Here is a 144,179-nt window from a genome sequence, read left to right as displayed (position 1 = left end):
CAACTTCCTCCCCGTAATTTGCTAACTGTGAGAGTCTGACAAAGCTGCCCTAGAAAACAAGAAGGATGTGAAAAACGATTCTCTGTGTGCCATCACCATGTCACGCTGGACCTGACAGTGGGTAAAAAAAAAAAAATATTTCTAACAAGTATTGTTATTCACCTTGCGTTACCTGGCTCCTCTGTACAGAGAGCCATAGTGGTGTTTACCTGGCAGTAGGCTAAGGTGGAGCTGTCCAAAGTGACAGTTCTGAATCAGCTGCAGAAAGTACTGTGGCAGAGTGAGAATCTGCATACAATGGCGTCAAAGCTGTGTTTACTGTACAGGATGCTTGGACTGAGTTAATTAACAAAGCCAAACAAAACAAACTACATCCTCACCCCCATTTTATCTAGGAAAGATTCGGATAGCCCCAATCTAGGTTAGCCTTGTTAGGAGCTATAATACTTGTATAAAAGATGAGAGAAAGATATTTCTCCGATATTTTATTTTTTCCTAAGGCTAGTCCAAGAAGGCACAATGGTGTTGGAAGTATGATTGTCCTGCTCTCATAGCACCACATCTGCTTTTTTTTGTCTGGACAGGAGATTTTTACACCTGTCCCATTTCTGCAAAGCCCTTGAAAATAAGAACCATTGTCCCATTTTTGAGAAGTGGTAGGCAGCTAAGGCAGAGTAGAAAAACAAAGGATCGGGAGTAAAGAGCCTAGGTTTTGAATTACAACTCATATTTGACAATTGTGGACTTTGTCAAGTCAGTTATATAAACTATTTCCTAGTTCCTTCAACTGTAAAATGGGCACAGTAACACTTTTCACCAAAGAATTGAGGACTCTGAATGAGATAACCTATGTGGAAGTACTTGTCGAGGCCTGGCACACAGTAATGCTTAGGAATTGTGAGCCATATAGTATATTGCCAAAGCAAAGTGAAAGGAAGCCTTTTGTAGAGTGTGGTAGTTTTTCTAGTTCTTTCCTGTTTATTTTCTCCTTTAAGCATCACATCATTTCCTTTCATGGACAGAGGAGAATCTAAATCTGAGGTTTTTCTGTTGGTGTCTCATCTTCCTGGAAGGGGAGGTGGTCTCCTCAACAGTAACCGTAAAGGAATGAAGGAGTAGATAGATACAGGGTGACGATTTTTGTGTTTGCTGAAGGATGGAGGGATTATAAGCAGAGCCTCCAGAGAGTAAGCCCTGCTCCATGGGGTTCAACTTTTCACTGCTAGAAGGAGAACAGTGTTAGGAGAATGTTCTGTGTTAGTTCTTCCCTTTCTTTGGGGCCTGCCTTCTTTGGAGACCCTGATGTCTACTGCCTTTGTTTTCCTGTAGAGTAGAAAATAGTTCAAATCAATCTTCAAGCTGACTTAGAGCAGCACCTACCAGAAGCCCAAGGGAAAGTCTATTAAAGTAACAAAGACACAGGGACGGGTACATTATGGCCTAACCAGTAGGGAAGGAAAATTTACCACCCCAAAAAGTGTCTCTCTGGCATGAGAATTATTTTAGTTTCAAGAAAAAAAAGACTCAGGAAGTTTTAAGGGAAGACTCATTGATCTTCCCTTAAACTACCTAAAAGAATTTAAGATAGAAGTCCTGTTCTGGAAGAACTATCACCACAGATAACCACAGTATAACATGAACTAGGTGTGGTTCATATTATAGGGGGGAACCTACCGTGTTTCCCCGAAAATAAGATCCAGCCAGACAATCAGCTCTAATGTGTCTTTTGGAGCAAAAATCAATATAAGACCAGGTATTATATTATGTTATGTTACATTGTGTTATATTGTATTATATTATGTTATGTTATGTTATGTTATATTATATTATATTATATTATATTATATTATATTATATTATATTATATTATATAGCCGGTCTTATAATACAATAAAACTGGGTCTTAGATTAATTTTTGCTCCAAAAGACACATTAGAGCTGATTGTCTGGCCAGGTCTTATTTTCAGAGAAACACGGTAGCAGGCCCCCTTGGATCAAAGTCTTCTCTGTGACCCATTCTTTCTAGGTGGCCCAGCAAATATTTTTTTATTAAACAGTAACTCTTTTCAACTTCTTATGAATTGCCTTATTTCCCTTTGAAGTCCCAGACTCCTACCTCCTCCGTCTTAGTCCAGAAACTTATAGACCTAATTTTGCCTACTGTCTCTGGAATTTTCATGCTTATGTGAATTCCCTGTGTGTAAGTATTAAAACCTGATTTTCTCCTGTTGTCCTGCCTTATGTCATTTTAATTATTCGACTAGCCATGAGAACCAAGGAGTGCAGTGCTGGCAAGGGAAGTCAGAGCCAAGCGGTTAATATTTAAGCTCCCTCCTGCCAGCTTACAAGCTCCCTCCTGTAAAATCCTTGCCTGTCCCATCTTGCCAGCTCACAAGCCCGCTCCTGTTAACTCTTTACTTGTCTGTTCACCTAAGTTTTTTTTCTTTTCCTCTGTCTGGGAAACCTGCTTTGTTTGCCTGGTCTTTGTTCCTCCAGGCCAGAAGTGCTGGGAAGAGAATGACCTCCTCAACCCCCAGAAGCTCTCTACATGGACAGATGGGAATTGGGATATCAATATTTCAACTCCCTTGCCCTTATAGCAGGATAACCTTGAGATGTCTACTTGACTACCCTGGGATTCTCCAGAGGGATTAGTTCCAGTTACCCACAGTAGTAGCTGGCTTGACAATGCACCCTTTGTTGGAAGACTTCCCTTCCTCATTTCATTTTTTCTATCAATGTTCCCTTCGTGACCCAAATAAACAACTTGTACTAGTCTCAGGATTTACTTCTGGGGAAACCAACAAAGACAGCAGGACAGGTACATTACAGCCTAACTACCATTTGTAATACTTTAGATGAACAGATTTGTTTCAAGTTTCAAACAACCAGTTAAACTTTTATTTTTCCAATTAAACTGTTGAATAATTTAAATATTGATTTTGTCCGATGGGTGCTACAGTAACCGTAAAGGAATGAAGGAGTAGATACAGGGTGACGATTTTTGTGTTTGCCAAAGGATGGAGGGATTTTAAGCAGAGCCAAAGTAAGGAGGGATTAATTCACTTTGTTTGGAATGGTGAATTATAAAAGTTTGTGAAACAAAAACATCAACAACAATTTCAATCTTAAAAATGTGTATAAATATCTCATCTATTCATGTTCATCACATTTTCCACCCCACCACTTTTAGGAGAAAATACAAAACATTTTTGCTCTCCCATTTCTGCTGTCTCCTTTTCACTGATGATAATAAGCTGGAAAAGATTAGATCGTGGGCAAGTTTTCTGTTTTTTTTCCTTATTGCTAATTATGAAACTAAACTAGCGTAGCCACTCAGGTCAGTGTTTATTAATAAGCTCTGGATAACAGCTTAAAATAATTTGTTTTATTTTCCTTATAAAAATAAGTAAACAAAAATTTGGCTTACTTATTTTTATAAGGAAAATAAAACAAAAAAGTCAAATCACTCCTTACTTATTTAAGGAGTGATTTGACTGTTAGAAAACTACTTTAGCATATTGAATTTGTCACTTTACTCTCGTATAAAAGCCTATTTGACATGAAAAACAGTCAGATTACTAACACTTATTAAGAGATTAAGAACTTCCATTTTCAGTGCCTTAGGGTTACTTTCAGAGTCAGCTCTTATTTTATTGTTTTTTTTTCTTTTTCATTTTGAAATAATTCCAACTTAGAAAGTCATTTAAAAAACAGTAAAAGAATTCCCATGTACTCTCCATTAAAGGTAAGTAAGTTGTCCAAGTGACACAGGTTGTCTGGCTTTAGTCCAAGATCATAATCATTGACCTTGCTATGTTGCCTCTATTTAAAATTGCAGGTAATTTTAAGGAAAGTCAACATGTATGAACATAGACACAAAAATATATGCATTATAGAGCACTGATAAATATCACCAAGATTCTTTGCTTTATCAAATAAATCCCCACCATATGTATTTAAACTCTCCAACTGAACTACAGTTTATAAAACTTCTATTCACCAATAAATCATTTGTGCAAAGCATAAGTACTTGAGTAACGGCCTTTCCTGAAATCTGACAATTCCTTTCATGCCTTCTTTCATGACATGTTTCTTTAGCTGGAACCTGTTTATATATATTTACTCCAAAGGCTGTTTTAAAGAATAGGAACATTCAAAAAAGTCTAGTTCAAGGTTTTTTTCTCCAAAGTGTTTTCATGAGCAGTAAATTGAAAGTACATTATTTATAGTTTTGGCATTCTCTAACACCAAGCAGACCTTAAAATTAATGCTGTTCGTTTAACATTAAATGATTCTCTACTGGTATCAGAGAATGGAAGGACTTCCAACTTCTGTGTTCCTCTGCCTACAGATATAAAAGGCACATATATATCCAAGAAAGTTTAAAATAAAAAAAGAGAAAATAGGCATTACAAGTTTGGATTCATTAGTGAAATAGTTTATTGACGTTTTATAGGTTAAACAATTATGCGGCCTTAGAAGAATTAAGGTATGTAAGAAATGATTATTAAAAACAATCTTCAAAGTTTAAATATAACCTTTCAATAATAAAATTAGGAAATGCATTTTAGAGTTTTAAATTTCAAGTGATATTATTTCACACATGTTACCTTCTCATCATAATATTCTCATAGAAAAAACCTCACAAAATAATAAACACACTGGCAGTATTTCTTCAGATCTAAAACACAATCAGTTGTAACACATAGCACTATTTTATACGTCCCTAAGAAAGACAAACCTTTCTGCCAATGAAACTATGACACATCACCAATTATAAGCTGCATGTAACTTTTAGAGATATTAAAAGGTGAAAATGTGCTTTTTATTCTAATGAAATGTTATTCTAGAGAGTTCCCAGTAAGTATGCAGGAACCTATACGGTAGAGCTCCTTTACATCTGTGATGTATGATGGCCTAAGTCATCACAACTGTACCTTCTATTACTTCTCCTCTTCTACCTACCAAGCATGATTACATAGAAATCTAGGCATTTATTCCAAAAGGATGTTTGATTTAAGCTTTTGTTAACTCTAACACTGATAAGGAGTGGTCATGTTTAAGCATTTTAAATCTTAATTTAAAAATATAAGCTGCAGAATATTAAAATGGCACCGTGGGTAGATAAAGCTGAACAAAACCATTTTACTGTGGCAAAAGGGAAAGCTAAGTAAAAGAGAAGTTGGGAACACAAATAGTGGTATTCTGTAGTTGCATCATCCCTAAGCTATAAGAGGGGATCCCCAATATAACTGAGATTTTGTGTTGTCTCCTTTTATGGTTCAAAAAAAGCATAGTCCTCTTGTGATGTCATTATATGAGTACACACTGTATATACTCTAAAAGAGAATTTGAATTTAGTTCATTCCAAAATCATCTTTCATATCAACCACCTAGACTTAATAGAAGCAATATGGAAAAGATATACCCTGTGTGCTTCCTTTCAGAGCCACAAGGCTGTGAGCAAGGCAACGAGGACTAGTAACTGTGCAAGATGAAGCATGTGTGAAGACTTTCCAGGTAAAGAAATAATGAATTCATCTGCTACATCTCTGATTCTTTCTCTTAATTGGTTATCAGCAATAAGCTTTCTTAGTAGAAAAGAAGTTTAAGAAGATAATATACCTTCTGAGGACACAGCTTGATTGACACTCTCCACTGTTGAGCACAACGGGGCCCCTACTCTGAGAACCACAAAGATTGCTCTGCTATGTACATTTTCCACTACTGCTCAGTGGCAGAGATGTCTCAGATATAAAACCATTTTCTAGTACAGAATGTGCAGGAGACATTAGCTCATTCTGCATCCAAGCTGATTGCTGGTGAGCTTCCGAGTCAGGATTTTACAGACCTTCTTCCTAGAATGTCTGTATTAATGGTTAGTTCGAGACTATCAACTGTAGAATGATACCACCTATTTTTCATATTCTCTACTGGTATCAGGTTCCCCATCATAATTTTGTGGTTTTAAATCCTGTTATTATTGGTTTAACTAAATCTTCTCTCCTTCAACTTGGGACTGGAAATTGCCACGACAAAGTCATTTATGTCAAGGGAACCATAATAGAGGCCATAATGATGTCTGCATTATACACATACCGCTCACAAACTTTTGAACTTTCAAGCCAACTATGTAACCACATCTTGAACTTCACCTTCTCCTTACATGGGGTCATTCTTCACTTTGAAAGGGCCCAAGTTGCTTCACCACATGCATCATTATTTGCATAAGAAAACTAATCAACCCCTGTTAACCTAACCAGCATCCTTCATTTGAATAGAGGGCCTAAGTGGAAACAGTACTTGTAGCTTTTTGCCTTTATAAAACATGCCTTTCTTTGTTCTCTTTACAGCACAATTTGAGTTGCTACCTGAATCTGTGTCTCCAGGATTGCAGTCCCTCTTTTGCTCAAATACATGTTTTTTATTCTTTATAACAGCCTAAAGCTTTTCTTAGGTTAACACTCTTTTGGACATAGTACTTGTCACAATTGAATTTTTTTCTTATCCTACATTCTCATCTTCATGAGGGACTTAAATGTGACTTACCCACTTTATCTGATTCAGTTTATAGCTCTGTACCTGAAATATTAAAGTTATTCATTAAAATTTTTAAAAAATAAATGAACAATAAAGAATATAAATATAATAGTTCTGAAAAGGCAGCCTGCTTCATAGATTCCCCAAGGAACCCATGAATTGTGGGGGACTGTCCTTTAGATTCCGATTCTCAAAAACTTTAGAGATAATAGTTCTTTTTCTCCTCCTCCTCCTCCTTCTTCTTTTTTTTTTTATGAAGGTTCTGATTTTTATATTCCCAGAAGCTTCTGCAGGGCAAGTTTCATATCTTTGTTCCTTAGACTATAGATCACAGGATTAATGAATGGGGTTCCCACAGAATAAAACAGAGTCACAAGCTTCTGCATTCCAGCTTCATGCTCAGATGTTGGGCTCAGATACATGACCATCACGGAACCATAGAAGAGTGAAACCACAGCCAGATGGGACCCACAGGTGGAGAAAGCCTTTTTACGGCCTGCTGCTAAAGGGACCCTCAGCACAGCTCTTAGGACCAGAGCATAGGACACCATGATGCAGAGGAAAGGAATAAATAAGAGCATAGACATTATGATTGTCCAATACAAATCCATTATTGGGACTCTAGAACAGGTGAGGGCTAGCAGGGGACCTAGGTCACACAGGAAGTGGTCAATAGTCCTAGATCCACAGAAGGACATCTGGGAAATGATGATGATAGGGACTGGGAACCAGAGGAAACCAAGTACCCAGCAGCTGATGACAAGATTGGTGCAGAGATGTCCAGTCATAAGAGTGGGGTAATGTAGAGGCCGGCAGATGGCAAGGTATCGGTCAAATGACATAACAGCCAAAAAAAAGCATTCTGTAGAACCCAAGGAGAAGAAGAAGTAGAACTGGAGAAAGCACCCAGAGAAGGAGATGACCTTGGTATCAGAGAGCAAGTTGGCCAACATGTTGGGGACAGTGGAGGTGACATAGCAGATCTCCAGGAAGGAGAAGTTGGAGAGCAGGATGTACATGGGGGTATGGAGTCTCTGATCCCAGCGCACAGCACAGATGATGGAACCATTGCCCATGAGGGTCAGGAGGTAGACAACAGAGAAGAGCACAAAGAGGAGGACCTGCCTCTCCCTGGGGTAAGGGAAGCCCAGGAGGATAAAGCCAGTGATGGTGCTGGAGTTGTTGGCGATTTTCATGGGTCTGGGAGCTGTGAAAAGGCCCATAATTACTGAATATCCCTGGAGTAGCACAGGGACTTGATTTGCTTTGTCCAAACAATAAACTGATATTTGTTGATTTGTTCATTATTAAATTAATATTTATTGAATGTTTACTATTTGCTAGGTATTTTTTTTTAGCTACTGGGGATATAGCAGTAAACAAAATAGATCCCTCCCTCACGTGCTTACCCCAGGCAGGAGAATGCAATGTAAACTGACATTACATTGTATAATTCTCTTTTTCTTTTCTTTTAAACTAAATGTACTGGATTAGCTCTCTTCTTGGCAAACATCTTTTGAGAATAGGCTTGGGTTATTGCTATGTCAAACAGCAGTGTCATAGAGGTGAGTAGGATACATGTGATCCTTGTATTTAGAAGAGTTTCTATAATATATGAGGTGTGATAAAATAATACAATGAATGCTTAAATTAAAAAAATTTGTTACTGTAAGAGACACATTATCATTAATCCCCCTCAAAATACACCCCCTCGCTTCGAACACTCTTATCCCATCATCCTCGCCACTTTCCTTAGCAGTGGTGAAGTCCTCTTTTGTGTCTTTACTTCATTTTCCATCATGACAACGCTCCATGTCACACATCATTTCTGGTATGGCAATTTCTGTCAAATAAAAACATTACGGTGTGTCCTTATCCACCTGATTTACCGGATCTGTCACCATGCAACTTCTGGCTCTTCCCCAAACTCAAAAATGACCATGAAAGGTAAATGTGTTGAATCAATTTAGGACACGGAGGCAGCCACAACAGCACAACTAAAGATATTCACGACAGAGGACTTTCAGAACTGCTTCAGAAAGTGGCAAGAACAATGGGATAAGTGTGTTAGAAGTGGGGGAAGTATTTTGTGGGGAATTAATGGTAATGTGTTTTTTATTGTCATAAATTTTTAAGAATTTAAACATTCACCATATTTTGTGATCACACCTTGTATATCTACATATGGATGAATGGGTAAGTGCATTTCCTAAGTTCTCCATGAGCAATCACCTAATGCAACTGCTTTTAGGCAGTTGTCTTGTTAGATCCTGTGATTCTGGAGCAGGAAAAATGTGGGACTTTCGATATTACTTAAAAATTATTTGACAGTTGATTCAAATTATTTGAATCAACCTAACCTGTTGATTCATTCTCTCTAATACCATTATGTGTCAATTTTATGAGTAAAACTATTAAGTTTGCTAGAAAAAAACTACCTGAAAAAATAGCACATAAGGCCACCTGGATAGATATCATGAAAGATAATGTTAACATCATAATCTGACCATATTAAAATAGTAACATCTCTAAATTTTAGTTTCTTAAGTATAAAATTGGAGTTGTATTACATAATTTTTAATTCTTATCTCTGAGATGTTTGTTGTTGTGCTAGGAATACCCAGACTACACAGGACAGCTAGACTTACAAATCTAGAAGTGATATATAATCCTGGAACAAAAACCTTTGCTGGATATTGTATTAATTATATATGAAAGTACAGGATTCAAGGCAGTTTCTTTTTAGGATAGTTTTTCCAAGTATAAGCCTGACAAGACTGTCCTGGCAAATAGGAAATGTATAAAAATACTTTATGCCAAACCTAATAGAATTAAGTATGGGTAAAGGTAGAGATATTTCCATTAAGCAGTTTTGTTCCTCATCATTTGTCAGTTAGCTCCCAAGCACGGAAAGCAGCTGCTGTGTTTACCGGTCACTCTACGTTGGCCAGGTCCCCCTGAACTGGCCGCAGAGGGTGCTGGAGCCATTGCACTGGGAATAGGAGCACAGCGGGCTTAAGGCTGTGTCCATGTACTCAGATTGCTTGGACAGATGATTAACAAAACAAAGCAAAGAAGCTTTACCTTTTAACTTGTAAAATTAGTATCCAGAAGTCTGGACGCTGTATGTGCATTCTGACTTCCACTTATGGATACTATTTTAACTCTCTGGATATTTTTCATGGCTACTCTCTTTTTCTGTAAGCTGGTCGCAGAAACCATAGTGGAGTGAAAGTCTTGGTATCCACACTAAACTCTCAGCAGCCAGTCCAGACAATTCCTCTATGAGCAGAAGCTTTTGCCATCTGACTTGGAAAGGCTGCTCCAGGGAGGAGCATAGCTTCCAGAGCTCTCCACCCTCTGGGTTTGAATCTTGCTTCCACCACTTTCTAGCTGTGTATGGTAGACAAGTTACTAATCTCTCTCTGATTTGGTTTCCTTTCCTGTAAGGTGAAGAGAATAAGAATACTGTCTACTGAGGGTGTTTTGAGGGTTAAATAAATAATATTTATGAAATGCCTGATATCCAGGTAGTGCTAGATAGCCGTCTATCCCACTGTATAATCTTTCTTGAAAACCCTTGAAAGGAAATATACTTATCCATTCCTGGTAAGTGGTAGGAAATTGTGATATACTAGAAGTAGTACTGGATTTCAATAGAGCCCAGGATTTGAATTCCAGCACTTATATTGCTTGTTGTGGGAAATTCTACAAGGCATTTATTTCTTGTCTTGTAGTTTTCTCAAATATCAAATGGAGATGGTAATTCCTTCCCCAGAGGGCTGTTATAAAGATTGTTGAATGAGATAATGAATTGATAAGGTAGAAGCACCTTGTCAATATCTGACATATTAAATGTTTTGGGTAAAACTGTTGCAGTGTTAGTAGGAGACTTCCCCCACCCCAGAAATAGAGATTCTACAGCTATACTTCAGTATTTTTTTTTCTCCTCTAAGCAGTACATTACCTTCTTTCCTGAAGCAAGAAAGTGGATCCCAACTGAAGTTCCTCAGTCAGTTTCTTGCAAGTTTTCCTGAGAGTAGAAGTAGTTTTGTTTATAGTAACCAGCTGGGAGAGAAGGTTATAAAACTAGGTTGGGAGGAAGATCAGTGAATCTGTGTGCTGTAGGATCAAGGATTTATAAGTAGAACTTGTGTTTTGCTCCTTGAGGATTCATTTGCTATGTCTATGAGGAGAACAGTGCCAGAAGAAAAATCTCTGCTAGTTATTCCCTTGCTCATTCTCTATCTTCTCTGGTGACCCTTGTGCCTTCATTTCTGCCTTTCCTCTCCCCAGTGGTAAAGGGTGTAATGTCTTTTACTGGGTCTAAGTCTCTTAGAGATGGCCAGAGATGCAATCAATGAGTCATTAATCACTCACCAATCCCGCTCAAAGTATCTATCATACCCCCAAAGGAAATTCTGTCAAACAAAACCCAAGAGTAGATGTTTGTATTGGAGGAGTTTATTCTTTGGTCTTCTGATAAGTCAATGTTAATTGTGGGTTCTGGAGACAGATTCCCATCTCCCTACTAGAAAGAGGAGACCTGTTGGGGGAGTAATGGGCCTCGGCCAAGGCGGCTATGGAATTGCTCTCTTCCCAAGACCATGGTGGCCTCCTCAGTGATCTTTCCCTCTCTTCTTTCAGTTAGATCTTCTAAGTTACAGCAGTTCTACTGAAGAACGTTGCCTCTCAAGGCACACTTACCAGGCCTAAAGATGCTCTTGGCCAAGGGGCCACGTAGCAGACTCATTCTGCGGCAACATGCAGAGAAGCTGCAGGTGGCGGTTGGACTTCAAGTTTTATTATCCCAATAAAGGAGCAGATTGTTTAGCACCACTCATTGACTGACTGTCCCTTCACATACCTTGAAGGAGTTTTCATCTTTAACATCTCACATCCAGCTTAAGCACCTTTGATGTTTCCCCTACCTACATGGTAAAACTCACAGTTTGCAGCCTGATCAGTAGTGCCGCTACAACACAGCCCTGCCCTATCTCAATTTCCTGTGCTTGCCCCCTCCCTCGCCCCCATGCTCCCGCCACATTTACTGATGCACACACAAACTTCAGCCACATGTTTTCTCCCCCCACATGTTTTTTGAGTGAGTCATTTTACCCACTGAAAGGCATGGAAGAACATCCTGAAAGAAGGAGACCCCACTTCCGTGGCATGAAGCACCCAAAGAGCTGAATCCATATATTCAGGTGTAGCAGGTTTACAAGTTAATTGCATGTAAGAATACCCATGTGTTGCTATGCTTATTTTTCTTCCTATTTATTTGCCTTTCCCACCCCTGCTGGTACCTGTGATTAGCTCTTAAAATACATTGATATTATGAGCAAGTACAGTATGGGTTGAATAGGATATTGTGTGCTGACTTAGGCACCTGATCGCCATTTATAATGTTTAGATGGAAAAAAAAAAACCTTGCAAACTTCAGTCAGTCTTGGCTTGAGTTTATATTTCCAATAATGATTACTTTATTATTGGAATAGGGATTGCTGGATTATATCGTAATTCTATTCTTAATTTTTTCAGTAGTCTCCATAGTTTTCCATAGCAGCTGTACCAATTTACATTCCTACAGCAGTGTATGAGGGTCCTTTTTCTTCACAACCTTCCCGACACCTGTTATTACTTTTCTTGTTGATAATAGCCATTCTAATAGGTATGCGGTTATATCTCATTGTGGTTTTGATTTGCATTTTTCTAATAGCTAGTGAAGTTGTGCATTTTTTCATGTATCTATTGGCCGTTTGTCTGTCTTGTTGGGAGAAGTGTCTGCTCAGGTCCTCTGCCCATTTTTTAGTTTTTTTCTGTTGTTGTCGTTGTTGAGTTGTATGAGTTCTTTATATATTTTGGATATTAGCCCTTTATTGGAGGTGTTCGCAAATGCCTTCTCCCATTCGGTTGGTTGCCTCTTTGTTTTGTTGATGGTTTCTTTTGCTGTGCAGAAGCTTTTTAGTTTGATATAGTCCCTTAATTTATTTTAGCTTTTAGTTCCCTTGCCTTTGAGGTCAAATTCATAAATTCCTCTCTGAACCCAAGGTTTACAAGTATAGTTCCTCTGCTTTCTTCTATGCTATTTATTGTTTCAGGTCTTTGATCCACTTTGAGTTAATTTTGGTACATGGTGACAGCAGTCTAGTTTCACTCTTTTGCACATGGCTTTCCAATTTTCCCAGTACCATTGAAGAGGCTTTCTTTTCTCCACCATATGTTTTTGGCTCCTTTGTCAAAAATTATCTGCCTATATATGTGGATTTATTTCTGGGTTCTCAATTCTCTTCTATTGGTCTGTATGTCTATTTTTCTGCCATTACCATTTGAGTATTGTCATTTTGTAGTATAAATTGAAGTCAGGGAGTGTGATACCTCAGGCCTTGTTCTTTTTTCTCAGGGTTGCTTTGGCTATTCAGGATCTTTTGTGATTCCATATGAATCTGGTGATTTTTTGGTTCTATTTCTTAAAAAAATGCCATTGGGATTTTGATGGGGATTGCATTAAATCTGTATATTGCTTTGGGTAATAAGGCCATTTTAACTATGTTGATTCTTCCAACCCATGAACATAGAATATTTTTCCATTTCTTTGTGTCTTCTTTAATTTCTTGTAATAATGTCTTACAGTTTTCAGTGTATAGGTCCTTCACATGAAGATTGGTTTTCATATTTCAATATCCAAATGACATATTTCTTTATCGCTCTCTATAACTCTTTACATCTATCTATCTATCTGTCTATCTATCTATCTATCTATCTATCTATCTATCTATCTATCTATCTATCTGTCTATCTATCATCTATTTGTTTATTGAATTGTGAATTACATCCTGAAGCCATATTTATTTTGATTAAAGGTGCTCATTAAGTGTGATGAATTATAAATCATGATGGGTATTGAATGCCCTATTAAGATCTATTCTAGAAACACTTATTTTTTATGTATTGTATTACTCATATACATATAAATGGATGGTAATCTATGAACGGTTATATGGAATTTTCATAACTTGCTATGCTTTATGCTTTCTTGCCCTTTACTGCTCCTGGCTTTTATCTGTACTGTTCTTTCACTTGCTCCCATAGAAACTTATAATACCCTTCTTTATAGCACATTTTGTTCCATTTACCACTTGTTTATGAGCCCCACAAGAGTAGAAATGTGTCTTTTTGACCTCTGTTATGAATCACCTTCTAGCTCAGTACCTAGTATATTGAATGTTTTCAATTGTTTCAACGAAAAAGTAACCATGGAGGAAGATGATACAATTATATAAAAAAATACCACTTTCAGTTCTTTATACTTTTACTCTCATAAGTCCTCAGAGGAGGAAGACATTTCTTATTTTGTTCCAACAGAACCGAATAATTTTAGTGAGATGATATCAAGAAGTTATCGGTTTTTATCTTTTGCATTTTCCATCAACTATCAGTCCTTTTTCTAAATTCCCAAAGAATCAAAGAATTATGAAGAAACACTTCCCTGGTTCTAATTTTATAATGAAATAGTTTTTAAATTTATTTTTGATGGTAACATTGAATGTTGTTTAAATGTATGTTAAATAGCAATATATGCATATAGAATGAAATTTTAAAAATACAAAGGCATATACAGTAAAAATGTCTTTCTTTTTCTGTCTCTGGACACTCAATTCTTTTTCTCAAAAGCATTACTAGTTTCTTTTTTCTGCAAGAAACATATACCATATTTATGAACATAAATATATACATATCTATGTAATTTTTCTTCACATAAAAGATCGCCCAAGATACAGAGATCTCTTTCATCTTGCTTTTCATTTAACGATATACTTTGAGTATACTTTTATATCAATAGACATGCACAGTTTTTAATTTTAACAATTATATAGTATATTCCAATCTATGGATATACAATAATTTATCTAATCAGTCCTTAATTAATAGGAATTTAGATTGTCCCAATCTTTTGCTATTAAAAACAGTAGTTAATATTCTTGTACATGTGCCATCGTTCTTAAATGTGAGTGTACTGCTCAGACAAATATTCAGGAATGGGATTGCTGAGTCAAAAGGAATGCCCTTTAAACTTTCATAGTTTTTGGCAAAACGTCCTCCATAAATGCTGTACAAATTCATGCTCAGTCAAAGGATAAGATTGCTGTTTTCCACAACATCTTTTTGATCTTGGTCAATTTTGGGGGAAGAGGTATAATTATAGCTTTTTTTGTATTTCTCTAATTCCGAAAAAAAATAGAATGTTTTTTCAGATATTTAAAAGCTTTTTCTATTTACTTTTTTCCATATATTTAGTATTTTCTGTTTTAATGTGCTGATGCTATTTTTCTTATTGATCTGAAGATATATATGTATATCTATCTATATCTATATCTATATCTATATCTATATATATATATACAAATATATCTCAAAGATATTAATCTTTTGTCTATAATTGATGCTACAATGACAGATCTTCTGGAGAACCACACTATAAGTTCAACCAGAAGAGTAAAGGTAATTTATTGTTATTGAAAGAATAATAGAAAACATGGTTATAACCTTGTGTAATTTGTAAGGACAAATACAAATAAAAATTAAAAAGCTTAATTATCCCTGTTGAAATTCCTTTTTAGGGCATTTACTTTAGAAAACGTGTAATTAAGTTCTTTCTCTGTCTTTGAAATGCATATAAAATTTTCTAAAAGCTAAAAAAGCCTGTTGCCAGCTTTATGACTCAGGAATATCTTTGTCAAGGATCTGGGAAGTCTGTTTGAAATGTAATCATCGAGGTAGATAGCACCAATCTCCTAGTTTCTGTGGGAGGGTAGGAGCCTAACTTTGGTGGCCTAACTTCCAAGTTGCAAAAATACCTCCTGTAATGTAGATGTATTTATTTTTCCTCTGTATGAGCCAATTAGAAAACACAGATGGCCATCCTAATTACCGGGTGAGTCTAGGATGAACTACGAGGTCTGACAATTAAGTTCGAGAACTCATCCTAGAAAAAGTGCTACACACCTCATTGCTGAATATCACTATGGTCACCTTCCAAGTACTCCCCTTGGGAAGCTAGGTACTGACACCAGTGCCTAGTCCACCCATCAAAGCAATTTTAGAACTCTTTCTGCATAGGCCATCAGAGCTGTTGTCGTATTACCTTTGATGTCCTGAATGCCGTCAAAATGTCTTCCTTTCAATATTTTCTATATCTTTGGGTAAAGAAAGAAGTCATTGGGGGCCTGATCAGGTGAGTAGGGATGGTATTCCAATACAATTATTTGTTTACTGGCTAAAAACTCCCCCACAGACAGTGCTGTGTGAGCTGGTGCATTATCATAATGCAAGAGCCCTGAATTGTTGGTGAAAAGTTCAGGTAGTTTTTGTCCAACTTTTTCAGCAGTTCCAAACAGCCTTTTCAGCCTTTTCAGCACTTCCAAACAGTAAACTTGGTTAACTGCTTGTCCAGTTGGTACAAATTCATAATGAATAATCCCTCTGATATCAAAAAAGGGTAGCAACATTGTTGCAACAAGTTTGCAAACATAATTGTCAGACCTCATATGTGTGATAAATGATGCTCTCAAGTCTTTTTGAGGACTATTTATTGTTTCTCTTGAGAACATATATGTAGTGGATTGTATTTGCTTGGCTATATAAAAGGATTAGATTTTCTGTCTTTGCTATCTCTTAGCAGATTGCCTGTGATACACACATTCCATTGCTTTAGTGCATATTTAATAATAAAACTGTTTTATTCTTTTCTACCTTTGTGGAGAAGTTTTCTGGGCTCGCAGGAGATTTCATTTTAATTATATTTTCCCAGCAAACTCAAGTCAGTTTTTCAATCTCTGGCTCTATCATTTGTAAAATTATGGAGATGGAGTACATCTTTGAGATCCCTTATAGCCCTATAAATTCTAGGAAATAGAAAAAAAAACACTATGGTGTATAAAGTTCAAAAACAGTATGAATAATTTTCTGAGTGATGTCATTTAGTCTTCTTTTTAACCAAGAAATTAAAAACAGATTGTGTCTTTTAAACTAAGACTCTTATGTTCCCAATAATTTCTTTATAGCATGTTTCATATCTTTATTCCTAAGACTATATATTATAGGGTTAATGAGTGGAGTAATTACAGAATAAAACAAAGTCACAATCTTCTGCATTCCAGCTTTATGCTCTGATGTTGGACTCACATACATGACCATCACTGAGCCATAGAAAAGAGAAACCACAGCCAGATGGGACCCACAGGTGGAGAAAGCCTTTCTTCGGCCAGCTGCTGAAGGGACCCTCAGCACAGCTCGTAGGACCAGAGCATAGGACACCATGATGAAAAGAAAGGGAATAAATAACACCAGAGAACTTAAGGTGGAGCTAGTTAGCTCTATTACAAGGGCTCTGGAACAGGTGAGGGCTAACAGAGGACCGGGGTCACACAGGAAGTGGTCAATGATCCTGGAGCCACAGAAGGACATTTGGGAAATATCAATGATAGGAATCAAGAACCAGAGGAAACCAAGTACCCAGCAGCTGACTATGAGATTGGTGCAGAGATGTCCAGTCATAAGAGTGGGGTAATGTAGAGGCCGGCAGATGGCAAGGTGTCGGTCAAATGCCATGATAGCCAAGAAAAAGCATTCTGTGGAACCCAAGGAGAAGAAGAAGTAGAACTGGAGAAAGCATCCAGAGAAGGAGATGACCTTGGTATCAGAGAGGAAGTTGGCCAACATGTTGGGGACAGTGGAGGTGACATAGCAGATCTCCAGGAAGGAGAAGTTGGCGAGCAGGATGTACATGGGGATGTGGAGTCTCTGATCCCAGCGTACAGCACAGATGATGGAACAATTGCCCATGAGGGTCAGGAGGTAGACAACAGAGAAGAGCACAAAGAGGAGGACCTGCCCCTCCCTGGGGCCAGGGAAGCCCAGGAGGATGAAGCCAGTGATGGTGCTGGAGTTGCTGGCGATTTTCATGGGTCTGGGAGCTGTGAAAAGACCACCAGATTATTGAATGACTGTGTGTAGATAGATGTGGACCCAGGTATGTATTGAAGCCACCATGCGGAATACAATAAAAACTTACATATCAATTATTGATATTTTTGTCTGATATTAAAATACTGCCCTGGCTTAGTTGTTGGACTGAAAAAAACACTAGAAATCAGTGAATATCACTGGGTGAACAGAGATGTTTCTTCATTGGAAAATGTATGTAAAAGTGCTTAATATATAAATATACAGCTTATTAAATCATTATAAATAAAACTCCACAGTAGTTGCCACCAAGTCAGGAAACAGTGTCACTTCGCACCCTGGAATCTCCCCTCAGGCATCCCCGTCACTGTCCTCGGCCTCTCTGTTCCTGCAATTGTAATGTTGTTGGTTTTTTTTGGTGACTACCTCCTGTTTTTCTTTATTTTAATAACTAAGTATGCATTCTTTAACAAAATTATTTAGTTTTGCTTGTTTTTGTACTTTACGTAAGTAAAAATCATGTTGTATGTGGTACTTTCGGATGGCTTCTTTTGTTCAACAGCAAGTTTGTGAAATTCAGGTTGTTGTATGTATCTGTAATTTATCCATTTTTATTGCTCTAGACTTTTACATTTTATGAATAGACCACCACTTATTGAACCATTCTACTACAGGGGAATATTTTGGTTATTTCCAGTTTGGGGCTATCAGGCTACTACAAACATATAGTTCACTTTTCCTGGCTCACACGTGCATGCATATTTGTAGGCTGGATTGTTAGGTGTGTGTAGCTTCACTTTTAGTAGATTAAGCTAAACAATGTTCCATCATTAGTGCTCTATTTTTCACTCCGACTGACGGTATATGACAGCTCTGATTGCCAACCTCCTTTTCTAATGTTAAGTTTTGTATTTACCACAGAGCCTGTGGAATGACGTATAGATTGCATTTTTAAAAATTTTTTATTTAGTTTAAGTGGGTTTTGCCAGGACCCATCAGCTCCAAGTCAAGTAGTTGTATTTCAATCTAGTTGTGGAGGGCGCAGCTCACAGTCACCCATGTGGGGCCACTTTGTTGTTAAGAGCACTGCGCTCTAACCAACTGCACTAACCAGCCACCCCAACATTGCATTTTAAAAGCTCTCTCTCTCTCTCTCTCTCTCTCTCTCTCTCTCTCTCTCTCTCTCTCTCTCTCTCTCTCTCTCTCTCTCTCCTGGTATGTAGTCCTCTTTTTGGCAGTACTTTTTTTTTTTTTTTTCAGAGTAGGTGATTATATCAGAACTGTTCTGTTCTCAAGAAAGAGTATTCTGGAAGTGATAAAGAAAACTGTTCCCAAACTTGGTTTAGGAGAACATTTTAATGAATGATGCAAGTTAGAGCCACTTCTGGGAAGTTCATTATTCATCTTTTATGACCCTTGAGTCTTGTGATCAGCTTTATGATTTAAACAAGGCATTTCTTTACTGTACCTCCTACTTTCCTATGTGCCTCTCCCAAGAGAGAATTCTTTGAAGTAACTCAGGAGCATTTTCCTGAGTGACAAGTTTCAAACAGAACTTTGTCCTAGGCTCACCATCAGTTCGTATGAGAGGTTACTTTACTAGAAGTGATTGGGAATTAGCATAATGCTTTGCACTTAGTTTTTAATGAATGAATAAACACACTTTTTCAGTCCTCAGAAAAAGATTACACCGACACAGCTACTTGTGGGCAAAGCTGACTTCGATTGTGGGGCCGGGGAACAGGGGAGCCTTGGAACTATTGGAATCACTTTTCTCTTTTGAGATGGTTAACTAATTCATTGATTCTATTTGTCAGTCTAGTAATGCAGTCTATCAATTTCAGGAGTAAAACATTCAAATTAATTGTAGGAAATAGCTGCTCCCTTCTGTTTAATATAGTTCCCCAGTTATCCAGGGTAGATACAGCTGAAGGATAGGATCGGCATTAATCTGACCTTGTTGAAATAGGTTCTGGGTTGGGAATATGATGCTGCAAAATCCATATAAACTGTCGAACCTGATATTCTTGATCTAATGTTAAGGTACATGTGGCAGGAACTTGTAAAGAAGAGAAAACTTAAAATTTTTACTCTCTCTACCAGTCCCTTCTTGGGAGAACCTCAAGGCTGAATGACTTTGGATGGTTATACATTTGTATAATGGCTTTATGTTTTTCTGAGTTAAAAAAAACACACCAAAAAATGCAACCTTTGTTAAATAATCCTGTACCCAGGCACTGGTCTTGGTTATTAGAGCCTCTGTAAATAGGGCATGCATAAGGAGCATTGAAAACTATCTGTTTTCTATTATCTGAAATATAGCACCAATCAATCAATCATAAATTATTTTGAGAGTCGCCCTTTCCTCTCTGATTTTAATCATGTGTGACTAGGGACTGAAATTAGGTTTCAGTTACCAAATATTCATCTTTTTGGAGAGTGAATTTAAACCAGTCACAAAATACCTAACATATATTTGCAATTCTTTACCCCAGTCTCATTCAGGATGAAAACATTCAGAATGGGATCTTTTCTGAAGCAACCATTTTCCCAAATGCCCTGTTTTCTGAATGGGGCTGTTACTGACAAATGTTGGGGCCGTGAGAATATATATATATTAACTGCTAATGAATCATAGGAGTGACTCAAAAGAAAATTTGCTATAACCTGTGAAGGTCACATATGAACTTTAAATTCCATAAAGTTAAGAAACCCTTTTAAAGCCTACAGGTTTAATACGAACACAGAGAAAAATGTCTCAGTTTTCAATAGGTCAAAGTAATTTGTTGCTAATTGTAGTTGGGACATCTTTAATTAAAGTGTTTTGCAGGATGTTTCTAAAAGTTTATTTTTGTGTGATAATCACTTTGTCCATCATCTCAAAATATTTTCAGTACTTTGAATGGCTTAATGTTCAGAAACTTACTTTCCCTGATCTAGTCTATTTTAACGTTACATCTCTTCTTTCTTTTACCCCTCATATCCAACTCATCAGCAACATGCTTCTGTTTCTAAAATACGACTCATAGCATGCACTTCTCTTGTCTTCACTGCCATCTCCCAAGTGCAGATTATCATCCTTTCCTCCTTGGACTTGGGCAGCAGCATCCTATGAGAGCGCCTTGCTTCTACTGTTGCCCCTCTACCCACAATTTTCCACACAGCAGTAGACTACGCCTTAAAAACGGAAAAACCGATTGTATTAGACTTTTGAGTAAAACCATTCCCTCTCAGAACAATTCTGTGTCAGGAAGTCTTACAAAGCTGTTCTTGAAAACAGGACGGGCGATCATCATTTTATGTTTAATCTGATATATTTAACCAGACTGTATTGTTACTCACCTTTTCTTACTTAGCTCCACTGTACAGAACAAACTATAATGTTTACTTGCCACAAGTCTGAGCTGGAGCTGTAAACAAAAAACAACACAAAAAGGCTAGTGGTTGAGTCTTCCTGCACTGACTGCAGAGGGTGCTGTTGTTTACATCTGTACAAATGATGTCTGTGTTTATGTACCTAGGTCACTTGGACTGAGTTAATTAACAACACTCATGCTTTTATGGTTTACTTGTTAAATTAGCCAGTTGGGAAAGGTTGGGATAGACTATGTCAGAGTGAGCTAGGCTGTGTCAGTGCGAGGAAGACATTCCCTGATATTTAAATTTTCCCTCAAAGCTCAGTACAGTAGAAGTCTTGGTAGGTCCATTTATTGGCCCTCATCCCATAGCCAGTCCAGAGATGTCTCATGACAACTCAATTCCTTTCTTTAGCTGGTTTGTATAGGTTAGTGAGGGGGCTGCCACATCTGTCACACTGGGTAAACTATTTCTGGAAAATACTTAAAAGTAGGGATAATTTTCCAGATTGGGATGAGTGGTAGGCAGCTGTGTATAATAGGAAAAGCATTGAATTTAGAGTTAAGAGCTTTTTAAAAACTAGTCATAGAAAATTAATACTCAGTTTTCTCAGCTATAAAATTGGCATAATTATGCCTTCTTTAAAGGGCTGTAGTAAAGATTACTGAATGAGATAAATGTCTGTGGAAGTATCTTGACCAATTGCCTGACTAATAAATAAGAGCTTAAGAAATATTGGTTGTATGCATATGGGCATAGCAAATTCAAAAAGAGCTGTGGGTAAAAACTAGTAGATTATGATTTTTTTATTTATCCAAACACTATATATTACCTGGATCAGAAAGGGGAATTCCAAACTGAAGCTTCTCAAAGTGTCTTTTTTATTTCCATAGAGAGAGGAGATAGTCTTGGCAATAACCCGAGGAGAAAAGAGGTGGAAACAGTTGTGATAAGAATCTTTGATTGTGTTTGCTGCAGGTTGGGGGGCTTATAAGCAGAGCCTGCCAGGATGTGAGCCCTGTTTTACCTGATCCTGGAGGATCCATTTATGCTTCTGAAACAAAAACAGTGTCAAGAGACAACTCTATGCTTATTATTCACTTCCCTTGGGGCCTGCCTTAATTTCTGTTGTTATTTTTGCTGTGCAAGTTGAAACAATATCTTTTCCTTGCTTTAACCCCCTCACAAGTAGAATGAAACATTAACCATTCGATTGATTGATTGATGAATAATCTACCAATAAGTCTATGTCTAACTCCCCTAAGTATGTCTACCATGTGGCCAACGAAGAACTTTAGAAACCATGAAGGGGTGAAAAGTAACTCCAGATGTCCATAACTGATCTGACGTTCACAACTAGACCTCAAAGTGATTATAAGCTGAGCTGACACTCTCAGTTATGTCATGCGATTCTGTTATTTGGCATAAACAATCTCACAAAATACAAGCTCAATCAAGGTTACTCTGAGACCATCATAAAATGAGACAAAATAAGTTTGCTTCATAATTTTGTCTTAGCACAGAAAAAAGCAAGGTCACCGTGCCACCCATAAAATACCAAATATCCTCTGCTCGTGGCTAAAATGAGTGAGTGCTGTTTTTTTTTTTTAAAAGCCAATATAGCTGTATTCTCCTTCTTGTCTGCCCCTTCTATAGATAAACTTTGTTGAGCTACCTAGTCATAGAATTGCCTTTGCTTTGACAGCATCCAATTTGGAGCAAACCACCACTTCGTTAGGTCATTCTCCAAATCACTCAACCAAAGCACCAATCCTATAATAAATTCTTTCTAACACTGTCTTACTGACACATCCCAGGGCTCACCCATGGTATTTGTTATCCCTTGCTTTATGAGTAATAAACCCAACTCATTCATCTGCAGGTATTCCTGTGTCTTCAGCCAAAGGGCCTTGACATACCTAACATAATAAATTTGCCTGTGAAGCGAGAAGTTTTTTCATGAAATTTCATACAGACACCTCTAAGAAGACAGATGCATTGAGGGACACTTTCCAGGCCCAAGGACATTCTTGGCGAAGGTCAGTTGAGAAGGGTCATTCGGAACCTGCTCTTTGACCAACTGCAACTGGGGCTTTAAAGTTTGCTCTCCTAACAGAGGGGCAGATCTTTAACACAACTGATTTCCAATGTCTCCATCCTCCCTACGGTGGCAGAAGTTTTTGTCTAAAACACTGATGGGTTTAGCTCACTTCTCTGTGTGGCCACCATCGACATTTCAAAATATTTCAAATTCCTCATCCTGACAAACATGGCACTCTGCAGCGCCACCTCTTTCACTTTTTTTGTTCTACTTCCCAGAGTTTGTTACAGATGGCTCGAGTCTTGGTAAAATCGAGTTACTTAAGCACATGATGGGAGCTCAAAAAATATGTGTCGAAGGAGTAATTTTACCTTAAATGTAAAAGAGCATCTAATGTGAATGACTTTCAGTGGGAGAGTCAAATCCTGTGGAGAAAGTGACCTAGAAAAGCAGGTGTGGAGTGTTGATCAATGAACAGTGTTCGGGGGCATCTGTACTACTCTTGGCCTCTTTTCTGTCCTTTTTATAGTCCTTTCTGTCCTTTTTATAGTCCTGGAGTCGATCTGAGAACACTTGTTTTATTTTTGAAACAATCTTATGGTGGTATAAACTGCATACAAAGTGTGTGATTTGATAAGTTTTCATATATATGAAGGTCTGACGATTAAGTTCACGAACTCGCTGCAACGATGTTGCTAACCTTTTTTGCTATCAGAGGGATTATTCATTAGGAATTTGTACCAAATGGACAAACAGTTAACCAAATTTACTATTTGGAAGTGCTAAAAAAGGCTGCGTGAAAAAGTTAGAGGACCTGAACTTTTCACCAACAATTCAGGGCTCTTGCATCACGATAATGCACCAGCTCACACGACACTGTCTGTGAGAGAGTTTTCAGCCAGTAAACAAATAACTGTATTGGGACACCCTCCCTACTCATCTGATCTGGCCCCCAATGACTTCTTTCTTTACCCAAAGATAAAGAAAATATTAAAAGGAAGACATTTTGATGACATTCAGGACATCAAGTGTAATACGATGACAGCTCTGATGGCCATTCCAGAAAAAGAGTCCCAAAATTTGAAGGGTAGACTAGGCACTGGCATCAGTGCATAGCTTCCCAAAGGGAGTACTTCGAAAGTGACTATAGTTATATTCCACAATGATGTATGTAGCACTTTTTCTAGGATGAGTTCACGAACTTAATTGTCTGACCTGGTACAAAAGTTATTGTGGATTTTGCAATTATTTTTAACTTTTTAAACCGCAATTACTTTTGCACCAACCTAATATATCTCTGACACTATTTCCATAATTAAGATTGTGAACATAATCATCTTCAATCATCATGCCCCTTTGCCGTCCCTTCCTGCTATCCCTCCCTCCCTCACTCGCCAAGTAATCACTGATCTTTCACTATAGCCGAGTTTGCAATTTTATAGCTCCACACTAGCCTTGGAAACCAGCAATCTTGTAACCATGATATCTGTGAAAACCAGCAGACTAGCAGCCACTGGAGGGGGATGGCTGGGTTTGGAGCTCCTCAAAAAGCCCCATACACAGAGAACTCTCACTGTTTGACCTGTTTTACTTTATTTGCAGTGCTTGTAATTTAACCTGAATCAGACATTGCTCAGTGGGAAAAGCCCTATCCCCATGGTATTGTTGAAAACAGTCAATGGAAGTTGTTTAATTTTGTAGCTGCCTGAAGCAATGATGTCAGCTGGGACAAATAGGAGGCGAGACAAAAAACTTAAAAGGAAGATCTGGGGAATGAGATGTCCTTAGTAATCTTTGAAATGCTCAAACGTTCCTGAAGATCTAGGATGACACATGCATGTGTAGGGCTGTACACATTTCTAAAGAAGACCCTAATGTTTACCTATGGCTATATTTGAGGCCCTGTACAAGTAGGGAATGAAGACTAAGGCAGAGTTTTAAACTGCTGGAGCACAAAACACAAAGCCCTTCAGCAAAGAGTGGATAACCTATTAGTTAAAGGCATTTAAGGAAATCTCTGTGCAATCATGATCTAACCACTAGGTTAAGCATGCAATGGAACATTATTGACAAAGAAAAGAAATGAATAAAATACTTACACGTGCTATAATACGGATGAATTGTTCATGGATAAACATTATGCTAAGTGAAAGAAGCCAGCCACAAAGGCCACACATTATATGATTCCATTTATATGAAATGCTCGGAATAGGCAAAATCCATAGAAACAGAAAGTAGAAAAGTGGTTGCCAGGGGCTAAAGGGAGAGGGGACTAGGGAGTGCCTGCTAATGGCTATGAGATTTCCTTCTGGCTGATGAAAACATCTAAACTTTGTTAGTGGTGAAGGTTGCATGACTATGCGAATAAACTATAAAAATGGAAATTGTTCACTTTTAAAAGGATGAATGTTATGGTATATGAACTATATTTTAATCAAGTTGTTACAAAACAAATAAATCAACAAACAGATTAGAAAAGTTTATTTCCATCACTGGGTTGTGGTCTCTCTGAGGGCAGGAAAGACATATTGCTGATCTGGGTCACCTCAAAGTACAACGCCAGAATAGTTTTTCATATTCTCTCTTCTTTTTTACTATGCATAATCTCCCAAATGTAAGATGTAAAAATCATTCAAAAGAACAGTTTTGGAGACAAAGAGGAAAAACTGAGGGTTGCTAGATGGGCGGGGGGGTGGGGGTAAGGGGGAAGGTGAGGGGATTAGAAAACAGTCGGTAACCACAAGATGGCCACGGGGTTTGAAAATTAATCTGGGGAACGTAATCAATAATGTTGTAAAGTTTTTGTAGGATATCCGATGGACACGTGTCCCATTTGGGAGACCACCTCAGGGGAGATGTAGATGCCTGATGACTGCACTGTACACCTGAAGCTGAACAGTAATGAATGCCAACTATAATATTATATATATATGTATATATATGTATGTATACACTTACAAGAGGCGGAGTACAGCATTGGGAGTGGAGATAGTGGAAATGGGATGGCTCGGTGCGATGTCAGAGAGATAGTGGATGGGGGGCGGGGGGTCCACAGTGTGAGGGATATAAATGATAAACATCTAAGTATTACTTTGTATTGTGCACCTAAAACTAATAAAAAAAATCATTCAAAAGAGACTTCTTTATGTTGGATGTAATTTTCTTGGGTCAAAGCAATGGTTATTATACTTGTGTTAAAATATGTCTTATTGCTGTCTAATATTCAATTTGGTTGATTTGCACCAAGATGGCTCTTGAAAGGAAATGTGGGGGTGGTCTCATTATGTGTTATTGTCAAGTTTAGAAATTCCTATATGTGAATGCAGTAATTCCCAACCGTCTCTGTGTATTAGAATGTCCTGGAGAGTTTTCAAAATACCTGTGTCTAGGCCCAACCCCCAATTCTGAGTCAAGTAGTTGAGAACCACTGCTCAGATGGAGGTAGGTGTCAATAGAAAGTCCTATTTATGGGTGTTATTACTGTGAGCCACTCAGAGAATCTGTTGTAAATCAGTGGTTTTCCAACTGATGATAAAATTCATATTCTGCATCAACAGACCTGAGTTCAGGTCCTGAGATCCTGCCTATTAAAAAGCTCCCCAGTTGGAAGGAGAACTGACTCTGGGTGGTAAACACACAATGTGATATGTAGACGATGTATTACAGAAATGTACACCTGAAACCTATGTAACTTTACTAACCATTGTCACCTCAATAAACTTAAAAACAAAATAAAACAAAACAAAAACTCCCCAGTGAGGCCCAGCTGATGATCCCAAAACCACATTTTAGTGATAAAGGGGGTATATATTTTAAAATATGTGGGAGTAGAAGCATGGTTAGTAAGAAGAAAATGAAATAAAGCAGTTACATTATTAGACAGAGGGATTGATGAAGGCTAGGAAGCATGTAATTTCTTAAATTTACTAGACATTAACTTTCATCTGGTGAAACTTTTTCTTTGATTTGATTATCATTTAGTGATTGGTCCAACCAGTTCAGATTGATCTCATATTTTTCTAGGAAAGTTCTTTTCATTTCATCCATAGGGCATACAAAATACAGATTGTTGCAGAATTTGCATAGTTTCTTTAGATATTGTCCTGAATGTCAAGAACGATAGAATCTAGTGAAGAAATATGAACGATACATTTGTTTTATTTTAATTGACATTACTGACACTGTGCTAAGTATTATGTTGGGTTCTGGAATTACAGAAATCAATAAAGCATAGTTCCTGCTTTTAAAAAACTCACGATCTAATAAGGATGGGGAGGCATGTGGAGACAAATTTGTGCACAGCTAACTATAATACAAGAAAGAATGAAAGACATGTTAAATAGAAGTACAAGTAATGTGCTATGGAAGAGAATTAATTCCTGGGGAAAGGCTTCTTTGATGACCTGGCATTGAGGATTTTGAAATGCCTTCTTCAAAAAGTTCACGTCTACTTTCCAGTTTTTCAGCTGGTCACTGACAGGAGGCTCACAGCCTGAACTCATGTGGGAATAACTCACTAACATCACAGACCAATTTTAGGAACCTCCTAGAACTTTCTTCAAGGCATCCTTCATTTCTTTATTCCGAAGGCTGTAGATCATGGGGTTGAAAAAAGGGGTCAAAACTGAGTAGAACAAAGTTGTGAACTTCTGCATGCCCTTGGCTTGTCCTGAGCCTGGGCTCACATATGTCATCATGACGGAGCCATAGAATAGAAATACGACAGCCAGATGAGAGGAGCAGGTGGAAAAGGCCTTCTTCCGGCCGGCAACTGAGGGCACCTGCATTACGGCCCTCAGCACCAGGGTATAGGAGCCGATAATGTAGAAAAAGGTGGCAAAGATGAGCAGGGAGCTCATGGTGCCACATATGAGAACAGTCCCTGGAATCGGGACACAGGCTGAAGCCAGGGCCAGCAGAGGACCCAGGTCACACAGAAAGTCATCAATCACATTTGGGCCACAAAATGGTAACTGGGTAACAAGTATCACTGGAATCAGAAACCAGAGGAAACCATACACCCAGCAAAAGATGACCAGGCTGCTGCAGAACTTAATAGTCATGATGGTGGGGTAGTGCAGGGGGCGGCAGATGGCCAGGAACCGGTCATAGGCCATGATGGACAGAAATAAGCATTCGGTTGTGCCCAAGGAGAAGAAGAAGTACAGCTGGAGGAGGCAACGAGCAAAAGAGATGCTTTTGGTCTGGGAGAGGAAGTTGGCCAGCATGTTGGGCATATCAGAGTTGACGTAGCAGATCTCCAGGAAGGAGAAGTTGGCCAGCAGAATGTACATCGGGGTGTGGAGCCGGGGATCCCAGCGCACTGCACACACGATGGCCATGTTTCCGAGGAGGGTCAGGATGTAAGTCACAAAGAATATTGAAAAAAGGAAGATCTGTATTTCCCAGCGGCAAGGAAAGCCCAATAGAATGAACTCAGTCACAATGTGGGAAATATTGCTGGCTTCTGAGGTCATTTCCTTCCATCCTGTGAGGATTGCAACAGAAATTACATATACAGAGGGAATTATGCCTCCTGAGTTCTCCCCAGGAGAGCGAGCACATTTTCCTGCTCATAGGAGAGGGGGCCTAGACCAGTGGTTTCTATTTTTCGTTGGGCATCCCAACAATACAGTTGTTGCATATACTCTTTTACATATGACAATTTACTTTTAAACTATATACAAACTACTGTCAATCAATATAGTAAATATTGGTAAAGATTTGGAAAAAAAGCTTTCTTAGAATTAAAATACAAATAGAAATTCAGATATTTCCTTTCTGCATCCCATCTTGGGTTTCCTGGTGAACCCAACTTTGGAGAACATTGGTCTAGACAATACAGATAGGTGGCTGGCTAGAGCTAAATGGAGATGCAACCTTCAACATGGGCAATTCAATTATTTAAAAAATTAGAATTGGCATGTGTACTGAACAAAACAGTAATGTCAGTTGAGTGACATAAAGGAGAGAATATGAAGCTTTGAAGCCAGTTATGAAAATAACCAGAGTGACTTTAAGCAAGTTACAATTGAGCTACATTAAGTGACCTTGTATGTATAGGCCATTATTGTCTGTTCTCTCTTTGTAGGATGGTGTAGTACCTGGGCTCCAGACTTTGATATTATCAGAATCATACAGGGGAGCTTTTGAAAGGTGTAGATTTCTGGGTTCCAGCTCGGGTTTGGAATCCTCTAGTGTGGTAGAGCATTGGATTTGGGATTACAGATCTTGTCTTTGCCACTTTCTGAGGAGTATTTACTCAGGAAAGGACTTAACCTCTGAGACTATGTTACTTTCTCTGTGAAATATGAATAATGATGATATATGATGACATATGAATAATGATGAAATATGAGCAAGGATGACATGAGAACTGCTTGAAATAATACATGCAAGAGCAGTTTGCAAATTATAAAATGCTACAGAAATATAAACTATTACAAACTGTTTAGGGATTATTATGCTAGCTAGATGTTATACTTTCTTGTTAATCTTTATAAATTAAACTGATTTCAAAATGCCAAAGAATGTTTTTGCTTGTGGAATTTTAGCCATGTGATGAGCTAAGTACGTGTGTGTACACGCGCGTGCGTGAATAGGAGAGTGCTCCTCAGTCTTCTCAGACCACTGAGGATACAACTCCCGAACAAGCTTCCTTTTAAGATTTTTTTTTTTTTCCCCAAACACACCAGAGCTCTCGTTTTCTTCTTTATAGACTGTCTTCCCTAGTAGGGATACCATTGTAGCCTTAAATAATGAGATCATTTTTCTGACACAGGAGTTTGTAGTAAGGCCACCTAGTTATGATCCTACAAAACTGGGAGATCCCTTCCCACACTACCCCCTCCTTTTCCCCCATATTCCAGGAAAACCTGTGGGATTTCCTGGGAAATGAGGATCAACTGTACTCAAATGATAGTAACAGAGGAGCACCAACAAATACTATTTCAAAACAGGCAGATGGAAATCAGGTTATCGGTGCAACCTTTTTTCTCTCTGACATTCTTTGATTTTGTGGTTTATTCAGCCCTGGAGAAAGCCTGGCTATTCTTCTGTAGACAGGGGGATAGGGAGAAGTTTATCTGAATTTTAGGCCTTGACCTAAACAAAGTTTAACCCAGAAGAAGTTTGGAATATGGGCCTATCATCTCTGTTTGATCTATCATTTTCCTCCTTCTCCCTTTTAGAAGCTCAGAGCTCAAATTCTCTGTTCGCTTTTTCTTAACAACATTCATTCTCTGGAAAAAAAATCCAACAAACTCATGCATAAACATAAACCCAACATCTGTGAAAGTGTTAGCAGTTCTCATTTTCCATATTACGTGCACAAGGGCATATGACCAGATGGCACATATACCAAATTTACTGGAGCAGCATTTACTGGGGGAAACTTGTAGACCCAGGTTAGTCACAGGTCTGCAAGTCCCTTTTACTCATTATAACCACAAAGACACATAGAAATCTAGGGTATTCCAAGAGGGCACCCCAACCTTTGAACTATGAGTTTTTTTTAGCTGTGCCATCAGGGAGGTACTAATCCCTTCCCGAAAGCAATTAGGGCTGGGATATCAAAATGAAGAAAATCGACTCTAGAACTATTTCCAGGCTCAGAGTTTGTGGTTTGGGAAAGGGGCACCCGCTGTTCTCCTGTGATTGGGGACTACGGTTCAAGCTTTGCAGATGCAGTCGTAGGATATGACAAGCTAATAGGATTCTTTACATCAGCCATGTGACAGAGAAAGTCAAGCACTGGGCAATAGCTGCTTCCTGTCCATGGAGGTTCGTAGGCGGCAACTTCCTCTTTGGGAAGACGGTTTGAAACGAATTGCTTTTGAACAAGTTAACCCTTATATCTAACATGTATTTTTTTTTTTTGGTGTTGGGGGGCCTTTCTTAATTACTCTGTAGGGGCCATAACAAGGATTATTGCCTTTATTTCACATATGAGGAGAAAAAGACTCAAAAAGATTAAATGCCTGAAGTCCCAAACCAGTAAGTGACAGGGTCAGGACAAGAGTGCCATGCTTTTTGGCGCCTGTTTTACTGTTTCGTCACCATTTTAGAGGACCTCCAGCAAAAATGTGTCTAAAATGTCACGCATCCCAGGGAAAATTCCTCAAATTAATCAGTGACTGTCGGTGTTATAGATATCACCAAATCATCTGAAGGAAAGGAGGTGGGGCCTTCCTAGCATCCTTCAATCATGCCTTTTAGGTAGAATTATGCTTTTTTCCTTTTATATGGCTATCTTATTTTTTCATAATGAGGATAGTTAAAAGGCATACAAATATGTACCATACACCATAGTTCAACTTCAAGAGCTGAACGTAATGTATCCTCAAATGTGTTTATAAAATGGCATCAACTGGACATTGAAAGTGACATGGTGCAGGTGTTATTTCATGGCAGTAGTTCAAAAAAGAAGAGGTGATCCCTCTCAAATAAATTGAAGTGAGAAGGACAGGGCAGGCAGTTAGTTATTTGTAGTGATTTTACTCTTACCTGACTTTTGTGATCTGCAGTATTTAGCTCCTCAAGTTATTCATAACCTGAGGCAGATCACCCTTCATCCATTTATATAAAATGAAGATAAAAAATTAACTTAAAGAAGTAAAATGAAAAGAACTTAAAAAAAAAACAGAGAAGATACTAAGAAGCAGCTATAGACACTGAGGAGACATACAAAGGGGATAGAAGTGATCATTTCCTTGCATTTTGGGGTGTTATAATTCTATTTGTTAGAGCCTTTGATTTATCATTGCTCTTATTATTTGATTTTTTTCCATCAGTTAGATATATTATCCCGTTTCTACCACTGCCTGCCTGAGTCTCTATTTTCCAGTTGTTTTTGTAGCATGAAGGACAATTGATTTGGTGTGTTATGTCCTAAGGACTCATTTAAGGGAATAATTGAATTCTGTTCCATGTTCACCTGTTTCCTCTTGTACGCTGGAGGAAATTAAAAAAACTGTCAAGTCTAGCCTTCTATTTCTTAGAATAATGTATTGCTTATATTCACTGGCTTCAGAGAAATCATGGATTAGAATAGGATTTACAAAAATCACAATTTTTTTATTGATCTGAACTCACTGAATCTTGGAGCAGGAAGAAACTTTAGAAGCTCTCTAGTATCCCTTTCTACCAGCAGCAAGAGCCTGTCTCTTTTACTTTCTTGTTAGTTGGTCATCTAGCTTCTGCTGGAATAATCCATGACAAAGAGCTAGGTCACTGAGAGGCAGAACAGCTTTCATTTTTAGAAGCTGTAAATAAACTTCCTTGTTCTCTCTCACATTCTTGAGTCACTTGATTTAGCCCCTTGGTCTTACTTCTCCTTCAGGGTTAACACTTATTACATGCCCATCACGTGCACACTCTGATAGGATTTTGAACATGCATTATCCTTCTTACTCTTCCAACAATTACGGCAGTAATAATAGAGCCACAGGAAGGCAGTAAGTGGCCGCAGGTGGGGGGGTAGTGGGGGGGTGGGGAAAGGGCAGATTCGTGTTCTTTCAACTCCATTATGCAGATGCTCAGAATAAAGTCTACACAGCAGCACTTAAATATATTTGAAGAAGGAAGAAGGTACTCATGTGTTCTTTGAATCGTCTCAATTTACAATAAGCATTTTTGTTTTCTTCAACTGAATATAACATAATTTCCAGGGTGCCTCCATGCTGGTTGCCTTATTTTGATTGTTCATACCTTTCTGAAGTCGTGATCTTACTAAAACTGAACACAAACTTTTCATACTGTGTTGCTGTAGTAATCTCTTTTGCTCTAGAAACCCATGCAGAATTAAATTGATATTAACTTATTTGGGCAGTAACTTTATTCTTTTGATTTTTACTGAGTTTTTATTTAACAGAAGCCGTTGGAGTTTGTTTAAAGAATTTCTTTAAAGCCAGATTGGCCCCATCTAATGTTTGTGTCATTGAGTTTTTGAAGTGAGGGAGGTTAATTGCTAAATTTCACCAAATATTTCAGTCTATTAAGATTTTAAGACTTTCAAATATTAGCTTTCTTTTCTATTTTGATTACCTATAAATTTTATAAAATTTCTTTTGAGTTTCACCTATGTCTTTGATTAAAATATTATATAGTACATGAGAAAAGTTTTTTTTCAGATCACTTAAAACTTTTCCTAGGTTAGCGTCTGTTATTATCAACAATTGTAGATAGATGACTAAGATAAAAATAATACAAAGGTGATGAAAATGACCTTGTATCTCTGGAAAACATTCTGGCATATGTTATTAAACAGATGGTTTATGAAAAAAAATTTAGAAGCAAATTTTGTACTTTAAACTGATACCCTTGTTCAATTTCAGTTTAAATTTTTTTTCTTTCATTTTCCAGAATTCTTTAAAGACACCATTAGTGGTTTTGAAATCACATCCATAAATTTTCTCTGCATCCTGGGATATAATTTGCCTAGGTCTAAGAAGTTAAGTTTATTTAAAATAATTGAATGCTGTTTTACATGATTTTCATGTCAATTTTCTTTTATACATTTGTCCCCCTTCTTTTGGAAAGCATATCATCCTTTGGAGCTGTACATTTTTTAATTTGGATGATGGGTCTCGTGCCTTTCTCTATCCAGAGGCCCAGTCTTTTTCTTTCAGCTCATAAACCTTGCAAGCAAGGAGACCCTCTCACCACAATGCTTTCGGCTGGTGTTGGAAAGACCTTCTTGTTTAGGTATTAATCCAGTGAAAAGCTCACTAAATTCCTTAGAGAAACTCATTCTTTTTTATAATCACTTTATTTCACCAGTCTTTTCGTATGTTTCTGTTAGTCATTTTCTTTCTCTCTCTCCCCGTTTATTTTTTTCCCTTAGAGTTACTGCTAACCTAATATGGCTTGGGATTTCTGACCCTAGAAAATTTAAGAACTAGCTACAATACTACCCATTTTATATAAGTTTGTATTTGTATACGTAAAGGAGACTATTTCATAACATATTTTCAGTAAAATATATTTAAAGAATAGGGTTAATTTTTTGATTGTTGTTCATCACGAAATTTAGTTCATTTTCTATTAAGTATCACATTGCTACCATTTATCGGATACTTTATGTGGTAGATACAATCTTTCCAAGCTTACCTTCTGAACTTCACTTGGCTTTCTAGCTGATTACTGGCCTAAACCATTTAAAAAAACTCAACAAATGTTTACAGAGTGCCTACTGTATTCTTGTATACTTTTCAATGTAAGAGATGTTTTAGGACACATATTTTTATTCCTGCGTGGTGAAATGTCTTAACAATTAGAAATATTCTTTCAATAAAAGTAAGGGGCATTTTAACAAGTGAATATGAAATTTCAGTATAAATTGTGGGACTTAAATCTGTAACCTCTGCATTTGTAGATGAAGGTTTTTAATTTAAATATGAAAAGTATAATTCTTTTGTTTTTCAAATTAGCATAGATGAATAATAATGATACCAGTGTTGGCAACAAATGACACTCAGAACTGTTGCAGGGAATATAAGCTTGTAAATTTTGTTTTCAGGCCGGCAGTTTGGAAATACCCAGAGCTTTTAAAACATTTATATCCATTAAATAACAATCAGAGGTGTAGAAAAATGAATAATAAGCATGTTCACCATAGCAGTGCATAAGAATTTCCAGGGATCATGTTAAAAAACAGATTCTAAGTGAAAAGGAATGGATGGGGCTTGGGATTATAAATTTCCAATAAGCAATGAGGTATCACTGATTTTTTGAGTAGTAAAGGTTTATAAAATTCTTTATACTTAGCACTATACTTGTGTAGCAAGGGTTTATGTAGTTCTTTATATATATTTCTGTAGAAAAAGTTAACAATACAAGGAAATAGGACAATTCCTGGAAGGAAATAAAACTTAAAATTAATAATGCTATGTTTTTGAAAGTCAGATTATATAATCTGTGAAAATAATTATTATAAAATATTGCTTTTTGCGGGTTCTTACTCTTTTTATGAACTTTACTATTCCTGGAATGTCCCAAGGTGATAGGAAGCCCACTATTTGTGTCATGTTTGACTTACCATGCAGGAGGATATCATCTCCTTTTAACTTGCTACTTGGATTTCAAGCCAATAAACTCTGTGCCAGGGTTGAGGAGAAAGGGTAAATTCCCAACAGAGTATCTTGAAGGCGATATTTTACTTTGGGTGACCAAAACCATGTCATAAACCTAGGGCAGAGATTAGAAGTTAAGTTTAAATATTTGAATGCAACGTTGTGAGAAACGATAGCCTTCAGCTTCTGGAGAGGCTTTGTGTTGTTATTCATTTCCCATTGGAAGGAATCATACCTTATCCTAAGTCTACATTTTACTCCCTAAAAGAAGCAAAAAGGAAAATATTAGTTTCCAGTTTGGGTTTTACTTTTCTTCAGTAAATTTTATTTCAAGGAAAATACTGTAGTTTAGACTAAAGCTCACAAAAACCACGGCAATAGTTAGAAAAGGATGAAATGAAGGCAGTATACATATCTTTTTTTCCCCCTTTTCAGTTGACAAAATTTGAAAGTAATGGTTTCTTTTTCAACTAGAAAGTTAGAAAGATACTTTTTCAAACTTACATTTCCGGACTCAAAATATAACACATATTTTTCTCCGTCCCACTTTCACAAAATATGGGAATCTGCCCTTTGTTGAAGAAGTTGATTCAGGCACTGATTGGGAAAAGGAAACAGTGTGTGTAGATAAGCCTTCCCCTGCTCTTCATTTCCCCTGGATCTCAGAGTTCTGTCCCTGGTGCATTCACTTTCAGTGTACTTGGGGAAATGTATTGTTGGTTTTTTTTTTTGAAATTAGAAGAGCTGTGTTTCCACGCGCCACCATCCCCTGCCCCCTACCTGAGAAGAATAAAACGAGAAGAATAAAAGCTTGGATTCTCCACTGGCCTCAGTGAAACTATTGCTGAGTCAAAGCCAGCTTCCCTAAAGGGACTCTGCTGAGATTCCCTTAGGTGGATAGACATGACCCTGGGGACCCATCCTTGGATGAGTTAATTTCAAACATCTGATAATCCCTTTCTCACATTGGACCAATGATTCTCCATCTGTTTACACTGTCCATTTGGCACGCAATATTGCACCTCTCTCCCTGATTAAAGAGACACCTATTTTGTTTACTCATTTTTTAATGTATTACATGGATCCAAAAGTCCATCTATGCCTGTAGCTGCCCTTTTACTTTGCCATACAAATATTAGCAGTCAATATTTATTGAAAGCTTGTTATGTACCAGGCAGTAAGATCAGTAACTGTTATGAATAAGCTAATTTAGTTCCCATAATAATTCAATATATCAGATATTACTATTATTTTTATTTTATAGGTAAAGCCGTTGAAGCTTAGATAAATTAATTTGTTTAAGGTGTCACATCTTATAAGTGGGATTACTAATATCTGAATTCAGTTCTCTGAGAGCAGAGACAGTTTTTTTAAAAAAATTTTTAATTAAAAATTTTTAATTAGTTTAATTAGTACAAAACAACATAATAGTTAGACATTTATACACCTCACAAAGTGATAACCCCAACAAGTCTATTACCCATCAGATACTATACATAGCTATTGCAATGCCATTGACTATATTCCTTATGCTGTACTTAACATCCATTAACTATATATACAGAGGGTGCCAAAAAAATGTATACATATTTTAAGAAAGGAAAAAACTATTAAAATTGTAATACTCAATATATACTGATAACAAAAGATAAATACACAAATCATGTGTATACATTTTTTGACACCCTCGGGATATATATATATATATAATATATATTATATATAAATATCTTATATGTAACATATTATATATATGTTATATATATATATATATAAATATATATATAACAGTTGACATTCAATATCATTTTATATTAGTTTTAGGTGTATGGTACAGTGGTTAGGCATTTATATAATCTGGGAAGTGATCCCCCTGATAAGCCCAGTACTTATCTGACACACTACATAGTCTACAACATTATTGATTATTCCCCATACTGTATTTCACATCCCCATGACTATTTTGTGACTACTAATTTGTACTTCCTAATCCCTTCACATTTCTCACCCATCCCCCAACCCTCCTCCCATCTAGTAATCATCACTTTGTTCTCTGTATCTATGAATCTATTTCTGTTTTATTTGTTCATGTATTCTGTTCTTTATATTCTACATATAAATCAGATCATATGGTATTTGTCTTTCTCAGTCTGACTCATTTTACTTAGCATAATATCCTCTAGGTCCATCCATGTTTTTGCAAATGGTAAGATTTCATTCTTTTTATGGCAGAGTAATACTCCATAAAATAATTATTATAAAATATTGCTTTTTGCGGGTTCTTACTCTTTTTATGAACTTTACCATTCCTGGAATGTCTCAAGGTGATATGTATACTGCCTTCATTTCATCCTTTTCTAACTATTGCCATGGTTTTTGTGAGCTTTAGTCTAAACTACAGTATTTTCCTTGAAATAAAATTTACTGAAGAAAAGTAAAACCCAAACTGGAAATTAATATTTTTCTTTTTGCTTCTTTTAGGGAGTAAAATGTAGACTTAGGATAAGGTATGACTCCTTCCAATGGGAAATGAATAACAACACAAAGCCTCTCCAGAAGCTGAAGGCTATCGTTTCTCACAACGTTGCATTCAAATATTTAAACTTAACTTCTAATCTCTGCCCTAGGTTTATGACATGGTTTTGGTCACCCAAAGTAAAATATCGCCTTCAACATACTCTGTTGGGAATTTACCCTTTCTCCTCAACCCTGGCACAGAGTTTATTGGCTTGAAATCCAAGTAGCAAGTTAAAAGGAGATGATATCCTCCTGCATGGTAAGTCAAACATGACACAAATAAAAATAATAGTAATATCTGATATATTGAATTATTATGGGAACTAAATTAGCTTATTCATAACAGTTACTGATCTTACTGCCTGGTACATAACAAGCTTTCAATAAATATTGACTGCTAATATTTGTATGGCAAAGTAAAAGGGCAGCTACAGGCATAGATGGACTTTTGGATCCATGTAATACATTAAAAAATGAGTAAACAAAATAGGTGTCTCTTTAATCAGGGAGAGAGGTGCAATATTGCGTGCCAAATGGACAGTGTAAACAGATGGAGAATCATTGGTCCAATGTGAGAAAGGGATTATCAGATGTTTGAAATTAACTCATCCAAGGATGGGTCCCCAGGGTCATGTCTATCCACCTAAGGGAATCTCAGCAGAGTCCCTTTAGGGAAGCTGGCTTTGACCCAGCAATAGTTTCACTGAGGCCAGTGGAGAATCCAAGCTTTTATTCTTCTCGTTTTATTCTTCTCAGGTAGGGGGCAGGGGATGGTGGCGCGTGGAAACACAGCTCTTCTAATTTCAAAAAAAAAACCAACAATACATTTCCCCAAGTACACTGAAAGTGAATGCACCAGGGACAGAACTCTGAGATCCAGGGGAAATGAAGAGCAGGGGAAGGCTTATCTACACACACTGTTTCCTTTTCCCAATCAGTGCCTGAATCAACTTCTTCAACAAAGGGCAGATTCCCATATTTTGTGAAAGTGGGACGGAGAAAAATATGTGTTATATTTTGAGTCCGGAAATGTAAGTTTGAAAAAGTATCTTTCTAACTTTCTAGTTGAAAAAGAAACCATTACTTTCAAATTTTATCAACTGAAAAGGGGAAAAAACAGCATTAGGAATAGAGACAGTGGAAATGTAATGGCTCTGTGCGATGTCAGAGGGATAGTGGACGGGGGGAGGGGGGCTCACACCGTGTGAGGGATATAAATGATAAATGTCGAAGTATTACTTTGTCTTGTGCACCTGAAACAAACAAACAAAAAAGTTTCTGTTGAGAAGTCAGCTGCCAGTCTTATTGGGGCTCCTTTGTAGGTAACTAACTGCTTTCCTCTTGCTGCTTTTAAGATTCTCTCTTTGTCTTTAACCTTTGGCATTTTATATATTTATTTATTTATTATTTCATTTTATTTTTTAAATTTTATTGAGTAACATTGTGTTTTTTCCAGGACCCATCAGCTCCAAATCAAGTCGTTGTCCTTAATCTAGTTGTGGAGGATGCAACTCAGCTCCAAGCCCAGTCACTGTTTTCAGTCTAGTTGCAGGGGGCACAGCCCACCATCCCTTGAGAGAATTGAACCGGCAACCTTGTTGTTAAGAGTACATGCTCTAACCTACTGAGCTAACCGGCAACCCAACCTTTGCTTTGGCATTTTAATTTTGATTATGATGTATGTTGGTTATTGTCCTGTTTGGGGTCATCTTGTTTGGGGCTCTCTGTGCTTCCTGGGCTTGTATGTCTGTTTCCTTCACCAGGTTAGGGAAGTTTTCTGTCATTATTTCTTCAAATAGGTTTCCAATTCCTTGTTCTCTCTCTTCTCCTTCTGGTACCCCTATAATGCGAATGTTGGTATGCTCAATATTGTCCCAGAGGCCCCTTAAACTCTCCTCAATTTTTTGGATTCTTTTTTCTTTTTGCTGTTCTGGTTGGGTGTTTTCCTTTGCTTCATCTAATCTACTGTTGATTCCCTGTAATATTAGGTTGCTGCAAAAGTATTGCAGTTTAAAAGGTTAAAAATAACTGCAAAAGCCACAATTACTTTTTTTTAAGGTTCTATTCAAATATTTTCCATTGATATTCAAATTCTTCCTCTCTCACATTAAACATCTCCAATATTAGAAAAAACTGTTCTCTATCATTTTTTCTCAAAATTTCTTTTGTGACTTTGTAGAAATAAAAGTAGTGGGACCATTGAATTCCAAAGCCAGTTGGTTATATTTATCCAAATTATACTTCATCCTACTCATTTTTTCAAAAGGGATGTGTTCTTGTTGAGACCTGGGTAAAAAAAAAAAAAAAGAGGAGAGAGCAGCCTCTGATTCAGATTTATGCAGAGTAGACCAAGAGGGTGAAGAGTTGTATTCAAGTAGAATTTTATAAACAATGTAAACAAAGAAATTAGTTTTGGAAAAGAATGAAGTTTGCTTCTTGCTAATGTTCACGTAATTATTAAATAATGCAGCTAAGTTTCTTGCAAAATTTGTTTTCATGAGCTCCGATGTTAAATAATGCAACTCAGTTGCTTCTAAAATTCATTTTCATGAGCTCAATGTAGGAATTGTTTCTTGGCTTTGTAGGCACTTAAGGAAAATATTTTAATTGAGATCATCCCTACGCAGACAGAATTTATTAATTTACTAATTGCACAATTTGGGCAAAGAGTAGTAGATTACTATTATTATTTCTATTGAAATCGAGCCATTGACCAAAATCAGAGAAGAGTTGAGAAGTGTTCACTTCCGTCATGCCCTGTGTTGTTCCAAAGGAAATAGACCTGTACCCTTGAGCTCCTCTCCAACTAGGAGAATTTTTCTACTACGTCTGTAAGAGGACAATTACTTGTCACTATGTTGCATTTCTTCCAACTTATTCTGCCAGGAGTATTTATTGAACGTTATCAGTGGCACATTAGGATAATCAGCAGACCCAAATGAATGCCTTCTTCTCTTCTTATATAATTCCTGTGAAAGTTTCAGTCCCTACACACTTCTGTTGTTATTTATTGAATCTTTTCATTGGCAAAGTTGAACAAGCAGATACTCTATTATGAGCCAAATGTGCAGAAGACAGAGATTTCTAGATCTTATTTGAATCTTTTCTATTACCTGCATTACATGTTTTTTTTTCCTTCCATCACCATATATTTGATCCCCCTTATCCTCATCTCCCACCCCCCAAGCCCCTTACCCTCTGGTAACCACTAAATTACGTTCCCCAAATTAATTTTCAAACCCCGTGGCCACCTTGTGGTTACTGATTGTTTTCTAATCCCCTCACCTTCCCCTTTACCCCCACCCCCCGCCCATCTAGCAACCCTCAGTTTTTCCTCTTTGTCTCCAAAACTGTTTCTGATTAGTTCATTCACTTATTCTTTTCTTTAGATTCCGCATATAAGTGAGATCATATGGTACTTATGTTTCTCTGTCTGACTTATTTCACTTAACATAATGTTCTCTAGGTCCATCCATGTTGTTGCAAATGGTAAGATTTCTTTCTTCTTTATGGCTGCATAATACTCCATTGTATAAATGTACCACAGTTTCTTAATCCAGTCATCTACCGATGGGCATTTTGGTTGTTTCCCTGTCTTAGCTATTGTGTATAGTGCTGCAATAAACATAGGAGTGCATAAAGATTTTTGAATTTGAGTTTTGGATTTCTCCGGATAGATACCTAGGAGTGGAATTACTGGATCATAGGGTAGTTCCATTTTCAGATTTTTGAGATACCTCCAAAAAGCCACAATTACTTTTGCACCAACCTAATATATTCTTCATTTCCATTATTGTATCCTTTATTTTTGACTGGTTCTTTTTCATGGTTAAGCTTCCTATCTCTCTGTTGAAGTTCTCCCTGAGATCATTGAGCATTCTTATAACCAGTTTTTGGAACTCTGCGTCTGATATATTGCTCATCATCATTTCACTTAGTACTTTTTCTGGAATTTTGTTCTGTTCTTTTATTTGGGACATGTTTCTTTGTCTCCCATTTTGGCTGCCTCACTGTGTTTGTTTCTATGTATTAGGTAGGGCTGTTATGTTTTGCAGTATTAGTAGAGTGGCCTTATGTAGTAGGTGTGCTGGGGAGTTCAATGGCACAGTCTTTCTGGTCATGTGAGTCACATTCTACAGGTGTGTCCCTTGTGTGGGTTGTGTGTGCCCTCCTCTTGTAGTTGAGCCTTGGTTGATAATTGCACATCAATGGGAGAGACTAACCCTTGGGCTCACTCATTGTGAGGACTGGCCTAGGCTACAGTGGAAGAGTTGTTGTGCAGGGGCTGACCCTACAGAGCAGGATGTGCCTCAGCAGGACTCTGGTGCCTGCCCAATCCACCCCTTGGGTGTGTCATTCTAGGAGGAGGCTGTGTGATACTCCAGTTTGTTTCGAAGCTGGCCCCTGGGGGCACCAGCCCTAGGACAACTTTGGAGGGGTTCTGCTGTAGGTCAAGTTCAGCCACAGCCTGTCCCCCCTACTCCTTTCCAGGGCCACCTAGCAGGAGCCAGAAAGAAATCCTCAGATGGCTGCCACCCATGCTGTGCTTGGAAGCACCTTGAGAAGCTAAGCCGCGTACCAAGGCCAGCTGCCACTAGTGCTGACTTAGGGCTGCTCAGCCAGAGGTACAGGACATGCTCAAGTCAGATGCTGCTTACCTGGGAACCTTTGAGAGACCCTAGGAAAGTCTGCAGCTTGAGCCAAGGCAGGTGGTCTGCATGAAAAAACCACTGGAAGTGACCTGGGTGTGCCTGAAAGTTGGGCAGGGCAGGGTCTCCAATTGCCAGGGCATGGCGAATGAATGGTGGAGGCTCAGATAGGCAGCCACCTGTGTCCACATGTGGGGAAGGGTGAGGGCTCAGCAAAGAAACAATGGCCTCTGCCAGCTCCTTCATCCAGGAGAAAGTTGCCTCTCCAGCCCCGGTCCCAAGTCAGACAACTCAGTTCACCGCCATATGTCCCTGCCACCTCTCCAGCCACTGCCCCAGTGCTGGAGCTCAGAGCCAGTGATTCCATTGATGGGTAAGTCTGAGTGCCGTCCCTTTAAAAGGAGCTCCTGGAGCATCTGGGAGTGCAGCCGCACTCTCTCACTCAGTCACAATCTCCGCTGTTTTCACAACCAGAAATCATGGGGATTTCTCTCCCTGGTACTGGAACCCTGGGTGGGGTGGGGCTGGGATCTCTCACTCCTTTGGTGGATGAGGGGGACCCCCACAGCTGAAATATCCCTCCCAATCTTTAATGGTCACACGCAGGTGTGGGATCAGCCCATTCCACGTCTCTGCTCTTCCTATCAGTTTGGAGGTGATGTCTTCTGTGCATCCTTAGTTGAAAAGCTTCAGTTCAGCTTGATTTTATGTGATTCTCAACAATGGTTGTTTTGTAGATTAGTTGCAATTTTGATGTGGTTGTGAGAGAAGGAAAGCACAATGTTTACCTACTGTGCCATCTTGGTTGTCCTCCCACAATTTCCTTATCCAATCGTCTATTGAGGGGCATTTCAGTTGTTTCCAAATCTGAGTTCTTAAATACTAAACTATTTACCCTGAAAATTTACTTGGCAGGGAAGGAAAACGATACTTATTGATAACTCATCTCACACACCAGCCCCTGTGACAAATTCTTTTTTTTTTTTTTTAAAGATTTTTATTGGGGAAGGGGAACAGGACTTTATTGGGGAACAGTGTGTACTTCCAGGACTTTTTTCCAAGTCAAGTTGTTGTCCTTTCAATCTTAGTTGTGGAGGGAACAGCTCAGCTTCAGGTCCAGTTGCCGTTGCTAGTTGCAGGGGGCGCAGCCCACCATCCCTCGAACCGACAACCTTGTGGTTGAACGGACGCACTCCAACCAACTGAGCCACCTAGGAGCTCAGCGGCAGCTCAGCTCAAGGTGCCGTGTTCAATTTTAGTTGCAGGGGCGGAGCCCACCATCACTTGCGGGACTCGAGGAGTTGAACCGGCAACCTTGTGGTTGAGAGCCCACTGACCCATGTGGGAATCGAACCGGCAGCCTTCGGAGTTAGGAGCATGGAGCTCTAACCACCTGAGGCACCAGGCTGGCCCTACAAATTCTTTTTTTTTTTTTTTAATTTATTGGGGTGACAATTGTTAGTAAAATTACATAGATTTCAGGTGTACAATTCTGTATTACATCATCTATAAATCCCATTGTGTGTTCACCACCCAGAGTCAGTTCTCCTTCCATCACCATATATTTGATCCCCCTTACCCTCATCTCCCACCCCCCACCCCCCTTACCCTCTGGTAACCACTAAACTATTGTCTGTGTCTATGAGTTTTTGTTTCTCATTCGTTTGTCTTGTTCTTTTGTTGTTTTTGGTTTATATACTACATATCTTAAATAAACCGTTTTATTTAATTCTTGGAACACCCTGTGTGCTGGGTAACATTGCTATAATATAAAAAATTCTGATTATCAAAGTAATGTGTGCTTAAACAAAAATTTGAAAGATTCAATGCCTCCAATAAGGGGCTAATATCCAAAATATATAAAGAACTCGTACAACTCAACAACAAAAAAACAAACAATCCAATTAAAAAATGGGCAGAGGAACTGAAGAGACATTTCCCAAAAAGGACATACAGATGGCTAATAGACATATGAAAAGATGCTCAACATCACTAATCATCAAAGAAGTGTAAATAAAAACCACAGTGAGATATCATTTCACACCAGTTAGAATGGCACATAATAATAAGTGTTGGAGAGGCTGTGGAGAAAAAGGAACCCTCATACACTGTTGGTGGGAATGCAGATTGATGCCGCCGCTGTGGAAGGCAGTGTGGAGGTTCCTCAAAAAATTAAGAATAGAATTACCATATAACCCAGCAATCCCTCTCCTGGGTATCTACCCCAAAAAATCTGAAAATATTTATCCATAAAGATATATGTGCTCTGATGTTCATTGCTGAGGGTTCTTTAATCCCTGCCTTGGGTCATTGTGGATTCTATCTAGGACTACATGTTGATTTTTCCTTTTACTGAAAAATAGTGATTCTTAACTCTTAATTACACTTAATGAAAATAAATACACACTATTTACAAATGTTTGATCTCCTCAGAAGTGATATGAAGCCCACTGGTTTCTGTCATCTTGTATCTGAAAGATAATGCAAAACAGAGAAGTGTTAGCTCAGATTTTCCTATGGGATTTCAAAGAAATAGTATATTCTGGATAGACATTTGAGATGCTCTGCAAAGAAGATGAAGGCTTTGTAAAAAATTATATATTATTTTGTATACTACTTTCTATATAATGTAAACATATATTTAGAGATAAAAATGCCAATGAAAATTCACAATCCTCTATTTGTAGAAACATTACACGCAGGCAGTCGAGGGTCTCCCACCTGTGCCCACTTAGATATCCTGGGTGTGCCATCCTTTGGATTCCTCATAACACTGCCACAGTTTGAGCCTCACAAAGGACTCTCTTTAGCTTTTACACAAAAAGCAATAGTGTGCCAAGAAACTCTCCCTTTGTTTTATTTTACATTTCTTTCTGGTCACATACTGTCCCTGGAGGCCATCCCTCAGGAGCAGCAGGGACAATTACGGTGCATCACTCAATCCCCAAGTGTGTTTTACTTCCAGTGATGAACTCAAAACCGAATCCATGAGACTGTTGCCTAGAAATGGTCCCTCTGGTTTACTGCTCATCTGATACCTCCAGACAAGTTCTGGATTTTAAAAACCAGCCTCATATTGGATGTCACCAAGTTGCTTCGGGGCTCCTGGAAGAAACTTCCCTCATATGTGCTTCCGATGACATTTAAAATTTGTTTCAACAAATCCCCAAATCTGGAGTATCTTCTCAATCATCCACTAAAAGTAGCCTCCTTGCCCATCTTTATCACTTTGTATAGTGCTATTAAAAGTTGGTCTCTATCACCTTGCAGACTCCTGGAAGCAAAGACTGACGCCCGCTGGAACTGTCCAGTGGCTTTCAGACTTCACAAGTGTAAGAAAACCTGGGATTAAGAAGTACAAATTGGCAGTTATAAAAATAGTCATAGGGATGTAAAGTATAGCCTAGGGAATATAGTCAATCATATTGTAATCACCATGTATGGTGCCAGGTGGGTATTAGGCTAGTCAGGGAATCACTTCATAAGTTATGTAAATGTATAATCAATATGTTGTACAACTGAAACTAACATAATATTGTATGTCAACTGAAAATAAAAACAAAAAAAAGAAAACCTGGGGTCTCATTTAACATTCAGAGTTTCCTTTCATACCTTCAACCCAAAATTACGTCTTTTTATATTTTTAAATGATCTTCCCTCCATCCCAATGGCTATAAACCCTCTACCCAATGTTACCATGCTTAGATGATAGTTTTTCATACCTGCTATGTGCCAATTGCTGTGCCAGCAGATTTCACATGGATTATCTAATACATGGTAGTCACAAAATTCTTTTGAAGATAGTCTTACTGTTTTAAAATGATGAAACAGAAGCCCACAAGGGCTAAGAGTTTATATTTGGCTGTAATTCAGCTTGGTTATTTTCTTTCAGCAAATAGGATGCTTGAAGTGAAAAATTTTATTTAATCTGCCTATGGCTTCTACCTGTTATTCTTTCCTGGTCATTGTTATGCTTTTTGGTCACTCTGGAAAACTTCTATTATTATTATGGCTTCTTTTAATATTTTTTACTTCGAATACTTTACATGTTAAGGTCTTCAGAGACTAGTCTCTATGACATAACTTCCTGTTTATCTTGGTACAACAAATTTCACAGAAAAATGAGTGCCCATTGTGAACAAAGATTTATTCAAAACAATCCTTACACACAAGGAATTTTCAGGGTAATGAGCTACTTTGGCAAATGTTCCAGCAAAAACTGTGCAAGGGCAAAACCTTAGATCCTTCCTATTCTTCGCTGCTTCAGTACATACCTGGTAGTCTCACGCTGATTGTGAAGTATACTTGAACTTTTGGGCATGGTTCATAGGTAGATGGGGGTCAGACCAGTTTCAGATGGTACTTTCTTCTGTTAGACACTATAACTCATGTTAGACTCCTTCTCTTTTCTCCAAGCTTTAGTCATTTTAGCACAAAGGTCTGAGGTAGAAGCAGCTAGCCAGAATGTTTTTAATCCAAGCTGACAAAGGCAGCAAAGCAGACCACTCTATTCAATGTTCACCAGTTCCTTAGAAAGTAACTGGGGGTACATACTTCTGAGTAGTGTTAACCAGGTCCTTTTACCACTGCCCACAATTTTCTGTTTCTTCTCCTAGTGCTAAATAATGAATGCTTTAATTTTCCATTTTGGAAGCATCACTGATGTATCCAGAAATCTTAGACTCACTGATGATTTTATATTGCACTTGGAGGCTCCTTTTAAACCTTCTCCCCAAATGACTTGCTTTTGAAAAACTATTGATTCTTTGTCACTTTAACGATGGCTGTCTAATCTCGGTATAATCTTTTAAAAATATTTTGTTATGAATAATACTTATGTTGGTATTCTATTAGTATGTGACCTTCCAAATCAGTTCTTTCCCTTTTTCTTTTCAGAAGTACCTCAGAAACCAGTCCTCTGTGATGTGTCACCTTCCCCAAGAAAGACAGTCATTCTGAAAACAATTAAATTTTTCTTGATATTTCAGAGAAATTTCCCAAAAGTAAGTTTAGACTTATGTGTTATTCTTTCACTCTTCATTATTATATTTTCCTCTCTTTTCTTTGCTGAAAATGCCTTTCCATTCTCTGATTTCCTTTCTCTTTGTTTTCTTCCTAGAATTGGTGCCATGGCAACAGAAGCTCTGTGATATCACCAATGATCTCATTGTCTCTCTTCTCCCACTCAGCTTTTTGGTGGATAGCTGAGCTCATAAAGCTCACTCTTTTGGTGGCCTAAAAAAAGCCAATTTGGATATTGCTAAACTTTTGGACAATGCTAAACTTTAGCCAAACAGGACATTTTATTACTAAAGAGAAATGTCCTTTGGGCCTGGAAGTTGTTACTTAAGTTAGGAATACCCAAGAGAAACCAGGTCCTGATTAAGTATTTGGATTCAAACTCTGGGAAGAAAACAGTACTGGACCTAAAAGCCATTGGGAGAAAGTCATGCACTTGGGGTAAATCTGACTTTGTCAGGCCCTCTTTTTGGCAGGCAGGATGTTGTGGGAAGTATGGCAGCTAAGCCCCAAGGGCTATGTTGGGCCAAGCTCTGCTTTGGGCAGTATGTCCCAGGACATCCAGGTCCCTATCTTTGTACAGTCTTCCCCAGGCTGTGTAAGGGTTCTTAGGGTTAGTACGTCCCTTGTGGAACTCGGGCAGAAGAGAAAGTAGCCAAGTATACATACTTGGTCATTTCATACCTGACTTTAGATCGGTGATATTTAAAATTTTGGAGTTGGTATAGATAGTGCTTAATTTCACCATGCTGCCTCTTGTTTCCTCCATACATGCCCTGTATATTAAATAATGAATTTCCAAATGAAAGGGAATTAATTGAATTTTGAAAATTTTCTGGAATTTTGAGAGTTTCACGTGCATCTTTGATATGATTCTTATTCTCAAGCCTGAGTGGTGAAACCCGGAGTTGGGAAGAAATAAAATTTTAATAGGCTTGGAGGCAGTGGCTCAGGTAGACTCTTGTTTATGCTGAAAATGCCTCAGTTATACCCATAATTCTCGTCACTCACTCCACTGTTTCATCTATGTTCACACTGTCTTTAGAGCACTGTTTTATGATTTCTTCCTCTCTTAGATTTTCCTAAAATATTGATTTATTTTAAAATACCTTTTAAATTATGCAAGTTAGATTATGTATCATTATAGGAACCTAAAAAATCAGAACAAAAAATGGTGTAAACTTATTTGGTGTTTATCATTCTATTTATATTCACATTAAGATTGGATTATATCCTACACGTTGCTTTGAAACATACTTTTTAAAATATAGAAACTAGAGTGAATCTTTTGCCATGTTAGTAAATCTAGGTCTACCTAATCACTAATAGGAGCATAATATTTCATTTTATGGCTACAGCATAATTTGTTTAAGCAATTTTCTCCTGTTGGACATTTAAATAGTTTGTAGTCTTTTTCTATTATAATTCTGCAATGATGTTCCATTACAATGAATTACTTTAAGTGGATTAGCTGATCAAAATATATATATAATCTTTAGGCTTTTGTTTGCCATATTGCTATGCTGCTATCCACAAGTGGTGTCCTAGCTTACATTCTCACCAGCAGATTTTCAGAATGCTCATTTTCCTCACATTTGAAACACACACACACACACACACACACACACACACACACACACACAATTATACTTCTTTCTAAAAATTACCATTATGAATATTTAAAAGTAATGTTTCATTATTTTAATGTGTATTTAGTTTGTTAGTAATGAGGTTGGATTTAAAAGAACATTTTATTGGTCATTTAGCCTTTTCTCCCTTTCCTTTCTATTTATGTATGTAAATCATTTTTCTATTCATGTGTTCATTTTTCTTGATTTAAAAGAATTCTTTATATTTTATGAATATTAACCTTTACCATTTTTGGCGTTTCCCTGTTCAATATATGTAATTTTTAAACCAAAGTTATTTTTAATTTACTCATATTTATCACCCTTTGTTTTCATCATTTATAATTTGATCTTGTGCTTACAACTATATCAATACCTTGAGATTATATATTTATAACATGTAAGATGTAGAGTTGAAAAATATCTCTATTTGTGAATAGAAAATACTAGAATAGAAAGGGAAGGGCAACCTGTCTTCAGAATAAGTGGCAATTTCAGAAAGAATAAATCATTACTTCTCCATACAGAAAGGAATTGATATAACCAACTTGCCACCAATTGATTGGCTGCCTTTCTCAATGAATGGTCTCATACTGATGGCTCAGCATCAGTTTCTACTGCTGGCTGGCTGGTCATTTGTTAGTTACAATAACTAGATCAACCTTGGTAGGAGACCCATGTTTTGGGTCTTATGCAGAGCCTCAATCCTACCAGTATGGCTCCTCCATTTGTGAACATATTGTACAAGCACCTGGATGACAGATGACAGAAGCTGCCTGACATGAAGTATAAATCATTGTATCCACTTGGCTTTCAAGTTCACCCACTGTGGTGAACATTGATATAAAATACTAAGATTTTACATACATTCCCACAGTTTCATCCACTGCCTCCTTCCTATCTTTAATTTTTCAATCTTCCAGATCCCTGACTGACTAGAAAAGTCATTTATTACAGCCTAAGAGCCCATGCATATCCTTATCTTGGGCTTTCCCCCCACCATCATACAACTGGACAACTAAGTTTACTTGTACACTGGAAGATTTTGCCTTCACCATCATCTAGAGTCAACCTCTGATTTAGGCTGAATGCAGTAGCCATCTATTGTTGGCTCATATGAACATATTGAGTCAACTTATGCATGAATTAGGACTGAACTTCTTCCATTATTTAATTGTTTTTGGGAACACCTGATGAAGCCATAGGTATAAAATGAAGGAAGAGGTATTGGTACAGCAGAGATAGGTGATGTGTCCTCTGAATCTGCCTGGAGACATTCATTAATGTACCATTTCCAATGCATCATGACTTGCTACTGGTCTTGACTGAATTTATGACTTGTGGATGTGACAATATCCAGCTTATTATGGGAAGCTCTGTTTGCATACCCACTTGATTTCCCGTGGTAAGATGCTCAGTATTCCCCACCCTCCAATGGAAATCAGGATAACCTTTGCAAACAATGAGTATTTCTATGCAATAAAAAGCATGGCCTTGTTCTAGGAGTTTAAGAAAATGCTCTACAACTCTAATGATGCTTATCACATCGTACTGTTAGCTATGTAGCCTGAGCAGCAAGGCAGCAGCCTGAACCTATTATACAAGTTTCATTTTGCTCTGGGCCCACTCAAAATCATCAGTCTTTCAAGTCAATTACTTGATAAATGTGTCAGAGCATTATTCAACAAAATGTGTCAGAGCCATATTCAACAAATTTTGTTTAATCTGCCTTCTAAATATCACGAGTCCCACCAAGTCCTGTGCCTCTTAATAGCAGGAGTTTCAAAATATAAGAACTTGTCTTTTATTATAGAGGAGATGTGCCCTGACTTGATAATTAGTTGACCTGAATTTTTCATTTTTTTCTAAAATACGTCAAGGAAATGAAAGCCACCCAATTCTACAGTTCTTATAATTACCATTGTCTCTGTCAGTTCTAGTGCTAGAGCTATTGAATATCCAGTCCTTTCCCCTCCATCTGTGCTTCCTCCCATTTTATCACAGGTGAAAGTCTTAGCAAGCATGATGCTCTTCTGTGCTAGGGGTTATCACCATCTGACATATCTCCTGCACTGGAGTCTTTGCTGCCATCTTTCCAGGATTTCATATTGAGGGTTAGATTTCTAGGGCCACTTATATTACCGGTTGGGCTCTTTTTTTTTTTTTCAGACTTTTTTTTCTTAATTGGGGAAGGGGAACATAACTTTATTGGGGAGCAATGTGTACTTCCAGGATTTTTTCCAGGTCAAGTTGTTGTCCTTTCAATCATAGTTGTGGAGGGCGCGGTTCAGCTCCAGGTCTAGTTGCTGTTGTTAGTTGCAGGGGGTGCAGCCCACGATCCCTTGTGGGAGTCAAACCAGCAACCTGGTGGTTGAGAGCCCACCGGCCCATGTGGGAATCAAACTGGCAGCCTTTGGCATTAGGAGCACGGAACTCCAACCACCTGAGCCACCAGGCCAGCCCATATGGGCTCTTTGAAAGCAGAGCCTGAGACAAGGACTTGGGTGCAAATGTCACATATGAGAGGTGATCTTAGAAAACAAGAAGGATCAGGGAGACTAAGAAGGGGAGGAGGAAAAGCCACTATAGAAAGAGACTTGATTCCAGGGTCTCTGAAGTGCATAAGGAATGTCTCCCAGAAAGATAAATGTTTGATGCATTTACCCATCTGTACTGACCCCATAACACATCAGGGCTGCACTTACCATTGGCTGTGGGGACGTTGGTAGCTTCTGAGAAGAGTTGGCAGAAGCCATTGTTTCTTTGTTGAGCCTGTCCCCGTCCTGCATGCAGATACCATATCTGAGTCTCCATCAAATTGACTATCATCTTTCATCTGCTCCGCCCCAGTGATTTCCTGAGCCCCCACCTCACCCAACTTCAAGGCACACCCAAGCCATTTCCAGCAGCTTTTCCATACAAACAACCTGTCTTAACTCATTCTGTGGACTTTCATAAAACCTCTCAAAAGTTCACAAAGCCCAAACAAGTAGCATCTGGCTTTGGCGAGACCATATCTCTGGCTGAGCAGCCCTACGCCTGGCACTAGTCACAGTATTTAGCATCTATCTTAACCCTGTTTGAGGTAAACAATAGCCACTAAATTCCTATTCTTATTTTGGGTGCTTTCTTATCTATAAAATTTAGCCCTCCATATCCACAGGGTCAGCATCTATGGATTCAACCAACCACAGATCAAAAATATTTGGAAAAAAAATTTATGTTGTTGCTGATACGTACTGTGTACTTAGGCCTATAGTGGTTGCATCTGTACTGAACATGTATAGACTGTTTTTCCTTGTCATTATTTCCTAAATGATACAGTATGACAACTATTTACATTGCATTTACATTGCTTTAGGTATTATAGTCATGTACCACTTAATGATGGGATACATTTCAGAAATGAATCATTTGGTGATTTTGTCATTGTGTGAACATCAGAGAGTGCACTTACACAAACCTAGATGCTCTAGCCTACTACACACCTAGGCTATATGGTATAGCCTATTGCTCCTAGGCTACAAGCCTGTACAGCATGCTACTGTACAAAACAATGCGAGATTAAATCAAGCACAAGAGAAAATGGTTTAATCAAGAGATGTGGTAAGCATGAGATGTATGAAACTGCTGCCAGCATAACACGACATAATGATTTTACAGCAAATTCTTTTTCATAAGTCAAAAGAGATACTCTAAACTATAGAATAGTAAATATATAAACCACTAACATAGTCTATTATCATTATCAAGTACTATACATAATTGCATGTGCTATACTTTTATATAACTGGCAACACAGTAGGTTTGTTTACACCAGCATCACCACAAACATGTGAGTAATGCATTGTGTTACAACACTGCAATGGCTACAATGTCACTAGGCAATATGTTTTTCAACTTTATTATAATCTTATGGAACCACTGTCATATATGTGGTTCATTGGTGACTGAAATGTTATGTGGCACATGATTGTATAAGTAATCTAGGGATGATTTAAAATATTTGGGAGGATGTGCATAGGTTATATGCAAATGCTACACCATTTTATATAAGGGATTGAGAGCATCCACAGGTTTTGATATCTGCATGGGGGACAAGGGCTGGGGGAGGTGGGTCCTAGAACAAAGCCCCCATGGATGGACAACTGTACTAAAAGCTATGCTTGTTTCTTTAAAATCCTTAGAGTAAACGTTTGTATCCCTCTTGGGAGGTAGAGTGATAAGGTCACACTTGCAAGGTTGGACTTTCTTCATACAGAAATCCTTCCTTTTAGTAACTATCAGTGGAGGAGAATTTATTTACAGTGTTAATCCCCAAACAAGTTTATATCTATGTCACTTCCTTATATGTTGATCCAGTTCTGAAATACAAAGCTGATTTACATTTCCTTTTAGAAACTCAGTTAGATTTAAAGAGTCCAATTTTCTTAAGACAATTTTGTTTCTTAAATGAGACTAACCCATCATGTAGTGAGTGATATTTAAGATGATAATGGGCTATATTGACAGATTTCTCTAACTGAAATTATTGAATTCTCTAGGAAACTATCTTGCTTATATCTTATTAAGATAGGTTGTGATAAAACTTAGTTCACTGTGACTTCTGATTTATGTTTTATGAACAAATATTTCAGTCCCAAAGACTTTCCTTAGGGCAGCCTTCATCTCCTTGTTCCTGAGGCTATAAATTACAGGATTGCAGAGGGGTGTTATCACAGAATAAAATAAGGTCACAATTTTCTGCATTTTCACTGGGTGCCCTGATCCAGAACTAACATACATCACCATAACAGAGCCAAAAAACAGGATTATGATAACGAGATGAGAAGCACAAGTGGAGAAAGCCTTGCGTTTGCTTGCTGCTGAGGGCATTCGTAGCACAGCCAGAATCACCAGAGCATAGGAAAAAAGGATAAAGAGGAACGTGCCAATCATGAAAATAGCATTGAAAGTAGAGTAAATGAAGTGGGTGGTGGTGTCTTCAGAACAGGACAGCATCATCAATGGGACAGGATCACACATAAAATGGTTGATGATGTTTGGGCCACAATAGGACAACTGTGAAATGAGAACAACTGGCGTTAGGAAGAGGATGAACCCACATGACCATCCAAAGATGATGAGGCCTGTGTACAGCTGTTTAGTCATGATGCGTGGGTAATGCAGAGGACGACAGATGGCAAGGTATCTGTCAAAGGCCATAATGCAAAGGAAGAAGCCCTCATCACACCCTAAAGAGAAGAAGAAGTAGAACTGTGCGAAACAACTCACAAAGGAGATGCACTTGCTGGTGGAGAGGAAGTTGGCCAACATGTTAGGGATTGTCGTGGTGACATAGCATATTTCCAGGAGAGAGAAATTCCCCACGAGGATGTACATGGGGGTGTGAATGCGTCGGTCCCACCGCACAGCGCAGGCAATGGCTGTATTCCCCATCAGGGTCAATGTGTAGGCTGCTGAGAAGAGCACGAAATAAACGAGTTGCATTTCTGGGCTCGAAGGAAAGCCCAACAGGATGAAGTGGCTCACAGAGTTGGTTTCCCTGCCAGACACATTCATAAGTCTGGAAGACATTGATTATTGCACATTAAAGGAATATGCTAGTTGTTATTGAAAATACCAAATTTCTTTACAATTTTTATAAAAAATGAGGTGTCTGTTAAAGCAACAAAACTGTGGTCATCACAACCTGTTCTCGAAGAGTGTGATTGCACTTTGATAACAGGCAAATAATATAAGTAAAAAAATGGCTTGGGGAAATCATTACACTAGGTTAGGATACTAGATAACACATAGATGTGCAAGACTTGCAATTTTGAATATGTCACTTAAACTCTATTTATGTATTTCCTCATATGTTTACCATATAGAGTACAGTCCATGCAAATCTCTGTGTGTGAAATTTCTCTGTAAAGCATTATGCAAAACTAATTTATTGTAATTAGTAATATTGATAATAACACCAAATGAAATACTACTTCCATTAAGACATTTCAAACGTTTCTGTCTCACTGAGATGCAGTGAGAAGGCACAGGGAATACTCCTTTTTTTGTGCTTGTTGATGGCATTGTAAAGTGATGCCATAGATGGTATATTATATGATCATACCCAAACATGTTTGATGTATAAGGAATGCTTTCTCTCTCTCCAGCCTGGGGAAGAGTCCCACATTTTGGCAACTAAAATGCACTGGTTGAAAATTTTGAAACACTCTTATGAATGTGAGAACTAAATATGCCGCTTGGAGCACCTGATTTACGAACTGGACTATTGAATGGGATTAGAGTTGGCCAATTTTGCTGTAAAAAAATTGTGAAGTAGAGAATAGTGTTTTGATTTGTATGCACTGCATTCCTATATTGCTTTCAATGTTTGGCCTTTTTTCACTTTTTTACACATACCTCTGGTACATTTTTATATGTATTTTAAGCATTTTCTTTTGAGAGAATCTTGAAACAAGGAATACCTTGCTTCACTCATTCCTGCTCTCCCCACCACCCCGTTTGTTGCTACTGAATCAAAGGTTTCATATGTCTTGTTTCCTCAGGAGCCTACTCTTGGCTACCATGTTTGGCATCTAAAGTAGAAGAACTGCTGTTTATGTATTCTCATTGCTCATGGGTTATTAGGCTGTATCAAGTCTGAATGCAATCTGGTGGTTCAAGTCTATTTGTTTCCCAATCCTCTCACATCATACCAGGTGGCAATATAGGGTAGGTACCAGAATTTCTCAAATTATCAGAGGTTTTTTCTTTTGGTCATAGAAGACATAGATTCTCCCTTGATCTGTTGTGATTGTGTAGTAAGTTTATTTTTTTAAAAAAAGAAAAAAGATTATTTTGGATTTTTATCCTGAATATTTGTATGATTTTTCTCAGCTGAAGTTGTCATATAGTATCTGAGAAAGAATAAATAAATGTCATTTTATTTAGAGACAGCAAGCTGTGGAGCTAGTGGATCTTGGCCTTTCACTAGAAATGAAAAATAAGAGTGCCTTTAACTTAAGGACCTTTAACTTGCACTTATATAATTATAAGTAATTATAGTGAGTACAAAATATACAGAAGCAAGGAGAAAAAAATACAACACTAATGTAAGATGCAATTGATATCAATGTTTCAAAAATATCCTAACTTATGGGATGCCCACAAATCATTCCGCTGCTTTTATTGAAGAAAAATCTCACTTAGCTGCTACACAGGTCTTAGTGGTTATCTTCATAACTCATTTGACTGAATTCTTTAAAGTCATTTAATTTTTGTCTTTTATACTCTGACCTGTGTTCTGCTATGTTGGTACCCTACTCTTATTTATCTTAATTAGTCATTTTCATTGATAATGGGACTTTAACAGTGGTATATAAAATCAGTGTCAGTACTCACCCTGTTTGGGTCTCCTGTTACAGTGTTTCTTGGGAATATGAACTGTATAAGTCACAATCCAAAGAAGATCCTATAAACGCAAAAAACAGAAAGCACACAGATACTGAACGGTTTTGTCCTTTAAGGAATAATTATTTCATATAAAACCGAGACCCATTAAATTAGTGAAACTGAGAGCAATATATAGGTTGGAGAGATATGAGTGGAATCAGAGATTTGTTATGTTTTCTCTATTGAACTAGCAACAAAACTGATAATAAATCTACTTCCAGAAATTTATCACACAAAATCATTTTCACACAAAATCCCCAGGCCTCTTTGTAAACAATACTCATTAATATTTAAAAAGGAAAAATAAATTAGATAAACGTATTTCCCAAGACTTGGAGAAATAAGAGAAAAATTAATATTTTCAAACTTTTCTGTCTGAATTTTATATTAACCAGATATTTACATGTTTAGAACAAGAAGAAAGCAATTGACAGTAATTCCATTTATACAGAAAATTCAGCATTTGTAATAGGGCATGTAAAGTTTTTAACTCACTTCTTGGATATGTGTGGAGAAGAAAAGTCAAAGAGGAAGAATAAAATGTTACTCCACAGAGTGAAAAGCATGTGAGTGACTTGTGGAGAATTGGATGACCCAGTTTGTAACCTGCCATGAGTTGCAAATAGAGAATTTTAAGAGATTTTCTCCCCCAGCTTCAAAGCTCATATTTATGGACAAGATGAAAGCCCAGATGAAGGTATTATTATCTCTATTTATTTCCCACCATCTCGGCCTTTCGAGATTTGGGATCTTCTCCCCTGGTATTTTTAAAGTGTTTGTTCAACAGATGAGATTATTCTTGAATTTTGTTTATTTACAATGAAATTCAAAGCGCTGCTATTCCCTGAGGTATAACGCACTTACAGAGCTAGGTTCTTATCTTCTCTTGAGCTTCTACTAACCAGGCATTGCAAAAGGTTCCTAGGGAATAATTATAGAGATTGTTGTAATAGCTACAATAGGAAGATGTACCATTAGATTCCCTGTTTCTATTTTGAAGAAGAGGAAAAAATTTTTCCCCACCAATATTTTCAAATTTGTTATTTAGAGACATTTCAGTTGCTATTTTTTTGATTGCCATTAGAAAAATGACATTTTAAGTGCTAAGACTGGTATAGGGTTAATCAGTAATGTTTACAGAATGTTAAACGGACAATGGGGATGAAGCAGGGTAAATAAAATAGAAAAAAATTCCTGCCTACCTAGAACAATTCAGTAGGGGGTGGGGAGCAACAGAAAATAAACAAAATCAGTAAATGAATAAGCAAATTAAAAAATTTTTTCATTTGAGAGAAATGAAGCATAGGAGTGGGATGGATTGGATATGGGGCAGGACTTGTAATTTCAAATAGTGTTTTTAGGAAAGCCTAACGGAAAGCCTAACATTTGAGCAGAGGCTTGAAAAAGTGCGGGAACAAACCAAGAGGATATCGAGAGAGATTTTAGGCAGAAGGAACAGTAAGTAGGAGTATTTGTCATGTCAGGAGAAAAGCAGGGAGGCTGGTGTGCCCGAGTGGTATAAACTGGGGAGAATGGTCCCTTTCTGGCACCCAGTCCTATTATCTCCATTTCTTTTTTTCTATAGCATCTGTACTTCATTGTACTCTTTTTTTAAAAAAAATTTATTGTGGAGCAGTGTGTTTTTCCAGGACCTATCAGCTCCAAGTCAAGTTATTGTTTTTCAATTTAGTTGTGGAGGGTGCAGCTCCCTGGCCCATGTGGGAATCGAACCGGTGATGTTGGTGTTATGAACACTGCTCTTTAACCAACTGAGCCACCTGGCCTCCCCAAGGCCAATACTTCTTTATTGGCTTTCTGTTTGGATGATCTATACATCCATGTCAACGGTGTATTCAGATCCCCTACTATAATTGTATTTTTGTCAGTTTCTCCCTTAGGTCTGTTAGTAATTGCTTTGTAGATTTTGCTGCTCCAGATTGGGTGCATGTATATTGATAAGTGTTATGTCTTCTTGATGATTTTCCCACTTTATCATTATAAAATGTCCATCTTTATCTCATGTTACCTTTTTTATCTTGAAATCTATTTTGTCTTATATAAGTACAACTACACCTGCTTTTCTCTGGATGCTATATGCTTGGAGGGTCATTTTCCACCCTTTCACTTTGAGTCTATATTTGTACTTGCAGCTAAGATGTGTATCTTGAAGGAAGCATGTGGTTTTGTTTTGTTTTTTGATCCAATATACTACTCAGTACTTTTTTATTGGTGAGTTCAGTCCATTTACATTTAGGGTATTTATTGATATATGATGTCCTATAGCCATTTTATGTTTTGTTTTCTGGTAGTTCTCTCTGTGTCTCCATTGTTTCTTTTCCCTTCTGTCTGTTATTTTAGTTTGGTGGTATTCTATGACTTTTTCCCCTCTATGTCCTTTTTTTTTTTTTAATATGTCTCAGTTCTAGATTTTTTTTTGTGGTTACCATTTTTTTTTATGTACAAGAAAGTGTCATATACGCAGTAGTCCTTTTTCTTATGATTGCACATTATCTTCATTCATCTGTTCAAGTTCAGTCCTTTTCCTCCTCCCCTTTTATGTTTTTGTTGCCACAAATTATTCCTTTTTATGCTGTGTATTTATCTCCAAATTGAAGAAGTTATACACTTTTTAAAATGCTTCCCCCCCTTTATCCTTTATGCAATAGTTGTTTAATGACTTATTTTAAAACAGAGTTGCAATTTCCTGTTTCTATCTGTCTTTGCCATCTTCCTCAAAATTTTGTGTACTTTCGTCTTTTTGTTTTTGGTAGAAGACCTCCTTTAAATATTTCTTGTATTGCAGGACTTGTAAATTCCCTCAGCTCTTGTTTATCAGAGAAATCCTTTATTTCTCTTGCATATCTAAAGGATAACTCTACTGGACATATTCTTCTTGGCTGGTGGCTTCTCTCTTTCAATATTTTGAATATTTCATTCCACACTCCTGGCTTGTAAGGTTTTTGCTGAAAAATCTGATGATAGTCTAATGGCTTTTCTTTGTAGTTTACAGTCTTTTTTTCCCAGGTTGCCTTGAGAATCTTTTTTTGTCATTAACTTTTTTAAAAAAAATTCCGTTAAATTTATTGGGGTTGGCATTTGTTAGTAAAATTATTAATATATAGGTTTCAAGTGTACAATTCTGCAATACATCATATATATATATTGCACTGTGTGTTCACCACCCAGAATCAGTTCTCCTTCCATCAACATATATATTTGACCTGCTTTACCCTCTTTTACTATCTCCTCTCCCCCCTTAACGTCTGATAACCACTAAACTGTTGTCTGTGTCTATGAGTTTTTGTGTGTTTGTCTGGTTCATTTGTTGCTTTCAGTTTTATATCCCACGTATGATCTTGGTGAGGCGGTGTCACGTTGGTCACCTCCTATTCCCCGAGGTGGTGGGTGTCCCTTCAGTGTCCGAGTCACCTAGGTCTCAGGGCTCTGCCCCTGGGGTGCGATGTTGTGAATGATGGGGCTCTGGATGTGTGAGTTCCTAGAGCTTCCTCCTTGTAATCAGAGGATTCCAGGCGTATTGTGCTGTCTGAGGTGTCTCTGCTGCCTCTACTGGTTCTGCCACTATGGGTCGGTGATGGGTAAGTGTGAGTAGGCGGGTTCATGGCTCTGCAAGTTTGTCTCCTAGCTGGTAATGATGGCTGTTAGTCCATGGCTGTCACACTGCTGTGCTGCATTTCTGTCTTTGATACTGGGTTTAGTTGCAATGGGCAGTGGCTACTCAGGCTGTAATGTTGCTTCTACTCCTCCTACTCTCCAGGCTTCTGTGTGAAGGCTGCAGCCCAACTCCTCCACTGCTACTGCCTCAGCTGGGGCCACAGTGGGTGCTAGACTGTGTTTGTGGCCCATGTCTCTGTCCTTCCCCTGTCCCACCCTCCCTGCTTATTCCAATATGCCCGTCTTCTGATGTCTCAATGCATGGATCTCTCAGATGTGTGTATGTGTCAAGCAGTGGTCCTTTGTTGAATTATAGTTGTCCAACTTGTAACTTTAAGGGGAGAAACAAAGGGATCTTCTCATTCTGCCTTGATGTGGACATCTAAAAGTTTTAATCGCTGTTTTAATCTTTTTACTTGTTACAGGTCTTTTCAGGTTTCTATTTCTTTTTGAGTCTATTTTGGTAGTTTGTATGTTTTTAGAAATTTGTTCATTTCATCTAGGTTATACAATTTATTGGCACATAACTGTTCATAGTACTCTCTTACAATCTTTTTATTTGTTTGTTTCTGTAAAGTTGGTATTAATGTCCTCACTTTGTTTTCTGATATTCGTTATTTGAGTTTTTCTCTTCTTTATTGGTCAGTCTAGCTAAAGATGGTGAATTTTTTTTATCTTTTCTATATTTTTTTCTTTATAAATCACATGTGATTCTTAAAAGATTTTTTTCTTCTTTTTCTTTAAAGGCAGGCTGTGTTCTAAACACTTTGTAACTATTAACTTACAATAATTCTATAAGACAACCTATCGTTATAACTCTCATTTGTAGGTAGGGAAACAGGCACATAGAGATTGAAAAAAATTGTCGTACTTACACAGGTACAAAATGGCAGAGCTGGGACTTGACTTCAAGCAATCTGGTATTAGAAGCCATGCTCACAAGCGCTACAGTGTGAACTACATTTCTTAAAATTAAACTGTTTTCTGGATATTTTGAAAGAGCATGTTAAACAAGCCTCTCTGAACATTTAGTCTTGTCCAAAAGTCAGTGATATTTGGTGATATTTTCTCTTGTCATGGAGACATTTGTTCCATGCCAGAGAAATGTTATGGGCTATTTGAACATTTTCTAACTGTGGACTTTTTTTGACAGGACCAAATATCAAGGAAATTTGGCATGATTCAAATATGCTCATGGATGTTTTTGATTGGACCAAATTTCAAGGACCTTTTGGTGTGGATCAAATGTCTCTATGGACGTTTTGGACAGGACCAAATATCTACTAATCCTCTCAATGGTTACAGATTAGCATGTGTTCATGTTCTCTTGCACCTTTTAGCTTTCATTGGTTTTTATGTTAGTTTTGTCTTTCCCATTATACCAATTCTTCCCTCAAAGGCCAGCCCAAGCATGACTCTACTTCTCTGTTAGAAAGTGATCTTGGCTTCCGTCCTTTAGTCTTGACACAGACTTTACAATAGCACCACTAAACATTAACTTGTTTTCATATAATAACTAACTTTTAAAAATCTTTTAAAATTTATTTTTCAGTTACAGTTGATATACAATATTATATTAGTTTCAAGTGTACAACGTAGTGATTAGACATTTATAGACCTTATGAAGTGATCACCCCAATAGGTCTAGTACCTATCTGACACCATAACTAACTTTTAATGAATACTACTCTGTGCTGAACTCTATTTTCTATGTAATTTCACTACATTTTTATAACATAGAGTAAAATTTTAATCCCCATTATAAATGAGGATTTCACACACCAAATGGTTATGTAATTTACTGAAGCTAACAGCTAGTTAAGTGTGAGCTGAAATTTAAACTCATGTAGTCTTGCTCTAGAGGATACTCTCTCAGTCATGTTATATACTTTATGTGTCATCATTGTCTTTCTTTTTTAGTCTCTAAAGTCTGTATTTTGCACTTCTTTTTCTCTAAGCCTGGGCCTAGCACTTAGCATATAGGAAACACTAAATGCTTGGGAGGTGAATAAAAAAAAAAAGAATAAACGGGTAAGAAAGGTTTCAAAGGAGGGAAAAAAATTGCGGTAAAGAGAAAATATATGATAGTATGGAATCCAAATACTAGATCCTGGTAACTTAGTTTCAGCACCTGTGAGCATGTGTATGATGGGGAAATAATGTACATTTTGTCAATATTAAACTCATAGCTCAGGGAGGTCCTACGAAAATCATGTAAATAGAATTGGATTTCCAGGGTAGATGCGGTTTTAGGACCAATAATACCATTAGTTTGTGCCGAACATCTTAAAGAAAATCTCAGGCACATTGTGTTAAGAGATGAAATTCAAGAGGAAAATCAGAAAAGTTTCCTATTCTTGGATGTATAGATAGATAGGCCTGAAAGGATATGGGGAAAGATAAAGACACAATATTGAGGAAATTGAGCTTGTTGAAATATACAAAGTGGGTCACTTTCTTACACACCAGGCTGATAGAACCCTGAGAAGAAATGGGACTCATGAGCCTAAATCCCTTCCAAAACACCTTCTCTTTCCACTCTAGTGCACTTTCATCTCATCTCAATGGTAAATAACACCATTAACACCTTTTGCTTTTATATAAAGGTTTTAATCATTTAAAGTTTTATCCCATTGTAGGACATTTGCTCTTTGACTCATTATTAAGTGTTTATACTATGTCAGAAAATTATACACAATTTAAGTGACTATTTTAGAAAACAGAACTAAGAAAAATTGGCAAATATGAAAAAATAATGGCATTACTAGTCCATCTAAATCAAATTATTATTAATACCTTGCTGCATTTTCCCCATTGTCCATTTCTAATCTAGTTCTAATATACTATAACAATTTTGAATCTCATTTTCTCACTTAGTAGAATATTTTAGGTCTTTACCCATATTTTGGGGCAATACTTAAAACTATTTTAATACTGGTAAAACATTCTATCATGTATACATACTACAGTGGTCTTAACAATTTATTTATTGGTTGATATTTAATTTATTTACAACTTCGTATTTTCCCTAGGGCTGATTTTACACAAGGAAGTTTGAAGAATTGAGATAGGTAAGAGGAAATTCATCTGATGTACAAGAGAACTGGTTCGAGGAGAGAGCACAAAACGAAGAAGTGGAAACTCTTGTTGCACTTGGTCTACTTATGTGATGAGTTCATACCATTGGTGCTACTGGGGGACATGGATGAAGCCCTGAAAACAATACATGCTGTACTGACACACAATCTTATATCCTACATGAGCTCTAGGCAGCAAGTAAATTTTCAAAGAATGTTTACAGGAAATACAAGATAATAACAAGTTTGTTTGTGTATGTGTGTATTTTATGCATATGTCATTTTGTCCTTGAAGAATTAGGTATGTGTTCAGTATATTGATTCTGAACCAATTTTAGTTTTGGGGATAGGTTCTATAACCCAAATTCTTTCCAGATTTTGCTGCTGAAGGTTCTTCAGTGGCTGCTTCATCTAACAGCTCGTGGACCCCAGACCAGAGTCCCATTATATTGACTCAGCTTCATTTCCTGAAGCAAGATCCCTCCCACCCCAATTTCAGTCCGAGGGAAGAATTAGAAATAAAGAATAAGCCTTCTTTAACACTGCCAAGTTGAGAGTTTCAAGTTGACTTTTATTTGTAAGAAAAAAATAGTAAGGTTACCGCAGTAAATCTGTAAAACACATCAAGAAGCAGAACAAAATCGGCCATAATTTTATTAAAAGATTGCAACCATAAAATTCTTTATATACTTCTCTCTTGTATTTTCTTAGTTATAAAATAAGCTTGGAAACAATTATGTAAGTCTTTTTTATTTTGGAAAAATAAAAATTGAACTTAGCATTTTATTGTTAGCATTTTCCCAACTCATCAAATATATTTCAAAACATGATTTTAAATATCTGTATGATATTCTATAATTTGGATATATGATAATTTACTTAATTTCTAATTACTGAACATTTGGATAATTATAATTTCAATATTATTTTAATTTCATTAAATGTATTTGGGATGAAATGACCAATTTTCATTTACTTATTACATTCAGAGCATGGTAAATATATCCATTTATTCATATATATAAATTATTCATATTTATATAAATATATATTTTATTTATTTATTTTTTTCTGTTTCAAGGTATTTGCAGTTTTCTTGACGCACGCTTCACTCCTCTGGTAAATTTATGTAGGACTATGTTTATTTAGAACTATATTTTTGTTGTTATTATGAATGGCATTTTTCTTCCATTATATTTTCTTCATGATTATTACCTTTTGTGTATTTACTTTGCATCTGGTCACCATTTTAAAGTTTCTTATTGATTTTAATCATCTTTTGAAATTATTTTTATGAGAATTCACATTAAATATTTACTAGTCTTTGGTAAAGAGAAATAGACAGAAAAATAAATAATGGAGTGAGGGCAAATTTTTGAGTTTCAATTAAAAAGATAATTCATGAGTATTGATGTGCTATATTTAATCCCTGCCTTCTCCCTCTCAGGAGAGTTGGAGGATTCAACACATTCCTTCCCCTTTCATTCAATATGTCTAATGAGCGAATGTTGGTGGCTCATTTCTTCCCTCTCCTATCAAGGGATATTCTATAAGACTCTGCAGGTTGTTCCTGCCATAAGAGAACCTGTTCAATAGAGGGAATGGTGACTGTCACGTGGCTTGTGCCCGCGGAACAGAGATGTGCACTCTGATGTGTTTGGGTCCCTCCTGAGAAAGAGGTGAATAAAGGCACTCTGGTCAAGACTTGAAGCTGAAGGGCTGCTTTCTGGTTTTTGTTATTTACACAAAAGGCTCATAGACCAGCCATGGCCTTGTACCAAGCTTTAAACTAAGTCATGCTATTAAACTATATAGACCCTGACTTTCATCTCCCTTGCATAGCTAAAATGAAGATAAACTGGTGAATCTTGTCTTTTATGTTCCTAAGAAACTGGGCACAATTTCACTAAGAGATGAGATTGTGCCATCGATGTAAGATTTATTTACTAAGATGAATATGATGCTTCCAGGCCACTTTGAAAATTAACTGAAGAGTAATATACTTCATTTCAGACGTTGTCCATACAATCTCATTTACACACACACACACACACACACACTATCCTCTATGCATGGTTAGTGTTCATTGTACTACATAAATGGAGAAAAACACTTTAAAAATCATAAAGCACTTAAAATATGCATTATTATTCATTAAATTTTTTCCAGGCAATCTTATTTTCAGGTCTCACTTCTATTCGGTTTCAGTACATTTACTCTTTTGCATTGAGTGCTCCTAGGTGGTACTAAGATAAATAAGGAACATATCAAGTTACAAGAACCTAAAAAAAGTAACCAGTTGGAGAAAACTATTTTCATATGATCCTGTTAAAGAATTAGGTTTGCTAAGGATAAGTTTTTTGGCAAGCTCACTTGAGGAAGAATCTCAAATCCCAAAAGGCCTACATATGGACAAAATTATTCTGAATAAGAAAGGGAAAGATATTCTGGTCACTCTTGTGGGTGATAAGAAGAGGAAGAGGAAGGTAGAAAAAAGGCAGTACCAGGTATAATATGAGAGATTGATTGGGTGTTCAGCATGGTGGCCCTTCCTCTGACTCTCCCTAATCCCAACCTGTAGTCAGGTTAATAAACCCATACAACCTGGAATGAGTTTCGTTTTGGATAAAATGTTGAAGAGGATGAGTCTCACATCCAGATAGATGTGATCAAAATGAGACATCAAGTAGATTCAGGATTGGGAGGAGAAGCACACGTGAACGTGTTTGTATGGTGTGTGTGTGTGTGTGTGTGTGTGTAAGGAGATAGTGGTAGGTACTCCAGACATTTAATCACTATGAAACTAGGAGTTAGAAAGAAGTTTACCTAAATCTGCAAAAGATAGAAACTGACCAGTTGACCTCTGTGCTATATATGGTTTTTTTCTTTAAAAATTCCTGAGGATGACTGGTATTTTCTTGTTTCTGTGCAATGCACATAGAAATATTGATACAATAAAGCCTAGTACAAATAAATGATTTAGGCAAGTTCTGGTACGATCTTATTAGCTTCATTGAAATGCATCCCTAAATATATTCCAGGGAATATAAGAAATATATTTGTCTCTCAGATTTACTTAAGATCATTAACTTCTTACAATTTTATATCATTATTTGTCCTACACATATATGGATTCTAGTTCTTGAGACACTGTCTTTGACAAAGGGTCATAATCCTCAACAGTTTTCTCAGGGCCTCCTTTATCTCTTTATTCTGGAGGCTGTAGATCAAGGGATTGAAAAGAGGAGTTACAGTAACAAGAAAGACAAACAGTCTAATTAAAAAATGGGCAGAGGACAAGAATAGAAACTTCTCCCAAGAAGATATACAAGAGATATATAAAAAAATGTTCAATTTCACTAGCTATGAGGGAAATGCAAATAAAAACCACAATGAGATATCACCTCACCCCAGTTAGAATGGCTATCATCAACAAGACAAATGATAACAAGTGTTGGAGATGCTGTGGAGAAAAAGGAACCCTCATACACTGTTGGAAATGTAGATTGGTGCAGCCACTATGGAAGGCAGTGTGATGATTCCTCAAAAAGTTAAGAATAAAATTACCATATGATCAGCATTCCTTCTCCTGGGTATCTACCCCAAGAAATCTGAAAATATTTATCCATAAAGATATATGTATGCTGATGTTCATTGCAGCATTATTTGTGATCACCAAGACATGGAAACAACCGAAGTGTCCTTCGATATGATTGGATAAAGAAAATGTGGTGTATATACACAATGGAATACCATAAGAAAAGATGAAATAGTGCCATTTGCGGCAACATGGATGGATCTTGAGATTATTATGTTAAGTGAAATAAATCAGACAGGAAAAGTTGAGAACCATATGATTTTACTCATATGTGGGATATAAAACTGAAGACAACAAAGGGATGAAACAAACAAATAAAGAAACAGAAACTCATAGACACAGATGACAATTTAGTGGTTACTAGAGGGTTAGTGGGGCAGAGGGTTATAGAAGAGGGTGAAAGGGGTCAAATGTATGGTGATAGAAAGATAACTGACTCTGGGTGGTGAACACACAATGTGAGATATAGATGATGTATTACAGAATTGTACACTTGAAACCTATGTAATTTTACTAACCATTGTCACCCCAATAAATTTAATTAAAAAAAAAAAAGAAAAGTGGAGTTAATAAAATAACGTCACAATTTTCTGAATCCCTACTGGATCGCCTGCTGTTGGGCTCACCATGGTACATCACCATGAAAGAGCCATAGAACAGGGACACCATGACCAGATGGGAGCCACATGTAAAGAAGGCCTTCCACCAGCCTCTGCTGCGGGGACCCTCAGCACAGCTCTGATCACTGGGTGTAGGAGCCTGTAATAAAGAGGAAGGTGGAGAAAATGAGGACTGAGTTCAAGATGCCACATGTGATCTCAATGGCAGGAGTTGACACACAGGGCAACTTCATAAGGGGTCCTTGGTCATATAAAAGAAATGATGAATAGTATTGGGGCACCCAAAAAGAAGCTGGGAGATGAGATAAACTGGGAGGAGAAAACAGGAGAAGCTACACATCCAGCTGCAGGCACACATTCTGATGCAGTGTTGAACTTTCACGACAGTGGGGTGGGTAGTGCAGGGGCCTGCAGATAGCAAGATACCTGTCAAAAGCCATGGTAGACAAGAAGAAGGTCTCAGCGGTGCCCATGGAGAAGAAGAAGTAGAACTGGAGGAAGCAGACAAACAAAGAGATGGTGTTGATCTCAGAGAGAAAACTGGCTAGCATATTGGGGACGGTAGCAATAACATACTAGATAGATCTCTAGGAAAGAAAAATTGGCCAGCAGGATAGTGGTCGCACCACACTGCACAGATAATGCAAAGGTTTCCAATTAATGCCAGTACATAGATCACAGAGAAGAGTGACAAGAGGAGGATCTGAATCTCCTAAGTACAAGGGAATCCAAGAAGACTGAGTTCACTCACAGGCTCAGAATGATTATTTCTTTCTGAATTTTTCATTTTTCAGCTCCTAAAACCGGGATAACAAGACATTACCATGTCACAAATGACTACAGAAGTTTTCTCATTAAAATGTTCTCTAAATGTCTTTATAATTCAATTAGCAGCATAGTTTTAGATTATGTGAAGATTTTTACTGTGCTTTGTTTCAGTGTGATACTCGAGGACATAAGGAACTGGGGTATGTGGGTGCTTATTACAGCCTTTCCATCGCGATCACCACACCCATCCTGGTCCATCAAACACATGCCTATGTTTTGTGTCCTCAGAACTACATGAAACAAGGTAGATGCTCTCTTGCCATTCAGAGGTTTTCAAACTAGTTCAGAAACACCAACTTGGGCCAAATCTATATAAGGATATACGCAGGTTTAAACAATTGTACTGTTCAAGCTCTGTGTAAATAGAAGAAAACACTGCAAGAATGTATAGCCACCAAGCAAGAGTTTGTTTACAATTACAATCTTTAATAATATCACACGCATAGTTTCAGATGGTATTTCTTTCCACATAATATTGGGAATGTTGGAAAAACCATATCCGTTTTTATATACTTAGAGATTATTACCCACATAGTAGCTAGACTGGTAGTTTTAGAAATCTGATCATGTCAAATATTTGCTCTCAGTCTTTTAAACACACACAGATCAATCCCAAATACCTTACCACAGCCTATAAGGCCAATAAGGCCTTCCTCATTTCTTACCACTCTCCCTTCCACTAACCCCACTCCAGCCAGCCAATACGTCAAGTGTGGCCTGTATCAAGGCCCATAATGTCCCTCTCTCCCCTCACTAATATTCACGTGCCTTAATTTACTTCATTCAGGTTTCTGGTAAAAATCAGAGACTGAGAGGGAGGCCTTCCCTAATTTAGCCCATCTTTGCTACTCTGTGTCCCAATCCTGCTTTAGCTTTCTTCAAAGCACATATCACTACGTGACATTGTGTTATATACATAGTATGTATTTTCTGTCCCAACCACCTGAAAATAAGAGGAGGACATTATTTTGCTTATTGGCATATTCCCAGAATCTAAGACAGTGTCCGCTATATTATAGGTGCTCATTGGATATTGTTGTCTGAATCAGTGCACATGACCTAAGAGTAGTCAATTAAGAAAACAACTGCTTGTAGTCAGGACAAAAAATTAAAAGAAAATGCAAAGACTGGACTCTCCAGTGTGCTAAAAACAAAAGCCAGGCAACAAGGACTTTATTTGTTATGGGGATACACCACCCGTCCAATTAAATGGGAGGCTATCCATGACAGGAGCCTACTGAAGACAAGCCCATCGAAGCCACCCCTCTCCCTGAATCACTTCGTCTTTCTTTATGACCCATTTATGCACTCCCCTTTGTGCTCTGTGCTTTCTGATTGTTGCTAAGTTATATTCACGCTGGAAGGTTGTGTGTGTGTGCGTACACACACTGTTTTTTGCTGTCTTCTCTCTCAGTCTGTTTCTGTATCTAAGTTTCCATATCTTTAAATATTTTTATTGATTGGCTTTATAATCATTTCCTCTTATTTTTAAATAAGTTAGTGAGCCATTTTAGATTTCTCCCTCTTAAAGAAAATGTGCTTATAATGTGTAGCTGACATTTTTCCCTTTGGGGTTAGCCAATGTACTTGAATAGAAAAATGTTCTCTTATTGCCTGCTATTTTCTTCTGCCCCATGTTCAGGGTCACGAAATCTGGTATATTGACTTGATTAAGTAATAAGGTATAGAATAAAGCTGTCATTGTGGTTCCGTTAACATCTCAATTTAATTAAAGCATTATTATTTTTATTAAATATATTCACCTATATATTTATAAATAAAATACATGTAACCTAACATTTAGTTAGACCAGCACTGATTTTGGAAGCTGTGCTATATAGTTTAGAGTCTAACTACTTTCATTCTGAGGAAGCTATTTTAAACTACATTTTGTTTTTTCAGTCGTTGACTAACTTTATTTTTATTTATTTATTTTTAAAAATTATTTTTCAATTACAGTTGACATGCAATATTACGTTAGTTTCAGGTGTACAACATAGTGATTAGACGTTTATATACCTTACAAAGTGATCCCCCTGATAAGTCTAGTGCTCATCTGGCACCGTACATAGTTATTATAATATTATTGACTATTATATTCCCTATGCTGTATCTTATATCCCCCATGACAATTTTTATAACAGGAAATTTATACTTAATCCCTTTCACCTTTTCCACCCTAATTTACATTTTATATGGAGAAAATGTAACACTTGTAGAGGAAAGCAAAAAAGATATTATAAAAAATTCAGAGCTGTGCCTCTCCTCTCTTTGATAGCCCATCTTGGAGAGCTGGCAGGGGTTACCACTGAGCTCCAGGCACCCATACACTTTTTAATAAATGTGCCAAGGTTTGTTTCTGACCCTCCTGGACTACTCACCTTCTCCCAGTGGCCTCATCTAGGAATAACAATGTGAAAGTTTTGGCCAGATCTCAGAAAGTATTTATTTAACTGTGTTCTAAATTGGTCCAACCTCCAGGGAAAAAAGAAAAGATGATAAGACCTGGATCTAAGCTGAAGAATACGTTGGTCTTAAGCCTTGGATCAGCATGTTAACTGTACGGAAGCATCTGTATATATTGATAGTAATGCAGCTATATTTCTCTACTAAAAGAGATAATACTAGATTTAGGAATTAAAATGTAAAGGCAAAGGGTTCTGCAAAGTCAAAGAATATAAAGACAGAGGTTAGTTATTGCAAATAATTTACAAAACACTTCAAAGCTTTTCTCTGTCTATTCCATTCTTTCCACAGTTCTACACATATACCAGCCCCAAGTATGCTGTGGTAATGTTGGGATTTTGGGATTATAACAACTGTTCCATTAGTACTTGACTGTAAATTGTTGCTTCACTTGTTCTGTGAATTTGTTCTTTTAATCTCACTTCAGCCAAAGAAAGGTAAATTCAACATTTAAATCAATATTATGATTGCCACAACTAGTAATGTGACTTCAGAATATATAAATGGAGGGAATGATCTAACCCCGTTTGATTGTACAGAGATCAGATATAGAGCCCTTCATAAGCTCTGGATCTCACAATTTAAGAAGTACATGGCCAAACTGCAGTGCATTTGGAGGAAAGAAATTTAGAGGGGCTGAGAAGTATGGAAAATGAGTAACAGTGAAAAGAATGGGGAATACTTAAATTGGTGAATAAAAGACTATTGGAACAAAGGAAGGATGATGTAGGGAAGATGTTGAGGAAAATTTATCTTCATTGGTTGATGTAAATTTTTGTCTGTTTGTTTTTTGTTCCCTCACATGAGACTACACGTGAGGCGATAGTTAGCTTTTTGGTTTGTTCTTTGTACCCTCACATGAGAGACTACATCTGAGGTGTTGGCTAGCTTTTTGGTTTACTTTTTGTTCCCTTGGTTTGTTATTTGTTCTCTCACATGAGAGACTGCATGTGAGGTGATGGTTAGCTTTTTGTAAATTTGTTACGTTGTTTATAGTTGTATCAGGTGTGCTGGAGTGTTACTCATATATGAGTGACAATGATCACCTATAACCAACGAATACAAAATTTGAGGCCGAAGTGTAGGGTAGATATTGAGGAAAATTTGCCTTCATTTGTTGATGTGAGCTTTTGTCTATTAGCTTTTATCTATTCCTGCATGTGAGGTAATTTCTGTGCTGTGATCAGGGGTTGAGTAAATTCCCCCTTTGGTCTCATTCTCCCGAGTAGGTGAGATATGAGATATGAGGTTGCTTTTCTCATGTTTGGTCTCATTCTCTCGAGTAGGGGAGATGTGGGATGAAGCTACTGTTCTGTCTGTGCTGTGAGGTGATGGTTAGCTTAGGGTTAAAAAAATTCTATGATCAGGGGTTGAGCGAATTCCCCCTTTGGTCTCATTCTCCCGAGAAGGTGAGATACGAGATGATGTTGCTTTCTGTCTGTTTTGCCCACATCAGCAGATGAAGTGAAGAAGTAGCTAAGTTATATTAGGACGTGACAGGCACATCACCGGGCCTTGTTGCTTATCCAGATGAACTGGCCCTTTGGCCGGATGGCCAGCATTCCTATCAGTAACTGCTGGACCCTCCCGGAACTGGCCATTCCCGGAAGGGGAGGCAGGTGCAATAAACTTGGCTGTAAGGTACATCTGAGAAAATATATAAGTCAGACCTCAGTAGACAGTGTAATTATTATTTCGTCATTTGGTAATTTGTCATTGGTGATTTTTCATCATTCCAAAATTTTGAAGATTTCCAGCAACATGCAGCTTACAAGACCAGGGGATGTCCTGACTTCCAGCTGTGAACCTGGTGAGGTCTGGCTGGTTCCAGACCTCTCCAGTGTTGTTACCCACGGTTAGCCTTCTTGAGACCCTGTTAGCATCAAGAAAACTTGTGTGAAGCTTGCAGCTTACAACATCAGAAGACGCCTTGACTTTTAGCAACAACAACAACAACAACGACAATGCCAACAACAGCATTCTTGGGAACTAGCAAGCAGCGTGTGGGAGACGCCTGAGTTTCTCTCAGCTACAGAACTGGCAAGGTTTTGATTTATGACTTTTCCAGTGCTGTTCTCTCCCAGTTTGGTGAGTTTTTGGTATCTACTGTAATAGTTACTATCCTATAAAGCTTATTACTACTTTTAAATATGCCTTATTAATGTTATTTGTGTATTTGGGCAAGAGATTTTTGATCAATAGTAAACATAGTTGAGGTCTCTTAAACTTATATGTATATATACTCCTTTGACATGACATTGTTATCAATGTATATAGTTTAGTCTTAACCACCTTTACTTTCTGTCATTAGCATATTCTACTCACATGTCTATTGCACATTCTGTCAATAGCCTTTGTCTTTTGCTATTGGATATCGCTAACTAAATTGATTAGCTATATTAAATTAATTAATTAATTAACCCCATTCTGGCATGTGTCCCTCCCTTTTCTTTTCACCACTCATCATTATAGGTGATCATTTAACAGAGCAATTCAATTTGTCCCATTTAATCCCCAAAATACAGAATTAAATGTAATAGTTAAAAGTTACAGGGAAACACATTGTAATTCAATATGGAGAATAACTTTCTAACACAGAAACCTATCCAGTGATGGAAAAAGCTGCTCTAGAAGATTACTTTATACCATGGATTTTTATCAGATACAGGCTGTGAATGTGGTACAGGGGACTTAAGCATCAGAAGCACATTTCTTTCAATCCTGAAATTCCATGATATACATCTAAGATGTGTCAAGAAAAGAAATAAACTCTCCAGGTAACGTCAATGACATTTAAAAAAATGTAATGGGAAATATTAAGCTTCAAATATTTCAAAAATAAATTGTAATTTCCAAGGGTCATTGACTGACAGCAGACAAAGGAAGAAAAGGAATTCTGGATTACAGCTTGGTTTGCAAAGACCCAGAGTTATGCTGAGACTACAAATAGTCCAACTCCATTAATTGAAGAAATTGGTATTTTTCCTGAAGAAAAAAAAAAAGTGTGTGAAGTTATTTCACTCTTTAAGCCAAAATTTGAGTGGCTCCTTAGTTTGACCAAAGATGGTTCTGCAAGGATTGTGTAGGTGGTTCTGGCGATTTCTGGGCTGAACAAGGAACAAAGATATAACCACCAGATGGCAGTAGCACACACAGGTTTTATTTGGTGATAACTGCTTTGATAGATTTGCAGGAAGGGGAAGACGTTTCCCAAATGCTTGGCTAATTTAACTTTGTAGCAAGGTAAGTTGTCATTGGTTAAAGATAACTGCAGATAGGAGAGGAGAGAACATAGAGTTCCGGGATTGTAACTCAGAGGAACTAGGGCCAGGTCCAAACTTTGTAACAGTTGTGCCAGGGTGGTAAATCACTTAATCTTTGTGTGCTTAGATTCCCACCTGTAATATAGGATTAAAACTCTTGTTCTCCCCCATGTAATACTATTATTGTGAGAGCCTCATAAGTTAGGAAAACTCTGAATTTTTGGACCTTTGGTGAATTGCTGGCATGGTTTCAATCTAGCTTCTGCAAGCCGACAAATACCTCATTGATTCTTGTCCCATTCTGCTAGAATAAAGTAGATTTTTTATTTTACCAAACAAGTAAATATATTACTTTCATCAGGCAGAATGAATTTATTATGAAAAATGCAGATTTAATTCTAGAAAACATTTTTGTGTATTCTTTTTTAGGGGATGCCTTGTGTTGGGAGGACTAACAAATATTAGAACAGTTTTTCAATGAATATATTGTTTCTATGTGTTTTCTAATATGTTATCCCATTGGGATTTGGTTTCTTCATGTGTCATTTTTAGTGCGGACAGTAGGCTTGAAATGAGCATTGCCTGCAGACTGCTCTCCAGTGACGTGATAGCGTCCAGGCCCCTTCTGGGAGTTGTTCCTGCATGGCCAAATCTCTCTTTCACAGCCTCAAATCCTTTCTCTTGCCCAGCTTTCCTTAGCTTTTTCTGGAGTTGCTCACAGAAGACATCCCACTCAACTCTCTCTTGGGACAAATCAAAATAGTCCTCCTTCTGCAGCCACCAGGAAAGGGGGCGGTAGCTGGGCAGCTTCTGCTGATCAATAGGCTCCAGAAAAAGCAGCGGAAGTCCCAGGTTTGGCTACCAAGTGGCAAGTGGCAAGCCTTAATTCTAGGTTGCACCAGGAACTTCCCAGGACCTGGGAGGTGAGTACACAGAGGGTGCCTGTGCTGCTCTCCATGCTGGTAGCCATAGCATCCTTTCTATCCTGCCCAACCCCTCTCAGGCAGGCATAGCCTTAAACCCTCGCCATCTAGAAGAGGCTTGACCAAGGTGGGAACCAGTTCTTCCAGTACCCAGGCTCGGTCCTGCCCTCACTAGGATACAAAGACATCATAATGGAACTGGCTTCTGGGGTGATGTGCACCCAATTTCTACCACCAGACAGGAAATGGGGTCTGGAGGTGGTGAAGCCAGGGCCGTTTAGGACAGTCACGCGATGCAAAGAAGGTCAGCAGGAACACCAGAGTGAAGCTTGTTAGAAAGCCCTGAAACTCAGGATCATGTGGGCAGTGACCAGAAAGGAAGAAGAGCGATGGCGTCTTGGAGTAATATCAGGCTTTGGACTTGCAGACGGAGTTCTCCAGCACATACAGAGAGGTGTTTGGGGACTGTGTTGCCCAAGGCCCCACCCAAGAGCTTCATACTAGCTGATGAAGGTGATATCTGAGCATATTGAGGCATCTGGGGGATTAGTCCCTGGAGGCTGCTGTCCAGCCCCAAGGCCCATTTGGAGTTGGGCAGCAGCAGCTGAAGGAGACAGAGAAGCTCCTGAGGTTCAGGTCGCTCATTGCCAGTTCCTGAGGCAGCTCCTTCAGTAACATCTCCAGCTTCACTGATCTTGGCTCGCAGAGGAAATCCAAATCCCCCAGCTCCAGCACTCACAGCCTGGGCATCCCAAATAGATGCAGATTTTCTGTACCCTCAGGATCAGACCAGAAAAGTTCAAGAGCTCCAGGAGAGGAAGCTGCGGGAAGACTCTCCAGTATTGATGGCTAGAGAAGATGTAGAGGTTGCAGCCTCACTAGAGAAGATGCAGGGAAGGGAAATGACTGTGGTGTTGTCCGGATACAGCAACATATAGGTAATTTGTAAGGTAAGGTTCTCCAAGAACAAGAAGTGTTCTCCACATGGGATCCTAAACACTGGGAGTGGCTGCCTAAACATGGAAGTGGCTGCCCGTACCTCCAAGCTGAGCAGTACTGGAGGCCAGGGAGGATAGATCTCCCGTGTCTTAGAAGAACCCAGCAGCAGATGATTCAGATTCTGGGGACCCTGGAGCTGTCTGCCTGTGATACACTCTAAATGGGTGCCCGGGAGGTTCAGTGAGGTGAGGGCAGGAAGAAAGGAGAGCCAACTTGGCTGTAGCATCTTAATTTAGTTCCAACACAGTCTAGGGTCTTTAGCCACCTCAGTCCCTCCAGGCTCATACTGAATAAGTTGGAGATATTACCACTCAGCCAGAGCTCTGGAGTTGAGGAAGAGAGGAGAAGGCCTTGCAGGGCAGAATGCATCTTTCATTGTGGGACAAATCTAGCACTCTCAGATTTGAGCTGACCCGCCTTTCTGGGACACCAAGGTTGGGCCCAGCTTATTCACTGACAGATTGAACCACTGAAGCTGGGGCAGGGCACTCAGGAAACTGGAGAGAAGTAACTGGTGCATTGGCAGGAAGGCTGAGGAGTTCCAGGGAACTGCAGCTTAGGAGATCCCCATCCTGTAAGTTCTGGATTTGGTTTCTTCCAAGGTTAAGTGCATGAAGCTCAAAGTAGCCAGTCATTCCCAGTGTTTCGGAATCTGTTCCTACAAGGGAGAGGCAGTCCAAGTGGAGCAGCTCTGAGCTTAGGAGGTCTGATGCACTAGTGGGGTGTCATCCAATCTAAGGGAATGAAGCTGGAAGCCATGCTGAGCTTGGCCTACTCAGCTGCAGGTTGGCAGACAGATCCAGCACCTCCAGGAAAGGGTCCAAGGGCTGGGGCTGGTTGTAGGAGGGGAATCAGGGACAAGTTTTGGGAAGAGTCCTTGCAGTTCCTGTAGCTCTGTCAGACAGCTGCGTGTCAGGGTTAGACAACTAAGGCTGATGGGCAACGGGATGTTCTGGCTATAATTCAGGCAGTGTCCATGGAAGGAAAAGGTGTTGAGGAATCTGAGGGGCTCCAGGGTATCTGGAGAGAGAAACAGATTCCGACAACAGGGAGCATGATGCTTAAAGGAAAGGTGCTGCAGGTGGTCCAATCCTTGGAATGTTCCAGATGTAATTCTTATAATGCCCAGCTGAAGTCTCAGAAGCTGTAGTGTGGGGGAATCGTTCAAAGGCATCAGCTGGTAGGATAGGAACTGTGCCCTGGACTCAGTGCCTCTCTATCCCGGCACTGCTCTTAGGGTCTGAGGCAGGTCTTTAACATTGGAGCATGATACAAAAAGGTGCAGTCCTGGGGCCCAGGAACAGAAGGGGATGTAAGAGGAGATGGTAGGCAATAGGGAGCTGTCTGCGATGGTGCAATTGGGAGCAGTCCAGGCCAGTTCATCAATCCAAGGCTCATTGTGGTCAGCAGTAAGAGAGAGAGGAGAGTGAAGGAGAACAGAGGTCTTTCCAGCCTTGTTCCTGCTTCTGGGGAAAGAGGGGAAAGAGGAGGACTGTCAAATCCTGCAAAAGCCAACGATCCCAGACCTGGGCCCTCTGACACACACAACACACAATATGATCTGGGACTTACTAGAGAAACTGTTCTGTGATTACAATATGACAAAGGCATTTTGTCAAGTAGGGAACTCAAGTTGTGTGCTCAGATGGCCTCCCTGCAGAGAGAAAACCAGTAGAGGAAGAAACAGAGACCAGCAAGAAGAGCCTGCAACTTGCAAGAGATCTCAGCAGAGAAATGGTGACACTTTCCAAGTCTTCTGCTGTGGATGATTAGCTCAGTTTTCTAATTTCTTTGAAGGGGAGCCCTTAGCTATGAATGGGCTACTTCCGAAACCAGGCAGCAATTTACTTAGTACAAAGTAGATTAGAGGAGAAACAAATGGTATTGATGCAGAAATAATAAGACCTGAACATACACTTTTATTTGATCCTTAGTCATGTGATATGCATGGGCTCAATATCCTTATTTTACTTATGAAGCAATTGAATGTCAAAGAATTTAAGTGACTTGCCTGAGGTCACAGAAGTAAAAGCGGCAGAGTTGTAACTACAGTCCAGGTGGTCTTTCCAGTACAGAAGTCCTCATGCAAGACTAAAGAAACACTTTTTTAAAGGATTTTTTTGACTTTAATATATTCTTTGATTTTTCAATTGTAGTTGACATACAATATTATATTAGTTTCAGGTGTACAACATAGTGATTAGACATTTTTTTATTTAACTGACGAGGTGATCACCCCAATAAATCTAGTACCCATCTGACACCATACAGTTATTACATTATTGACTATATTCCTTATGTTATAGTTTACATCCCCATGACTATTTTGCAACTACCAATTTGTACTTCTTAATTTCTTCTACTTTTCCACCCATCCCCCCAACTTCCTTCCGATCTGGCAACACTCAAAATGTTCTCTGTATCTATAGTTTATTTCTGTTTTCTTTGTTTATTCATCTTGTTCTTTAGATTCCACATGTAAATAAAATCAAACAGCATTTGTCTTTCTCTGTCTGATTTATTCCACTCAGCACAATACCCTCTAGGTCCATCCATGTTGTTGCAGATGGCAAGATGTCATTCTTTTTCATGGCTGGGTAACATTCCATTGTATATATGTACCACCACTTCTTTATCCATTCATTCTTTGATGGATAAAGAAGTGGTGGTACATATATACAATGGAATTGTCTCCATATCTTGACTATTGTAAATAATGCTGCAATGAACATATAGATGCACATGTCACTTGGGAGTAGTGCTTGGCTTTCTTCAGATAAATATCCAGAAGTGGGATAATTGAGTACTTCTTTTTCTCTTGTTGTAGCCTTTGTTTTAAAGTCTTTTTTGTCTGGTATAAATATTGCAACCCCAGGTGTTTTTGAAATCCATTTTCATGAAATACTTTTTCCATCCCTTTACTTTCAGTTTCTGTGTGTCTTCTGATCTGAAGTGAGTCTCTTGTAGACAGCACACATATATGTAAGGGTTTCGTTTTCTTATGAATTCAGCCAACCTAGGTCTTTTAATTGCAGCATTTAATCCATTTACATCGAAAGTAATTACTCGAAGATATGTAGTTATTGCCATTTTATTATTCATATTTTTTATCTTTTCTCCTTTTCCTTTTCCTCCTTCTCCTCCTCCTCCTCTTCCTCCTCTATTCCTTCTTCCTCCTCCTCCTCTTCATTTTTCTTCTCAGAAATCCCTCTAACATTTCTTATAATACTGGTTTGGTGATGAACTCCTTTAGCTATTTTTTGTCTGAGAAGCTCTTTATGTGTCCTTTGGTTCTAAATGATAGCTTTGCTGGGCAGAGTAATCTTGGTTGTAGGTTCTTGCTTTTCATCACTTTGAATACTTGTGCCAGTCCCTTTTAGCCTGCAAAGTTTCTGTTGAGATAACCACTGACAGTCTTATAGGAGCTCCTTTTTGGTAACTAACTGCTTTGCTCTTGCTGCTTTTTAAGATTCTCTGTCTTTAAATATGGGCATTTTAATTAATGTGTCTTTTTTTGTTTTGTCAATGAGATTTTATTGGAAAACAACCATACCCATTTATATACACGTTCTCTATGTCTGTTTTCATGATACAGAGTTAACTCATTATGACAGAGACCTTACATACTGTAAAGCCTATTTATTATTAGGTCCTTTAGGAAAAAAAAACAAAAACATTTTCTGACCCCTCTGTTATATTATTGACATGTTCCTCTTTTTTTTTAATTAAAATTTATTGAGGGTGACAATGGTAAATAAAATCACATAGGTTTCAAGTGTACAATTCTGTAATATGTCATCTATATATCACATTGTGTGTTCACCAACCAGAGACAGTTCTCCTTCCATCACCATATATTTGACTTCCTTTACCCTCTTCTACTTTCCCTCTCCCCACTTACCTTCTGGTAACCACTGAACTATTGTCTGTGTCTGTGAGTTTTTGTTTCTTTATTTGTTTGTCTTGTTCTTTTGTTGCCTTCAGTTTTATATCTCACATATGAGTGAAGTCGTGTGGTTCTTGACTTTTTCTGTCTAACTTATTTTGCTTAGCATAATAATCTCAAGATTCATCCATTTTGTTGCAAATGGCACGATTTCATCTTTTCTTATGGCACAGTAGTATTCCATTGTGTGTATATACCACATCTTCTTTATCCAATCATCTATTGAAGGACACTTTTGTTGTTTCCATGTCTTGGCCACTGTAAATAAAGCTGCAATGAACATCGGAGCACATACATCTTTATGGATAAATGTTTTTAGACTTTTGGGGTAGATACCCAGGAAAGGGATTGATTGGTCATGTGGTAATTTTATTCTCTATTTTTTTGAGGAACCTCCACACAGCCTTCCATAACGGCTGCACAAATCTGCATTCCGACGAACAGTGTATGAGAGTTCCTTTTTCTCCACAGCCTCCCCAACACTTGTTACTATTTATCTTGTTGATGATAGCCATTCTAACCAGTGTGAAGTGATATCTCATTGTGGTTTTTATTTGAATTTCTCTGATGATTAGTGATGTTGAGCATCTTTTCATATGTCTATTGGCCATCTCTTTGGAGAAATGTCTATTCAGGTCCTCTGCCCAGTTTTTAATTGGGCTGTTTGTTTTTTAATTGTTGTGTTATATGAGTTCCTTATATATTTTAGATATTAGCCCCTTATTGGAGGCGTTGTTTGCAAAAATATTCTCCCATTCAGTTGGTTGTCTTTTTATTTTGTTGATGGTTTCTTTTGCTGTGTAGAAGCTTTTTAGTTTGAAATTGCCCCATTCATTTATTTTAGGTTTTACTTCCCTTGTCTTTGAGGTCAACTTTATAAAATCCTCTTTGAACCCAAGGTCCATAAGTTTAGTACTTATGTTTCTTCCATGAAGTTTATTGTTTCAGGTCTTAGATTTAGGTCTTTGATCCATTTTGAGTTAATTTTGTTACATGGTGACAGATAGCAGTCTAGTTTCATTCTTCTGCACGTGGCTTTCCAATTCTCCCAGCACCATTTATTGAAGAGGTTTTCTTTTTTATCTTTCATTATTTTCTAGCTCTGTTCCTTAAAAATCTAATGGTGGCATATCAACTATTCTTGAAAATATTTCTTAGGTAAAAATGAATTGATTGATAAATGTTTTGTCTGGAGTAAGATGACGAATGACTTATGAATTCTTGGTGAGAGGTGATAAATTTGGGCTTTCCTGAGAGCAATAATTCCAGTGGCTGTGCATGTCTCTAGCAGGGATCCTGAAAACTAAGCTGATAGAGTTGTGACAGGAGTTATTGACTCCTATGGGGCCTGAATCTTCTAAACCAAGGTGGATCCTACACCCACCTATGAATGTCTCATCTTTTCCCCTGAGCTGTCACTTTGCAGGAGAAGGGAAAAGTCTAACAACTGGACTGCCATGAGAACTCCTTCTGAGAAAGAGAAATGACTGATATTATTCTGGTGTTATGCTGTACTTCCTGTCTTTATCCTAAATGAAATCCAAGTATAAATGTGACCTTTTAATGTCATGTTAAAATATTGTTTAGAAAGCCCATTTTAGAGTCATCTAACTACAGGGGCATATAATTTTGTTCAACTTAGTATTTACTATTTATGGGCTCTCAGACATCATACAATTACATAATAAGACGTAATAAAAAACTGCTAAATTGTGTTATTTATTTTTTTAGTGTGGTAGAAAAGATAATCCCAAAGTTTAAGGTTGTATTCCCTTTAGGACATTAACTACTGGTTTACATATAACTTAAAATTTTTATTTCAGTGTTCTTTTTTATACTCTGATTATATAAAGTCATATTTTTATGTTCCCTTTTGAATTGGCTTTGTCATCCTACTGTCTCTCATGAAAGAGTTAAATGCAGTTTTTGACATTGTTCATCATCTATTCATTTGAGAATTGTGTTTAATAACATTTAAAAAATTATGCTTTGACAGCAACAATTTATTAAAAATATTCAATTATTAATGACAACAGCTGTGTTTTCTATATAAAACCCATTCACAGGCACCAATTTGGTAAGTTGCTTGAGGTGTCACCAAGAGACTCAGGTGTTGTACTAAGGCTCTCTAATACCTTGAAGGAAGTGTTTCCATTTTTCCAGCTTCCAGTGATAACTTGGTATTTATCATTCGGCCTGGCCCACTCCAGGAAGCTGGAAGCCAATGAGAATTGCTTTACTCAGATACAGTCTGATACATGGAAAACTGATAGCATATGTAATTTCAAATTCATCAATCCAAGGTAGGCAAAAGGGGTAGGTTGTGTTGTGAAATGAAGTCTGACTGTTTCAGGACATGCAAGGCCTAAGATCAGCTTTCCAGCAAGAACCAAGATTCAGACAACTCAAACAACAGCAACCCAGGGAATCCCAGCGTTCATTAGGCTGAGCAGTAAGAACTGCAAAAGCCTCAGACACAGCTAGAGCCCTGGGGATGAGATATTTTCCCAATCTATACAGCCAGTCCTCAATTAGGGCTTGCTTTATAAGGAAACAGTTAGGGCACAGACGGGGCAACTGTGATGGTCATCTGAGAATTTTTTATTTTGCTGGGCCTGACATTATGAAGAAGAGGCTTGTGGGATGAAAAGCAGGGCAACATATTCCTTCCTCAAACCCACATAGCTCTTGACTGCAATGATGTAAGTTTCTTGGATATATTTATTCAAAGCTCCATTCATCTCCCTTGCTCCTCTTTCTGTCTCTGAAACCATTTTTATACCTTCTGTTGTCTGTAATTTTTTCTGTATATACTTTAACATTCATCATTTTTAAATTTAAGAAACCATTGTAATTTTGTTGTTTGAGGTTTATACACTTAGAAGCATTCACAGAACAATGACATTTCCATAGCATCAGGGAATTCTAGGACTGTCGGCATCTTGGAAGATGGTTACAAGGTTTGGATAAGATAGGATCAACTTTATATAACAGAAGGCACTGGATTCATGCATTGTTGTCTTAAGACTACCTGGTTCTATCACAGTCCCTCCTATATCCAATTTTCTATTTGTTAAATTATTTCAATTGCTTTTTGCTAAATCTTCTTCACTTCCCCCAAATGCAATTTAAAGTGCAATATTTCAAACAAAGCCAAATATGTTTAGAACAGAAAGAGTATGCCCTTCTCAATGGGACATACCCTGATGGGCACCATCTCCAAGGAATGGTGTCTATTCCTTGGTATTTCAGAAAAAATTAGAAAACACACCAGATATCTTCAAAAGGAGTTTACATGGCACTTAATCTCCAACTATAAAATGTCCATCATTGTTGTTTCTCCTTTTGTGAATGCTTTTAGTTCAACATAGACAAAAATAAATAGACAAAATAGCAAAACATAGTATAGTCTGTTTGAAAAAAATCCACAACTCTCATGAGGAAAACTTTACTCCCTTTCTTAGGATTTTCTACACGTATCTCTCTGGTTCCCTGCTTAGAAAAACTAGAGAGTAGTTGCCCCACTATCCACAAATAGCCCATGATTATTTAAAGAGTTTGATTTTATCATCTTCCCTTCATGCTGCATTGGATCTTTCCATAAAGATTTTCATATCCTGGCTCTATAACCTGGTGAAGAGAGTGGTCACATATGTAGTATGAAAGGGACATTCAAATGTTTCTGGCCCCAAAATCTCTCTCCTGTTTGCTTATCTTGAAATATTGTATAGAGGGAAATTTCTTGGTATTAAGAAATTTTCCTTTTGAAATTCAGCGTTTTTCTGCATTGCCTATGTAAATCCTTGGCACCTAACATGAATAACTACCACATAACTTTCTCTGAATGATTCGAGAGAACCAAGGACAACATGGAGTAGGTAACTGGGAATGAAGACAGAAAAATACAAATTTTGTCTCACTTCATATCTTGCCTAGAGCTAGTTCTAGATTGAGGAGATCCTAATTTGGATAGACAGCATCTGCTAATTCTTAATCACATTAATGGAAAAGAATGTGTCAATGTTTCCTGAGTTTTTATTTGTGTTTCAAGATTTCCCACCCAATGCTGGGGGTGAACGCAAGTGTAAAACAGGAGAAATGTATAAAACAACACCTTTGTGTATCTTTTATTTATCTTAAGTGTACCTATGGCTGCTGAAAAGCCCAACGACAGTATAATTCTGATTTCTCTTATTATCCTTTCCTACAAAATAAGTCATGGTGAACCTCTTTTGTACATGCTGTAATGATATAAATCATTGCCCTTGGTCTATACTTTTGGTAATTTTTAGTATATTTCAGGCACGTCTTACTCATTTTGAGTTTGATGCTTCCCTACATTTTAAAGGTAAATATTTCAAATTCCACATATAAGTGAGATCATATGGTATTTTTCTTTCTCAGCTGACTTTTTTTTTTTTTTTGAAGTATTTAAAAAAACATTTTATTAGAAATGCACTTTTCATATACATCTGTGGCAACTTTTATTTTGATATAATTTAAAACTTTCAGAAAAGTTGCAAAAATGGAACAAAGTATTGCTTTATATGAAACTATAATCCAAATTCACCAGTTGTATACTTTTTTTTTTAAATAACATTTTATTTTATTTGACAGATTTTGTAGAAAAGCTATTTTTTTTTTATTTTTTAATTTATTGTGGTGACAATTGTTAGTAGAATTACATAGATTTCAGTTGTGCAATTCTGAATCACATCATCCATAAATCACACTGTGTGTTCACCACCCAGAGTCAGCTCCCCTTCCATCACCGTACATTTGATCCCCCTCACCCTCATCCCCCACCCCCCAACCCCCTTACGCTCTGGTAACCACCAAATTACGTTCCCCAGATTAATTTTCAAACCCCGTGGCCATCCTGTGGTCACCGACTGCCCTCCAATCCCCTCACCCTCCCCCCCACCCCCCACTCCCCCCGCCCATCTAGCAACCCTCAGTTTTTCCTCATTGTCTCCCAAACAGTTTCTGATTAGTTCATTCACTTATTCTTTTCTTTAGAATCCGCAAATAAGTGAGATCATATGGAACTTATCTTTCTCTGTCTGACTTATTTCACTTAACATAATGTTCTCTAGATCCATCCATGTTGTTGCAAATGGTAAGATTTCTTTCTTCCTTATGGCTGCATAATACTCCATTGTATAAATGTACCACAGTTTCTTAATCCAGTCATCTACCGATGGGCATTTTGGTTGTTTCCATGTCTTAGCTATTGTGTATAGTGCTGCAATAAACATAGGAGTGCATAGAGATTTTTGAATTGAAGTTCTGGATTTCTCCGGATAGATACCTAGGAGTGGAATTACTGGATCATAAGGTAGTTCCATTTTCAGAATTTTGAGATACCTCCATACTGTTTTCCATAGCGTCAGCTGACTTTTTCACTTGACATAATATCCTCTAGGTCCATCCATGTTGTTGCAAATGGTAAGATTTCATTCTTTTTTAGAGCAGAGTAATACTCCATTGTATAAATGTGCCACAATTTCTTCATCCAATCGTCTATTGGTGGGCAGTTTTGTTGTTCCCATAGCTTGGCTATTGTGAATAGCACTACAATAAACATAGGCGTGCATATTTTTTTTGAATTAGTGTTTTGGATTTCTTTGGGGAATACAGTATGGGGAATATAATAAACAATGTTGTAAAGATCATGTAGGGTGCCAGATGTGTACTGGACTTATCAGGGGGATCATTTCATAGATTGTGTAGATGCCTGACCACTGTGCTGTACACCTGAAGCTCAGGTAGAATAATATTGTATGTCGATTATAATTATATACATATAATTATATATATACACATATATTTTTTATATACATATATAAAAAATGCATACAAGTGCACAATTTGGTCAATGTTGCCAAGCAGTAGTTCGCCGTAATCAAAAGTGTCTGGACGCTGATGGTAACCACTTTGAACACCTCTTGTAATTGCAGAAGTCACATTTTGACTTGTATTCATCTTTTGTTATTGATATATATTACGTATTACAATTTTAATAGCTTTTTCCTTTCTTAAAATGTGTATAAATTTTTTTGGCACTCTCGGTATAATAGACATGGGAGGTAATGTACAGCATACGGAATATAGCCAATGGTACTGTAACAGCTAGGATGTCAGAGGAGTATTAGACTTGGGGGGTGTTATCACTTTGTGAGGGGTGTAAATGTCTGATCATTATGTTGTTTTGTATGCCTGAAACTAATATAATAAAAAAAAAATTTTTAAGAAAAAAAATAAAGGTAAAGGTTTTATTTCTTCTTATCCAATCTCTACAAACTTCCAAACCTCTGTCACCTGGGATAAAAAATAAAGACAAAGAACATAAGCTTCTTTTCAATCCTTCCTAAATAATTTGTTTTCTAACATATACATTTATAACTACTAAACTTTGTACAATATAGCAATTCACAGCACTATATAGTCTTCCTTCAATTTGATAAATTATTATGCAGTAAGCATTGTGGTGTGAGTACAAAGATAAATAAGAAATATTCCCTTATTTTGAGGGGATGTAGTCATTTTTTTGTGTAAATGTATATTGTTCATAGTATACTACGGATTCTCAAAATAACTTTGGGAGATATTAGTATCCCTATGTTAGATTGAATAAACAAAGAATAAAACTCATGTTTAACAGCTTGCTTGAGGTTACTTCGTTGGTGAGTGGTAGAGCTGGGCATTGGATCTAGATGCTTCATTCCAGAACTCTTTAAATAATATAATTCTGTCTATTAAAAATTGGAATGATTCTCATGTTCTCATCTCCTTATGCCAGGTCATTGTCTCCCTTTCTGGTGTGTTGTAAATTAAATTTACAAGCATTACAGGAATAAAGAGTTGGAAGAGATACAAAATGATGTTCCTTGTTTTATTTATACAAGAACATACATTTCCTACCTCACAGAACTTGCATTTTTTTAACCTTGTATTTTTTTTTTAACCTTGTATTTTTTTAACCTTGGAAAATGATTCTATGAACACCAGGTCAAAATCTGATGACTTTTTTTTTTTTTTTTTTTTTTTTTTTTTTGCTTTTTGTCTAATTTAAATCTCTCTTTTTAAACATTACATCAAACTTTAAAACAATTTTTATTAAATTTGTTGGGGTAACAGGTTTCAAGTGTACAATTCTATAAAACATCATCTATCTATTGCATTGTATGTTCACCACCCAGAGTCAGTTCTCCTTCCAACACCATATATTTGATCCCCTTTTCCCACTTCTACTATCCCCTCTTCCCTTACTCTCTGGTTAACTTAAATCTCTCTTGTTCCAATTTAATTCTTTTTCCAGGGCACTTGGTATTCTCGACTTGATGAAAAAAGAAAATGATTCTGAGGTGACAGAATTTGTTCTTCTGGGCCTATCATCTTCTTGGGAGTTGCAGCTATTTCTCTTCTTACTATTTTTGGTGTTTTACGTGGCTATTGTTCTGGGAAACCTCTTGATAGTGGTAACAGTGCAAGCTGATGCTCACCTACTCCAATCTCCTATGTACTATTTTTTGAGCCATCTGTCCTTCATTGACCTATGCCTGAGCTGTGTCACTGTGCCCAAGATGTTAGGGGATTTCCTACTGCAGTACAAGGTCATCTCTTTTTCAGGATGCCTGGCCCAGATTTACTTCCTGCACTTTCTGGGAGCCAGTGAGATGTTTCTGCTGACAGTTATGGCCTACGATAGGTACGTTGCCATATGTAATCCTTTGCATTACCTGACAGTCATGAACCGCCAGTTGTGCTTTCAGTTGGTTTTTGCCTGCTGGTGTGGGGGTTTCATCCACTCTATCACACAAGTCACACTGGTCATCCAGCTGCCCTTCTGTGGTCCCAATGAACTGGATAACTTCTACTGTGACGTCCCACAGGTCATCAAGCTGGCCTGCATGGACACCTATGTGATAGAGGTGCTGATGGTCTCAAACAGTGGTCTGCTGTCTCTTGTCTGCTTCTTGGTCTTGCTCTTCTCTTATGCTGTCATCCTCATCACGCTGAGAACTCGCTTCCGCCAGGGCCAGAGCAAGGCACTCTCTACCTGTGCCTCCCACTTAACAGTGGTCAGCCTGATCTTTGTGCCGTGTGTTTTCATCTACCTGAGGCCTTTCTGCAGCTTCCCTGTGGATAAGGTGGTCTCCGTCTTTTACACAGTGGTCACACCTATGCTGAACCCCCTCATCTACACGCTCAGAAATGCTGACATGAAGGCAGCCATGAAGAAGCGGAGGAAAGCACGTGGCATCTTGCTGCTATGTTAAAGGATGAGCAGGAAGAGGTGATGTAGAAAACATACTCTTTCTTGGGACACTCAACTCATTCTGTACCTGAGTTCCTGCATGAAAACCAATTTGGTGACTTTGGTATAAAAGAGAAGCCAGCATAAAAATTATAATGCCTTGCTCTTGATGTGAGCCATAAGTGACTTTCTCAGGTGTTAAACAGTCAGCAGAGAACTCAGGAGTGTTCACTGTCCCACAAATGGTAACAGTAATTAATTATTAGAGTCAAGAGGACACCTTGAGAGATCAACTCTTCTATCCTTTGACTGTTAGTAGTCTTCCTTTATTCAATTCATTTCACTTTTAAACTCTATTCAAATGAGAGGCGATATTACATCTCCTTTTGTGTCCTGCTCCTCCAGGGTTTAAATTCCTGGTGTCAGGAAGTACCTGCTGATGTCTCATCTGAGCCTCTCTGGAAGCTGTGTGACTCTCTCTCGTCCTGTCCCTAATGAAGCCTGAAAACATCACTAATCATGTGTATGAGTGCTCACCCAGGAACTGTGTTCTGTCTTATGCTAAATTTTAGAAATGCAGTTGAACAACTCACTTGAATGAACACATGCCCTTAGCAAAGTTTATGTGTGAAGGAAAGGAAGTCTGGGAGAGCTGGGTGATGGAAGAGCTTAGTATTCTGCTGTAGATGCTGCTGGAGAAGAGGCATCCCATTTCCCCTTGAGTTTTTCTTTGAGTGACATTATAGTGGGGGCAAGTTGATAAGCTGGCTCGCCTGATTATAATGTTTAAGAGCTCTGAACTGTAAAGAAAAACAGAACGAAATGAGCTCTGTTTTAAAGCATTTCCCGACCTGGTACCTGTCCTTGAGGTTCTCATAGTTATTACCTCTCAGTCTCAAAGGTGCTTTGAGGAGTAGATAACACGATTCAGCTTCATTTTCAGAAATGAACGCAGATCTGAGTGACTTGCCCAAGATCATTTAGAAAAAGTGTATTCAATGAAGAAAACTAGTAACTTTAGATAATTAAGATTAGGCTAATAATTTTTCTCCCCCAAAAAAGTATTTATCCCAAATATGAGTATATAGACTAATTGCTTAGTTTAAACTATACTTGTTTAGGAGCTCCAAAACAAGCACATCCCTAAAAAATTCATGTAAACATTTATTTTTAAGGTTCTTGATTTCTGATATAAGGTTCTTTGCAACTTTATGGCTATGGAAAGATATTTATTTTATTTCCCAAATAATAATATAATGATGGACTTCCAGGAATATTTTTATATTTGTTCACTTTATTTCCTAATCAATTGCTATGGAGAGACCTTTCTGATTACTTAGCTGAAAACATACCTCAGGAAAAAAAAATGTCTAAAATTCCACCTAATAGTAGGATGTACTAGGAAATTTGTAATACTTCCTCGTCACGTGAGAGCTTTCTTTACATTGGAATAAGAAATGGATTTTCATTTTTGTGTTGGCAGTTAGTGAGTTTATGTTTAAGCAACAGTATGTATACATGTATGTGTGTATGTATGTATGTATACATATGTATATGTATGTATGTATATATGTATATATGTACTACTACAGAAGGACTCAGACCAGGAACAAGGCAACCACTTGGATGATTTCTTAACAGGATGAGCGAGGTTGAGAGTGGCATCCCTGGTACATACACATCACACTCTCTTCTTTCCTTCACTGTACAACATTTCCACAGCGATCCATTGCCTACAGTGAATATGCAGAAGAGCAGACAGGAGGAGACTGCCAGACAGAGGGTAGTGTGCAGGTTGACAAGAAGGTAAATGGTGCTGAGAGTCAGCCAGGCACACTGCGGGAACATGAAGCTCCAGGCTTTCTTTTTTCATCAGCTGGCTGAACACCCCCTTTTTCTAATTATCCCCCTTTCATAGCCAAATTTAAGATCTTGGGAAATCATTTTAAATGTCTTGTTGATAGCTGGGATTGGTAGCATAATAGTCAGAAAAGTATGAATTTTGTATATTCCCTTTTGCCTTTTCTTTCCTCTGATACTTGCTTAATCAATTATCTATATTAAAGTTATCTCAATTATCTATATTAAATCAATTATCCATATCAATTATCTATATTAAATCATCTATATTAAAATTATCAATTATTTATATTAAATCAACTATCTATATTAAAATTCTCTTTATTAATAAGCTGATAATCTTTCTGTTTTTCAGACTGTATGTGATTGATAGTATCTACAGCGTTCCCTGCTCAAATGCTCTGAGCCCACTTCCAGGGTCTGCCTGAGCATCTTCCCTGGGCCCATCCTCCTGAGGTTGGACCATACCACTGTGTGTGCACCTTTAGCTGAGGGGCATTGTGTGTACATTGTGTGGACAGAGTCTGGATGTCTGGGCTGCAGAGTCCACATTCTTACATGAGAGACCTCTTATGTTGGGATTTGGAAGCAGAAGAGGCGGGCTGAGGACTGAGTGCCAAAGCTTGCTCTTCCCACACTGTTATGTCTGGTGTGTACTTCAAGGAAGGAGTCAGGATTTTAAATTTGAAACTGGACTTCCAGTGATTACAAGAGTATGAGAACATTAATCTCTGAGTATGTTTTAAAGCTTTGTTAGAGAAAGAGCATTTAAATTGTGTTACCTTGATTTATAGTTTTTAGAGATAGGGTACATGGGCTCTATTTGTATGCTTGCTCTGAGTCCCACAGATACGTGGGTGGGTCTGCCCCTCTTTCCAGCTCTTGTGGTCCTTTGGGCTACTGAAATAACTGGAAGGAGATAGAGGAAAGTCTGACTTATGGAATCATGAGAAGATTATTGACTTCATGTTTGCAGAACACACGGGAACTAAGGCTGTACATTTATAGTCTAGCTACAAGCTACACGTTGTCAATGGATCAATAATAGTAAGGGAAATATAGTAAGAAAATAGTAAGATGGCCAATAATAATAAGGAAAAGTAGGGTTTTATTTGTTGCTGTTGCTGGGTTAGTGATCCAATACAGTGATACTGAATACCACCCTTCCCCTTCCCTTGCCCCAATAGTACAAAACTGTGTGAAACTGGCCTGAGTATTTATTAACTAGCTATTTACCAAGTGACTTTCAATATGGTTTTATAAGAAGTCACTTAGTGGGAGTTTTTAGAAGTAGAAGTTTTTCCCATTGCCATATTTCTCCCTCTAAGGGTCCTAGAAACTACTGTAGGAAGCGTTATTGGAGAGAAGTCAGCATGTCATCACAATATTTACCCCTAATTTAGAGAAAGCATTTCCTAGAAGATATTCCTCTAATAAATAACTATTAGGGATTTTTGGATGTTTTCATTCATTATTCATTCATTCATTCATTCATTATTAATGTATTATCCATTAATTAATTTAACAGCTATTTGCTGAGTGCCTCTTATGTTCCTGGAAATGTGGTAGACATCTGCCACTTGGGTGTTTCCCCAAGCATCAATAGCTAATTATAAAATCTCTCAATATCCACCAGAGGCAGGTGAATAGCATTTTAAGAACATGTGAGCCCAGAGGAATGGGGGGAGTAGACAGAAAGGGCAGAAGAGTGGACTCTGGAGGCAGATAGCCTCATCATGGTCCAACTCCACCACTTACCTGAGGGCAAGTGACTGAACCTATTGGTACCCCTTTGACTGTAAAATGAGGACAATGATTATATCTGCCTCATAGGCTTCTCAGGAAAACTAAACAAAGTGATGCTTGTAAAGCTCTAAACAGCAAGTGTGTCTACCTGTGGTCAGAACTCAAATATTTACTGCTTATGTTACCATCATTGCTAATTGTTCCATTAAATTAAAAGGGAAATAAAGGCTGAAGGAAGATTGTACAGTTTTTTGATCCTAGAAAACCAAAGGACAGAATCACAGAGCTAGAGCTTTTGACTGCAAACCCCTACCATTAGTGACAGTAAAATCCCTAATAACTCTCCCATTCGTATTGAAGCCAGCCTCAATATAAGACATTTCATATTAGGAGATAGTATATGAATCCTCAAAAAAAATTTTTTATGTAAAAAAAACCCCCACATTTTAAGTTTTTTATTGTAATCTTCAGGTTAACATCACGCTTTCAAGGCTTTTATGCCATAATTTTTAAATTTAAATAACTTTAATTAAAAAAATTTTACAATCGTTTTAAATTTACAGCAAAGTTTCAAAATAGTACAGAAAATTTCTATATACCTCACACCATTTCCCCTATTGTTAACATCTTACATTACTCTGGTACATTGTCACAATTAATGAACCAATATTGATACAGTATTAACTAAACTCCATATTTATATTTCAATTGTTTTTCTTTAATGATTAGGCTTACCCAAGTTATCTATTTTTGGTGTATTACCGTGCTAGTTATTGATTTATTGTCCTTATATTCTTTATGTTCCTAAGAAGCTTTTTGTAATTATTCCATAAACAAACACAAGCACCGGGTGAGCTTCTGTTACTTAGAGGAAATGGTAAAATCTATAATGTAAATATGGTGCAGTCTGGTTCCTATCTCTTAAGTGCATAACTGTGTGACTTCCTATCCCTACCTATTCCTCTGTTTTCATCTGTAAATTCTATCCTGTCGCACATTCTGGTACAAATATTACCATGGAAATCTGTGGGAGAATGGGGTGTGAATGGGGATAAGAAAATCTAGGATAATACCTAGGAATCCCCATATTATTGACTTTGCTACAGTATCGTTCTAAACCCTGGGCCTCGTTCTAGTGACTAAGCTTGTTCTGAGACCAAGTCTCAGTCCTAGACCCCACTTACTGTCCCTGTTTGTCCCATTGTATGAACCTCTGAACTATTTACAGTTTCCCCATACCTTTATGCCTCTGAACATGCTGCTTTCTCTGCTGGAATTACCCACTTTTCACCTTCAATACCCGATTAAGAGTATTAACTTCTTGGAAGTCATCTCTGATCCTGTCCTTATAGAGTTTTGTTAACTGATCTTTATGTGAATTTTCATAGCATACTATACTTTAGTCATCATAACACCATATTGTGATTTTTTTAATTAAATTTATTGGTATGACATTGGTTAGTAAAACTATGTTTCAAATGTACATTTCTATAATACATCGTCTGTATATCGTATTGTGTGTTCACCACTCAGGGTCAGTTCTCCTTCCTTCACCATATATTTGACCCCTTTTTGTTTTCACTTATTGGGCTGCCCATTACTCACTGGTCTTTGTATCTAGACTATCCAGCACAGTGCCCAGCCAAGAATAAATGCTTAATATTTTTTATTGAGATATAATTTACATCTAACATTGTGTAAATTTAAGGTGTACAAAGTGTTGATTTGATACATTTATATATTGCAACATGATTACCACCATAAGCTTTAACTAACAACTCTATCATGTCTCGTGATTATTGTTTCTTTTTGTGGTGAGAACATTTAAGATCTTGTTTCTTAGCAACTTTGAAGTATATAATACAGTATTGTTGACTGTAATCACTATGTTGTGCATTGGATCTCCAGAAGTTATTTATTCTAGTTGTAAGTTAGAACCCTTTAACATCTCCCCAATTCTCCTTTCCCCCAGCCCCTGGTAACCACCATTCTACCCTCTGTTGCTACGAGTTTGGCTTGTTTAGATTCCACATATAAGTGATATCATGTAGTGTTTGTCTTTGTTCTGTCTGGATAAATATAGTTTTGACGGAAGGAAGGAAAGAAGGAAGGAAGGAAGGAAGGAAGAAAGGAAGGAAGGAAGGAAGGAAGGAAGGAAGGAAGGAAAGAAAGAAAGAAAGAAGGAAAGAAGGAGAAAACAAGATAAGGAAAAAAGAGAGAAAAGGAGAATCATGTGACATAGTTCTTCATCTTAAAAGGAATTTGAGTAGAGAACCCAGTAAAACCAGGACTGCCACAGTAGCCATTTCCTTGTCTAAACAGGGCCTTTATTGATAACTTAGAGAGTCATAGAACAATGAACTTGCCAACAACAACAGAAAGCACTTTACGCTGCAACATAATCCTTTTTGCCTCAGAAAATTACTAGTAAGGTGAATATTATTTCGTTTACCGTATTTTTCCTGTTGTATGGCTGTACCATTCAAACACCCAGAATTTTAGGCTTGACCTGTAAATTTATAGTGTAATTCAGTGATAAATTTTATACTCAATTTAAGAGTATAAAATTTTCAGTCAAGCCCTCTTCACATAAATCCCATAGAAAACCACTGATGTAATAGGACTGAGGCAGTATCTTCACAGCGCCACTAAATTAAATATTTTGCTTGCCAATTTGAGTTTCAGCAAACTTTAAAATGAAGTAAAATATTTAATAGTTTTGTAAGCAAATATTTTATTGTTGGGTTAGTGATTTAATAAAATGATACTGAACATCACCGTCTCTCTTCTCAAGTAAATTGTGCAAAACTGTGGAAATGGCCTCAACATTTATTAACTAGTTACTTACCAAGTAGCCTTTAATATACTTTTTACGAGGAATCATCTAGTGGGGATTACACTTGCACTTCCTCTCCCTAACAGTACTCTCCGGTGGCTCCCGAATCACTGGCCTAGTAATTCCCTCAGGGTTGTGATGAGGCAGATTACTGATGGTTTCTTGGCAGCAGGAACATAGAAGTTCTTGCAGAGCTAGATCAGAAGACATGGCATGGCTATAAACTCATAAAATCCTGAGAGAGAGAGAGAGAGGAAGAGAGAGAGAGAAAGGAGACACATGAACAAACTCAGGACCGCTTCTTAGGCTGTAGGTGTTATCCTTTCTGTGAAATGTGGCATATACATAAAAGAAGTATCACCATACAGATCTCATTTTTTTAGTGTGAATATCTGGATATAGATCACATTTCTATCTCAGAAAGTTTTATTGATCCAAGAAGATCTCAGGTTGTCCAAATCCATGTCGTGGAACCACACTCAAGAAGACAGCTGGAGTAAGTTTTCCAACTGGAATGACAAATTAACAACTGGTAAAAGAGAAAAAGGCAATTTTTATTGATTCAAATCTTATTCAAGGATGAAGAGGAATTTTCAAATCTTTCACTTGCTTTACAACGTCTGTTCTAATAATTCCATTAAGTAATTCAGGAAGTAGTTTGTCACAGTTTAAAGTGTGTATCAATATTATTTCAATTGGAATTTAATCCTAACTTTACCACTAACAGTGAAACTTAGATAATTCAATTCCTCTCTGCACCTCATTTTTTTCATCAACAATAAAATGAATGGAATAAAGTCAAGTGATCTCTAAGATCCTTTTTACCCATATAAGTGTAGAACTTTACATAAATCTAAGGGGATTTGAGGAGGTTATTTAAAGGTATTACTCTAAAATGAATGGCTTTATATGAGGAATAGGGTTTTATTCATCTTTTTATATTGATAGCACAGTACCAGGCACAGAGAATATGCTCAATAAATACTTCTTATGTGAAAAGATAAATAAATATTGGTGCTATGTGAAATGTAGTCTACATTTTGTTACATTAACTTATTTGCAGATTTTCTCCAGACTTAACTTGCTCAGACACAATTGCACAAAGAGCTTGCTGTGAAGCTAGTTGTTAGGAATGAAATCCAGAACGTTTGATCTCTGCCCTTTGCAAATCGCTCATAGGAGAAACTAAGACTAAATATTTTTCCCAGAGGATTTCAGGGAGCTGCAGTTTTCCTATTTGTTCGATTTGAAATAATTTAGATGGGCTATGGTGTTAAATAAAGGAGCAAACTTATTTCTTAACAGCATCGACTCCATTATAACTAGTATATATGTATTCTTTGGTATTAACCTAGAGAGTTCAAATTTGACTTAAGAATCGGGAAGGACCAGTGGAAATAATCCATTCCTTGGAGGCTCTGGTCTACAGAGTTCACATGTATGATACTGATGCTTTTGAAATTCTACCACTAAAATGATCATGAGTTAGATTTGCAGATCACTTATTGCTTTTATGTCCATTAACCAATTTGATCCTTACCATGGCTGTCTTTACTGTCTCACAGGGGAGGACTCTGAGGTTAATAGAAGTGAGGAAAATTGTGTTAATATCACACAGCTTGTAAGAGGCAGAGCTGAGAGTCAAGCTCTGTGTCCCAATGAAGATAGTAGAAAGATCTTGGCTCTTCGACTTGGATTAATTTTATGGGCTTCAAAGAGGGATCCTAGATAAAGTTTAGATCATCACCATTCAGAAATAATACAGCAGCTGCCCGAACATCGTTATGTGTCCTTGTTTGAACTCTTAAAGAAAGCCATGCAAAGATGTGGACTATACTCTGTTACTACTCCAGTCAAAGAATATAGTTGAGAGGGTGGGAGTCAACAGTAGATGCATTTTCTAAGATTTTGACAAGCATAAAAATACATATAAATGAGAATTAGGAAATGAACAAGGTAAGAGATTAGTATCTTAAGATGATTCCAATCCAGGCTTTGCTCTCTCCTTCCAGGTAGCATGTTCTGCAGTCACTTAGACGGACAATGATAATTATACATTTACTTACAGTGTGCCAGGTGCTTTATATGTAATGCACATTTAATATTTACAAAACTTACATGGTATGCACTATTCTTTTTTTGATATTTAAAATAATTAATCAATTACAGTTGACATTCAATATTATTTTTTATTAGTTTCAGGTAAACAGTGTAGTAGTTAGACATTGATATAATTTACGAAGTGATCCCCCTGACTAGTCTAGTACCCACCTGGCACTATACATAGTTACTACCATATTATTAACTATATTCCCTCTGCTGTACTTTATATCCCTGTGACTACTTTGTATCTACCAGTTTGTACTTCTTAATCCCTTCACCATGTACTATTCTTATTTACATTTTATACTTGAAAAACCTGAGGCCAAGGAAAGTTAAGTAATTTTCTTGGAGTCATAATGGTAGTTAGCAAGCAGTAGAGCTAGAATTTGAACCTAGGCAAACTGCGTTTCAGAGTCAAGCTCTGTGTACTTGTTCTTTTTAACAAGTACTCTCCACTATCTCCCATTGCTGTTGCCCTCCTGCCACGGGCATAAACTTTTCTTCATGATCCCCCAAATCATTCAAGATAAATCCAACTCCTTAACTTAACTCATAAGACTCTTTGTGATCTGAGCAATCCTTCCTTTTTAGCCTTATTTCCTGACACTTCCCTTCATAGATTCTGTGCTGAATCATATCAATCTGTTGGCATTCCCCATAGAGGACGCTATGATGATTTACACCCCTTTTTTCCATATATCTCATCACTAGTTCTGGAAGGTCCTCCCTGCCCTGTCCACTCTTCTGTGCCCACACCCTGAAATCCTCTTTATCTTCTGGTTAACTCTAAGTCACCTTTCAACATTCCGCTGGTTGATGACCTTCTCTGGAAAGGCGTCCTTGATTCTTTTGTACTTCTTTACTTTTATGTCAGAGAGCTGTGAGTTTACATGTGGCGCTCCTCTATTTGATTGTCAATACACATCACTTGTTGTTGTATTCTTATTATAAGTTGAATTTGAGCAAAGTTGGCCCAAACTGTGTATGTTGTATGTTGTGATGATCTTGCTAGTTGCAATTGTAGTCTTTGACTGTAAGTACTGGATGTAATTAAAAAAAATAAGCCATGCTTTTCATGATTAGCAGAAATGGAATCTTTTGGTTATTGAAGAAGGTTTAATACCTTCAATGGGAAAGGAGGAATGGTGACATTGATGCCATCAGACTCAGAAGTATGCACATTCATTAAGAAAATACATTTTGAAGTCCCATTGCCAAGTCCAAATGCCACCTCTGCCAATCACTAGCTCTATGACTTTGGGCAGATTATTCTCTCTGTGCTCCAGTTTCCTCATCTCTAGATTGGGTATAATGATGATAGGCTATCTCCTAAGATTGTTATGAGAATTAAATGAGTTATTACCACTTAGAACAACACATGGCACATAGTAAGTACAATGTAAGTGTTTTCTATTATTCTCTAAATATTTTTTCAACCCATATAATTTTACCAATTTGTGAGAACTGAGCATAATTTGGCTTTACTGTTATATTGTTACAGAATATTCAAAGATTGAAGGACATGGATCATATCCTCCAATCAAAGGACTTCACACATAAGAAGCAATTGATTTTTTAAATGTACTTTTTAATGACTTTATCTATCTATCTATCTATCTATCTATCTATCTATCTATCTATCTATCATCATCATCATCACCATCTATCATCTATCAATCATCTATCTAATCTGTCTACCTATTTATCATCTTTCTATTTGTCATTTTATCTATCTATATTTCACTTATTTATGGGGTTGTGTATTTCATGGACTCGAATCAGAATGCAACAATTCAAATAACTGACACTTCACTATGTTATATTGGTTGATTTACCTAAACTCTTCAAACTTTTGTGCTCTGTAAAATGGAGATAAGAATTATAATATTGCTGTGAGGACAGATGAAGTAACATATGCTAATAGTTTAGTATACATTCCTGTACATAGTAAAGTGCTTAATAAATGTTAACTAGTAATAGTATCTCTGCAATGAAAATGGGCAGATACAAAAATTATGTATGAATTTCAATATTTTCTATTAATTGTCTATTTAACTTTTATATAATAGCTGACCAGATCAAATTACACATTCTACATATTAGAGTGATCCCACTTCATAGATTTAAGTTATAAAGCAAATGCTTCATGAATACAAAAAAATTACATTGATGATCTCATTTTATTTATGTAATAGCTTGGTGAGGTAAATAACTTTATCATCCATCCTGTAGATGAGAAAAACTGAGATTCAGAGAAAATAAATAAATTTTGCCAAAGTCACTGGTTGTTGAGGGTGTTCAAACTTAAATCATTCAGCTTCTGAGCAGTGTTCTTTCCATTATCCATGCAGAAAGGAGATGCTCTGAATAAAGATGAAAATAACTAGTAATTTGCATGATTCAGAAAAGCCATTTTTATCCTAAGAAACTTCTTTATATCTTGCCTCATGATTCATCTCTTTCAAGAATTCTTCCCTGATTATTTTTATACAATAGTTTTCTCTGTATGCCTTAGGCATTCTTGTATATATTTTGTAAAACTCTATCAGACATTTATTTTTTGACGACCATTTATGACATCACCTGTATGGAAAATTCTATTCCTAATTCTCATTTATGTTTATAAAGATGGAATGTTATCTGGGGCTTTTTCAAAGCTTATTCATTGAGGATAATAGAGATTTCAATTATCTTTACACTTTCCAACTCTTTGGAGCAACATAGGAAAAAATATTTCTCTGTATAGTTTGACCACTCCTCATGGCAAGCAAGGTTGAATTTTCACATGCAGGTCAAGCTTAGGAATCAAACTCCTGTAATGCCGGTTAATAAGCATAGGTTTTTGGTAAGCAGGAAGCTACTGCATATGTTGTTCTCAGTCACTAAAAATTACTTACTTTTTAATTGTATCGAACTTCCAACTTAATTTAGAAACTGGAAATGGATTCTTTCTTACTTGATTAAGTAGAATGTTATTCTTCCAAAGTTGATCTGTATATATTATATTGTATATATTATATTAAATAGATTCAGCTAGGAATTTTAAACATTAGATCTCGAATTCTAACTTGTTGCTTTTATCTCTAGCTTCAAAAATTAATTTATTTAATAATTGATTTAAGTTTTTTCATCCCAAGGAGAATTTCTAATATATAAGAGAGAGGGAAGGAGGGAGGGAAGGAAAGAGGGAGGGAAGAAGGAAAGGGGAGAGAAGGAGGATTAGGAAAAAAATTAAACCCAATAGAAAAAAACTCATAATCTCTAGATTCTTTTTTTGGAAGAAATGAACTATAGGTCTAATATAACACAAAATCACTTACCATGCTTACAATGGTTTATAACATTTATTTATTTTTGCAGAGAACCAGAGCCACCCCACCAGTCCTGCTTGGGTCCCCATGGAAGTGGCCAACAACGTCACTGAGTTTATATTCCTAGGTCTTTCCCAAGATCCTGGAATGCAGCTGATGTTCTTTGCCCTATTCCTCCTCTTCTATGTCGTGATCATGGCAGGAAATCTGCTCATTTTGCTTACAGTCCTTTCTGTTGCTCGGCTCCATACACCCATGTATTTCTTCCTCAGTAACTTGTCCTTTGTGGATATTGCCTATTCCTCAGCCACGGCACCCAAGATGCTTGCAGACTTTGTTTCTCAGAAAAAGACTATTTCCTATTGGGGCTGTGTAACTCAGATGTTTACCTTCCACTTTTTTGGTAGTGCTGAGATTTTTATTTTGACTGTCATGGCTTTTGACCGTTATGCTGCCATATGTCAACCTCTCCGTTATACTACGATCATGAGTGCCAATGCTTGTATTGTGCTGGCATCACTGTCCTGGTTAGGAGCCCTGGGCCATTCCTTTGTGCAGACTTTCCCGACCTTCCAGCTGCCCTTCTGCAATGCTCAGGTCATTGACCACTACTTCTGTGATGTCCACCCAGTCCTAAAACTTGCCTGTGCTGATACTACCCTGGTAAATATGTTGGTGGTTGCCAATAGTGGTCTCATTTCCCTGGGGTGTTTCCTCATTCTTCTGGCCTCCTACACAGTCATTCTATTTAGTCTTCGGAAGCGGTCTGCAGAGAGCCGGCGCAAGGCTCTCTCTACCTGTGGGTCTCATTTCACTGTAGTAACTTTCTTCTTTGTCCCTTGTATCTTTATTTATCTCCGTCCATCCACTACTTTTCCACTGGATAAGGCTGTGTCTGTGTTTTATACCACCATTACCCCGATGCTAAACCCACTCATCTATACTCTGAGAAATGAAGATGTAAAGAATGCCATGAAATGTCTATGGAGTCACAAGTCTCCTTGAAAGAAAAGTTAGTTTGTCAGAACAGCAAAATCAGAATAGGTGATACATTTAATGATCCCTAACTTAATAATTTTAAGGAGTAGTCTCTAAAATTCAACTATCTCATACATTTCATTTAGTAGGGAATACTTATTTTAATTTTTAACAATTTAATATTGATCTTTACTTATCATTTTTAATTACTTTTTAAAAATTTATTAAATTTATTGGGGTGACATTGGCTAATAAAATTATATAGGTTTCAAATGTACTATAATACATCATCTGTATATTGCATTGTGTATTCACCACCCAAAGTCAAATCTCCTTTTGTAACCATATACTTGATCCCCTTTACCCTTTTCTACTTCTCACCCATCCCCCTTTCCCTCTGGTAACCACTATGTTGCTGTCTGTGTCTGAGTTTTTGTTTATTTGTCTTGTTTATTTGTTGATTTCAGTTTTATATACCATATATGAGTGAAATCATAGGATTTTGACTTTTTCTATCTGACTTATTTTGCTTAGCATGATATTCTCAAGATCCATCTATGTTGTCACAAGTGGCAGTATTTCATCTTTTCTTATGGCTGAGTAATATTCCGTTGTATATATGATATATGTAGCACGTCTTCTTTATCCAATCATCTACCAAAGGACACTTCAGCTCTTTCTATATCTTGGGCACCATGAATAATGCTGCAATGAACATTGGGGTACATATATGTTTATGAATAAATGTTTTCAAATTTTTTTGGTAGATACCCAGAAGAGGGATTGCTGGGCCATATGGTAGCTCCAGTCTTAATTTTTTGAGGAACCTCCACACTGTTTTTCATAGTAGCTGTACCAATTTACATTCCTACCAGCAGTGTATGAGGGTTCCTTTTTCTTCACATCCTCTCCAAAACTTGTTATTTGTCTTGTTCATAATAGCCCTTCTAAGAGGTGTGAGGTGGAATCTCATCATGGTTTGATGTGCATTTCCCTAATAGCTAATGAAGTTGAGCATCTTTTCATATATTTGTTGGCCTTTTGAAAGTCTCTTTCTATGTCTGTTTAGTTCTTCTGCTCATTTTCAATTGGATTTTTTTGTTGTTGTTGAATTGTATGAGTTCTTCATATATTTTGGATATTAACCCCTTATCAGAGAAGTTGTTTGCAAATATCTTCTCCCATTTGGTTCATTGTCTTTTTGTTGATTGTTTCTTTTGCATGAGGAAACTTTTTAGCTTGCTATAGTCCCATTCATTTATTTTTTTTATCTTTTACTTCCTTTGCCTTTGAGGTCAAATTCATAAAATCCTCTCTAAGAGCAAGATCCATAAGTTTAGTACCTATGCTTTCTTTTGTGCAATTTATTGTTTCAGGTCTTGTGTTCAGGTCTTTGATCCATTTTGAGTTAATTTTGGTATATGGTGACAGATAGCAGTCTAGTGTCATTCTTTTGCATGTGGCTTTTCAATTTTCCCAATATCATTTATTGAAAACACTTCTGTTTCTCTGTTGCTGCTTTTGGCTCCTTTGTCAAAAATTATTTGGCCACATATGTAGGTTTCTTTCTGGGCTCTCAATTTTGTTCCATTGGTCTGTGTATCTGTTTTTCTGTCAATACCATGCTGTTTTCAGTATTGTCACTTTGTAGTATAATTTGAAGTCAGGGAGTGTGATACTTCCAGTTTTGCTCTTTTTTCTCTGGATTGCTTGAGCTTTTTGGGGTCCTCTGTGGTTTCATATAAATTTGTTGATTTTTGTTGTTGTTGTTGTTGTTCTCTTTCTTTAAAAAAAATGCCATAAGACTTTTGATGAGGATTGCATTAAATATGTGTATTGCATTGGGTAATATGACCATTTTAACTATGTTAATTATTCCAATCCATGAACACAGGATATCTTTTCATTTCTTTGTGTCTTCTTCAATTTCTTTTAAAATTTTGTAGTTTTCAGTGTGTAGGAACTTCAATTCTTTTGTTAAGTTTATTCCTAGGTATTTTATTCTTCTTGTGCAATTGCAAAGGGAATTGCTTTCTTTCATTTCTTTTTCTGAAATTTCATTGTTAGTATATAGGAATACAATGGATTTTTGTACACTAATTTTGTATCCTGCAATGAAGAACATGCAGACATAGAAATATACATTGCATACTGCATTTACTGTATTTGTTTATTGTTTCTAATAGTTTTTTTGTGGAGTCTTTAGGTTTATTTAGATAAAGAATCATGTCATCTACAAAAAGTGACAATTTTAGCTCTTTATTTCCAATTTGGATGCCTTTTATTTCTTTCCGTTGACTGATTGCTCTGGCTAGGACTTCCTTTACTATGTTGAATAATAGGGGTAAGAGTGGCCATCCTTGTCTTATTCCTGATCTTAGAGGAAATGCTTTCCATACTGGTAAGTTTACCCTCTCTTACTTCTAGAGTGAGAGAATAAACACTTCTACTCAGTATCTCATTAACTATTTTAGATCCCTTCAATTCAAATCAAACTCTCGTCAACAATTATTTGATGATTTAGAATGGGGTTACAAGAGAAAGATATCTCTGCGGAATCAGATTATTTCTCCTAAAAACAGAAGTCTAACTGTCTAATTTCCCAGGAGCTGCTTTCTTGTTTCTCTCCCTCCCTTCTTCCTTTCCTCCCTTCTCTCTTCTCTTCTCTTCTCTTCTCTTCTCTTCTCTTCTCTTCTCTTCTCTTCTCTTCTCTTCTCTTCTCTTCTCTCTCTGTTCTTTCCTAGTCTTTTCCTTTAATATAGCATAATATAGTAAGGGAAATAGATTCATAAGAGATAATTATACAAAATGAAGAAAATACAGACATAGAAATATACACTGCATGCAATGAAGACGTTAGTATAAACTGACAAACTGCTCAAAGGATAGGGAAGGAAAACAAAAGAAACAGTCTACCGTTTTTGGTCCTGAGCAATTTTTAAATACCCTATTGGATAATTTAAATACTCTCTATCACCCCTATATTATATTATTTTTAGTAAAAGCAATCTTAATTTTATTTATTTTTTTTTGCAATACATGGAATAAATTCATTAAAGCAACTAAAAAGATTTGACATTTGAACTATTGAAATGACTAAGTCAAGGAGATGTATTTCTATTATAAATTTTTAGTTAAAATTGTTTTCAATTTTTAAAAAGGACAAAATGGATTAAGCACATTTGTGTGTGTGTATGTGTGTGTGTGTGTTTTAGTAAAGTTAGAGAACAGCTAGGTATTCTTAATTCTTCAGAAAATGAAGTTATATTCTGAGGAACTTTTTAGGTCTTGTTTCACGACTCATATTTTTCAAGAATTCTGACCTGATTATTTTCATCCAACATTTATTTTCTTTATGCCTTAAGCATTCCTGTATTTATTTTATAAAATGGTATCAGACACTTATTTTCCTGGTTTGGGTTTTTTTGGTTTTTTTTTTTTAACCTAATTTCCACAACTTATTGAGGATATAAATAATGTATCATATTTCTTTTTTACTCCATATACAGTGCAAAGCTGGATGCACAGTATATACTTATGACAGAGTCTGCTGGTTGTACCTATAGTTCCTTTCTTCCTTAGTAATAGAGACTTGACATTATTTATGGTGACTCCACTAAAATATTGCATTTACCAGTCTCTCCTTTGCAGTTGGAGGTGGACAATAAGATTTTAACAGTAGCTGGTTAGTGGTAACAGTAGCTTTAGTAAACTCTTTCAAATGGTTTCTCCACACTTCTGCTCTCCATACATTATCACCATTTTGTTGCATTTCCTTATAGTTATTTTTCATATTGCCTTTCCTCTGTAAAAAGGACATTATAACCTTTTTATAAGTGCCAAACTTCTTAAAAATAAATAATAAATGCACTAAAATTATATTTTAAATGGTAGTATGCATTAGTTTTTCATTTTTTTCCCTATGACCTAAATTAAATAATAGTAATAAGAGTAACAACAACAACAACAAAGTGGAAAAACGTTTAAACCCACAAGAACAAAGAAAACAGAACAGAAGTTAGATGTAGACAAACGATTCCAACAAATGTTTGGAAAAGAGAAGGCAAAAGTGTGATAACTGATTTGGCAAAGTAGGGAAGGCTAACTCTAAAGTACCAACTGAGAAGAATACTGAAGAGAAAAACACAGATTTATCTCTCAGAATCCCAGACATGTTTGGGATGCCAGGACACCAAGTAAGAGAGATGGTGTCGTCCTGGCTGGTAATGGGGAGAGTAAGAGAAATGAACAGTTCAGTCTTCTATCCTCTCTTTCCACCTCTCATTCCCAGATGTCACACAGGCCTATGCTTCAACAAACAGAATATTGGATCTTTGCATTAAGAAATTGAATGATATTAGAGAAAAGTCTTTCACATTCTGCCTTTGGGGATCACAAATAGAATGGCTGCCTTTCCACTGGAACCCTGATGAGGTTTGTTTCTTAGAAAACACTTAGGTGGAAAGAGGATAAGATTACTCAGGTTTTCTGACCCAGGGCAACTGCCATGAATTCTTCCATTGTTCTTCGTTTCATGAAGCAGTTCTAGGGGATGCCATGTGCTAAAATTTACATTGATTTTTTTTTTTTAGGTATAAATGGTTATATTTATTTAGAATAATAATAGACATCAAAATAAATAATAAATTTTAAACTATCACAAGCATCACAAAATCTGGAAAAATAACATTAATTAGTCTCATCATTAGCTACTTGGCATATTTCTATAGTACTTTTCCCCCAATATTTCCTAATAGTCATGGGATATGGAGTATAGCATAGGTAATAGAGTCAATGGTATTGTAACAGCTATATATGATGTCAGAGGAGCAATAGATTGGGGGAGGGGAGTTATTACTTTGTGATGGGTGAAATGTCTAACTATTGCATTGTTTTGTACACCTGAAACTAATAATAATAAAAAAGATATTGCATATCTAAACACAGAGTTGAAATAAAAATTGAAGTGACAAAAAAAAAATCCTAAAATTGTACACGACATTACCAATAACAATTTGTGAATTTTGTGAAGCTGAGAAAAAGATTTTCTAAATGGACAACAAGAGAAAAATTTTGGGTCAACCATATTAAAGGAAATTATCGTTAAGTTTCTTTATACATCGATTTTTTTAAAAAATAATTCAGCATTGTTTTCTTATTAATCATTGTTAATTCCCACAAGAATTTGGAATACATTATTTATTAGTCCTATTGACAGTTCCATTTTTTTCATTATCATAATTATAATTTATGTCCCTAATATGCACCAGACTCTGTTCTGGGCTTGTGACATATGTTTTATCAATTTTATTTCATGACACCTTTATATGCTCTTAGCATTTCTAGTTTCCATATAAGAAAAAATTAAGTTCCCAGAGGCAGGAACTTGCCTAAGGAAATGGAGTTAGGAAGCTTTCCAAATAAAAAAGCAGTTGTAAAAAGACGCAGAGTTTTCTACTATTTTTGCGATAATCTAGTGGATTTATAACCTGACACTTCTATTATTTGTGTATCTATATATGCATTTAATAAAAATTTGGAAGAAACTGAATTGAAGTTTTTCAACAATTTAAATCTGAATATAAGCTAAACTTCTTGAAAATTTTTGTGTTTAACAAACTCTCTAAAAATACACATTTGTTCTGACTTGCCCTTTTGAGGCCCTTGAAAAAAAACTACATCTCCAACTTAAGCCCTTTTTGAGTCTTTTCATCTCCAACTTAAACAAACACAAAGCTTTAGTAGTTTATGGAAGAATATCTGATAGATTTTCATGGATCACTGAGAATGCAATTTTTTTTTTTAAATTGAAAGGTAATTCTCATCCTCACTTCATAAAGATCAAGTATGGTCATTGAGAGTATAATATGGAGATAATTTTAAAAGGATAAATTTCATTCTTTTTTCAAAAACATTTATTTTTCAATTAGTGTTGACAAACAATATTATATTAGTTTAAGGTATACAAAACAACATAGTGATTAGACATTTATATACCTCACAAAGTGATCACCCCAACAAGTCTATTACCCATCTGACACTGTACATAGTTATAATATTATTGACTATACTCCCTATGCTGTACTTTACATCCCTGTGACTTTTTTTTCAGTTATAGTTGACATTCAATATTATTTTATATTAGTTTCAGGTATACAGTGTAATGGTTAGACATTTATATAACTTATGAAGTGATCCCCCCGATAAGTCTAATACCCTCCTAACACTACACATAGCTCTTACAGTATTATTGATTACACTCCCCATACTGTACTCCACATTCCCATGACTATTTTGTAACTACCAATTTGTACTTCTCAATCCCTTCATAAAAGGATAAATTTCTGAAAGACATGAGATGGAGTTCAGACTGATAGAACAAAATTAACATAGGACCTACTTTTATTTATTGTAGAATATTTCTAGATGAGGGATACAGACAAGTATTTGTAGATTCATAGGTGGGATAGTCAATAATAGGTTGATTTAGGGAAATAACTTCTGTTCCTTGTTCATCATTGTATGCTTGTGCCTAGTACAGTGTCTGATATGTAGTAATCATTAAACATGTGTATAAGACATTGGATAAAAGTCAGACATATTAAGGAGTTATTACTTAAGGACTTCATTACAACATGTGTACACTGTTCAAGCAATTTATGTAGTATTAATATTGGGTTTGGACAGGTTTCCGTTTTCCTAAGCATCCAACATCTCTAAGTGATACAGTCCTTTGGGACAGTAAAATTGGAAATGTGCATCATATTGTAGAGGGCATATCACACATCATAATATTTATCACTCCTAATTCAAGGAAATTTGCCATTTTCCTTACTTGTTCTGGGCAATTCAAATACTGTGTTTCTGTGCTCCTTGGATGAAGCACATACCAACTTTTAAATTATTCCCTCAGGTTTTTTATCCCTAGTTGGCTGGACCTGGCCTCCAGAGGAATGATTTTCTTAGTCACAACCTGTGGTGCTAGTTAGCTCATTGTTACATCAGGGAAGGAACCGAAATATAACAAAATATAGAAGACAAAGCTTTCTGTGTGGACGGAGGAAGAGGCACCTTCTCCCCCCTCTATTGTCCCTGACTACACCAAGGCTGGCACAGTGATTGGTAGGTAAAAGAATGGTGTTGTGATATTTACATCAGCCACTCTATTTTTGAGACAATGGGATGGATATGATGATAGGAATAACTATGTAAAATACTCAGAGAATAGTGGTAAGAAGCAGAAAGCCTCCAGTAAGGAAAGGTGTGAGAAAAACGTGGTGATTATATAGAGCAGATCTTGACCATGGAGTTGGTAAACAAACTATTTTTTCTTTTGCTCGATCCCTGCAACTAAAGCATTTAAACCCAAGGCTGAAAAGGGCATTAAGAAGACACCTTGGTCATCTCATACTTACAGGATGAACCATTCTTAAACAGTCTTCAGAGAGTGCCAAATTATAAAAATAGTCTTCCAAAATTTTCAATCCTGTCATTCACTCCTGAAATAAAATCAGGAAAACTTTGACTTATGATGGATCTTCTGGATGGCCTATGTGAAGACGATGGGGGAGCTAAGGCCTGAGATGTTTCATTTTGAAGGGACTAGAGTTGTTAGTAGCAACTTAGGAAGAGAATAAGAAAAAAAGAAAAAAAAACTTAAAAAGCAAAGAAAACTTGTTTTAAATTAATATGGGTAGAATATATTTTAGAAAGAAGATTCCAGGAAACAAAAATCAGGGGTCATGAAGCACAGTCAGAAAACACCAAATGAATTATAAAATAATTAGATTTGGAAGTATTTGACAATTTTTCCTACAAAGTCATTAATTAATTTATTTATTCACTTAAAAAATCAGTTTAATCATTCATTTATTCAATAAATGCAAATTAAGGACCCTCGTGCCAGGAGCTATCTTAGGCACTAGATTACATACATAAATGAGACATGTTTCATGACCTCAAGGGGCTTAGCATTTCTGTTATATTTTGGCCAAAATATAAACCGAAAAATTACAATGCAATGACTAAAGTTTTTATTGGAGATGTGAACAGAGTGCTACTATGGGAACTCAAACTTCTATGGTGCTTATTAGAAATTATTCATACAAAATTTCAGGCATTTGGAAAAAAAGCCTCTGAGAGTAGCTGGAGGAATTAATATGGTGATTTATCAACAGTCATATAGGACTGTACTCTAGAGAAAATGAGAGGAGATGGTAGTGTTTAGAAGTCAGATGTTCTTGTCCTTTTCCCTAAATGATTTCTTAGTCTTCCAGATCCAAGGATAGTAGTTGGGGGTAGAGTGAGAAAAGAGAAGTATAAACAGACATTAGAGGGTAATATTTTGGAAATCATATATTAGGATGTTAATTTCTCGATTAAACTTGCTACTTTGCAAGGGAAAATAACAACAACAACAACAATAATAATAATAATTTAAGTGTGAGCTATGTACTATGTATTTTTCTGAGCTTTACATGCGTTAGCTCATTAACAATAATACCTATGAGATAGGCCCTATTATTATCTCCATTGCATTGATGGGGCACATTGAAGCAGAGAGAAGGAAGTGAGTTGCTAAAGGTCACACAGCTAGTAAGGGGTCAGCTGTGGAAGAACCCAGGCATTCACACTGTATATCTAAGTCTATCATAAGAGAAATGCTTAACCAGCATGTGATCTTCAAAACTCTCTCAGATTGAGATAAGCCCTTCTCTGATCCTAATGCTTTCTTCTTGCTTAATTTACCGTGGGCAAAAATGTGTATAGAAAATCAAGATACTTACTATATCTTGGTATTTTTCTGCTACTAGTTTATTTATGAGACTCAAGGTCCCATGGCTCCACACACTCATTTATATGGTGAAGATATTTTTGTACACTGCCTCCTCACTATCTTACAGAATGAGGTAGATGAGCATGAAGTATTCAGAATAGGAAAAATCAATTCATTTCTTTTATGTACTGTATATATCTACAGTGGTGATTATATTACTGTCCCTTCACCTTGTCACCCATATTGTTCTTTTAAAATTAAAAAAAATTATTAAAATAGAGCTAACATACAATATTATATTAGTTTCAGGTATACACAATAGTTATTCAACATTTATATACCTGGAGAAGTGATCACCATGATAAGTCCAGAAACGATCTGACACCATATGACGCTATCACAATATTATTACATTTGCTATATTCCCCATGCTATACATTACTTCCCCATAGCTTATTTGTTTTATACTTGGAAATTGGGATCACTTATTCCCCTTCATCTCTGTCCCCATCTTTTTAAATTTTTCAATTACAGTTGATAGTTAATATTATTTTATATTAATTTCAGGTGTACAGCATAGTGGTTAGACAGTTATATAACTTAAGAAGTGATCCTTCTGAATAGTCTAGTACCCACCTGGCACTATACATAGTTATTATCATATTATTGACTATATTCCCCTATGCTTTGCTTTACATCCCCATGACTATTTTGTAACTACCAATTTGTACTTCTTAATGCCTTCACCTTTTTCACCTTGTCCCACAACTCCCTCCCATCTATTACCCCAATAAATCTAGTACCCATCTGACACCATACATAGTTATTACAATATTATTGACTATATTCCTTATGCTATACCTTACATCCCCATGACTACTTTGTAACAACCAATTTGTACTTCTTAATCCCTTCCCTCTTTTACCCATTCTCAACCCCTCTCCCGTCTGGCAACCATTAAAATGTTCTCTGTATCTATGAGATTGTTTCTGTATTGTTTGTTTATTTTGTTCTTTAGATTCTGCATATAAATGAAATCACATTGCATCTGTCTTTCACTGTCTGACATAGTTCACTTAGCACAGTACCCTCCAGGTCCATCCATGCTGCCACAGATGGCAAGGACCCATTCTCTTCCCTGGCTGAGCAATATTCCATTGTATATTGTACCACCTCCTCTTTATCCATTCATCCACCAATGGACACCTGGGCTACCTCTACATCTTGGCCATTGTAAACAATGTTGTAATGAACATATGGATGTACATGTTCTCTTGAAATAGTATTTTGGGTTTCTTTGGATAAATACCCAGAAGTGGGACTACTGGATTCCTCTTTTCCTCTTGTTATAACCTTTAGTTTTAAAGTCCATTTTGTCTGGCATAAATATTGCTAACACAGATTTTTTTTCCCCATTCTCATGAAATATCTTTTTTTCCATCCCTTTATTCTATTGTAGGCAGCATATGTAAGGGTCTTGTTTACTTCTTCATTCAGCCACCCTAGGTTTTTTGGTTGGAGCATTTAATCCATTTACATAGGAAGTAATTACTCATAGATATGTAGTTATTGCCATTTTATTATTCATATTTTTTATTTTTATTTTTTTGTCTTAAAGAAGTCCCTCTAACATTCCTTGTAATACTGATTTGGTGGTGAGGAACTCCTTTTGCTTTTTCTTGTCTGGGAAGCTCTTTTATCTGTCCTTCGATCCTCTCACCCATATTGTTCTTAATTTACCTTTCTAGGACCTTTACTCTTAATCCACTTTTATTTTCATAGAATCTTAGAATTATAGGATTAGAATATTCCTTAAAATTCTAGTTAAAATCCCTTATGTATTTAGGAAGAAACAGCTGTAGAGGGAGGTTGAAAGATTTTTCCCAACATCACACAGATTCTGGTGGCTGAGCTACGATGAAAATCAAAATCTCTCAATTCTTGTTCAGTGCTCTTTATAGCAGCCTCTCAATCTGGAGCGTAAGTCAGATAAGTACCCTGCACTGGCTAAAATACAGTTATTTGTGAAGATTTTGGAGAAAATTTAAAAATATATGTGTATATGCTACATTTATAGTTTGTAAAGATAAAACAAAACCCTTCAAATAATGACTTTGCTTATGTAATTCCTTATCTCACTGTTACAAAAATATCTCTTTGAATGATGTACTCTGTGGATCTTATTGAGGTAGAGTACTCTCTAAAAATAAACTTCATATATCTCTAATTTCTAAAACTTTAGTACTTTCCCATTGTACTTACCTTCACACCTCCTCCCCCACCTGACTTCAGTCCACTTTTCCCAGTGTTTCCTTTGCTCTTCCCATAGCTAACGCTCAACTGCTTTCACTATATTCCCATGATCAACAGGTTTGAAAGGCTAAAGTACCTTCTCTGAGGAAGGATTTTCAATAAATCATCACTTGAATCTTTGTATAAACATTTTCCTTTTTTATTTTATAAAACCACTTTTTGCTTTTTTATTTAAATGAATACCTCACTGGTGGCAATGTTATCCATAAAGATGGGCTGGTTTCATCCTCAGAAGGAATACAGGAGTAACAACCTCGTTTTTTGTTTTTTGTTTTTTGTTTTTTTTTAACAGCTTTCTCAACTTTCATCAATACAACCTTTGCTTCCATTCTTCTAGTTTTCCAGATAGAAGCTTAATCTTTCTATCTGATGTTATTGGAGTTATATCTAACATCATTTCTTTCAGTTGTGAGTGGGGTTTTTTGTTTGTTTGTTTTTTGTTTTCAAGAGGGGCTAGGATGAGTTTGTGTTTTTTTTTTTAACATTTTTTATTAGTTTCAGATGCACAAAACAATGTAATAGTTAGACGTTCATCATTTATATCCCTCACACAGTGACAACCCCCTCTCCCCATCCACTACCCCTCTGACATCGGATACTGGCTTCTATATTCACATCTTCATCTAAGGAAAGAGAATGGACAGTGGTTATAGATGATAGCTTTTTTTTTTTAATGTCTCTTGTATGACTGTAACCCAGTATCTCTAGAGTCATTTACATGATAGTCTCCCTAAATTTCTCAGATTAGCAAGGTAACTATTTTCCACGTGGTTACTGAGAGCTTGGCTAGATACATGGATGAACGTTGCTTTGTTAGTAAGGAAGAATTTCTGCACAGATTCTTTTTTCCCCCTCAAAGCTTTTGTTCCCTTGAGGAGAGTTTACGTAGCTCACTCACCTATATGGAGGGCCTCTGTATTCCTAGGTATCTCCATAGACATCCTCTAAATACTACACCCTGCAGATTAAGTACAGAATGGGAATTCACTACATGTTGTTAAAAGAGGAGCTGGCTTTTTAAGATTCCACATGTAAGAGATCATGCAGTGTTGTTTTTTCCCCTCTTTGTCTGGCTTATTTCACTTAGCATAATATCCTCCAGGTTCATCCATGTTGTTGCAAATGGCAGGATCTCTTTTCCTAAAGGCTGAATTATACTAGGTCTAACAGTTAAATTTGCAAACTTGCTGCAATGATGTTGCTAACCTTTTGTGATATCAGGGGGATTATTCATTATGAATTTGTACCAACTGGACAATTAACTAAGTTTACTATTTACAAATGCTGAAAAGGCTGTGTAAAAAAGTTAGACGACCTAAACTTTTCACCAACAATTCATGGCTTTTGCATCACAGCAATGCACCAGCTCAAACGGCACTGTCTGTGAGGGAGTTTTTAGCCAGTAGACAAATAACTGTATTGGAACACCCTCCTTACTCACCTGATCTGGCCCCCAATGACTTCTTTCTTTACCAAAAGATAAAGGAAATATGGAAAGAAAGACATTTTGATGACATTCAAGACATCAAGAGTAATACGATGACAGCTCTGATGGCCATTCCAGAAAAAGAGTTCCAAAATTGCTTTGAAGGGTGGACTACACGCTGGCATTAGTGCATAGCTCCCCAAGGGGCGTACTTCAATATGACTGTAGTGATATTCAGCAATGAGATATGTAGCACTTTTTCTAGGATGAGTTCGTGAACTTCATTGTCAGACCTTGTATATCTCATAATTTCTTTATCCATTTAAGAGTATAATGGTGGTTACCAGGGGTGGGGAGGTGGGGGAAATAGAGATATGTTGGTCAAAAGGTACACATTGTAGTTATGTAGGATGAATGAATAAGTCTAGAGATCTAATATACAGAATTATGACTATAGTTAATAATACTGTATTAAATACTGGAAATTTGCTATGAGAACAGATTTCACGTGCTCTCATCACACACAAAAAATGGTAACTGTGAGAAAAGGGAGTCTTTGACTATCTCTTTAGTCTGTTCTTGTGCCTCAGTCAGTCAAATGTCTTCTCTAGTTCTTTGGAACTCTTCCCTGCCAGGAGGCCTTTGCATTTGCTGTTCTCTATTCCCCCACAGGCTCTTTTCCTACGTTAAGATTAGCTGAAATGTCACCAATTCAGAGAAGCTCTTGTAAAAAAGTCATCAGTACCGTATGTGATTGACTATGCTCCCCTCCCCTTTTTAATAAGTTTGCACAGTGACAGATGATTACCAGAATTATTGGGTGATCACATTGTAAGGTATTAAAATGTCAAATTACTATATTATACACTTGAAGCTAATATAAGCAATATAAGATTGTATACCAACTATACTGATGTACCGAAATAAAATAAATAAAAATGTTATCACTGTACATCACCGCCACATGCTACCACTATTTATTCCCTATCATACTTCTATTTTTATTTCCTTCTTGTCTCTTACCAATAGTGGTAATTATTTATTTTACTCATTTATATTTTATTCATTTATTTATTGTTTGTTTACTAATTTATTGTCTGTCTATATTTCTAAAATGGAAGTTCAGTGGGGGCAGAAACTGAGTCTTCTTTTGGTCATTGTTGTGTTCTCAGCAGTTAGCACATAGTAGATACTCCCTAAATATTTGTTGAATAAACAAATAATTTATAAAAGTGACACAGAAGCTATATGTTTTCGGATAGAGTTTTCCATACCATTGTAAAGTTTTGTTCTGACATGCATTAAATTACAAATGCAGGCCAAGGTCACAATTGTTGTGGGTTTAACGGTATTTCAGACCATGTTCATGTTCATGTAGAGAATATATGTGTTGGTTAGTCCTTCAGTGAGGAAGTGACATGGTTTAGTGTCATGGTGTGTGTGTGTGTGTGTGTGTGTGTGTGTGTGTGTGTGTTATGAGTAGTGGCTGAGTTATTGGCTTGAGAAACATGGAGTTTGGTTGGCTAACTATTGGACTGAGGTGTTCCAGTAATGTGTCCCTTTTTAACTCAATGGTGGTGAGGAGTAGAGGAGAGAGGCATTCAGCAAGGAGTGAGAATGGAAGAATGCTCTGTATTTTTTTCCTAAGGAATAAATCAGGTAAGTTATGGTTCTTAATGCAAGCACATCTTACTAGCTTCTAATTTTACATTATATCTTGGACATTGAGGTACAAAAGCAAATCTCTTTGACACTTATTTTGGTAAAATGATCTTTTCTATTCCATAATAACCAAAGTGTGTTTGTCTTTCCATGACATCAACTCACATTTGCCTAGATTTTTTTCTTTCTGTATTTTCTTTCTGTATTAGCCTTTTTCTCTTCCTCTTTCATGGGATGGGTATAGAACAGGACAGAGGAAGAAAGGTGATCAGAATTATCATATCAGTATCTCCATGAAAACAAAAAAGTTTAGGGTCTTATAATAGTATTTACTGCATTGAAATATTCTTCTACTTTCAGTCACAATTTCAGGACAATTATTTTATTAAGAACAAATAATTTAATCACTTCTATTTATTCAAAAAGGACAGATGGATATAGCATAATAGAAAAATATCCAAATGAACTGAGTAATTATAATGTTCTAGATGCTTTTGGTAGAGATATTTTGGATTGTTGGAAACTCATAGTTTACACATCAGTAAATGAGCAGTAGGCTGTGAGTTTACAATTATATACCTGCTGTGTGTTTAGTTATGGAGGCTGTGGGGTGCCCTCTTCAGGTAAGTACAATAAAACTATTGATTTCTGGAATCCTAGGAACTATGTCATTCTGGATAAAAAATCACGTTTTTAAGAAAGTTGAGGATTAAAAACTGGCAGCATTATCTTTCTTTCAATTAAAATCTTTCTGAATTGAATTTTAAATTTCCTTGTTTTACGTAACACGATGAACTAACTGAGGCCCACGCTGGACTATTCGTAAGTATGGGAATATTTACCCATTTACTAAATAGTCCCACAGTAATGAATTTTATGAATGTTTTTGTTTTTCTGCCTCTTGTGTCATATTCCTGGTACACACAGGTCTTTTTTTTTTAGTGTGCCTACTTTAATGATCCAGCCATTCTTTGATACTCATACATGCTTTAATAACATATTAGATTTGGAAGTTACACGTCTATGTTTGTTAAAAGTATGCACAAACTGAGTCAGTAGTTTCCAAGGAAGAAACGCTGGATTACTTCAGTCAATAGTATACTATTGGACACCATCAAATCTATTTGGTTTTATAAAACCTTAACTTTTTTTTCCCTATGCTTACCTCCTGAGGAGAAGCAATATTATAAAATTGTGCATCAGTAGACTAGAAGCAACTCTTTAGTATTGGCTGTTGCTTACAAGAAATACTTCGGTGTGGCAGTTTTTACATTACTTAAAAGAGGAAGCATATTTAGTAGAGTGAATGATTACCTTATTTTTATTTGAGGGTTTTGTTCTATCTAGTAGAGTTAGGTTCAATATCATGTCTTAAGCAAAATTTTAGCAATAATCTTATTACCACTTTCACCTTGAAATGGAGACTGTGTCAGCTGGGGTGGCATGCAAACCCATTTCTCAGATCACTGTCCTCTTCCTGCCTTCCTGAAACAGTGAGTAAAATCCATGGTCAGTGGAGTAATGGGATCTGGTCACAGCCAGAAGAATTTTCATATAGGGCCCTGCATTGTTGTATACCTGTTACCATTGTTGCTTACCTATTACCAAGAATTAAGCTGTGTAGGCTTTGGTTAAGGGAAAAACATGTCTGTTCACTATACATGAAGCCCTGGGATTTCTTTGATAAATTAAAACTAAAATACTCCCAGATCAGCATACTGGATATTAGATTAGAAGACTAAATTTCCAAGTTGGTTAGATTTCTCAGCAACAACTAAACAATCTAGAAAGAACAGGCTGCATCTCTTACTATCAGTCTAAAATTTGGCTAAACTCAGAAGCAGCACACACATTGCTTACTAAGGTAAATGTTTGGCGGGAGGATTAGTACATTGCTGAGTTGCATAAAAAATAGAAATTAATAACATTAAAAAGTTGAAATTTTGGTTTCAGATGTGACACACTTCATATGGTTTTAATGTTTCTAATTTTCAGGTCATCACTTACTCTTTCCCTATCTTGGTTTATTAGACATAAAATGGGACAACCAAACATATCCTAATGCAATCTCTTAATGACAGAGAACATCTGATGATTTTTGAAAGCAGTAATATAACTCTAGTTAAAAGCTATTTCGAGTAATTATAATTTCTTTATTTTTCATAGCCATATTAAGAAAAAAAGTGAAGATATGGAACATGCAAATTATACCAGAGTGACAGAATTTGTTCTGACTGGCCTATCCCACACTCGGGAGGTGCAACTAGTCCTATTTGTTATATTTCTATCCTTCTATTTGCTCATTCTTCCAGGAAATATTCTTATTATTTGCACCATTAGGCTTGACCCCCATCTGACCTCACCCATGTATTTCCTCTTGGCTAATCTGGCCTTCCTTGACATTTGGTATTCCTCCATCACAGCCCCTAAAATGCTCATAGACTTCCTTGTGGAAAGGAAGATCATTTCTTTTGGCGGGTGCATTGCACAACTCTTCTTCTTGCACTTTGTTGGAGCCTCGGAGATGTTCTTGCTCACAGTAATGGCCTTTGACCGCTATGCTGCTATCTGCCGCCCCCTCCACTATGCTACCATCATGAATCGACATCTCTGCTGTATTCTGGTTGCTCTCTCCTGGATAGGGGGCTTCATTCATTCTATAATACAGGTGGCTGTCATTGTTCAACTTCCCTTCTGTGGGCCCAATGAGTTAGACAATTACTTCTGTGACATCACACAGGTTGTCCGGATTGCCTGTGCCAACACCTTCCCAGAGGAGTTAGTGATGATCTTTAGCAGTGGTCTTATCTCTGTGGTGTGTTTCATTGCTCTCCTAATGTCTTATGCCTTCCTCCTGGCCATGCTCAAGAAACATTCAGGCTCAGGTAAGAGTACCAGCCGGGCTATGTCCACGTGCTATTCCCACATGACCATTGTGATACTAATGTTTGGCCCATCCATCTACATTTATGCTCGCCCGTTTGACTCTTTTTCCCTAGATAAAGTGGTATCTGTATTCCATACTGTGATATTCCCTTTGCTTAATCCTATCATTTACACATTGCGAAACAAGGAAGTGAAGACAGCCATGAGGAAGTTGGTCAATAGAAATATTTTATGTAAAGAAAAGTGAAAGATAAATGGTATATTCAACAGTCCTTCTGAGGGTCATTGTCCTGGAGTAGGAAGCATTTGCAGTGGTAATAATGCTGATTTCACTGTCTCCTTTCATCTGAGTTCTTAAAATCCCGGTAGGTTTTTCTTTTTTAAATTGGTGAAAAAACAAAGAAATTGAGATGGAAATAAATGTACTCACACCCTCTCTGCAATTTCTGCCAGATCACAATTAGAATTTATGACATAATAATGGTCAACTGAAATACACACTTTTAGTAATTGTTTATTGAGTGACTATTCTGGAGAGGTTTTGACTGTAAGGAGAATGTGTGTTGAGAAATAATAAAATAAGTAAGACCTGGGAGACATGTCCACTATGAATATGAAGAAGTAAATGGCCAGCATATGAATATGAGTAGCTTTAAGTGATCAAAGTAAATATTGTTGTCATGTTTCAATCTTAGCCCAGTGGGATGGTGTTTGGTAAACCATCTTCCTGGGACTGTAAAAATAGATTATTTTTGTCCTTATCTCTTTCTCTTGCCAGAGTTAGTGATGGAAACTGAGGATTCATTTATATAAGCTATTTCAAGTGATACTTCAGTTGGTAGCCACTCTACATTGTTGGTGACAGAACTCATGCTTTTGTCACATCCTGGAAACAAAATTTATGAATTCACTGCAGAGTGTAGTTTGCGTATTACAAGAGACCCCTCTCTTTCCAGAGGAAGTTCCAGTCAACTAGTGGCTTTTATAGCTAGTCTCTACTTAACATCTTCCAGAGTGACAGCAGACTTGGAAGAAGGGATTCTAGGTTGACTGGGATTAATGGTCATCTAGCTGTGTGATTTTTAAAAGACTATTATCACTTTGCCATTTTTGTGTATTTTCTGTATTTGTCGATTATGCCTCTCATGTTAACATTAAATTAGTAGGGTGCTGCTTTAGTTAGCACTTTAATTCAGAGTTCTTTACCATTAAACCATTTTTTAGTACATACGGAAGAGACTTAGATATATTGGTTCCCATAATCCTCTAGTGAATTATTTATTAGTGATCAGTTTACTATTCCCTGACACTAAGATCCCAACTACTAACTATGTTCCAGAATGTAAAAGATAGATTAGAATATTTGAGTTCATACAAATTTGTTTACTTAAATTAATTTTTTAGTTTCAAAGTGAGGGTGTCTATCCATCAAAGGGTGAGAGCACTTGGTGTGCTTTCAGCTTTAATCATATATATATATATATATGATTTAATCATATATTATATATATATTATATATATATATATTATAGTAGATTCCTTCAGCATCAGAAATAAACATATGTGAATGAGTTATGAAAATAATCCCAGGGTTACTCTTTATCTATATTCCATTTATTAATTGAGGAGGTAACTTGTGCCAGACCGAGTGCACCTCAGATACATACAATGGAATCATAGTGCATAAAGTTTGTTCTTTTCTTTGGAAAATTTTCCCTATGATAACCCTCTTTCATCTTCAATATTACAGTGACTTCTTTTCTAAGAGCCAAATACATTGACTGAAATTATGATTCCTAAATTTTGAGTTGATTTCTCATGCCTGGAATGAATAAAACAGTAGACTTCTCTAATAGTTTATCACATAATATGAAAAAAATCTAACATACAAGATATACATATACATAATAAAAACGAGTTATGTTTCTAGATTTTATATCAGCTTATTGTTATTTCTCTGTATCCGAACCAGCCAGACTTCTATTCATTTGTCGTTTATCCTTCATTTAGCTAAGATTAATGCTCTTGAGAAAGAGACTGCTGACTTAATATGCTCTTCAAACACCAGTATATTGCTACTACAGAAGTATATTTGCAGAAATATTGAAGCTAGGAATAAGGAGGAAAAAAACATCAAAAATAGTAGTGTAATGAAGAATTGCTTAATTAGAAACACTATCTGGAATTAATATTGATAGAGAAGTGGGAACTTTTGTCATGCTGGTGAGCAGTGATCTACTTTGATTCATGGAGGACATAATTGGTATAAAGGCTTAGATCGGTAGTTCTCAACTGGGGGCAATTTCAGCCTCTCGGGGACATTTAGCAATGTCTGGTGATATTTTTGGCAGTCACAACAGGGGAATACAATTGGCATTTTGTATACTATAGAAGCCAGGGATGCTGTCAAACATGCCCCAGCTATCTCCATCCCCTAAATTATCTGGCTCCAAATGTCAATAGTGCCAAGATTTTGAAATTCTGCCTTCGACAATGAACAGGGATATAATAGGTATTAATCTCCTATATAATCTTTTCATGTGCACTAATGTCTCTAAATAACCCAGTGCTCTCAGTTATGTGGGTAGACTGTTTCTCCCCACGTAACTCTTCCCTATTTCTTCTCCGTTACTTCTAAATGTCTTTTAATCTTTTTTTCTTTCAGTCTCTTCTATTTCTCCTTCCCTCCCAACCTGCTGTTGAACTTCTGTTTTCAATATCAGCAATATCTGAATTGAGTAAGTTAGTATCTTTAGCTCCAGATAATGAGTATACTTTCAATTACTCACTGATCTGCCTGAGATTTTAAAATTCAAGTTCCACTCATCTAATAGCATTTTCCTAATCTCAGTATTAACAAGATGGACTTTACTATTACAGCTGGTAAAAAAAACATCTTTATTATGCAAACAAAAATAAAGTTTTCTTGTAATTTTTATTAAAATATGTTCATTAAAAATTAAAAATATATGAAGTATATGAAAAATTCCAAAATATTACCGGCAATCTCCTTTTCCTCAGGGATTGGGGTTTTTCTTTAACAAAGTTTGTGAAGTCTTACCCACGCAGATCCATTGGCAGCAGGCTAGTTTGCCTACCTTGAATTGCTACACAATATAATGAACTATCACTAAGTAAATGCAGGTGAGGTGGAACAAAAGGTACAAAATTCTTCAGAAAAGTGTAAATCTCAGATTTTATGTCTAGCAAAACTGGCATTTAAATTAAAAAGTTAGAAACAATTTTGAACATTAAACAAAAATTGTGGAATTTTGTTTCTAAGAATCCTTTTGAAGAAACTATCAGAACAAACTTCAATTATATGGAGACAGAGAAACTAGAATGGGCACTGACTAGTAAATCTAAACTAAATCTAAGACTGAAATTAATATGGAGATTGTCATGAACAGTATGAGCAGCTACATGCCTTGACAACGTAGAAACTATAGAGTTGCATTCCTTTTCGATCAGGTGGCACATTAGATAGCTTTACTGAACCTCTCACTAAACACAAATACACATGAATAAACATTTTTTGAAATACTTTAATGAGCTGGCAAAAAAAAAAAAGATAGTGTAGAATACTGAGAATCTAAAAATCAAATGAAATTCGGAACCCAGAGAAATCCGCTTTTACTGTGAGGACTTGTGTTTTGTTTTCAAGGCCACAAGTGCTGGTGGTAAAAACTGAGATGCTTAGGAGATAAAGCCCAGCTCACCCAAGGATATATTATACACCAGGCTGAGGTCTCAAAGAATATATTTTCAGGGTCAAGGATTTTTAAAAATGCACTATCCAAAAGGCTAAAAAGAGAAAAAGGATTATAAACTATTAATATAAGTGGGCTCATATATTTTTTGAGTTTGAATTTACACTATTGAATATTCTGAATCACTGCTAGCTGATAATTTTGTTCACAGTTTCTGGTTCTAGAGTTGTAATGCCTCCTAAAAGCAGAAAACACAAATATCCTTTATTCTAGAACTCAAAGTATTCTATAGATAAACTTTGAAGAAATAAGAGCTTACAGTCAAACATCAATGAACACCAAGAAAGCAAGGCTCTGTGAGAACAGAAAACAACAGAAAGAATCACAACAGATCTACAAAATATAAATTAAGTATATTTAGTATTTTGGGAGAAATAAAAAAAGAGTAGGAAATATGAATAAGGAGAAGGATACTATAAAAATGAACAGGAAAATTATAAGAAAAAGAGAACTTCGGATTCAGAATGAAAATTCAATGTGTTTAATTGAAAATTAGACACATCCAGAGAGAAATAGTAACTTAAAATATAGAAATGAGGAAATTATCAACCATGTAGGGCAGAGACAAAAATGGAATAGAAAGAATGAAGAGAGGTTAAGAGACATTGAGAACTGAATGAGAAGTTCTAACATATACCCCATCGTCATTTCAGAAGGAGAGGATAGACAAAATTTGGCAGAGGCAATATTTGAAGAGATAATGTTGGAAAATTTCCCAAACTAATAAAAGACACCAATCTCCATTCTCAGGAATCCCATCAAAATATCTGTAGGATAAATTTTTAAAAAATGCACACATCATAATGGAACTGCAGATCAATAAAGACAACTGAGCAGATGTTGAAAGCATCTGAAGTGAAATAAGTCAGACTGAGAAAGACAAATATCACATGATCTCACTTATATGCATGTGGAATCTAAAGAACAAAATAAATAAACAAACAAAACAGAAATAGACTCAGAGATATGGGGGGGGAACTGATGCTTGCTAGATGGGAGGGGATTGGGGATGGGGGAGAAGGTAAAGGGATTAGAGAGTACAAATTAGTAGTCACAATATAGCCACAGGAATACGAAATACAGTATGGGGAATATAATCAATAATGTTAAAGATTATGTAGGGTGCCAGGTGGGTACTGGACTTATTAAGGAGACCACTTCATAGACTGTGTAGATGCATGACCACTGTGCTATACACCTGAAGCTGAAGTTGAATAATATTGAGTGTCAACTATAATCAAATATATATATATATATATATATATATATATATATATATATATATATATATATATACACACACACACACACATATATATAGTCACGGGATGTGGAGTACAGCATAGGAAAGATAGTCGATGGTATTATAACAGCTATATACAATGTCAGAAGGGTAGTAGATTGGGAGGGGTTATCACTTTGTGAGGGGTATAAATGTCTAACTATTACATTGTTTTATACACCTGAAACTAAAAAAGAAAAAAGAAAAAAAGAAGAAAAAGCAGAGATTACCCTCAAGGGAAAGGCAGTTAGGGTAACTAACAGCTGACTTTAACAGCAAAAATGTAAACCAATAAAAAAGTGTGATCAATGTTCAAGGAGAAAATCATCATCAATTCTGAAAATAATATAAAAACATCCTTAGGAAAACAGAAATAAACTGTTACTAGCAGACAATCAACTACGATTTTTTAAAAGATATACTTGAAACAAGAAAGTGATCACAGCTGGGAGGTTTGAGATGACAGAGAAAAAGAATGGCAAGTATGTGGGTAAACATAAATAAACATCTACTGTATGAACTATCAACAACAACAAACAAAGCTCTGAAGTTTAGAAAAAGTAAGAACATGAAAACAACATTTAAGTCAAGACTTAGTGTGATTGGAGTTAAATGTACTGAAGTCTTTATGTTTTTCTAGAAGATGCTGAGGATATTGATTTACTTTTAACTTTGGTGGTTATCAGTTTTAACAGGTTATTGCCACAGATATAACACCAAAATTTTATTGGTTTTTATACATCAAAAGGTTATTTCTCCCCAAGGCTGTTACAGGCTTGGGGACTCTTGAGAACACCAAAAAAAAGAGAAAGGTTAGCATGAAAAATAGCAAATAAATTAGAATATTATTTAAGTTAAATGAATTAAGGTTCTCGCATTACTTGGAGATATGCTATCCAACACGGTAGCTACTTAAATTAATTAAATTTAAAATTTATTCCTTCAGTTCATAGCCAATGTCAAGTGCTTAATAGTCACATTTGGCTGGTGGCTACCACATTAGAAAGCACATTTCTACAGTTTATATTTATGTCTTATATAATAAAATAATTTCTGGAATTCTTAGGTAAATCTATTAGGTACATATTATGAGCCATGATAAAATTAGTACATACTTTTTTTTCTCTTCTTCAACTCATGCTATTGTGCTGAAAATTATCTTAATTTTACTTTTATACTGCTTCTACTGCTTCTACTTCAATGATTTAATTACAGCTATAATAATATGTCCTGTAGTGCATTAAACAGGAAAAGCTGATGCCTAGGAGTTTCTTGGTTAGCGCATCTTAAAACTGACTTGAGACTTGACAGCTTGGCTTAATATAAAATCCTCGTAGTATAGTTTCTGTAAGTTCTTTGAAAATATTGCTCTACTTTTTAAACCAACTTTCTATGTTGCTATTGAAAGAAGTCTGATGTTAACCTGAAAGGAAAAAACACTTGCAGGTAATTTTTTTTGTTTGTTTGGAGGTCCATAGAAATTTTTACATTTAAAGTTCTATAGTTTTACTACGACATGTTTCAGAGTTGATGATTCTGGAACAACTTGTCCTCAATACTCAGTTTATTTCAGGAAATACAATACTTATCGTTTAAATATTTGTTTTTGCATAACTGTAAGGCTGCTTTCATCTGATACAGAATAACAAAAGAAAATGAAGAAGAATTAGAGGACTTCTATCTGGTTTCAAGGTTTGTTATAAAACTACAGCAACCAAGACAGTGTGGTATTGATGGTAAGGATAAACAAATAGACTGATTGACCAAAATAATATTTATGTGAGTCTGTGCAGGAACAGACTCACATAAATGGTAACTTGATTTTTATCAAAGATGCCAGTATAATTCACTGCAGAAACAGTTTTAAACAAATGAAACTAAAGCAACTGAATATTCATATGGAAAATAATGAACTTGGATCCCTATCTCACTGTACAGATACAGTTCATTTGAGTTGAATCATAGGATCTAAGTGTAATAGTTAGAAATATAAAGCTTCTAGAAGAAAACATAGAAGAATATGTTTTCTCACATACCTGGGATAAGCAATCATTTCTTAGATAGCACAAAAGAAGCTATAAACATAAAGAGTGATAAATTAACCTTAAATTTTTAAAAATTACTTCTCATCAAAATATACCAGTATTAAATTAATAAGAAAATCACACAGTGGGAGGAAAATTTGGAATCTCTTAATCTTGTTTTCTCTCCAAGTAAAAAATAGGCCAAAGATTTGAAAATATACTTCAGAAAAGAAGATATACAAATCATTGGTCAGCTCATGGAAAGATGCACAACCTCATCAGTCATCAGGGAAACGGCCCAAGACATATGATCCTATGTTCAGGCAGAGCGCTCTCCCACTGCCCTGCAGAACAGGCATGAACTTGCCTCAGCAAACCTCAGAAGGGAAAGAAAGTGTTTTATTCAGAGCCCCCAGGAGCTTCTATCCTTGATACTACACCCTTCCATGTAATTGACTCAGTTGTCTCACCGCTTCTCAGTGCCCCTCTCAGTGGATCAGACCGTAAGAGCCTGATAAAGAAGGTGGGTGGTGGTGAACACACAGTGCAATATATAGATGATATATTATAGAAATGAACTAATCAGAAACAGTTTTGGAGACAAAGAGGAAAAACTGAGGGTTGCTAGATGGGCGGGAGGGGTGGGGGGTGGGGAGGAGGGTGAGGGGATTGGAGGGCAGTCGGTGACCACAGGATGGCCACGGGTTTGAAAATTAATCTGGGGAACGTAATTTGGTGGTTACCAGAGGGTAAGGGGGTTGGGGGGGGGGGGATGAGGGTGAGGGGGATCAAATGTATGGTGATGGAAGGGGAGCTGACTCTGGGTGGTGAACACACAGTGTGATTTATGGATGATGTGATACAGAATTGCACACCTGAAATCTATGTAATTTTACTAACAATTGTTACCCCAGTAAATTTAAAAAATAAAATTAAAAAAAAAAGAAAGAAAGAGATGGACACTTGAAACCTATACACTTTTTTTTAAATTAACGTTTATTGGGGTGACAATTGTTAGCAAAGTTACATAGATTTCAGGTACAATTCTGTAATATATCATCTATATATCACATTGCGTGGAAACCTATGTACTTTTACTACCCAATGTCACCCTAATAAACTTAATAATAAAAACCAATTCACCTATCAGATTATTGAGAGAGTGGGGGGAAAAGACACTCTGGGTGTGTGAATTATGAGTCATGTTAGAGGACATTTGACAATAATTATCAAAATGTGAAATGTGTAAACCCTTTGATCACAGGAGTTACACATCTGGGAATCTATTCAATCTATTCTACAGAAATAGTAATACATATATACAAAGATTATGTGTGTGTGTGTAGAGACACATACAAAAATATGCATATACATACAAAGATATGTATGTGCATATATACATACACACACAAAGACATATATTTATATGCAAAGATATATATATATATAAAGATAATTGTGTATGTATATACATGTATGTGTGTGTGTATTCATTACAGTTCTGTTTGTATTAGCAAAATAAAATATTTGAATTATATATATATGTATATATATATGAACATTATTCAGTAATTAAAAGTAACAGCTGCAGATAATGCAACAACATGTGTGAATCTCAAAATTATAACGTTGAGTTTAAAAGCCAGATAAAATAGAATACATATTACATGATTCTATTTTGATAAAATCCAAATGAAAAGTAAAACTAATCTATTTTTGGAAAGTGGTTGTTCACTCTGGTGTTGGTTGCGGGGGAGGATGATAAGGATCACAAACCCACTTCCTGGAGTGATGGCAATATTATACATTTTGCTTGGGATAGTGGTTCCTTGAGCGCATATATTTGACAGAAGTTACCACGTCCAACACTTACCTGTGCATTTTAATGTATATCAATTATATTTTAAGAAATATAACCAAGAATATATTCATGTTTGCTTATAAATAGATATAATTTCTTGAAGGACACAATAGAAATTAATATCAACTTTCTGTTGTGAGACATGGGGAGAAATGGACATATGTGGACTGAGATGGGAAGGAGAATTCTCATTGTACAAATTATTATTGAAACATATTAATATATTATTCAAAAATAAATACCTTTTATTTATGTATTTTATTATTATTATTTTTAAATATTTTATTGAGGAAGGGGAACAGGACTTCACTGGGGAACCAATTAGGTTTAAAGCATAAGGTCTAACTTCCAATCTTACCTTTCCTACTTATCCTCAGCTTTGTAAAAAACCATCCACTGAGTTATGCCATTCAAAGTCCCAAGAGTTATTCTTGCTTTCTCACCTCTCATATCCAGACTATAAACAAGTCCTCTTGACTATTTCACCAAAATATAGCCTTGGTATAAATTATTTCCTTCATCTACTGTTCTACCTCTTAGTATAACCTATCGTCATCTCTTGTTTATACCATAGTACTTCAAATGCTCCCTAACTGGTCTCCTTGCTTTCACTCTTTGCCTTCTATAACCCATTCTTTACTAGTAACCAGAATGATATTCTTAAAATGTAGGTCATGCAATGGTACTCCTCTGCTTACAATATCTCAAATAGAGTGAAGACCAATTGCCATTTGGTTTATATCTGGCCTTTATATCTGGCCTCTATCATGCCTTATACTTTTTTTTTTCCATTTGTCCACTACTATCTTACCACACTGGCCTTTCTGCTTCTTTCTCCTCCTTTCTGCTTCTCAGTACAACATCCCACGCTTCCTGCTTCATCGCCTTTTACCAGCTCTTCCTTCCAATCTTCACATAGTAGGCTTATTCTAAACATTCAAATCTCAGTTGAAATGTCACCTCTAAAAGCTCCCCCTGCCCAGATCACCTAAAACGACAGTCTTCTCCCCCATCTGTTTCCAGTATGTCACTCTGTTATATTTTTATCATAGCAATCATTACTATCAAATAGTCACTCTCTGTTGTGTTTCTTTCTTGTCTGTTGCCATGCATTAGAATGTAAAACCCCAGGAATAGAAATCTTTATTTGTCTCATTTAGTGCTACCTTACTAACACCACATTACAGCCTGGTTCATGATTTTAGCTCTAAGATTGTCTAAAATTATAAATTTTTCCCAGTAAGGAAACCTGGACAGACACATGCAAAAAAATGAAGCTGGACCACCTCCTTACACCATATACAAAAATAAATTCAAAATGGCTTAAAGACTTAAATGTAAGATCTGGAACCATAAAATACCTAGAAGAAAATATAGGAAGAAACTTCACAGACATTACTCAGAGTAAGATTTTTACTGATATATCTCCTCGCACAAGGGAAGTAAGAGGAAAAGTAAACGTGGGATTACATCAAACTAAAAAGGTTTTTCACAGCAAAAGAAACCATCAATAAAACAAAAAGGGAACCTACTGAATGGGAAAAGATATTTGCCAATTATATATCTGATAAGGGATTAATATCACAAATTTATAAAAAACTCACTCAACTCAACTCCAAAAAAACAACCCAATTAAAAAATGGGCAGCGGACATGAAGAGACATTTCTCTAAAAAGGACATACAGATGGCAAACAGACATATGAAAAAATGCTCAACCTCACTAACCATCAGAGAAATGCAAGTAAAAACCACAATGAGATACCACCTCACCCCAGTCAAAATGGCTATCATCAATAAATCAACAAACAACAAGTGCTGGCAAGGATGTGGAGAAAAGGGAACCCTTGTGCACTGTTGGTGGGATTGCAGATTGGTGCAGCCACTATCGAAAACAGTATGGAGGTATCTCAAAAATCTGAAAATGGAACTACCTTATGATCCAGTAATTCCACCCCTAGGTATCTATCCGAAGAAATCAAAACTCCAATTCAAAAATCTTTATGCACTCCTATGTTTATTGCAGCACTATACACAATAGCCAAGACATGGAAACAACTGAAATGCCCATCGGTAGATGACTGGATTAAGAAACTGTGGTACATTTATACAATGGAGTATTACGCAGCCATAAAGAAGAAAGAAATCTTACCATTTGCAACAACATGGGTGGACCTAGAGAACATTATGTTAAGTGAAATAAGTCAGACAGAGAAACACAAATACCATATGATCTCACTTATATGCAGAATCTAAAGAAAAGAATAAGTGAATGAACTAATCAGAAACAATTTTGGAGACATAGAGGAAAAACTGAGGGTTGCTAGATGGGCGGGGGCGTGGGAATAAGGGGGAAGGTGAGGGGATTAGAAAACAGTCGGTAACCACAAGATGGCCACAGGGTTTTGAAAATTAATTTGGGGAACATAATCAATAATGTTGTAAAGATTTTGTAGGGTATCCGATGGACACTTGTCTCATTAGGGAGACCACGTCAGGGATGATGTAGATGCCTGATCACTGCACTGTACACCTGACCCTGAAGCTGAACAATAATGAATGTCAACTACAATTTTATATATATATATACACATATATATGTGTGTATATATATATAATGTATATAGTTACAAGAAGCGGAGTACAGCATTAGGAATAGAGACAGTGGAAATGTAATGGCTCTGTGCGATGTCAGAGGGACAGTGGATGGGGGAGGGGGGGTTCACACAGTGTGAGGGATATAAATGATAAACGTCTAAGTATTACTTTGTCTTGTGCACCTGAAACTAATTTAAAAAAAAAAAAAGAAACCTAGTGGTCAAAAAAAAAAAAATTTTCCCAGTAGGAATAAGAAGTCTACATTCTGTGGACTACTTTGGATCATCAGGTTAATTTTATTTTAAGTATTGTGGCAAAATTTAGGAAGCAACATCTCAGATAATGTTACAGTTGTGAAAAAAAATCATATTTCCAAAGTCTGGTGGCAATAAAGACTGTAAAATACTCCAAAGTGCGGATTTTTCTCCTCACGTTTCTCCACATATTTCATGTTTTTAAATAAATTTCTTTTATTTATTAGTCGAGTTTATTTTCATATATGGCTTTACAGAATAAGCATTGCTATGTCTCTCTGTCTTTTCGTGTTCATTTCCCAGTTTACTAATTCTGTCTTTGCATTTGTTCCTGTTCTTTAATTTTCCCTCCCTTTTTATCTATCATTTTGTCTTTATAACTTCGTTTATCTATTTCTGCCTCTATTTTTCCATTTTCCACTCCCCCTACTTCTCTTTCTCTGAACTGTACATAAATTAGAATGAAGTATGCTTGATTATGCATTGTAGGTATTTACAATGTTTTATTGCAAGTATTTTAATTTTTTAAATTGTAAGAAAATTTCTTTAAAACAAAATCAAATCTACAAAAATTTAAATTATGTTGCCTTCTACCATGACTCTTAATTATTTTTCTTCTGTTCAATAATATTTAATTGGAAAGGAAATAGTTCCTCATCATTGCTTTAGCAGAGCATATGAAGCAATTATTCCTAAAATGAAAAAGGACAAATAACCAAGACCACAGCACTAGGATCTACCCGTATTTTGGAGGACATCTTCAGCAGAGGAATTGACAGTCTTACAACATGCAGTTCTTTTTATCTAAGAAGGATTATAAAAAGTAGTCTTTGTAAGCATCACTTGTTTTCTTTTTGCCTATCTCTTAGTCACCAGAAATATGTTGAATCTAACTAATTTACCACCTACTTGACCACATCACTTCCTTTCTTGATATTTTAATGATATCCTATCAATTATACTAGTTTTCTCCTTTTGAATTGCAGTGTAAAATGTAAAATCACCTCCCTTGGCTTTCTATTCACCAGACCTAATAAAGATGCTTTCCATTCCATTATCTCTGTCACTGAAGGAATGTTGATTTTAGACCCCACAAGTGATAGTGTCTTTTCAACTGATATATTTGTGTATTTGTACCTAATTTAGATTAGATCACTAATCGAAATCTTTGATTATATCTTGTTGGTATTCTAATAATTCCCATTGAAAGTGTTCTATAGCTTTGTTAGCCTTCAAATTCCCAAAGCATATTTTCAGAGGCATAGCAAATTGGTTATGTATTTAAAAATGAAAGAGGCCCCTCTGTGACGAGAGATATTTAAGAACAAAGGCAGGAATAACCCTTCTGTTAGGAGGTGATGCCTGCTGTGAAAGCAGTGTTAGATTGCTAGAGAGGTAAATGTTTTTGTCATTCTTCATATTAATAAGGAACAAAAAGAAGAAATAAATGAAAACATCTTACAACTCTTCAGGTAGGACATCTGCTGTCTTGGGATGTAATGGTCAGAATTACAGTAGAAAAAGACTAATATATGAGATTTGAATTCAAAATACAGCAACATCTTTTATCCATTTTAAGTGTTATAGATCTAGTTCCTCCTGATATTTAGAATTATTTTATTGGGAATATATACAGCCTTTATCAAAAGACCAATTGTCTTGGGGATGTTCATACTTGGTCTTAAATTTACAGCTCACATATTAACTGAAAGAAGTGAGGGATGTTAGATTGTAATGAATCCCATCTGTTAAAGAGTCAATACAAGAACAGAAATGCATGATGGAAATAAAACAGAAGGCACAGTGGATGAGCCTGCAACTCTTACTCTTAGAGGTACTTAAAGGTTTCTTCTATGTCTTAAAGACAGCCTTACTGTTTGAAAGAGTGTGAAATAACCAATATTATAATGGCCTGGAAGATGCACACTACTGAGGAGTAAGTAGAGAGGGATTCCTGATTTACTTTCTAACAGAAGGTTTTATGCATAGAAGGAATGATAAATATTGAAGCTAATGAATGCCTAAGTAAAGGAGGAAGGAAGAAAAGAAGAAAAGAAGGGAGGGAGGGAAGAAGGGAGGAAAGAAAAAAAGGAAAGATAGAAAGAAAGAGAGAAAAGGAAGGAAGGAAGGAAGGAAGGAAGGAAGGAAGGAAGGAAGGAAGGAAGGAAGGAAGGAAGGAAGGAAGAGGGAAAAAGAAAAAGAAAAAATGAGGAGAAAGAAAAGATGAAGGGAATGGAAAAGCTAATTTGGATGGTGCCATTGGTAAATTTTTATGCTTCAGTGCGTGTGCTGGTGTGTGCATGGGCACGTATGCACACATACATGTGCCTTTGTGATGTCAAATACTTTTTTCATAATTCACAGTTTTGACTATACACAGAAACCTCTGTTATTAGTTAATATATTTCAGTTTAGACATACAAAAAGCAGATATTTTGATGTTTTGATAGACGAATCATTGTAAATATTTTCTTGATTTGGTATTTTATTGTTTTTCTCTTCCTTCTCTTTTATTCTGTCTCCTCTTACAGTTAAAGTGAGTGGATCGTTTTTTCCCCTCTTCTCTACACTGCACATTCCACAACACTATTAAAAAACAAGTGTGCCATGTAATTGAAATCTGTGAAATATTGTTTTATCTCACACTGTAGTATTTTGCTGTAGTTCAAGGGCCTGAAGTTTTAAAAATTTTTCATCTGATAATAAACCATTTTGAGCATGCACAAGCAACATATATATATTATTTGCATATTTTATATTCAATTATATCATGATTCTATACAAACCATAAAACTTTAAAAAATAAACTTCAAAGAATGGGATATAATAACATATGTATAGAAACTCTACTATTATTGTTTTCATACCAATAAAATATATTTGTTTGGTGAGCACATTACTGATTTGGGGACGACTGTGCAGATCAGCCTCAGATCTTAAGTTCTCCACATTGATTAAAATGCTTTTTATTTCGACTAGGTTGATGGGTTGATAGTCTATACAGCAAAATGGAATATTTCAAGTAAATAGTTTTCTTTTTTAGCTTTTTAGGTCAACATGTGTAAGGTGTAACTTACATAGAGTAAATGTACCAATTTCTATATAGTTCAATAATTCAATAAATTTTGACAAATAAATAGACAAAGTAGCATTACAATCAAGGTATGGAACAAATCTGTTACCTTAAAAAGCTGTGTCATTTCTTTTTACTGTCAACCCCCACCTCACCCCCCCATTCAAATAAAAACCTGAAGAACTTGATAATTATGCTTAAGTTTTTTCTTCATCAGAAAAATGTTCATATGCCTAATGCAAATCATAAATCCAGGGCAGGGGCATTCCAGATTCACACATGAGAGAACAGTTAAATAGAAGCACAGGACTGAAGCAGAAAAAGAATGTGGCTTCAAGACCAGGGTGTTTGACAGTTATATAATGTAGAAAAATAAAGGCAGAAAAGATTTAAGGTGTGGGAGAGTGAGGGTATAACATAGATAGGGCGTACACTGCTTTTACTTAGAGAAGAACTATGATCTAGATGGCAGAGACAGAAATAAACTCTCTACTCCTTGATGTTCTGTAGGCAGAGGAGATGGAGATAGAAAATAGCACAGTGGTGAAGGAATTCATCCTCCTTGGTCTGACCCAATCTCAAAATATTCAGCTCCTGGTCTTTGTGCTAGTCTTACTTTTCTACCTCACTATCCTCCCTGGAAATTTCCTCATGATTGTCACCATCAAATTAGACCCTGGCCTCACAGCCCCCCTCTACTTCTTTCTGGGCAACCTGGCCTTCCTGGATGCATCCTACTCCTTCATTGTGGCTCCCAGGATGCTGGTGGACTTCCTCTCTGAGAAAAAAGTGATCTCCTATAGAGACTGCATCACTCAGCTCTTTTTCTTGCACTTCCTTGGAGGAGGGGAGGGGTTACTCCTTGTTGTGATGGCCTTTGACCGCTACATCGCCATATGTCGTCCTTTATACTATTCAACTGTCATGAACCCTAGAGCCTGCTATGCCCTGCTGTTGGCTCTGTGGCTTGGGGGTTTTATCCACTCCATTATCCAGGTAGCCCTCATCCTCCGCTTGCCCTTCTGTGGCCCAAACCAGCTGGAAAACTTCTTCTGTGATGTGCCGCAGGTCATCAAGCTGGCCTGCACAGACACCTTTGTGGTGGAGCTTCTGATGGTCTTCAACAGTGGCCTGCTCACCCTCCTGTGCTTCCTGGGGCTTCTGGCCTCCTATTCAGTCATCGTCTGCCGTGTACGTGGGTCCTCCTCTGAGGGCAAGAACAAGGCTCTCTCCACATGCACCACTCATGTCATTATTATACTTCTCATGTTTGGACCTGCCATCTTCATCTACACTCGCCCCTTCAAGACCTTCCCAGCTGACAAGGTGGTTTCCTTTTTTCACACAGTCATCCTTCCACTGATGAATCCTGTGATTTACACCCTTCGCAATCAGGAAGTGAAATCTTCTATGAAGAGGTTATTGAGTCGGCATGTGTTCTGCTGAATGTATTTTTATAAGCCAAGAAGGGGGAATTTGGCTGCAAACTACACATTTAACAAATATTGTTTTTACTTGAATGCCTCCCATTTGTCAGGTATTATTGTAAACAATGAGGCAGAGTTATGTACAATGAGAGAATAAATTTGGTATGTTTAAAGAATATAAAACACGAGTGGTTGATGTATAATGAGTAAGTGTGAGAGATTTACGGGTTAAATTTTAACTGACTGTTAGGCTCAAATTACTAAAGTCTTTTAGGCTGAAATAAGAGTTTTATTCTATTCTAATTGCAGTAAGCGTTCCTCTTAATATTTTAGGCAAGAGAGTCAATCATTCACAGTTTTTCTTCTATAGCTTCAGGCATCATCATCAAGATTCTGGGCAGAGATAAATAAGCTGCAAAACATCATTGAGAGTCAAGTGTTACACTGCATAAATATTTTTGAAAAAGTCTCTATATACACATACTGGGGGTGCCAAAAAATCTATACAAGTGGACACTTTGATCAACGTTGCTCAATCAGTAGTTCGCCGTAATCAGAAGTGTCTGGACGCTGATGGTAACTACTTTGAGCACTTCTTTTAATTGCAAAAGTGAAACGTGACTTGTATTCATCTTTTGTTATGGTACATATTGAATATTACAATCTTAATAGTTTTTTCCTTTTTAAAAATGTGTATACATTCTTTTTGGCACCCTCTGTATATATTTTCTCATTTTTTTCCCTCAAAAATTTGGTAGAGATAAGAAAGGAAGATAATTGATTTTATGGAAAAATGTCATGAAATTATTTTACTTGAGTTTTTTCAGAGCTTCATGATTATTACGAATGGGTTTTTACATACTTTCCCTGGACATTAAACCTTGCCCTCAGTTGATTTCACTCTGATTATGACAGTGATAGTTAATTGGTACTACAAATTTGTTGGAGATTGCATAAATCACTGGTTATTTTTAATATAATGCAGTTCAATGCAGGTAATTACATACTTGTAGTCTTTTAAGGGGTAGAAAACCATTCTCTATGCTGGGCTTCCTGACAAATTGCAAAAAACCTCCCACATAATTGTCAATAAAATTAACCTGCCCAGTTATCTGTCCCTGCAACAATCGGGAGACTGGGAATACGAGAAGCCATGTTACCAGCTCCCGACTGAAGGAACCCATCACTTAGCCATGGCCTGAGCTCTGGAGAATGATATGCCTTTTACGTTATTGCCTTTCTCTCCAATTAGTTTTTTTGTAAACTTTAGTTTTACATGAGCATATTTGATATGAACTATAGACGAAAAAAAAGGTCCTAGAAGAACATGTTTATATGTTCACAGTTTCTTTGGAAAACAAAACAATATCAAAAACAGCAATAAAATACAGGATAATAGTTTTATGATCTTGGAGATGAAAAAGTCAGTGAAGTATAACATAAAAATAGAAAAATAGTTACATTTGACGTGTTATAAATTATATGTGTAGACAAAATTAAAAGAGTGATGAAAAATGCACCCCACACATGAATGTACAGATTATTTTCTGCACAATTGTAGAGGATTGCATGGAAATTGAATTGAGTGTTCCCTTCCTACCACAGGATAGTACAGGGGAGTATCCATGCCTAAAAATGAAAATAAAAGGCTGTTAACTAAGAAATTGATATAAATGACAAAATGTTAATTCACTTAATACATAAAGAATGTTAATAAGTGAATATGAAATAGATACATACTCAGAAGGAAATATGGGCCATTGAAATATTAGTCAATAACCAAAGAAAAAATGGAAAATATTATAAACATCAAAATAACTTTATTCTCAAAAACCAACCATGAGAATAAAGACCATCTATTCTGGTTAGTTTGTAGAAGAATGTTGCTCATATATTATCACCAATAAGAAAAGCACAAAATAAAAATTTTACTTTTCTATGAGGCTATCAAAGAGTGGATAAAACAAGGAAGACTTACCATATTGAACTCCAGAGAGAGACAGTCCTGTATAGTTGAGCAGAAATCTATCTGTGGGCAAATATCTAGACTAGATCTAGGCAGATGGAGGGGTGATCTGCCATAGATTGAGCTATTTTGTAGGGATGAAAGCAAAACCAAGCTGAACTTTTAATCACACATGAGATGTAGGCAGATTAGAATCTAAAAGAGGCTCCAAACACAAAAATAAATAGCTCACTGTTATAAAATTCTCCTCTACCCCCACTGACACCCATATCAATAATGTGCTCAGAAAAGGGGCAGTGGAGTAAGAAAGGAAAATCAGAGGGAATTTTCACATTCTCAGACATTATTGTAGTGGTTGGATGTTGGTATCTACAGAGTTGAATCCTAAGGGAAACAAAACTGCCTGAAATGTGGCACAAACACCTCCCAGCTGCAAATACCAACAAGATCAAAGATATCATTTCTTTGGTGGCACTTGGCAGATGTGGGAGGTAAAACTAATCTGAGCTAAATTCAATACAATTAAAGATGATTCCAAGCCCCAGTTCAACTAGACCTTTGAAGAAATTTGAATGGTTAGATCCTTATTTTAATTTCTGGACGGAGAAAAAGGGTTTAACTCTCTGAAAAACTAAGCAAAATCAAATTAAATATAATTCTTCATCCTCCACTAAATTTTTCATAGAGTGTTAAGAATGTCATTTAAAAAACTGGAAGTTATGCCAAGAAAATAAGACAGGGAAGAATATCTCATAATTAATAGAAAAATATTGATAGACAAACTATCAGTTGAAATATATGATGGAATTATCAGATTAACCATATGATGGAATTGTGATACAAGGACTTTAGAAAACTATTATAAATATATTTCACAGGATAAATGGATAAGGAGATGAGGATTTTAGGAGAGAAATGCAAACCCTAAATATAAATAGATATGCTAGAACTAAAAAGAACAATATTTGAAATCAAAAGAAGTTTCTTGGATGAGCTAAACAGCATTTTGGACACTGGAAATAAAATGACTAATGATTTTGAAGATAGCTTATTTGAAACAATTCAAAGTAAAGGACAGAGAGAAAAAAATTTAAAAACATGAGTAGTTTTAAGACACTTTGGGGCAATATCAAATAGTTAAATATATATTTAACTGGGATTCCAGAAGAAGAGTATAAAGAGAATGGGACAAAAATGCTAAAGATAAAACTGCCAAGAATTTCCCAAATTTCATAAAATCATTAACCCGCATATCCAGGAAACTCCAAGCAGTAAATATACAAATCAGACCATGGTGTAACAGGTTCTAATCGAATAGGAAAAAAAATGTGTGTAAATATGGAAAAACTCTATTTTTATATTTTCTTATTTACTTTAGAAGGTAATTAACTGCTTAAATAAAAACTAAAGTACTATTTGGCTTATAACTTACGTAGAAGATAAATAGATAACAACAATAGCACAAAGGACTTAAAGGAGGATAAAAATTTATATTTTTGTAAAATATTTAACATACTTCATGAAGTATACTTGAATAATAATTTAAATTGACTGTGGTAAGTTAAAGATGAGTATTGTAATCACTAGAGTATCCACAAAAAAGAATAGAAGGAGGTTTAGCGAAACAGCCTTTAAAGAGAAAATAACCGTTTGGTGTAGGGCAAACCATTTCCTCAAAGGAAAGTGACCTAACTAGGACGTGAAAAGATGTATCATGAGCTTGGTACTTGTTGTTTATTCACTCTTACTCTACTCAGCTAAAACAAAGATGAAGAACTTTTTGTTTTTCTATTGAAGATTATTAAAATAAAAAGTTAATTATGGATCAGAACAGTTAAATCCAACTTGATGTTGTTGTTGTTTTTATATGTGGTTGCAATTTAAAGGCCTGAGAATCACGGGAGCTGATGGCATAAATTCCAGTTCAAGGGCCAGAGAAGAATGAGATGAAATGTTCCAGCTCAATCAGTGAACCAAGGAAGAAGGGGCAAATTCCTCCTTCCTCTGCCCTTTACAGGCCCTTAATAGATTGGATGATGCCACCCACATTGGGAAGGGCAATGTACTTTATTGAGTGCACCGATTCAAATACTAGTCTTATACCTACACTCTCACAGACACACTAGAAGTCAAGTAAAATCTTGAGATCTTACTCAAGAGTATGGCCAGTTAAGTTGACACATAAAATTAACCATCACACATGGTATATCACTTTCCACCCTTAAACTGTGCCTTTATATTTAAAAACTGATATCTTTTAAGCAGTATATACTTAGATCTTGCTTTTTTATACAACCTGAAAATCTCTTTTAACTGGCATGTTTGGTACATTTACATTTTGCATAACTGTTCATATGTGAGTTTGTGTCCACAATTGGTATTTGTTTTCTATTTGTCCCATTTCTTCTTTGTTCCTTTGCACTCTCTTTCCTTCCTTCTTTTGGAATAGTTGAGTATTTTTTAATATTCCATTTTATCTAAGAAGAATTATACCTTGAAGTTGTTCATGAGCATTATTTTTATTCTCTGTGTATATGTCTTCATCACCAGCAATATGCTGAAAGGTACATATGCATTACTGACTGCTTTCTGGCCACATGCTGTCAAGGCCAGAACGATAGTGAAGCTAGAGTGGTGAGTATGGCACTTGCCTTGAGTGCAAAATTTAAGGGACTGACCAAAAAATTTAGCAATAGAGATTAAATAATATTAATTTTAAAATTAATAATTAATTTAAAATCTTTTAATAATTAATTTTAAAATTAATGATGTTAATTTTAAAATTTTAAAAAGCCATGATGAACAAAATAAACACCAAATTTTAAATAAAGTCAAGATCATTAATAGTGTCATGCTGAGCCATATTGGAATCTGAGGCAAAAGGAAACATCTGTCATGTTGATGTCTTTATTTTAAAAATCTGATATTTTGTTCATAATTTTTATATTAACTTTCATCTGAAAAAATATTGCATTAAAATATTATTTATGTTTATTAAGATTTTTAGCACCCTGGTAAATTTTGCGTTTGAGATAAGTACCTCACTTGCCTCACCCGCATCCTGGCCCTGCTTTAGATATGTATATATTCCTTTCATATATATACATATATATATATTCCCTTATCATTTAGCTACATATTTTTCCCTCTATTTTATTACAAGATATAAATAAACTTTTTCTTAACCTTCTATTTACTTTTGACCAATAAATATGCTTTTAAATAGGGTTCTATTATCTCATTCACTGGTAGGGTTTTTGTGTTAGAATTCAGAATTAACACAGTGTGGCACATTTATCCCTTACACAATTCTGGCATTTTCCCTTGCCTAACTTAGTTGGCATTCTAATAACTCCCTTTGGAAATATTCAGGAGGTTTGTGGTATTCTCAAATCTCCAAAGCACTTTCTCCATTGCATCATAGTTAGAGGAGATTTCAAGATCTAAAGTCCCCCATGTGAGAACAAATATTTGTGAACAATGAAAAAATGGTCAGTTCATGTTTCATCAGGATGAAAGGATGGCTACTTTCTGAGAGTTACATAACCTCTGGAGACTCCACTTTCCGGTGTGGGGGGGGTATATATTCATAAGAAGCAAAGAGAACAAAGTAGAAAAAAATATTGCCACTTTTCTACTGGTTCATTTGCTGTCTTGGAATGCAATGGAATAGAGGTCAGAGTTTCAGTAGGAATAGCCAGAGGCTCTGGTCTAAATATAGTGGAGTGGCACACTCTACTCTCCCACAATGGTGCACAAAAACTTTCATTTTGTTATCATAATTAAGTAAAATTATTAATAGCCTTCAGAGAATTGATGTCTGGTGTTAAAACCAAGGAGCATACAAATGACAGATACATTTTGTTTTTCTTATAAAGTACATGTTAAAGGGGAAAAGGTGCACAAAGGGCAGGCTAAAGGCTCCGGAAAAAAACTTAACAGATTTTATAATATTGCGGCCATACTCAACATGTTTGAGTTTCTTCTGTTGCTTATGGTTCTATTATTCATCAATATAGACTTTGAAAGTTAGAGAGGAAGTTTTGTAACCGAGGAAACTTGATATGCAAGCAACTGACTGCACTGGCAATTTTATATCAAGGCTTTAATGCAACTCCACAATTTCTTCTCTCTATTAATTGCTCAGATTTATGCAGCTAACATTACCCAGGGTTTACCCTAAAGATATTGACATAGGATCTAGAGGGAAATGTGTCCATTCAATATTTATTTATTTATTTATTCATTTATTAAATTTATTTTTCAACTACAGTTGACACACAATACTACATTAGTTTCAGGTGTACAGCATTGTGACTAGACATTTATATACTTTACAAAGTGGTCACTCTATAAGACTAGTACCCATCTAACACTATACATAGTTATTACAATATTATTGACTATATTCCCTATGCTGTAACTTTACATCCCCATGACTATTTTTTTAACTGACAATTTGTACTTAATCCCTTTCACGTTTTTCACTCATCCCCTCAATGCCCCTCCCATCTGGCAACCGTGTCCATTCGTTCTCTGTATCTATGAGTTTCTGTCTGTTTTGTTTGTTCACTTATTTTGGTTTTTGAGATTCGACATATAAGTTAAATCACATGATATTTGTCTTTCTCTGACTTATTTCACTTAGTATAATACCTTCTAGGTCCATCCATGTTGTTGCAAAAGGCAAGATTTCCCTTGTCCCATTTGGGAGACCACCTCAAGGATGATGTAGATGCCTGATCACTGCACTGTACACCTGAAGCTGAAGTTGAACAATAACGAATGCCAACTATAATTTTATATATGTATATATATATATATATATATATATATATATATATATATATGTATATATATACTTACAAGAAGCCGAGTACAGCATTAGGAATAGAGACAGAGGAAATGTAATGGCTCTGTGCGATGTCAGAGGGGTAGTGGATGAGGGAGGGGGTTCACACAGTGTGAGGGATATAAATGATAAACATCTAAGTATTACTTTGTCTTGTGCACCTGAAACTAATAAAAAAAAGAAAAAAATAGTAAAGTAGGAAAAAAAAGGCAAGATTTCATTTTTTTTTATGGCTGAGTATATACCATTATATGCGTATATATGTACCACTTCTTTATCCATTCGTCTATAGTAGATAATTAGGTTGCTTCTATATCTTGGCTATTGTCAATAATGCTACAATGAACATAGGGCTGCCCTCGTATATATCTTCTCAAATTAGTGTTTTGGATTTCTTCAGATAAATACCCAGAAGTGAAAATTCTGAGTCATAACGTAGTTCCATTTTTAATTTTTTGAGGAAACTCCACACTGTTTTGCATAGTGGCTGCACCAATTTGCAATCCCACTACCAGTGCACGAGGGTTCTCTTTTCCCCACATCCTCACCAATACTTGTTTGTTGATTTATTGATAATAACCATGACAGGTGTAAGGTGATATCTCATTGAAGTTTTTATTTTCATTTCCCTGATGGTTAGTGATGTTGAGCATCTTTTCATCTGTCTGCTTGCCATCTGTATGTCTTCTTTGGAGAAATGTCTAATAGAGCTACCTCTTAACATCGAAATTTTTTCAGGTTTAGCTTTAGTTTAAACATACTTGAACGAGTTACTTACTGTTACCATCATCACCTCATTGGATCCTCATCTATCACCCCTATTAAGTAGAAAGAGTCAACACACATTATTCTATTTGATTAATGAAAACTCAGACTTGTGAAAATTAAGTGACTTTCCCAGGGTCATACAGTTAATGAATTGCTGAGCCAAGGCATTAGAATCAGATAAAATGATTCCAAACCAAGGATATTTCTAACATTTGCTTTGAATACTTGCATTTTAAGGGAATTTAGAGGTAATTTACTCTAACTGTCCCATTTTATTGATGAGGGATTTTCCTGGCTGAAGATCTGCAAATTGGCTTACTGCTTTATGTATCCATCATCAGCATCAGTATCAATTAAATATATGATCATGTTCTTCCAGTGTATGTAAAACTTGTTAATTTATGCTTAAATAGTTTACGAGCTTTAATCAATATGCTGACAGACATTACACTCAATTTTTGGAAAATTTGTTGAATATATTAATTTCATTAGAATGATACCAATGAGATTTACTTTCCTTAAAAAAAGGGAAATCATCTCATTTTATTAGGTACACTTATGTGCAAAAAACATATATGAGGAAATGGGAAGTAATTAATGAGTGGTTCAGATTTGGTAAATTTCAAGAAGGGTGCCATTTGAGAGAAAACGATTAGTACTGAAGAGAAAATTACACACTTTTATTTTGTAGACCAAATGTTTAGAATGGAAGATGGTGGGGAGCGCATACATTGCCATGTCCGTGGGTCCTCCTTTGAGGTGAAGAACAAGGCCATGTCCACAGCACCACCCCATCATTGTTATCTTTCTCATGCTTGGACCTGGCATCTTTATCTACATCACCCCTTCAGAGCCGTCCCAGATGACAAGGTGGTTTCTCTCTTGCACACAGTGATCTTTTGTTGAATCCTGTGATTTATACTCTTCGCAACTAAGAAGTAAAACTTCCATGAGAAGGTTGTTTAATAAGCACTTAGCCTCATAAAAGGGGGGGGAGTAGAATATAAAAAAATCTCTTTAAAATCTCTTTAAAATCTTAGAAAATCTCTTTAAAACAAAATCAAATCTACAAAAATTTAAATTATGTTGCCTTCTACCATGACTCTTAATTATTTTTCTTCTGTTCAATAATATTTAATTGGAAAGGAAATAGTTCCTCATCATTGCTTTAGCAGAGCATATGAAGCAATTATTCCTAAGATGAAAAAGGACAAATAACCAAGACCACAGCACTAGGATCTACCCGTATTTTGGAGGACATCTCCAGCAGAGGAATTGTCAGTCTTACAACATGCAGTTCTTTTTATCTAAGAAGGATTATGCAATGTAGTCTTTGTAAACATCACTTGTTTTCTTTTTGCCTATCTCTTAGTCACCAGAAATATGTTGAATCTAACATATTTACCACCTACTTGACCACATCACTTCCTTTCTTGATATTTTAATGATATCCTATCAATTACACTAGTTTTCTCCTTTTGAATTGCAGTGTAAAATATAAAATCACCTCCCTTGGCTTTCTAATCACCAGACCTAATAAACATGCTTTCCATTCCATTATCTCTGTCACTGAAGGAATGTTGATTTTAGACCGCACAAGTGATAGTGTCTTTTCAACTGATATATTTGTGTATTTGTACCTAATTTAGATTAGATCACTAATCGAAATCTTTGATTATATCTTGCTGGTATTCTAATAATTCCCATTGAAAGTGTTCTATAGCTTTGTTAGCCTTCAAATTCCCAAAGCATATTTTCAGAGGCATAGCAAATTGGTTACGTATTTAAAAATGAAAGAGGCCCCTCTGTGACGAGAGATATTTAAGAACAAAGGCAGGAGTAACCCTTCTGTTAGGAGGTGATGCCTGCTGTGAAAGCAGTGTTAGATTGCTAGAGAGGTAAATGTTTTTGTCATTCTTCATATTAATAAGGAACAAAAAGAAGAAATAAATGAAAACATCTTACAACTCTTCAGGTAGGACATCTGCTGTCTTGGGATGTAATGGTCAGAATTACAGTAGAAATAGACTAATATATGAGATTTGAATTCAAAATACAGCAACATCTTTTATCCATTTTAAGTGTTATAGATCTAGTTCCTCCTGATATTTAGAATTATTTTATTGGGAATATATACAGCCTTTATCAAAAGACCAATTGTCTTGGGGATGTTCATACTTGGTCTTAAATTTACAGATCACATATTAACTGAAAGAAGTGAGGGGTGTGAGATTGTAATGAATCCCATCTGTTAAAGAGTCAATACAAGAACAGAAATGCATGATGGAAATAAAACAGAAGGCACAGTGGATGAGCCTGCAACTCTTACTCTTAGAGGTACTTAAAGGTTTCTTCTATGTCTTAAAGACAGCCTTACTGTTTGAAAGAGTGTGAAATAACCAATATTATAATGGCCTGGAAGATGCACACTACTGAGGAGTAAGTAGAGAGGGATTCCTGATTTACTTTCTAACAGAAGGTTTTATGCATAGAAGGAATGATAAATATTGAAGCTAATGAATGCCTAAGT

At 36.5% G+C, this 144,179-nt stretch overlaps 8 protein-coding genes and 2 pseudogenes across 8 annotated transcripts; 4 read left to right on the top strand and 6 right to left on the bottom strand.

Annotated features, from left to right (window-relative positions):
• Window positions 1-6,812: 6,812 nt before the first annotated feature.
• Window positions 6,813-7,739, bottom strand: LOC117023780 (olfactory receptor 11G2-like). Its single transcript, XM_033108941.1, has one exon. The coding sequence runs from the start codon at window positions 7,737-7,739 to the stop codon at window positions 6,813-6,815; it is 927 nt and encodes a 308-aa protein (XP_032964832.1).
• Window positions 7,740-16,581: 8,842 nt separating this feature from the next.
• Window positions 16,582-17,508, bottom strand: LOC117023793 (olfactory receptor 11G2-like). Its single transcript, XM_033108964.1, has one exon. The coding sequence runs from the start codon at window positions 17,506-17,508 to the stop codon at window positions 16,582-16,584; it is 927 nt and encodes a 308-aa protein (XP_032964855.1).
• A 9,933-nt stretch (window positions 17,509-27,441) lies between these two features.
• LOC117023790 (olfactory receptor 11H6-like) lies at window positions 27,442-35,014 on the bottom strand. The gene is made up of 2 exons (XM_033108959.1): window positions 34,944-35,014; window positions 27,442-28,394 (listed from the first exon to the last, which is right to left on the bottom strand). Exon 2 carries the CDS (start codon window positions 28,381-28,383, stop codon window positions 27,442-27,444), a length of 942 nt encoding a protein of 313 aa, XP_032964850.1. The 5' UTR covers window positions 28,384-28,394; window positions 34,944-35,014.
• An 18,387-nt stretch (window positions 35,015-53,401) lies between these two features.
• LOC117023157 (olfactory receptor 11G2-like) lies at window positions 53,402-54,352 on the bottom strand. Its single transcript, XM_033107635.1, has one exon. The coding sequence runs from the start codon at window positions 54,350-54,352 to the stop codon at window positions 53,402-53,404; it is 951 nt and encodes a 316-aa protein (XP_032963526.1).
• Window positions 54,353-66,111: 11,759 nt separating this feature from the next.
• LOC117023156 (olfactory receptor 11H6-like) lies at window positions 66,112-72,135 on the bottom strand (annotated as a pseudogene).
• Window positions 72,136-74,243: 2,108 nt separating this feature from the next.
• LOC117023155 (toll-like receptor 11) lies at window positions 74,244-77,284 on the bottom strand (annotated as a pseudogene).
• A 9,678-nt stretch (window positions 77,285-86,962) lies between these two features.
• On the top strand, window positions 86,963-87,901 carry LOC117023894 (olfactory receptor 4Q3). The gene has a single exon (XM_033109122.1). The coding sequence runs from the start codon at window positions 86,963-86,965 to the stop codon at window positions 87,899-87,901; it is 939 nt and encodes a 312-aa protein (XP_032965013.1).
• An 11,912-nt stretch (window positions 87,902-99,813) lies between these two features.
• On the top strand, window positions 99,814-100,740 carry LOC117023154 (olfactory receptor 4S2). Its single transcript, XM_033107634.1, has one exon. It carries the CDS (start codon window positions 99,823-99,825, stop codon window positions 100,738-100,740), a length of 918 nt encoding a protein of 305 aa, XP_032963525.1. The 5' UTR covers window positions 99,814-99,822.
• Window positions 100,741-116,992: 16,252 nt separating this feature from the next.
• Window positions 116,993-118,113, top strand: LOC117023832 (olfactory receptor 4M1). The gene has a single exon (XM_033109027.1). It carries the CDS (start codon window positions 117,082-117,084, stop codon window positions 118,021-118,023), a length of 942 nt encoding a protein of 313 aa, XP_032964918.1. The 5' UTR covers window positions 116,993-117,081; the 3' UTR covers window positions 118,024-118,113.
• Window positions 118,114-133,143: 15,030 nt separating this feature from the next.
• On the top strand, window positions 133,144-134,082 carry LOC117023928 (olfactory receptor 4N2-like). The gene has a single exon (XM_033109171.1). The coding sequence runs from the start codon at window positions 133,156-133,158 to the stop codon at window positions 134,080-134,082; it is 927 nt and encodes a 308-aa protein (XP_032965062.1). The 5' UTR covers window positions 133,144-133,155.
• The last annotated feature ends 10,097 nt before the right edge of the window (window positions 134,083-144,179 follow it).

Source organism: Rhinolophus ferrumequinum, chromosome 6 (genome assembly GCF_004115265.2).
Source record: "Rhinolophus ferrumequinum isolate MPI-CBG mRhiFer1 chromosome 6, mRhiFer1_v1.p, whole genome shotgun sequence".
In the NCBI taxonomy this organism is placed as follows: Eukaryota; Metazoa; Chordata; class Mammalia; order Chiroptera; family Rhinolophidae; genus Rhinolophus; species Rhinolophus ferrumequinum.
Note: the sequence above shows the minus strand (reverse complement) of the source record. Positions and strands in the feature narration are given on the sequence as shown.

Excerpts from the sequence above, each read along its gene's own strand:
- LOC117023780 (XM_033108941.1), bottom strand. The coding sequence starts at position 7,739 with ATGAAAATCGCCAACAACTCCAGCACCATCACTGGCTTTATCCTCCTG.
- LOC117023793 (XM_033108964.1), bottom strand. The coding sequence starts at position 17,508 with ATGAAAATCGCCAGCAACTCCAGCACCATCACTGGCTTCATCCTCCTG.
- LOC117023790 (XM_033108959.1), bottom strand. The coding sequence starts at position 28,383 with ATGACCTCAGAAGCCAGCAATATTTCCCACATTGTGACTGAGTTCATT.
- LOC117023157 (XM_033107635.1), bottom strand. The coding sequence starts at position 54,352 with ATGAATGTGTCTGGCAGGGAAACCAACTCTGTGAGCCACTTCATCCTG.
- LOC117023894 (XM_033109122.1), top strand. The coding sequence starts at position 86,963 with ATGAAAAAAGAAAATGATTCTGAGGTGACAGAATTTGTTCTTCTGGGC.
- LOC117023154 (XM_033107634.1), top strand. The coding sequence starts at position 99,823 with ATGGAAGTGGCCAACAACGTCACTGAGTTTATATTCCTAGGTCTTTCC.
- LOC117023832 (XM_033109027.1), top strand. The coding sequence starts at position 117,082 with ATGGAACATGCAAATTATACCAGAGTGACAGAATTTGTTCTGACTGGC.
- LOC117023928 (XM_033109171.1), top strand. The coding sequence starts at position 133,156 with ATGGAGATAGAAAATAGCACAGTGGTGAAGGAATTCATCCTCCTTGGT.